The 108,533-nt window shown below is 41.6% G+C and overlaps 1 protein-coding gene and 1 non-coding gene across 3 annotated transcripts; both read right to left on the bottom strand.

Moving 5' to 3' along the window:
- Positions 1 to 234: 234 nt before the first annotated feature.
- Positions 235 to 96,703, bottom strand: IARS1 (isoleucyl-tRNA synthetase 1). Of its 2 annotated transcripts, none has more exons than XM_051793224.1 (35): positions 96,225 to 96,703; positions 93,169 to 93,258; positions 90,504 to 90,623; positions 89,869 to 90,025; positions 89,330 to 89,449; positions 85,843 to 85,925; positions 77,558 to 77,675; positions 74,723 to 74,870; positions 72,913 to 73,000; positions 69,138 to 69,198; positions 67,442 to 67,537; positions 62,831 to 62,953; positions 61,304 to 61,395; positions 56,483 to 56,581; positions 46,483 to 46,609; positions 41,445 to 41,518; positions 40,903 to 41,097; positions 35,198 to 35,284; positions 34,450 to 34,533; positions 31,033 to 31,180; positions 28,104 to 28,224; positions 23,147 to 23,238; positions 22,697 to 22,774; positions 22,208 to 22,329; positions 19,040 to 19,142; positions 18,826 to 18,909; positions 13,974 to 14,148; positions 12,940 to 13,043; positions 12,460 to 12,555; positions 11,438 to 11,614; positions 10,540 to 10,651; positions 9,610 to 9,735; positions 5,810 to 5,953; positions 4,701 to 4,853; positions 235 to 860 (listed from the first exon to the last, which is right to left on the bottom strand). In XM_051793224.1, the coding sequence occupies exons 3-35, from the start codon at positions 90,620 to 90,622 to the stop codon at positions 778 to 780; spliced, it is 3,789 nt and encodes a 1,262-aa protein (XP_051649184.1). In that variant the 5' UTR covers position 90,623; positions 93,169 to 93,258; positions 96,225 to 96,703; the 3' UTR covers positions 235 to 777. The 2 variants fall into 2 exon arrangements, with proteins under 2 accessions (XP_051649184.1, XP_051649182.1); XM_051793222.1 differs by lacking the exon at positions 96,225 to 96,703 and adding an exon at positions 94,261 to 94,365.
- Positions 92,492 to 92,626, bottom strand: LOC127473607 (small nucleolar RNA SNORA84). Its single transcript, XR_007905519.1, has one exon. It is a non-coding gene; the product is annotated as a small nucleolar RNA SNORA84 (small nucleolar RNA).
- Positions 96,704 to 108,533: the final 11,830 nt, after the last annotated feature.

The raw sequence follows: 108,533 nt of genomic DNA, 5'->3' as shown, positions 1-108,533 counted from the left end.
CTCTGGTTTTTATTCATAGTGTAAAGATGAAAAACAGAGTCATGGAAAAATGTGCTCAGCAAGACTCTGCTCTTCTCACAGTGTTACCACATTAATACCTGTCAGTACCACCATCTGAACAGCCCCTGGTGTTCAGCACAGACATTTTCAGATCTCAGGTGTCTCTGGGTGTTCCTGATCCTAAGTGTTGTCTTCAGAAATCCTAAGGAAGCAAAGGACTGTGAACACAGGGAAAAGAGAGTTTGGAGATGAAGCGAATTTATTGTTCCAAGTGTTCAATGTAGGGAGTATTTTAAACCAACAGCCACACACTTCATGAAAATCCAGCTAGTATGAATGGACAAATCCAGGTAATCCTTAAATAAGTTACAAAGCTATTGTAGGATGGTGTATAAGTATCAGAGAGCCTTGTAGGTAACCCATGGTTTAGAAAAGATGCCCTCTGCTCAAAGGACAGGCAGAGAACAGCATCACTGAGGTACTAGTCCCACTTCTCTCAGGCAAATTTCTGCATAGATATCTAAGGTTAAGGAGTTCTGACACTTTCCAAAGGGCTTTTACAGCATCATAAGGTAACATAATGAAAATACATTGTATTTGAAACCAAAGAGCAGCATATTAGACATGCACTGGTAGAAAACATCCTGTGTGCCACTAGAGATGTTAAAAGTACCATACACAACTTGGATGTTCATCTAAAAGCATATTAATTCTCTTGGACTTCCTTTTTTTGTGGAAAAAAAAGTCTACATGGTCTTCTTCATAAAAGTGGAATTCTCAACATTCAGCTGTGGTGGGTATGACATGAACATACAGGGTCTTCATGTTCAGGTTCTTCATGGAGATGTCCTTCGTGATCTCTGAACCAAGGAAACAAGAGAAACACCACAGTTAGTGCTCTTGCTTACAGGGAAAACTGTGAACACTTTTTTTTTTTGCTTTATTCAGACAGTTCTGCAGGTTCCATCACAGGGGGACTGGGACAGAAACTGCTCAGCTTAAAACTCCCTCCTGTTAAAGCCCAGTGCACGAAAGGAAGGGTCACCACAAGGCAGGATTGTCCCTGCAAGGGCTGAAGACACTGCTTTATGTCACAAAGTAGAACTTTTTGAAAGTCTTTGTAAGCCCCCAGTTTCACATCCAAACAGAAAATTAAAATGCCACGATATTAAAACAAAATTAACAGTACAACACAAAGCACTGAAAGCCAGAGTCCCTTGTAAACAGCACGGAAGGGCAGCCATACAGAGAACCAGCTCCTCCAGCAGCCCAGCTCTGATGGAACATGAACCAAGGCCTGTGTGTAGAAGAACAAGAACAGGAACATGCAGACATTGGCTGCAGTTTATATGTAAAACAAGGACTGCAGCAGTACCTGCTGGAAAACTAACACTGGAATCTTGTCGAGAATGTCTGAAGAATTTCATTCCACACCGGATCAATTCCCTAAGTCTTTTCACAGCTACGTGCCCACAGTTTGGAACTGTAATAGGATAAAGTCTCCCTAACCAACCTCTGAAGGATAGAGCATATTTCTAACAGGCTGATTCAGGGTCTGTAATTCCCCCTGCAACACACACACTGAGTAATCACACTTGTGGCCAGGGAGAGTCACCTGCAAAGTTTGGAGGAGCTGGAAATCTCTTTCTCTATTACACTTTCCATTTTTCCCAAGGAGTCAGGTGCTTGCTGGCTCAAAGCTTCCAGCACCCATCAGCTCTACCAAACTACCCCACTGAGAGCAGAGTGTCTGGAATCCTGGGAGGCACAGCCTTGGAACAAAAGTCACCTCAATAACCAGAGGCCTCTTTACTGAGAAACTTCGGAGTGGTAAGAATTGAGAAGTCCTTATGGATCACAATGGTACTGTTTTTAAGGAATCCTCTTCCACAGTGTAATACTCTGTTTTAAGCAGCTGAATATCCATCCACAGAGCTAAAGGAATGGAGCTATAATCCAATTCAGCAATTAGGGCTTTATTCCCTCACTAAACTTCCTTCTCTCCCCATGACCATGTTCCATCAGGATGTAAAAATGTTAGTCTGGTCTGCAGAAGCAGCCAAACAAACTATGAACTTGGTCTCCAAGTCCCTTATTAAGTATTTCTCTTTAAGATCCTGAAAAATCAGGAACCTATTTTCAACAGTATTTAACTCAATAATTACTTTTAGAAACTGGAAACTTGATTTATCAACAAAGTATAAGGACATCCTCTTTCCCATGCCAATTCCTCCAGGGAAAGGCTTTGCAGGGAGCACATGGAAGTGCCACCATTATCCCCAAAATGACTCTGAATCAGGTACCTGGAACTTGTGTCTCAAGCTCGTGAATAAGCAACATTCACCACTCTGACATTTATTTATGGGATGTTTTTCCAATATTACAAAGGGGGAGTGAAAAACACATTTGTTTCTGAAAAACTGGCGAGTTTTTGTGCAATGGACAGCAGATGCCCAACTGCCTGGACCAAAAAGGTTTATAAAAATAACCTTTTCAAAACCAGTAACCCATTTTCCACCAAGTGACTGGTTTGCTTTTTATAAAACAGGCATCAGTTTTCCAATTCATGGGTTACTTTCATCAAACATTTCAAATGGTTAACAGCAAATACTTTTTTTATTTTTAGAATAAACCATAAGAAACTTCCTCAAGAGACTGAACTTTTTTGTTTCTAAGGTAGGACCTTGAATAGATGGATTAGAAGATGAATAGGGGACTACAAAGCTGCAACAATACAGAGGAACATTAACTGACCTGATGCTTTTTAGAGGCATCAAAGTGTTTTATGAAGCACTTATTCATCATATAAAGAGATGTGAAGATAAAGTACAGCAATTTCAGTGTTTAAACAATTAAAAAAAGTTATTAAGGGAGCTGCATGGTGAGAATTAAATCTGAGATAGCAGAAGTGCAGCTACCTGGCACAAGCACATGTTAGCTGCACAAATAAATCTCTGGGACCAAGTTCTCTATAACCCAAAAAAGACCAAATGCTTTGGCCTTGGAAGAGTTATCAAATCTGTTATTTCCCATCACTGTGAATTGTCACTTTATAGAGTTTAATTAAAGTTGAAATAGTTCTGAAGAATCCATACTACAAATGTTACAGCAATTCAATCCATTTCCCTTTCAGGTGAAGGCATTTTTAAAATCCTTATTTAAAGTGAGCCTTAAAGGCCATGCATTTTCCTGTCCTGACAGTTACTGTCCTCTTTCAAAGCTCTAAAATTTTCTACAATAGCTATTTTAGTATCTGAACTAAATCATGCAGTGCTGTAACAGTGACAGGAACCCCAAAGAAACTGTGTATAACATCAAATTGCTCCTGACTGGCTGAGTCCCTGAATGCCCAGTCAGCAAGGTTGTGCCTGCTGACTTTTCTTGTTTATGCAAATGAAGTGTGGTTGATTTACTTGGTTCTTGCACCTTGTGCTGTTTTTAAACACTCCAGTTCTGTCTGTTAACACCATCCAGCACATCATTTTTGGCATTAGCTCAAACTACCACTAGAAAGTCTTATCAACATTTGAGACCCATTCTCACCACAGAAATGGCTTTTGAATAAACAGAGTTCAGGTCACATGAAATAAGAAATAAAAACAAGCAACCAAAACTCCACAACAAACCCCCCCACATCTCCTTGCTCCCATTCTAACCCATCCTACTTGAATCCCCCAGCATTGGTGGACACCTGAGAGACCCCAGTTCTCAGCACCTGCACTAGAGCTGCCCTTCTCCCCCTCCCCTCACCAGCTGAGAGCACCCCCTGAGGAAACCCAGCCTGTCCCATGATGGCCAGTTTAAGCAGGATGTCCAACCTCTGGACAGGTAACCCAGTGTGTGAAAGCCAAGGGGGTCATGGAGCCCTCCCAGACAGCTCCTAAACCACGTCACTGATACTCTGCAGACAGAACCCTTTGCATCATTTCATTCCAAGAGCTGAATTTTCCTGAATACAGAAATACCTGGTTTGAGTTGTTTGGTTTTTTCACCATGTGGTTTCCAATCCATCCTTCCTGTCAAATGTTAAGTCCCAAATCTCTCAGGTGCAACTTTTTAGCCACAGGTGGCTACAGCTTTAGTCACACCTTTCTCGTGAATCCTAGATTTTGTTTCTCAGCCTCACCATCTGTCTGTGGGTTTGGAAGGTTCTTTAGCATTCCAGATCCATGACTGTGTGCTAAAGCTTCCTGCTTCCCAGGTATTTGGAATGAACAAGAGCAGCTGTACCCTACTCACCTGACTCCAACACAGATCCAATACTCTTTTCCACCCATTCCAGTTCTCCAAGAGGAAGACAAGGCAACAATATGAGTGTTACAAGAACAATTTGAACAGGTTCTTAAAATATTCATACTTTAGCCTCACTCTCTTCTAGGAGGAGGTTCATTCTGCTTAGTCACTGCAGCCTGGCACTGCCATCCCCACTCTGACTGACCTTTACTGTACAAGGAAGAGGCTTTGACAGAACTTGTCTTGGCCACTTGAGAAAGGCAATGCATAGGAGCTTTGAATTTCTAACTGTATATGTGTGCTTAAAGGATTTTATTTAATAAATATTGGATTACCAGACAAAATCAGAAACCAATGTGTAAATAGTGTGCATTTAGTAATTCAACTGGAGCTAAGGTTACATGAGTTGCTTCTCAAGAAAAACTTCCAAGTGTCCCTGGAAAAGCAAACCAAAGGTTTGTGCTTACCATGAGTTAGTGCTTCATCCAGGAACAGTTTTAGCCTCCTGCTTCTGAGCCCAAAAACTTTTGCTGTTTCATGTAGAAGACCTTTGTATGTTAATCCATTCTGACCAACAGGATTTTCCATTAGGAGAGTTCCCACTGTTCCTTTCTGACATTCTGGACAAGACAAACAGCTGAGTCACTATTGGTGAGCAATGAGATTATTTCACTTATCTTGGTAAATTAAAATTTAGGATTTCCTCTTTCATTTCATCTCTATTTCTTCATAGTACTGAGAGCAATACCAGCCTACAGATATTCACTAAGTAAGTTCATGGATTATAGAATCAGAAGTGTGAAGTGATTATTGACAGCTTGAGGAAGAGCAGAAAACTTTGCAGAATTCTTTACCTGGGCCCACAGGATAACACAGAGCCTGGGAAACATGAAATATTTGAACAGGACACAGAAACCACTAAGTGCAGAAGTTTTACAAGATCAAATCCCTTGTAAAAAACACATTTTTGGCCCCAGCAGGTTCCCTGTAGTGTCAATAAGATTCCACATGGACAGTGCAGAAAGGGCTCATACCAGGGCAGAGATTAAGCAAGTTACTAACAACAGAGCTGCTCCAACACAAGGTTTCAGAAAAAGAGCTACAAGATTTGCAGCCAGGAAACAGAATTACACACATACATATCTATACTCCAGATCAGGTTAATAATACAATTCATTTGGCTTTTAAATAGCACTAAGAAATGTTTTACAGGCTGTCTCCAATGTCTTGATAGAGTTGGCTCTTCATTCAGTTTTGGCCCATTTTAGACTCAGTCTTTTCAAATAAGCTGCACAGGGGAGCTGATGGTCAGAAACAGAAAAACAATGCCCAAGGGCTCATGTTTAACTGCTGTTCCTTATCTCAAACTAGCTGTCCTTTTTCTCTTAGGAAAAGAAGGAGAAAAGCTAAATATAAACATTGTGTTTATCAGAAAGCAAATACTAGAAAAAAATTAAGAAAATCACCGTCTGCCAATTGAAACTTATGTACTTCTCTTCACCAGCAAGTGATGGTGGCCAAAGCTTCCATCCCAGAAAGCTCAGCCTGTAACTGAGGAGATCAGTATCCCACACACCTTGTGGTGCTGCATTCATGAGCTGTAAGTTGATATACTGGCAGAGCAGGGCAGCAGGAGAGCTGATCTGGGCAGGGGCTGACCCTGCTGTCACGTGCAGAGTCTTTCCACTCAGGCCCAGCAGGTCTGTCTTGTTCACCAGTTCTGGAACAGAAAGTGAGAGCAGTCAGGCCATCGTGGGGAGCTCAGCCCAGTGCCCACTCCAGGAGCTGACAATGAGGCTTTCTCACCCCTCACTCCCTTTTCACAATTCCCTCCTCAAGAGAGAGCTTTTCTCTGGTTTGAAAAGTAGGATTTGTGCTGAAATATTTTGTTTTCGCACAGAGTACTTAGTTTGCTGTAGAAATCAGCTGCTACATGATGCTCCTTATGCACATAACACACAACTGCTTATGCAATAAAATCAGTAAAATAACTTCAAACAAGCAAGAAATTATTCACTTACTCATTTCTACCTCATTAAATGCAGACCTGTGATCTTTGCCTGCACCCGAACTCCCCCAAGCTGCAGCAGCACTGGGAATGTGCTACTATGCAACATCAGGATATTTATTAATATTGAATACATTAAACTCTATATATTCCTATATATATATAATCTTTATAAAGCTTTAAAGAAAAAGGCAAAACTTCATTGTTGCTACTCCAACTCAACTTCCAGGAGTGCAGATGTCCCAATGCCAGTGCCCACCCAGCAGTGCCCAAACACTGCCCTGGCATGGCTGAGGTGCCAGGCACGTGCCCCAGCCCACAGGAAGGGGAGCTGCTTTTGGTTTTACTTCTGGGAAAGCAAGAAAACAACTAAATTAACAAGTGGAGAGGAATTACCAAGAGGAGTCAGGGGTAGGTTTTTCTCAGCACAGCCCTAAAGCAGCACAGTTTATGGGGCATGGTAGGAGAGAGCACAGTGAGCAGGGTGCTGACAGAGCTACAAACACCCAGCTCCAGCAACTTCCAGTTTACCATTGCCCAGTTGCTGGGATCCATGCAGGAAAAGGAGGAATGAGCTGCAGTAATGGGGGTTTGCCTATTTAACAAATTAGCATTTGGCATTACAGGACTGCTGACATTTTCCCAGGGAAGAGCTTATGCAGAGTGCTGTCAACGGAGCCTGTTCTTAGAACCCTCTAATAAGAGCAAGAAAAAGAAAAAATGTGAGTCATTTCTTCATATATAACAACAGACTTGAAAGCAAGCAGCTATTACAAGTGCTCATCAATATTAAAATCACTTTTAAAGTCATCTCTCCCTGCAGCTGAGATTTAAGTGGTAATGTTCTGCTAAGGTGCCTTGCAGCCCCATGGCCTTTTAAAAATTAAAGACTAAGAAAATAAATCTTTGTGCTCTATTGTTCAGAAAACAATGCTAAGAATAGATTTACAAAAAAATTAGCCATCTGAAGATGAAACAAGACACGGACTGAGAAGTTTGTAGAGGGATTTTTGTTCCACTTCCTGTTCCCCTCCCCTTGAAGCCCTACATGATTTACAGATTCATTTCTTCCTACAAACATTGAAAAAATGATTTTTTTTTTTAATAGGACCTTTTCAGTATGGGCTACTTCCATGAAAGACGAGTGCAAGTCTAAAAGCATTCCCAACAATGAGTTTAGAAAGTTTTCAGCAATTTGGAGCAAAAAGAAAGTCACAGACAACTGTTTTACTATTTGACTTAAGCCCAGGCTCTTCCCTCTGAATGATTATTTTTTTTTTTAATGTTAAGAGACAAATTCTATTCTCAGTTTCTGAAGGTCAGTACACATCCCAGAGCCTTGCTCAGTGATTGTGCAGTTCCTCAAAATACCTTAATATACTGCTGGGAAGGAAATGTTTATCCTATTATTTCAATGCTGCACTGAAAACCAGGGACATGACATATTTGAGCCTCCCTTAATACAAGAACTGCCTGGTCCTGTGCCATTACACAAACCCTAAGTAAATCTTCATTACAATTAGAAAACAAGATAATAAATTACTGCAAGTAAAGTGGACAGCCCTAAAAACCACAGGAAGGGAAATATGGAGCCAGAAATATGGTTTTACTGGGTCACAATTTTATTAACACATATGGGAACAATTCAGCAACAACTTGTCCAGAGTGCACAACTTTCCTCTACAATTCCTCTCAGACAGAGCAGCTGATCCCAAGCCCTGCCTCACCTAAGGAGGCCTGGAACCACCACGAGGCCTCACCTGGCATAACCCACACCAAGGTGGGGCAGAAAAATCAAATGGATTGTATCCAAAGCAAACACCAGGAATTCCAGGCCTATTCTCTGACCTCTCTAAGAGGTATTTTCCTTGCACATGCTTTCCACCCTGACTCCTCAGGGAGCTGTACCTTCTGCTGATGAATACTTGTTTGACAAACTGCAACAAAAGTGAATTTGATAATCTAAACTTTCCAAGGGAATTTCCACATTGTTACTAAGTGGGCAGAGGAAAAAAAAAACCTGCTCTGCCCAGACCACTTGCAAAGAGTGAAAGTTTAAAATCAGCACACCAAGATGGGAAGTCCCCAAATGATCCCTACAGAGCAAAAGTGACATGGAAAGGAAAGGAATGAAGCTTTTGTTCCTACAGCAGAAAAGAACCTCTTAGGAAGAGGGAAGGTTTTCATTTTCTTTACCAATTCCTTCAGGAATTCCACATTAGTGGATTTATGCTGTTTCCTTTTTGTTCTATTTGTGACCAGATAAGGAGTTAAACTGCTCATAATCTTAATGGAATGGGAGTTTCCCAACTTTTCTTGGCCTTTTGCAGGTCATCTCTTAATATTTGTGATAGCAATGAACAATACCAGTCCATAGCCACCTCTGCAGGCACAGACCACACTGCTAGGAAGGATATCCCCACTAGTTGGAAAAGGACTTCAAGGAAAACTATTTCCTCCTTTAAACACAACTGAAACTCGAGGAAGATACTGAGGGATCTCCTTTAAATCACCTCTAACTGAGAGTAAAGAATAATCCTTTTGTATGACAGGACTATTCAGTTTAGCTGAGCACAACCTGAAAGAGGTTTATCACAGTAAGGGAACAGGTGACATCAGATGTGGAAACCCCCAAAATATCCTTCTAGAAACACTTGCAGAAGTCAAGAAACTAAAGATAAAGATGGTAACAGTGACATTATGGACACAAGTAAGACTGTTCCCCTACAGATGGCATTGGTGGACAAACTGGTGATCTTGAGCAGTGCCATGGGCACCCAAAAACAGACAACCCAAGAACCTCCCCCTCAGATGTACTTCAGAAATGTTTCTATGAAAAAATACTAAGGAAAGTTTTTGTAGCCATCCAATTACCATTTTTGCAGTATTTTTAATATTCAATCAGTTTTTCTAAAAAGAAGAAATGCAGAGAATCCTCAAGTTTTTCCAGGGTGACAAGGCAGCATTTTTTTTTTCTACAGACAGCAGTGAAGTTCTCATCCTGCCCACTGAGGCATTAGGAAAAGGAAAGCATGGAAGAGCTGATGGCAGCTCACCATCAGTTCATGGCACAGCCTGGGCCTGATGGAAACCCTGAAATAAATCAGATTTTGCCCTGAAGAGAACTGCAGTGGAAGGAAGATAACAGAGGAGATGAGCACCATTTAGCAGCACCTTTTGGAAACATTCTGATGTGACTATAAACACAGTCTCATAAGCTAAGTGCTATAAAATGCAATATTTCCTTACCCATTTTCCTGTCAATTTTATATAGATAGATATAAATTATACAGTAAATAATTCTACAGTAAACAACTCCTAGATGCTGCTAGAAAGACTTCCAATTTTCCTTGTCATACTCCATTTACCTGTGTTTCCATTAAAAACTGTCAGTTTTGAATTTTTAAGACCAAAAATGCAGGAGACAGCATCTACAAGTCCAGTGAAGTTCAAGGTGTTATCTCCTTTTGGATTTTCCAGCAGCAGCACACCATCTAAAACCAAAATTAAGAAATTAAAATGCAGTTTGTGAGCAACACCCAAGTTCCAGTGATTTTCTAGTGATGCTTTCTCATCACTAAACATCACTTTCTGTGAGTTTCTAAACTGGCAATGCTACATCTTCCTAAAATTATTTTAGTAAGAAAGGGAAAGAGGAAAGAAAACAGGGAAATGGACTGAAGTGTACTTCAGATTTAGAGTATAGAAGTTTTACTTGTTTTTACTAATAAAGCAGTCTAAGTTGTATGCCACTGAAGTATAACCTGGTATTATACTGATTAAGAACTGGCAGACTCAGAGCCCTCCGAGATGGTCACCAAACTTTTACAGTTGGATTCATTATCATTCAGGGAGCAGCTCTGTGACCATGTTAACACTTACTTGATACATAAACTGTCAATACATGTAGGAAAAATTCCCTGAGTGTATTTAATTTTCCTTCTTTTAATATACAATTCAACCTTGTAATACTTTTACCAATATCACTGCTCTCATCTTTTCATTATCCAAAACATAGTCATTCTATCATCTAGTTTTATTTTATAATCATATGATCACAATATAATCTATAATTAATATAATACACATATTATTCTCTAGTATTCTTTTCAGCTCTATACTTCATATCTAAGGTTTTCAAAGCATCTCCTCCACATCAAGGCATCACCTGCACTGACAGCACAACCTGGAGAATTAGAGATTCTCAGGGTCCATGCTCTGAGCACAAACACAGACACAGAGTGTGCACACCCCCAGACAGACACTCACACACAGACCCCTCTGAGGAACATTCCTACCTTGCTCTGTCCCATTGACACAAACTTTGAGGTTGACGTAGGCACAGGCTGGGCCAACAGGCTGACACACCCCCCCTCGCACAAGGGTAATTTCTAGCTCTGATCCCTTCAGCTGAAGAAAGAGAAATATGATCATGGTTTGAATATTGTCTTATTAAACCAACACAACACAATATTTTCCTTAAATAAACAAAATGGTCCCTCCGGCCGTTCTGTAAATCAAATTTTAAGTTGGATATATCCCACGCTCTGGTCTTTCTGGTCCAGCATGACATTTATGCTGAAAAATACTTCACCCACGATTCTGCTGGGGATGTCTTTTGGGTAGAGTAAGTTTGAGTAAAACCAGGGCAAGAGTGTGGTCAGATATGGCAGAAGAAGCAATCAAAGAAAACGAAGGAAACTGCTGTTCCATTTCAACAGCACATTTGAACTATCTGTGAAACTGCACTGGCACCAAGGACAACTTCAGCAACAGGGGGCAGGGAAAAAAGCAGCCTTAAGTATTAATAACTGAAGTTGGTCTTAAGAAAAATTTAGCTTTGAAGGAAGTTCCAATACAAAAGCATATTAACCTGAAGAAATCAGAGCAACAATGTTCTGGCTGCCTAAACAATGCACTAATCCAAGTACAAATACCTGTGCATTAAGCTTACACAAACAACTAATTATTCATTTATTTTGGTACCCGAGCAGTTTCATTTTCAAAACCACTACACATACAGAAACTAAATATTTTTCTTTTTGAAACCAAAAACACTAATATAGAAATTTACAAACACAAAACAATAACCACTACATCCCATAAATAAACATTGACATTTTTCTGTAATTGGAGCAGTTTGTTGGGTCAAAAGCAGATAAAGTGAGCTATGCAGTCAGAGCTTTTTCTTCTTACTTGGGTTGTTTCCTGGATGAGAACTTCCTTTGGGGTAGGCACCGGGTAAGGCTTCAGCTCAGCCTTTATTGTGGCCAAAATGAACTCTGCATGTTCCTTGATAACGGTGTCCAGGTATTCCCCCTCTGGCTGGGACCTGTAGTACACTGAGATCTCATCTGTAGGAACCAGATTCCGCTGTAGGACACACAAATAGACTGTTACTGACAGCAAAATTACAAATTTAAAGAAGAATACTTGTTATGTGAAAGAAAAAAAAAATCTTTTAAGATATTTACCAGGGATTTGTCAAAAGTTTCCACTAAAGATTTAGAATAAAACAATCCTTGTGTCACAAAGGCAAGAGCCTTGAAACATGGGAGTATATGCAAGATTAAGTATTTTGAGATTCATTTAAGGGAAAATAAACTATGGCCTCATGTCACTAAAGAACTAAATTTAAATCATCCAACAACATAAGAGTTTTCATGGCCACATTCCTTCCCAGCTTTATTTTGCACAAAAAAAAAAATCCATATAAGTTTTATTTTTTATATATATATATATGTGTGTTTATATATTAAAATGTTTCTATATATAAATCTACATAGGTAGGTGTATATATATAAAATCTACACAAGTGTATATATAAAAATCTACATAGGTGTATATATATAGAAATCTACATACTTATACATATATTTTTAAAAATTAATATAGAAAAATAGCTATTTTGGTATAAATGTGTAATTTTTCAGTCTTATGTTGAAGAAAGGTCCCTTCCAACTCAGATTATTCCATGAATCTATGATTTATGCAGCCTTAACTGCACAGATATCTTTTCCAAAAAACACGTCCCAAGAAAATTTTCTTTTTACATCCTTTGGATTCTCTTGCAAGAGCTCTAATCAGAACATTATACATGAGGAGTAAATGACACATGGCTTCATGTTTAATTAAAAGGGTTATTTTCTGTTCCATACTGCCCAAAGATTGCTGCAAAGGAAATTCAAATGCCTTGGCCCCAACCACTCCTTCCTCACCTTTTTGCGAAGCTTCTGGATGCGATTAATGACCTCCCGGGCAACTCCTTCATCCACCATGGACTGGTCTGGGGTAACATCCAGCAGAACTAACACCTGAGCAAATGCACAGAAAGAAGAAGGAGGAACAGGTGACAAACTTGAAACAAGCTCTACTCAGGCATTCAGGTTGCTTTTCTAGAGCTCCTCACTTAACAAAAAACGATGGTGAAGAGAGTATTCAACAGCTCCAGAATTCAAGAGACGGGCTCCCAAAATCTGTTGAACTACCTGAATTAACAATCCCACCCCACCACTTTCCTATTACTTTTAGAGGAACTCTTCCCTTAATCAAAACAAAACAAAAACAAAAAAGAAAAACCAAAAACAAAACAAAAAAAACCCACAAAAACAAAACAGAAACAAAAAAAACAAAAACAAAACAAACCAAAAAACCAAAAACAAACAAACAAAAAAAAACAAACAAAAAAAATAAAATACCTGAGCATCAGAGTGTGCCTCAAACTGGGAGGATCCTTCTGCAATCTGATACATGAGCCGGAGATCTTCCCCATGGAGTTCGTGTCCTTCTACAACAATGGTGCCTGCACAATTGGCAGAGGAAGAGCATCTCTTACCAGAGTAAAAAACCACAGTGCTAAACTCAAAAGGCTTTAAACAAGTATCAGACTTCAGACACATGCACTGCAGTACATCTGCAATACAGTGAAACAGCAGTTAAGCACTAGTGAGCAGCAATGAACTACCCACATTCCCACTTTTCACACAGGCACTTCTCCAGGCAGCAGAACTCACTCAAACACAGGCACTTCAGCAACTGTTGGTGGGGAACCATCTGAATGGAATAAAACTTAAAACTAACCTGTGTACTCCACCAAATCCTAATTTCCATTTAAGCAGTTCACTAAAGAGATATAGCTGCAAAATTCACACCCACTTGTAACTCTGGAACTGAAGGAATGCTTTTAGAATAAAAACTGTTGCACAAATACTCAGTTTCAAATTGATTCAGTCTCACAGAAAGCTTATTCCCTGCTTCATCTTGGCCTTACAGTAGCACTTAAAACTGTAGAATATTCTGAGTTGGAAGGGACCCACAAGGATTAAATTCAACTCCTGGCCCTGCCCAGGACACCCCAACAATCCCACCCCAGGCCTGAGAGTGTTGTCCAAAGTTCCTTGAGCTCTGCCAGCCTTGGGGCTGTGCCCACTGCCCTGGGGAGCCTGGTCAGTGCCCCACCACCCTCTGGGGGAAGAACCTTTGCCTGAGATCCAACCTCCACCTCCCAGGATGGGAAGAAACAGTTTAACAGAGGGATAGTTTAATATTAGTGTACACAGCCATTTCTAACCTACTGTCAGCAAAATAACAGTAAAACTAACAAACCCAAATTTTCTCCTACTCTCATCCCAAAAAATTTCACAGGGATGATAAGAGCGAAGTAGCCCTCACGCTCCCCTAAGCCCACAGCAGGATCTATTGCCATTGTTCAGGGGTTTGCACCACTACAGACCTGTCTCCTGGAACTTTTCCAGCTGCTCACTCTTCAGCTCTTTGATGGCAGCCACGAGAGGTTTGAATGCCCCCTTGAGGCGCTTGCCCAGCACCATGTGGTCTGGCTCTGCCCTCAGCCGCACCCCGTACTTCTCCTTGTCCGCAGACAGCGTCACCCGGCGAACGTTGAGCTCCTGGACAAAGACACCAGAGAGAAGTGAAGCTAAAGAACATCTCTGACAGCCATGGAAAGAAAGGGCACAGACCAGAGGCCACGGCCCCAGGGAAGGTGGAAGCCTCAAGCTGCAAGCTCTGTCTGTGGTTGTCTCTGTGGTCTAAGTCACTGGCCAACACTGGAAGAGCAAATAAAGCCAACCAACATGGAACCTACCCCTTCAGCAGCCCTGTCCTCAGCCTCTAGGTACCATTTCTCTGTTATTAACAGACACCAGCCAGCTCTCAACTCAAATCAGGCCCCTATTCAACAGCCCTTTTTATTTCACCCTCACAATTGCCTGAAGAGTTAAACCCATAACCTTGGTGTGCAGTGGCTCTGGGAATGGCCTGGCAGAACTCAGGAAGGAAAATTCTGCTGAAACAGTCCTTTCAGTATGCATTGAGCCAGGAAACTATAACCAGCAATTTCATGGTTTAAGTTGTACAAAACTGCCCCATTCTTGTCTCCTTCCTCACCTGTTCATTCCAGGTCCTCACTGCACAGAAAACCACCCTGGCTCAGAAAAGCTGCCATGTGTGCCCTGCAGCACAAGATCAGTGTGTTGGAGCAGCCAAAACAGCTGATAAAACTTACATGAAACTCAGGAGGGGCCCCAGACCAAAGATGGTATTTTGCCACTACAGAAACTTATGAATGCCCATTTTTCGAAGTTACACGTGCAGGTTTTGTCCCCGTGTCTGAAGGGAACACGGTGGTGCTGTGGGAAGTTTTACAGAACAACTGACTGAGAGGATGGCATTGGTGCTACATGAGGAAAGACCAGGGCTAGAACCTTCTGGAGAGAGGAAAGTTGAAGTCGTAAAATGTGAGAAGGTAAAACTGCTATTCACCAAACCCCTCAAGTGAGGGAACATGCACTAGGAAAGAGTGGGAGAGGGGTTAAGAAAGAGATACAAGTAGTCAACCCTTAGAACTAATGCTACCAGAGGAGCAAAGCAGGACTGTGACACCAAGTTCAAAGAGGAATTAAGCCCCTAACAGCAGGCACGTGGAAAGATGTCAAAGGGAACAGGCAGGCACGTGCCTGCAGGGTCTATAATGCAGGTGGTGCCTACAACAGGAGCCCACTGCAAGGGGTGGCAGGTGCTGGTGCTGTCCCTGCACGGCCTCTGCACTGCAGGACACTGCACACACACTGCAGGACTTGGCACAGACATCTCTAGTTTCACACAGTCTCACTCTGTTCCTGGTGTAACAGACCAAGGACAGGCCTTGGAAAGTTTAAATTGCCGACACGAACTCTTCTCCAGGCACAAACCTGCACGGATCTGCAGCACATTTCACTCTAATTCAGCAGGTTTGCTCTGTCAGGTTGCCCAGTGCTTGAAGCACTTACTGTTTAATGCCCACTGGAAGGTTGTTAGAACTCACATCAACGTGCTACAGAATCCCCAGGTGCACCTGGCAAGCAAACTACTCCAAGGCACTCAGGAAGCACAAGTAAATGGGAGCATCAGCACGACAGGACTAGCAAGTAGCCAAACACTTAGATTGAGAAATAAAGCTTAAATACAACCTCTGAGCTGCAGCCTAATTCCCTAGGAAGTCCTACTGACATGAGGAGCCAAGAACACAACTGAATCTAATTTTATTTAATACATATTTATTTAATAATTTCAGGAAATCTAATGAAAATTACGCACTTCAGAAATTCAGTTTCAGTGGGGTGCTGCTGGAAACGAGCCCACGAGTGGTAAATGAGAAACTCGTGGGGGAAAAGAAATAATAATCCAAAAAAGAGCACAAACTGAGAGATGACTGAGTCTGATTAGATAAATCACAGAGAAGGCAACTCCATCAGGACAAGTTTTCTATACTAATTAGATTAGGAAACCATTCTTCTGTACACATTATCCATTTAAAAAAACAGGAATGACTTCCAGAAACAGGCAAGTCTGTATCTTGGGTCTGTTTGTATCAGCCTCAGTGCTTTGACTTAAAACAGTTTTTAGTTTTATCTTCCTAATTACTCAAAATTTGGTCCTTAACACATCTTTGAAGCCTCATGCAGATAAACCAAGGCAACCAGCCCTTTCCATCACTAGTGGGAAGACCTGTACATGGAATGCCTGAACATACAGGGGCCCTTCCTTGGTGCCATGTGCCCCAGCTATGCCCAGTCCTCAGAGCTGAGACAGAGAAATGCCAGTGCTGGGCATTCTCTGGGCTGGGGTCTCTAAGCAAGCAGCCTAAGAAGGAAAATAAACACTGGTTATGTAATTCTGTAATAAATGAAAGACTGAAGGCCCCCACACTGCCACAGTTCCTGTGTCAGTTCATTCAGCCCAGTGCCAGACCCAGTCACACCACATCACCATAACACCAGTGCCACATGAAACACTGACAGACCTTGGGTTTGCTGGAGAAGCCCATTTTCTCTGTTTTATAACAGCCCTACAAAGGGCTGGAGGTTGGAAGGAATACAAAGGCTGGATTAAAATAAGATTCTGACTGTGCAGAGAGTCAAATCTACTCAGACAAAGCCCTTCCCTGGAAGCAGTTGGGAAGAGAAGTCCTGACCCAGGCTTCTAAATGGCCTCAAATACTAATGAATAAAATGCAACTGTGTCCAGTTGCTAAAAGCCTGCTGGATGTATTTCATTTTGTGAGCATGGCTATTTTTGCATGACAACTCTATAATCTGGACAGTTCTAATATTAAAATCCATTTATTTAAATGACTTGCTATGTTCTGAAGATGAGAGAGCAGGACTGCAGATCAAAGACTGCAGCTCCCTCTGCAAAAGTAATGAATGGAATTTTTGAAGAATTGACAAGTGTATTTTTCCAATTCTTTTGTCAGCAGCTGCATGAAATTAAATGGTGTAATTCCTCTTACCGATTACCTCTGGCATCTGCAAATTTTCTAGAAACACACTTCTGGCAATCACTGAAGGTTCTAAAGCTCTGAATACGTAGGAGGTCGATGAACAAAGCTGCAAACACAGCTCAGGCAAAGCTATCCCAGCCTGCCTGTAATCACTGACCTCTTTAGCTCTGCACCATCCCAGTAAACAACTGGATTGATTGCCAGGTAGTACAATAAAACACACACTCAGCTTCAGCATCAGCTTGTTGAATTTTAAGATACAGAATAAAGACAGGACAATAGACAGCACTTTGTGCTTCCATGAAGGCATCTGAGCATGTTGTAAATCACCTCTGTGTAAGACACACCTTAACAGTGTCTGCAGTAGCAAATCAAAATAAATCAAAACACATTTATGTACATTCCAATTATGTAATCATTTACAAATTGTCAGGTGCCTCTGTTATCTTTTACTAGTTGCAGAAGTTGACAACAAATTTTGTCAGCTACCTTTTTGGAAGTCATTTCAGGAAGCAAACCTTACCTCCCTTAAAATTGGATTCTCCAGAATCCACAAATCCAGCATTCAGATAAAAAAAAAAAAAAGAGAGAGGCACTAACCTAAATTCCACAAAATCTGCTATTGAAAAGATCCAGGTATTGAAATAATAATAATAATAATAATAATAATAATAATAATAATAATAATAATAATAATAATAATAATAATAATAATAGTAGTAGTAGCAGCAATTCTAAAGGCAGAGTATCATAACTGCCAAGTCAACAAGCTAACATGACAGAAAATTGCAAATTAATCAAGACTTCTTTAATTAAAATTCCTCTAGTGCACAATTTTTAAGAATTTAAGTCCCACAGTAACTAAAAGCAAGAAGCACACATGCTGATCCAGAGGTCCTGTGCACTGAGCCATGACTCCCACAGCCAGCACTAATTCAATTCCCCCAGCAGGATTTTTAGAGGCCCTCCATAGATGTATATGAGGCTTGGGGAAAGAGGGTATTTTGCTGGAGTAATGGATAACTACAAGTTTAAGAGAAATCATGGACTATCCAGACTTGGAAGGGACCCACAAGGATCACCAAAGTCCAACTCCTGGCCCTGCACAGGACACCTCAACATGACCAAAAGAAGAAAGTGCAACCCATTTCAGGAAGTGAAGCTCCAAAACCCATGAAGTTACTTTGTTTGGATAAAAGCCCCGTCATCCAAAGGCAAAGATTTGGCAGCAGGGCAGGTTGCACTTCTCTAATGGACACACACTCCAGAGGACTGCAGTGACATAAAGGAACAGATGAGTGAAGAAATTGTATAGACCCACATCTTACTTATTTGATGGTATAGTTCCTAAATGACACCCTGCAAAAAACCTCACTGGTCCCCTATTCTCCCTTCCCCTCTCCATCAACCCCTTCCACTTACTGCCAAAGTGGTTTTGATGCCCTTTAACTGAAGGAGATCACAAATTCTCTAATCCAACTCTTGGACAGTGTAGTTGACTACTGTCTTTTCATTCAGGAAATGTTTTTTCTTTTCACTGACCAAGGGAAAGAACATTTCTAAAGCCCCTTGGTCTGCTGTGGCCAGTTTGAGCTACTAAGTATTTCTCAGCACTAACTGACTTCAGCTCCTCACCCACTTCCCTGCAGTGCTGCACACAGTACCCACTGAAAACCCCTTTCATGATAATCTCTTTTAACTTCATTTTACCTGGTGAGTTATTAGTATCACCAACAGGGAAGGCTGGGGGTTTGGTTGTTCAGGTAGCTGACACAGACAATCTAGTTAAGCATCATATTCTTACCTCAAGTACATACTTCTCTAAAGATCTGATGTTTTCCAGAGCCTCTGGATCCTGATGGATAACAACCACTTCTTTCAAAGGATACTGGGGAGAAGGAAAAAAAAAACACAAAACAAACCAGAAACTTAACTATTGAATTTTCCCAGGTTTATCCCAAAGTTACAAAGCTGTTACACATTCCCAAGGTATGATAAGAGACCTTAGGAGTTCTAACCTTGACTGGGATGGTTTTTCTGTCTCTGATTACTCGCCCAAGCTCAATCACAGACTGCAAACAAGAAACGGCACTTTCGATTTTCCTGTCGATGAGATCCTCCCTGGATTGGAAAGGAAACGTTATATTGCTTCATTTTCATTGCATCTCTTTGAGCAGATTGAAAGCATTTTACCCCCTTCTCTGAAATCTCCTACAATAGACTCAGTTAGGCCTTGGCTGGGGCAATTTGAAAAATGAACAAACAGGTTTTTCCTCTCTTTTTGTTGGGGAGAAGACAAGGAGGAAATAACTTGCTGAAAACAAATAGAGGAGCTATTTTTAAATCTTTTCTTAGCACCTCTCACAAGGTGGAGAAGATGGATTGAGTCATACTACCTATCCTATTAACATCCAATAAAAAGTACAATTTACATTAATAATATCACAAGAAGATGCAAAAAGATATTATAAATAGGGTACTTATAAAGAAAATGAATTACCAATAATGCAACAATTCACTGGATCTCAATTTTTCATCTTTTCCAGGAGTTACAGATATTTGAGTCTGAGGTTTTAGACAGCTTTGTCATCTTTCCTGGCTTCATCATTTTAATACCTTTCCATCTGGAGGCAGGGTAGGGTTGGGTGGGGGGTTTTTTTGCCCTTTGGGTTTTTTTTTTGGGGGGGGGAGAGGATTGGGCTTGAAATTTTGGCCTTTTTTTTCCTGAGTGAGCTGATGTTCACATCTTGTTTCAAATGTACAAGCAGCCAAGAGTTCTGTAAACAAGGCTTTCTTGATTTCTCAAGTAGATGCATTACTTCAGCTGCTACTCTAAGATTGCACAAGTATCACATCAAGACCAGAGGTACCAGTTTAAAAGACAGATGTGAATAAAATGAGGTGAACAGAGATAGTTGCTGTAACATTATTTAGCAAAAGTACTGGGATGAAAACCACGTATCCCATAAGGACTGGCCAGGAAAACAGAGCTGGTAAAGCAAAACTTACAACTGGAATATTCTCATGTTCTGCATTTGGGCTTTAAGATGTCACTACCTATTTTGAAGCTTTTGTTCTTCCAAAAGCCAGACCTTCAGGATGATCCTCCAAAAACTTGGAAACGTGGTAAGTTGCAAGAGAGAAGATTTTGCTCCCAGAAGGATTCATATAGGATTATGTGGCAGTATTTCAATACTACTTGCCATTACTTAACAACGCTGCAGAGCCACAAAATGACAATATTTTTCACAGACTGAATGCACATCCACCAAATTTTAATGTGACCCATCTGTTCAGACACTAAGCAACCCAGTACTACCCCAGTGGGGTTTGTAACACAGATATTGAGTCAAGTTCAGCTGTGAAAGTGGCCAAGTCCCTCAGCTTTATCTGCACTTACCCATCATGTTGTTATAATAGTGTTTTCTGTAATTGCAACCAAAAATATCCCTTATTATTAACTGACAATATTGTCCTTATGCTGTCATCAGAAAAACATTCAGAGTCAATGCAATTATGTGCTTCACAACTCAAGGTGAAACTCAAACTCCAACATTAATCTGGTCTTGAAAACACACCTTTTTATCTGATAAGGGAACAACTGATACAGAAGGGAGCCAATAAATTACACAGACTAGTAACAGACAAAAATACAAACAAAATGCAACAAGAGGAAAGCTGTGCAAGCCACTCAAATATCTCATGTTGGCATGATACAGCAGCAAGTCAGTCAGCACTAAGTGGAGTAAAAAGTGATTAATCCACTTTTAAATGCTCATGTTAAGGCCATGCCTGAACTGAGTCTCTGTGAATAGCTCACCCCCCTTCCAGGACTCTGTTCTCCAGGAGCTCAAACCCATTCCTGCCAGCTCACTGAGGAGGGTTGCAGTCCTTGATTACATATTCTCCCCAGCACTTTCCCAGGGAACAGAAAATCAGCACTGTCATTATGTCAATCTCCAACTGCCTGTTGCAATAACTCTCACTATTAAAGCTCTCAGGAAGACCATACACTCTCCTCAAAGGATACAGCATCCATAAAAGAAACACCATTATGGAAGGCTTAAATTTTTAAACTGGCAGGTAAAGTATCAAGGTCAGATCCCCTGCCCTTGAGGGTTTTCAAACCGAGCTGCAACACTAAAGGAAAGCTCCTTCTCTTATATTCAGTGACCAAGAGAACACTGAGATGAAGGAACTAAATGCAGGGACTAACTTAATCCACTGCAATACCAGTGTGCCCCTCAGCTGGATAAAAAAAAACCCCTCAAAACATCAAAACTAATCCAAAAATACTTCAGTTGCAAAGTTTTACCTGGGCTGAGTTGATACTAAGGATGACTCAGAGCACACATCCAGTACAGCCATGTCCCAAACCTTTGGGACATATTGGCACTTCCAACAAACCTCACCCATCAGCACCCACAGAAGGATCTCTCCTGCAGATGAGGGATCCTCTTACAGGCAATCCCTGGACAATGGGCTAAATTCCTGACCTGGAGCCAAAAGAACTCGCTCTGCTGGCTCCACACAAACAACAATAACTCCAAACCTCGTGGGATCTGGAACTAGCACTCACCAAGAAAGGCCTAGAGATGGGAGATGCACATGTTCTTGCCAATGTAGGGCCTGCAAGGAAGGTCTCTGATCCCTCAGGGCCCTTCTGTAGGTGCTACAGCTTCTAGTCAGTGCACAGTTTGAGGAGTAAAAACCATATTCCTTGCCCACCATAAGAAAATATGAGTGGAGAACAGGTATTCCCCTTAATTTTTTTCTTTCCTATCTATAATCCTTAACCTAACACAAGTGTACTGCCTCCATGTGGAGGGAAAAGAAAATTCCCAGCTAAAACTGGCAGTGGAGTGTGAAGTTCACTGATAATGAAATTCTCTCCTACAGCAAAGAGACTAACATTAATCAGACCTTAATCAAAATTTAAACATTTTTTGCTTATAAAAAAGAGCACGTTGACTAGCATCCTAACATTTTTTTTCAGGGGCAAAGGAATATTCACATTATTAAAGCAGTTTGTTTTCTTGTTATGCAGTTTTAAACACAAATGAAGGAGCACTGTTCCATGAAATTAAAAAAAAAAAAACCACAACATAAAACCCCTCAAAATTAATAAAAATCCCTCTCAAAAAATGACCAAAACCCCATTTTGCCACGCAACAACTGCCTCTTACCTGACTTGGGGGAGCATGAGGTAGTGGATGCTTTCAGTGTTCTTTTCCTGAACCGAGGCTGGATCAATAAGTGTTTTCAGATTTTGGTACATCAGCTCAGTGATAAATGGAGTATATGGTGCCTGTAATGTTAAATTCAATCATCATCTTTATTGCTTGTACATTAGGAATCAATAATACCATGAATTGCATAGGGACAGTTCAGCAAAAACAGGGCTTACAGTGTCTGCAACTGTGATGTTATTCAAAATGCAGAATGAAATAAGTGATGGAATTTACCTCCTTCCTGACATTTACATGTTACTTTTGGGCATCACGTAAGAAATCACAATGTCTCTTTATCTAGTGATATTTGCCTTGTTTTTAATACCATGGGGCAGAGAGGCCCCATAAAAAGAGGAGGTGGAAAAACAAGGGGGGAGATACACGAAGATGTTTTTATATTAACTACCTTAAAGTGTTACTGATAGTGGGCTGTAACTCCCTTACCATAAGTCTGCACATGGAGAACAAAACACTAAACAAGGTTTCCAAGGCCATAATGCAGTCTTCAGTCCCATTCTCACCCTATATGAAGAGTTCACCAAAAAGAAAAGCAATTGCAATTTTAGGATCAGTAAGCTCACTTCAGTAAACTTCAAAAATGCTCTATGTTAATGCAACACATTGTTTTTCTAAACTGTGTACATTTTGCTCAATTCCATCAAGTGCAGCAGAATTACTGGGCATTTTGTTGGACTGGTTTTCCTCACGAAGCACAGGAGGGGAAAAAAAAAAACAAAACAAAAGTTGACTTCTCATTCCCACTACCAGGCACGAACTGAGAGCACTTCAAATCACCAAATGATTTTGTGTAACCCCGTGGAGCTGCCACACATTCCACTGACACAGACCCCAGGGTTCAGCTCCCAGTGCAAGGCTGGGGCAGCACAGCCCTACCTTCAGCCTCCTGCGGTTCATTCTGACGTACCAGTTGGTCAGAATATCAACAAACTTCACCAACCGAGGGACCACCGTGTACAGCCTGTAAGCTGGAGGGAAAAACACGTTTCCTGGAGTTAATATTTGCCCTCTGTGTCAAGTTCTTCACTCATAAAAACACATTATCATTTGCAGCCCTGGTGCTGAACACAAAACTTGAGCAGCAGCTCAAAGGAGGGACCGGACACGCTGTTGTGTTGCAACTGTATTTTGAAATTGCATGTCATCAGTTTTCTCCTGCTTCAAGACAAACATCCACCAGCAAACTGCTTCCCTAATCCCACACAAACAGGCATTATGGAAGCCTTATGCTTTTATCTGACTCGTAAAGAGGATAGTGGATAAGAGACTATTAATCGCAGAGGATTTGGCAAATCCTAGATTTGCACATGCTGCAAATACAGCCAAGTCACTGGAAGTTGAACAGAAATTACTGTAGATCCATAAAATAAAATTTCCTTAATTACTGCCAACGCTTCCTTTTTTGCTCACCAGATTTAAATGAGGCACCTCCTTCAATCAATTCTCCCTGAATTAATTACAGACTTTTATTATTTTTCTGAGGAACACAGTAAGCTACAAGAACGTAAAGCAGCAGCAAGGCTGGCGAGTTAAGACATAAACAGAGCTGTATTTTCAAGTTCTGTGTAACTTGAAAGCATGGAGGACTGCCAGCACCAAAGAGGTCACCACCAGCATCACTGTGCAACAGGGAAACAAATTTCATGAGAAATTAGGGGGGTGGGGATGGACCTTAAACAAGACTGAGGTTTTTTTAAGGAAAAACTTGTATTTAATTTCTCTAAAAGTAAAGAGCTTCTTGATCTTTATTCTGAATCAGTGTCATTAATCAAGCAGCTACTGAATAAAATGGATCTTGGCTTTAAAAGCTCCACCACACTTTTCACTGAGTTTTCTAAACCAAAAGTGTTTTTAAAGGCAGAGCAGTGGTATTTAAACCTAAAAAGGAAATGCTCAGAAGATTCATGCCACGGTGGGGAAGACATTATTTATGTGGGAATTTGTACTCCTAAAGAATTCCAAGCTCTCCTCTAGCTAGGTATTATTGAGCCAGGAGACTGGTTAAAAGTAAATTAAAAAAAAAAAAAAACTCAAAAAAACCACCCTTCAAGGAAAGTATATCTTTAACAAGAGATCCAAGTTAGCCTGGAAACATGCATTTCTCTTCTCAATAGCTGTAACCTCAGTTCATGAACCAAAACATGAAATCTTAATTTTTCATCATTCAAGAAAGACATGCCTGTGCATGGAAACATGTGCACATATACACACACACACTTTTTCACTCTGTCATCAGGAGAAAAGCTGCATTACTAAAATAAGTGCTTGTATTGGGCACTTTGGAAGAAAAAACAGGGTAGTAAGGCTTGCTGATTTTTAATACAGGCTTTTAACCCCCCTTGAAACTCAAAAGGATTGTTTGTCCTATTGCTTTCCATAATATCTTCCCAAGATCTTGCTACTTGCCCTGTTTATCAAAGAGTCCAAAAATCCCAGGATTTTCCATTATAAGGGATGAGGCTTAGTGGAGAAATTGTGCTACTGTTCCAAAGCTAATAACTCCTCTGGATAAGGGTGTCCTCACGAAAGTGAAGCTACAAGAGGTTACACACACACACTTCCCCAACCTGAGGAGGGTTTTGGAGCTACTGCTCCAGTTCTGGGCACCAGAGGTACCACACAACAGCAAACCCTCTTACAAACACACGTGTGGGCTTCCAACACACACCACTTTTGATGTTTTCCATGGATAATGGAAGTGAGGCTCCTCTTCTCCAACTGCACACGTTCTCAGAAGGCAAAGCTCTCCCCATCCAGGACTGGCAGGGGGTTGTTACACCTCTCAAGTTTTTCCAGGCTCTCCCAGCATCCCAAAGCTGGAGTGTGCACAGGTATGTTCCCCTTCCTCCCTCAGCCTCCTCCAGTGAGGTTAATCCCACTCTGACAGGGGCTCCACTCAGGTTGACACACTGCTGGCTCTTCAAGCTGCCACCAGAAACTGGGGCAGAATTAACATGAGTTTTACTTCATGAAAACATTTTTTTCCAGAGGCAGTCAGTGTAAAATTTAGCTCCACTCTAAAATGCACTCGATGAAAGGGAAGAAGCAAAGCTCAGTTGCAGTATTTCTCTGGTTCCTGGTGTCTACTCCCCACTGCCACCTTCAAGCCTGTGTGTTCTTACACCCCATCACACACCCAGCTGCAGGAATTTATATTTATAGTATATTTATCTCCTTTACCTTGCATTTGAGGGTATCAGTCACCATTATAACCTTCCCTTGTCTCTTCCTGACATTTTTCCTACTTGAAGTGATATGAAGTAGAAGTCTTTAAAAAAAAAAAAAAAACCCCAAATAACTTTGTAAAAGAGACTAGCACAAGACTATCATGTCACAGTACACAAATTCACTGCATCTCATTAATATCTGCCTGACTGGAGTCAGAGTTTATGCAGAAAAATAAATTGAAAAATCCTGTTTATAAATCCCTTCCAAATGAGACTGTCACTCATTTCATGAGCACATGACGTTATCTTCATCTAACACAAGACAACAGCATTTAATACCAACACCACTGTCTTGGAAATCTTTAGATTGTCATTTTCCAGCAGAAATTCTTTTCTCCTGCTTGGAAGACCTTCTTGTTCTGTAAAGATGGCTGTTGACACATCCCTTTTTGCTATCTTCATCTTCCTCTGAGAAATCCAGAGCAGAGAATTCAAGTTTCTCCCCCCATATTCACCTTCCTGAAAATAATTCTGTCTAAGCCGTGCACTGATCCAAGATCTCAGGTTCACAAATTCACAAACTGATTTTCCACTGTCCCTCAAGTATTTTCCTCTTTATCTGAAGCACATGAACTTGTGTAGTCCTGCATATTTCTGCTTGGCAACACATGAAACTAAACACACAGCACCATCAAATTTCAAGGACACAACTCATAGGAAGAAGCCACATTTTCGTCAGTAAGAGGCCACCTACATCATATTGTTGGGTAGCTTGAGGATTCTTTCTTCTTTTAATGAAATTTTGATAATGAAAGTTTGATATTACCAAAATGACCTGCTTTATCTACTGTAGCAAGATAAACTCATCTTACTCATCTTGGTGAGAGTGATCAGTCTGAGAGGGGGGAATGCAAGAGATGAGAGAAGCACAGTGACTGTTCTGAGTCCTGAACTCAGATCTGGCATTTAGCTGTTTTCTTATTACCTATTATCCCACTAATACCTTCCTTCTCCCCAAGCCCAAGGCTTCTAAAATTCTTCAGAGGGCAACTTAAGATCACAGGCATTGTGGGGGGTGTTAATTGTTTATTCAGAAACAGGAATGACAACAGCCAAAGCCACCCTCTTTCCAATATGTGGGGTTCCAGTGCCCTTAAAGGCATCACAACCTCTTCAAATCCCACTGTGACTTTATCTGCAAGTTTATAAACTTACAGCATCAGAACAGCTACTTCAGGGGGCTCTTGCAGCTCCTCCTCTTTGCAATTAATAGTGTCTTAATGTAATGTGAGCATTGAGAGGTGTGGGGTGATGAAAAAGACAACAGGCAGGAAGAAAAAGCAGGGGAGTACCTTCCTACAGCTGTGCAATACCCTAGTGCTATCCATCCTGCTGCACACACTCCCAATATGATTACAAAGAAACCCTCTCCATGGAACTACACCAGGAAAAATGTATTGCCAGTGCTCATATACCTCCAAAAACTATTTTATACAATTGACAAGCACTGCCCATTTTATCTTTTTTTTACAGCTTCTCCAAATTCTATTTAGCTTCCTTTTCACTGCTGTCTTTCAGTAACTATTATAATAATATTAATTGCTCCAAGCACTGCAGAAGACGTTGTTACAGCAACAAGCTACATCACTGAGCTCACACGATCAGCTGTGACAAAAAAAGCCCCATCACTTTTTGAAATCTCATGAACAAGCATAGCAAAATCTGACTTAACACCCATGAAAGCAGCATTCCATGTATTATGGTAGCTGGTTAAAGATTTCCTTCCTTTTACCAAGTCTCCCATGGAATCTGGAAATCTCTGGATGGAATGGTGAGTTCTCTAATCAAACACAGAATCACAGAATCAGCTGGGTTGGAAGGGACCTCTGAGATCATTGAGTCCAACCCTTGATCCAACCCCGCTGTGGTTCCCAGCCCATGGCACTGATGCCACATCCAGGCTCTTTTTAAAAACCTCCAGGGATGGAGAATCCACCCCTTCCCTGGGCAGCCCATTCCAATGGCTGAGCACCCTCTCTGGAAAGAAATTCTTTCTAATATCCAACCTAAACCTCCCCTGGCACAACTTGAGACCCAGCCCTCTTGTCTTGCTGATGGTTGCCTGGGAAAAGAGACCAACCCCACCTGGCTACAACCTCCTGTCAGGGAGTTGCAGAGAGTGAGGAGGTCTCCCCTGAGCCTCCTCTTCTCCAGGTTGAACAGCCCCAGCTCCCTCAGCCTCTCCTCACAGCACTTGTGCTTGAGTCCCTTCCCCAGCCTCGTTGCTCTCCTCTGGACCTGCTCCAGCCCCTCCATGTCCTTCCTGAGCTGAGGGCCCAGAACTGGACACAGCACTCCAGGGGTGGCCTCACCAGTGCTGAGTCCAGGGGAAGAATCACTTCCCTGGCCCTGCTGGCCACCCTGTTCCTGACACAGGCCAGGATCCATTGGCCTTCTTGTCCCCCTGGGCACACTCTGGCTCATGTTCAGCTTCCTGTCAATCCAAACTCTCAGGTCCCTTCCTGCCTGGCTGCTCTCCAGCCCCTCTGTCCCCAGCCTGTGGGGCATCAGGGGGTTGTTGTGGCCAAAGTGCAGGACCCGGCACTTGGCCTGGTTGAACCTCATGAAACACCCACACAATTCTCCCCCCCAGCAAACGTGCATACCTGCCATTTCAGCTTTGAAGAACTGAATGAGTGACTGGGTGAAAGAAAGAATCCATTTATCCATGATGTTATTGCTCTCCTTAACTGTGTTCTCATTGTAAAGGAATTCTCTTCCCTCATCCTATCATCAACATAAAAACACAAAGCACATTTTCAAGTCATAAGGGGATATATTCAAACCTCTACATTCAATTACCTGCCAGCCACCGGTATTTTGGCATCTTCACTGCGTTACACTGGTTTCCTACGAGAGAACATGAAATTCCAGACACAGGTATGTAAGAGAAAGAGCAAAGGAAAACCTGCCTCCCACTGCTGCCTCACCACAACTTTTAACTGCAGTGATTTGGGTCTGTTAAAGCAGATCAAAAGCAGGACAGCAGTATGTGGTCCTCTTTTCCCTGTGTGCAGTGTAAGCCCCAGCTTCCAGACATAGGGTAGGAACCTTAAATTTAACTAACTCCTTTCATCCAGGAGGATCTGAGGCACTTCCAAGACGTGCACTGAGAAGCTGGAATCAATTTGGGGAACGGGCACAGGAACAAGATCTTATTTTTTAAGAGCATGTGACAATTTCGACAAGTTAAAACACAGAAGAATGTAACAATCTGAGAAAACAGGTGGAATTTTTAGGCATCCAACATGAACATAGTGCATTTTGCTGCTTTCCAGAACACTGAGGTCTGCACCCATCTGAGAAATGTCATCACTTGGCTGACTCTGCAGGGCATTGCAAGCAGGACCACACACAAGCACATTTGTCTGTGCCCACAGTGTGACTCTTTTCCATTTAATATTCTTACAACTGGTTGAAAACAGGGAGTTTCTTTATTTTTTCTCCTCAGATTTACAAATAGTATTTAATATCTGGTTTTAAGAGTCTTTAGCCTTTCCCTTCCTTCAGAGTTCACATGAAAAGATGTTTTGATTATTTGACCCAGGAGTTATGGATCCACTCACAGAGTATAAAAGAGAAGATTCTTAGGAAAGAAATGCAGAAGAGCAGCAATCCCAACATGAGGTCAGCTATCATTTAATTACAATTACTGTGGGAATTACAGGAAGCATAAAATTATTATTAGACTTCATCCAGGACACTGGGATTTTGGTTTCTCTCTTGTAGGAAGCAGAATACGATGAAAAAGTTGTTTAAGCCTGGGCAGGAAATCTAATTTAAGCCCTATCACCTCCAATGGCACATTCTTTTGCCTAATTTGGTACACAGGAATGGATTCACTATCTAGAAAGACAAATTACATCTGCTGAAATACTGCAACTATCCACTTAAGCACCTGGATTTTCCACTGGGGTCTTCCAACCCCAATTGAGCTGATCTTGCAAGATTTAATGGGATCACAGCAAAAAGCTGCAAAGCACAATTCAGACAATTCAAAGGTCAAACAGGAAAAACAAGTGTATTTTGGGGGCAATGTATAAGTTTGTCTGATGAATGCTGTCTAGGGATCCTAAAAAAAGACTTGTTAAATATTAGGATCTGGAATTAGCAGACTTTCTTCCCAAAAGAGGTTGTTAAAAAAGATAAAACTATTTGTTTAAGCTATTTACAGTACTAATTACTGAAGTCAGCTGCCTTTACTGCCTCAAATGGCAGCTCTCCACAGTGACCAGGCTGCTACTGCAACAGCATGTGTAAGTACAAGGTTTAAGACTTTTTGTTTAGTTTCCACTCTCCCCTAAAAGTCTGCATGAACACGAGGTAACCTTCTATCATTAATCTCAGCTGAAAGATTAAAATTGGTTTCAAAAGAAACTATACAATATATACATCAAATCTCCAATTTTAATGAAAAATTACTATAAGAAAAATTTTAATCTTGTTGGAAGTGTAGAAACTCATGTCAGTCATCCAGCATTTTTAGCAGACTTCAAATGTAATCTGCAAGTCTAAAGCATTATTGCTTTTGTGATTTGTCTTTCTTTCCATTCCATTTCTGAATCATTTTTTTTCTAAGATGTATTTAAATTTAACTTTTGAAAAAATAACCATCATGTCACAGAAGGCAATCTTCATGCTGTGGCTAATGTATTCAGGATCCAGTATTCCCAAGTTAAGCATTTTAATGCAGATTCATAATTAAAGTTCCAGTAAATGAGTTTGCTCAAGGAACTGTCACAGCAGCCACTGCTGAAAATAACTTTCCTGACTTATTTGCAGTTCTGCTGGTGTTAAATCTGTGTGGTGCCAAGCACTGCTCCCAGTGCACAGGAACCTGCAGTCCAGGTGCCTCCTCTGACAGATCCTCCCTGTGCTGGATGTGTCCTGGCTACAGGACACAGGGTAACAGCAAAGAAACAGCAGCACTAGGACAGTTTTGGTGGTACCTGCTGCCTCCAAGCTGCTACAAAAACACTGATATAAAAAAACCAACCAGGTTTAGCACTTAGAACATTTCAGAAGGGTTCCCTCAAGCACACATGGTACTTGGCTTTGAAGTGGTGTCCCCAGCAAGGTGAGGAGCAGCAGGTAATTGCTCAGAATGTCCTGATCCCACAGACACCAAGTCCCTTGCTTTGTTCTTAAGGGTATGAATGCAGTGTCATCCCCCTGACCTGAAACAAGAGGGAATCAAGAGCACTCTGACCTGGGAAACGGCAGCTGTTATGTCCTGACAGTTCCCTACCTTCCACTCCTCCTTTCTATATCATAAGCTTGGTCAAGAAGAGAAAGATGCAGGTGATTACAGCTTTATAAAACATGGTGCAAACAGCAAATACCAAATTAGCAGCAAGGATATACAACCTGAGCTAACTGTGAAGTCAAGTCCTGCTTAGAACAAGGAGGTAAAGATCAGATGACTGTCAGAGCCCAGACCTCCCTTCCAATCTGAATTTCCCTACAGTGCTAACTCACTAACAGTGGAAGAAGCACAGAGCTTCCACTGCCTCCCAGTGCTCCAGAGCTCTGTACCTTGTGCTGCAGGATCTGAACATTCTGGACCAGGAAGCGATAGGCATTGTACCAGGGCAGGAACACATCCTTCAGGATATCCCTCACTCCTTCCTCCTTAAACCTCAGATTTTCTGCTCTTACCACAGGAGAATTGATCAGGTATAACCTGCAAAATAACAACACATTACTTCAAAGCTTAAAACTGCATCTTCTGATAGAATTTCACACTAAGAACTCTAAAGAAGAATGTATATATACAATATATTGAACAACAACAATTTACTTCTTAGTGTTACAGGATCTTTTTTAAGATACTGCATATAGAACTTAAATTTAAATTTTCTTTCTTACTCTAAAAGTTAACTGAAGTGCTACCACAAGCTCAGATGCTACCACAGGATAAAACAAGCAGAGGTTACATGGAATTAAGTATTCATTTTTAGAACAGCACCTGTTGTTTTGGTAATTTTTGAGTTCTTTAACAATGACCCAGTATCTCTGTACTCAATCCAGTTCATTTCCTCAATCAGGAAAAGCTTTGAGCCTACTGCAAAGACAGAACTAAGAGCAAGGCAAAACAGGCAAATTAAGTCAGGGAGCAGAAATTAACATTTCTTCCCCAAATAAACATTCTGCCTACAGAAATAAATTGGTATCTATCAAGTTAACTCAAAGAGAAACTGCTAAGGTCTTACTCAGGTATCAAAAACTCCCCTGAGATACACTTCATTTAATTTTCCAAATATGAAAAACAAACCAAACATTTATTTTCTTTCAAGACTGTAGCATTTCTAAAGAGAAACTTATTAATCCATTTTTTGACATTTTATCAATGTTTTAAATCATGATTCCAAACTAATATAATTTTAGAGGCATTTCCTTTAGAAGGTTTTAAAACCTTAATGGGGTTTGACACAGCACATTCAGGGACACCAGACCATAAATTCTTCAGGAGAGAGGGCTTCTTGCATAAAAATGAATAGATAAAAATAGAGCTATCAGAATAAATAGACAGTAATACAGCACAGAAATGAGTCTTTTCAGTACTGTATTGAAAAAAAAAAAATTTTAAACATTGATTCATAGAATGGCTTGGCTTGGAAGGGACCCCAAGGATCATCCAATTGAATTAATATCTAAATTCAAATTATAAACTTACAGAAGTACAGAATAATCAAGTGTGGTAATGAACTAGTAAGTCCTTTTAAGTAAAACAGAAGTTATAAATCTATACTTAAACCAAACCTTCCATCACAATAATATATGTGCCTCTGTTTTGGTGGGGTTTTTTGTGGGGTTTGTTTGTTTTAATATAGCACCCTATCTTGCCTTACAATATGTACATGTTAAAAGAAGAGTAATTTCCTGAGTTATTCCAATGTTATAATATCTATTCTATGGAAAGAGAAATAAGGGACACATTAAAGGAAGAGTTCCATCAATTTGGTTACTCCAAGTGATATCACCCATTGGGCAGAAAACAAAACCTTCCTCAAATCAAGCCAGAATTAGCAAGTTTTCTAGCAATGTATGAGAAGCAATAAGTAACCTCCTCTTCACCTCTCTAACCCAGTAGCCTGTGGCATTATTTCTCCTGCATTTTAAGAACAGATTGAGAGGAAAATGCAACTCATCCCCTCTAACAGCAATACTTACCTCAGGATGCAGGAAAGCAAAGGGCTTTTAAAGACTATGACCAGCAAATTCTTTCTGACATAGTTCAACTTTGACAGGTATCCAGCCCAAGTCAGAGGTCTCAGCAATATTGAAATAGAATTGTTTTGGCCATTCTTACACATTTCACTCAGTAATCAAGTTCCATGAAGTCTGAAGTTTGGCTGTTAAATTTACTGTGCTGTTATTTCTGCTGTTTGCCCTTTCTACTCAACTCCATATTCATTTCAACAACTTATATCTATATTTTCTGCTGATCTATTTATCAGGCTACTGCTGAGAATACTTCAAAGCTGCAGTTAAAATATACATGGTACTGCAAAAGCTAAAGTAACTCTGCAGGGAAACAGTGCCAAGGAAAAAGCCTCAGTTGTAGCTTTTGCTATAAACAGAGCACATCAAGCACTTGAGTGAATAAGCAGAGAACTGAATTGCAGAGCTCCTTCCAGAAATGAGCCCAGGCTGCAACGCTTTTTACTCTGTGTGGGTGTAGGTATAAATAAATGTGACATTAAAGAATGAGTACACAGGCAGAAAAATGAATTAGCTTTTTAGAAGTTAAAAAAAAAGCCTCATAAATACTGGAAGTGTAACTTCTGGTGTTTGAGATTTTTTGGTTTGTTTATAAAAAAGGTAGATTTTCTTTTTTAAACAGAAGCATCACCTGCAATTTAAAAATCTCCAATATGAGTAACTCCAACCCTTTTCACTCATATTATTCCAGCTACCAATTCTCTGATATCTTGCTAACATATCTTATTTGTAAAGAACAATCTTGATCAAATTTAAGAACTCCACCCAACTCTTCCATTGTAAACACACACAAGAAGATCATGTACTAGCACTTGTAAATGCTAGAGTTTGAAACAATAAGGAACTTCATAATGATTTTTTAAAATTATCTAGAAGAAGCAACAACCATCTTCCTCAAATAAACAAAATCCTACACTAAGCTTTCATTCAGCCCCACTGTGTACAGCTCTAACACACAATTCAATGTGTGTGATAGTTTAAGGTTTTCTTATATATACCAAGAATTACAGGGCTCTTGAGAAAGGCCTAACTAGTGTCCTCCTGCAGTTATTAAAATGTCTTTATTGTACCTTTACCTCAAGGTACCACTTCATGCATGTATGGTTAGTGCACCAAGCCAACATACCAGGCTGCTGCATAATTACTTTGTATGTCAGTGTAATTTTAATGAAACACTTGAACTGTGTTTAATCTCTGTTTGACCAGGGCAATTTATATACACACATTAGGCTGCTCCACTTCTGCTCTTCTGGTTGTACTATTATTGCTGCATGTTCTATACTTACATCAACAAAACCAAAGGGCCTTCTCTCTAGGAAACGTTTTGTGCATCATGCAGAAACCCTTCCCTAAAATAATGCTTTAACAGTAAACTAGTTGTATTTTATTCCAATTGTCACTGGGTCCACTGAGATTATCAGTGCAATAGGAGTGCTGGCTGCAGTTGGAGCATCCTGTACAAAGAGCCTCCAGTCAGCTCAGGCTGGTACCAGCCCTGAGGGAGACAGGACCAGGGCACAGAAAGTCCAGGTACTGGAACCACTGCCAGTGCTTTGCAGTCACCCACTGTTCCAGCTAATTGGCTGTCAGAGTGGGCTGGAAGTTTCTAAAATTAAGTTTCTTCCTGCAGCTAACTGTCAAAGCCCATAACAGCCCCCCTGGTAGTATGTGTGTGCCATGAACAGAAAGCCAACAAATCCCACTGTACATGGATCCAAGAAATCCTACCTTAGTGCATCAGCTCCATAACTATTTACAATACTCATTGGATCGGGATAATTCTTCTTCCTTTTGCTCATTTTTTGGCCATCACTAGAAGATATCAGAATGGAGGCATCAATTCCCAGAATTCTTGTAATACACAGATAAAGCAAAAAAGCCCTTCAAATCCAGCTTAATTTTTCTGTCCTATTATGTTCCTGGTAGCACAGACATAATTATATATTAGCACATCCCTTCACTATGAATGTTCAACCCACCCAGCAACCGAAAAAATCCCAAAACCCAACCCAAGAGGCTTCCAAGTTACAAAACTAAGCAGGAATCTGTCTTTGCTACCAAAGATCACGGAAGATGCACTTGTTCTGAATCAATCCCTCCAGCCCACTGGCAAAGCTTTACTTGGAAATAAAGGGAAACAAGTATAATTAACTTAAAATTACATCTAAAACTACATTTATCATCCCCTTTAGTCTGCATAACAGGTATAATTTCTTTCCTATTCTGACTTGTTATTCATTTTCTCTCTCTCTAAGAAGGACTAACCCTGCTGGGAAGAACCAAGTGCAACAGAGAGCTGGGATGTGGGAACCTCTCACTCTCAGGTGCCTCTTATCTCCTACAACACTGATATCACCCTGACAAGTCTTAACAGCTCCAAAGTCCATTTCAGATTCCATTTACAATTTGCAGGACTTATCTGAAACATTCTTTGACTACAAATCTGCTCAGGAAGAGCTGACTGAGACACACCAACCTGGCAAGAACGAGGCCATTCACAATGACATTCTTGAAAGGAGGCCTTCCAAAAAGAGCAGTGGAGAGCACCAGCAAAGTGTAGAACCTGAAACAAGAGATAACATAAACCTGACTTTATAAATATATCAAGCTGAAGTCTGCATGTCCTTCTTACAAATGAAATGTTTCATTATGCTGCTTTCCTGTAGCGAAGTTAAAATTTAAGTCTGTGGAACATTTATGTGGCAAAGACTCAGAAGAGGAGCTCACTTAAAGTAGATCTTCTTTGTAGCTGTTTTCTCAGCTGGGATCTACTAGTTCAAGAAGGCTGAAAAATTGTAATAGTAAGCATTAGGAAGGCATGAAGAAGAAAACTGTAGTATTTTCCCCTTTAATACTGAAAAGGGAATTCAGTCCCTGAACAAGCTTCCTGTTTATTCACTGTAAACCTCTGAACATGGGATCTGCCAGGAACAAACAGGGCAGACAGGACCAGCACACTTTTGTGTGTGTGTGTGTGTGTGTTAATTGTGTATTTTTCAGACTAGCAGATAATGAAACAATTACTGTTGGTAGTACAAAAGCAAGTTATTAAAAATGAGAAGAGCCTCCTTCCAATCAAGCCAACACTTTGACTGGAAGGTTATGGTTACCTGGTTAAATTAGCCATCACTAGAAAACAGGAGAACGTAGGTCTTCCCACACAATAAGGGGCAGTAGAGGTTCCTCCCCATTTCATGTTTTGTGCTTACAATCATTCTATAAACTGTCTGGGACACTTAGGAAATCAGTGCTGGAGCAAGCACAGGCACCTGTTGTTCAATAGGCTGATATATAACTGAGAAATTAAGTGGAGGTGCAAGATAATGTGATAATCTCACACTCAGGAGTCAAAGCCTTCACCAAAGCAGGGATCTGTGAGCTGCTGTAACTGCACTGTTGGTAATTACTTTTAAGAAAATAACTGTATTGTGGGCCACAGCTTTCCTGGTTCAAAACGAGCATCACACTGACAACTGCTTAGCAACCTTCAAAGAGAAGGTGATTAAAAAAGCTGTAATAAGGCACAGGAGGTTATGTCTCAGAACTCTGTATTTGCATGAAGATTTAGTGGAGAAACACTTCAGTGGGGGGAAAAAAAATAAATCCATTTGTATATTCCAAAGCTGTTTTTATTAAAAAGCTGCCTATAATTGCAAAAGCTTTATTCTGACACTTAAAGGTCCTCTGTAAAGGTTGCTGTGTGTATTACTGCATTTATTAAGTGACTTACATGACAACTCTGATCTTACCTCAGACAGGCCTCTACCTTTCAAAATCACCTCAGCTCACACTGCAGGATACAAAATCTCTTTATTAAATTGCATTTTAATTTAATGAATTTTAACCAACACTCCTCCATCTGCACACAAACACATGCACTCAAAATCCCTGTCTTCATTTTTAACCTTCTTAAGAAAACCTCTGAACACAAATATCTGAGCATTTACTCAGATGATCAACATCTATAAGGCTACAGTTCATTACAAACACAGCAGTACTTCCTTAGGACTTACTACAGAGGTTCCTCAGGGAAAATTCCCAGCACTTTCTGCAAAATTTCTCATATTAGAGCACCTGCATTTGCAGTTAAAAAGAAGAAAGCAGGACCACCTAGGAGATATTTCAATACTGTTTGCATTGGGAAAACTGGACAGACAGGTGGTGGGCATCTGAGAACATTTCACAGATTTTATGTTCTTTGCCTTGCCAGACCCAACGAGCCTCAGTAAGAGGTACCCTGGCTGATGACAGCTACAAGACTGTCTTTGAGAACCTGTGATCCCCTGGTTTACACACATTCTGATGGAACTCTTCTCAGTCTTCCTCAGATGGTGTTTTTCAGAAAATTCACCTCATTTACTCTGAATATTTTAGAAGAGTGTCTCTCTGCATCTTATTTTTTAAATACCTTGTCCACAGACACATTTGTTTCCTGAAAACTTCCTCAACTTATCTCTAGTGCTTCATCTTCCATTCACCAAATCTGTCTGTTCCTAAAGATGTCCTTGCAGATAAAGAGCTGTCAGTCAAACAACAAGCTGTCAGTAAAAACAACCTTGACAGACAAGTCCACTTCTTTGCTCTACTTCAGTCCTCTTCCACTCCCCTTAAAAGGGAGAAAACCCCTTTTTCAAACAACTGTGGGTAAATTCATGATCTTGTGGGGTTCATGCCAAAACCTCCAGCTGTGAATGCCCTGCAGGTCACCACATTCTGACTGTGACTATAAATCTTGCTGTATCTCCCTACATAGTCAGAGACAGAGCCTTTCCTACCAATCTGCCTGGACTAGCCAGCCTTGCAACCCATCTACTGTAAGATTCTTTCCTGTGGCTTTAACAAATATAATTCAACTGTTTCTCTCTCCATGTAAAAAGTTATCAAAAAGATCACTCTCCTGGTTCATCACCTTGGTCACATTAATTATCCCCTTGTCTCCCTTGACTTTCTTCCCTCCTCTGTGGAGTCAAGCAGAAGCCACCAGACCTCCATCTCCTGAGCCTTTCACCACCTCCCAGTCCTCACTTCACGGCAGCTGCAGCCTCTGACCTGACACAAAACCAATCTCCATTCTGAATCTTCACACTTTATACACAATGTGCCAAATAAAAATCACATACTATGCTCTTAACACTTCAGAAGTCACCAGCTTGTTGTTCACTTAGACCTCACATCTTAATTCCTTCTTTCTTTCACAAAACAGAAGCGTTTGACTGCAAACCACCCAACATTTGCTGTTATCAAAGCACCAGGTTATTGACTGCCAGGATCTCCATGGTAAAGGAAGAAATTTTTTCCAGAGAGAGCAATCAGACACTGGAATGGGCTGCCCAGGGAAGTGGTGGACTTTCCATCCCTGGAGGTGTTTAAGATGAGACTGGATGTGGCATCAGTGCTGTGGTCTGGGAACCGTGGCAGGGTTGGATCAAAGCTTGGACTTCATGATCTTGGAGGTCTTTTCCAACCCAGTTGATTCTATGATTCTATGAAAGGTAGGAGCATCAGGGATGGAGGCAGGGGGGTTGATACAAAGAGATTAAACAGAGCTGGGTCTGGTGAAGACTTAGAGGAACTCTTATGCCAGTGTTAAAAACAAAAAGCAATCTACCCCAGACTGAAACAAGCCTCCACTTGCACAGTGACTATACAGCACACAAGTCTGAGGGCTCACACCAAGGTGTGTCCACAACCACAGTCACCTCTGGCATCAGCAGCAGCCAGGACTTCTGTTATTCCAGAGCCAAACTGCAGTTGAATCAGTGAGACAGAATCACAGAATCATAGAATCAGCTGGGTTGGAAGGGACCTCTGAGATCATCAAGTCCAACCCTTGACCCACTAAGGCCGTGGTTACCAGATGGTTCAGTTCAGCCTCCTATGGAAAGGGAAAGAAGCTGCTTATGCATTTACTTACACTAACTACATAAAACAGAATTCTGCAGACTGAAAACATGGTAATCAGTGTATCCAGATGCTGCTACTGCACTCAAGGTTAGATTATATCACAGCAGAAACAGGCCAACTGGTGCCAAAGTTACAAATGGATTCTCTTTAAGGGCACCAGAGCTTCACTGGATACATGAGATCAGCCTGATCCTTTCATCCTGTCTCTCACACATCCTTCAAAGGAGAACACTACAACACTGCAGTGACTGTGTGACACACACCAACCCACTGTGACATCCCCACCTCAAACAGCTGAACCTTGAAACGAAACATTTATCATTCCTCCAGTATTTTTACTGGAATTGTAACTACCAGGAACACACCTTGGACACATAAAAATCCCAAACCATTTTTAATTCTGCTGAACTTTTACAATCCAGTAGTGCCATTGCACAATGTAAGAACGATCACATGTGGTCAATTTTTTTAAATTTTGATTTCATTTCTTGTTATCTAAATTACAACAAATGCCCTTTGATCTTATCAAATGTAGCAGGGAGAAAATCAGTTTCTGCCCATGCCTTTTGCACACATTTTATGTCTTATCATGTTCTTTTATTTGTCTCTTTTCTTTCCTAATTATTTCTCAGACAGAAAGAATAAAGAGGAAAAACTAAGCTTTTAATTGTCCTTTTGCAATCCAGCAGTACTTGGTTGTATACTAAGGACTTACATATTTTTTTTGCATCACAAGTAAGGGGGTTGAAAAGCAAAGATACCTTTCACTATAATCACGAAATTTAGTTCTATTTATATATTATGTGTTGATGTATTGCTTTGGTTGGTTGGTTGGTTTGTTGGGGGAGTAGAGGAGTGGACAAAAAGAGATGTCAACTCTATTCCATTGGAATTTATGTAACTCTAGTACCTCAAGTTACTGGATGGAAAAGTTCTACTTGGACATAGTCAAAGGTACTGATCCAGAAAACACAAAAATTCATCTTAATCTGCCAGTTTTCAGAGTCAACCTCAAACTTCAAACATAGAATAAACACTTTAAAATGCCAAAACAAACCGTATGTATCCATACAAGCAAGTATGAGAACACTGCCCACAGAAAATCTGAGATTAGAGAAAAATTTTTAATTACGTAAAAGTATTTATCCAGAGGGGAATCAAGTAAGTAGATGAAGTTTACAGTTAGAATTTTTTTTTATTTTTTTTTGTAAACTGTAAGACCTTAACAACATAAGGTTTGATGTAATTTTGTTTCTTTCTACATTCACATGAACTCAAAATTCAAATTTAATCTAGGGGCAAAAATTCCTAGGCAAAAATTACTTCCCTACAAATTGGCTTAAAATCCTCAAAACATCAACTTCTATTTCAACTGCAGTTCTGTTTTTAAAAGAGAAGTGGAGTTCTGTGATAATTCAGCTGATGAGATTTTTCCTTACCAGGCCAAAGATGTGCCCTATTACCTAAAGATGTTTTCCATAAAAGCTGGCAAAATTCCTTGCCAAGATTCTACTTCTGCAACTTTTTTGTCACTGAGTTTAAGACTATGTCACATTTCACTGAAAAAAAAAAAGGAATCCATCCAACACTAAAGAATCATCCAGATGTTGATTGGAAGAAATCAAACTCAACAGCTTGATACTGTTAAGCCAGAATTCCTTTAATCTGACACTGGGGTAATGTTGGGGATGATTCCTCCACAAACACTCCACTGAAACAGGGATTTCCTGAGCTTTTATACACTAACATCTCAAGTCCCTCCTTCACATTTCATTTTAATCATACAAGGCATTAACATGAACCTTTAGTTAAAGATAACCTAGACTTCTTTTACTTAAACAATCTTTGAACTAGTTTCATATTTTACTGTTACATCAACATCGATCTTTAGTTACAGACAACTTAAACAATCTTTGGTTTCCTAGAGGGTATTTTCATATCTGATTGTTACAGAATTCACCATCCATCTTTGGTTAAAGATTAGACTTAGACTACTTTCAATTTGACATTGATTTACCTCTTTAGAGTGTAATGGTCTCTGAAACTAATTTAAAAACTACAGCTGCATGGGTTGCTGGCCTTCCTAATTTTTACTCTATTTTTAGCAGCGTTTAGGTAAGGGTTTCAAAGTTACAAAATTTGAGCATAGTAAGGGCAAACTACAAAATTGTTAAGATTCTTAGGTTCTAAGTGGGACCATCATGACAGAGCCTCTTTCAGTGTAGTCGTGTTACAGGGCAATGACATCCCACAATAAAGTGCCTTAAAGGGAGTTACCATCCTCGGGTCTGGTCGATGCCTTCAGCAATGAAGTCAGCAGGGAAAGCATCCTCCAGCTCCCTCCTGTTCTCAAAGGGGTAGTGCACCTGGGCATAGGGCATGCTGCCACTCTCAAACCAGCAGTCAAACACCTCCGGCACCCGGCGCAGGGAGCCCTTCCCGCAGCGGGAAGGGATGGTCAGGTGGTCAATGCTGTGGGGACAAATTCCCAACAAAACCAGGCATTAGGACAAGTTCACATCGTGCTTTCACATTAGAATGACAGGTTTTTAGGCATCATTTTAATGATTCTTCAAAGAGGTCAGCATTTCCTTTGACAATCTTTGTCACTTAAAGTTATTTCACAGGTAAGTTTTTGTAGTAACAACATTCAAGACAGAAGAAAGCAAAATTTATATGTGCTTATCACAAATCCTCTTCCTGCTTATCTGTTTTCCCTAAACTTGTTTCCCAGGGTTTGGGCAAAGAACACCAAGGGTTTTTTATGTCTGCTTCTAGTTACAATTTCTAGTAACCAGTTAACAGTCTCTGTGACCAACCTTTCTCGATGGAGATCCGTGACTTTCACTCCACACAGCTCTTCCAATTCTGCCACTGAACCAACACAAACTACCTGCAAGAGACACTCGAGAGATTTAGCCAGTTATTTTCAAGAAATTTAGCCAGTTATTTGTACAAAGTAGCAAGTTGGGGGTTTTTTTTAACATCAGACAGGAGACTTGTAGGTCAGTATCTGCCAAAGCAGACGATGGAGCTGAAAAACCAACACAAATTTTGTACAAGGTCCCCTTCTTCAACCTAACACAGCAGTAAATGATGTTAGAGACCATTGCTCTGATTTAATACAATTCATGTTACAATAATGGAGACCTGGAAGCAGCAGCATGTCGTCAGCTACCAAAAAAGGTAGGATGTTGTTTGGGTTTTTTCCCAAGCAACCCACAACACAACAACCCCTGAAAATTCAATGATCCTGACTTTTATACAAATCAGAGTTTCAGATCCCAGGTTCCTCTCCTGAGCTAAGGAAAGCAGCTACATTGATCATAATCCATGTAAGTTTTCCATTCCAGATACCTTGAGCTGTACATATTAAAGGTATCTTATTCAAAGTGAACAAAGTTTCACAGCTCAGAAAGGGATGGCTAAGAAAGACTTTTCTCAGTTTTGTGGCATCAACACACTATTAAGAAAAAAGTAGATTTCCACAACAGACTTGCACTGATGTCAGGAAATGCTGATGAACAAATGATTCTGAAAAAACTGTATGAAAAGAGAGAAGGAGAAAAGCAAACCTTTATTTGCTTTAGGTTTAATCAAGCTGAACCCTCCCAGAGCCCTGTGGGCCTCTCTCATCTGGCAGGATTCATGAGCCTCAAACTGCAGTACAGGTCTGGATTTTGGAGATCCTGTCTCATATGCTAGCAGTCCCATTTGGAATTGCCACAGAAAAAAACAGTTTGACAGATCTGACACAGGGAAGGAGTTAAATTTATCACCATAATGAAGCTGCAAGGAGACCACACATTTTTCACATAATTTTCTAAGTTCCTCTTAGGATACAATAAATCAGAGTAGAGTCTGAGTAGTCTTAAATATATGCAGATGTATACACACAGAAATTCTAAGTAACAAAAAGGATTTGGTGTATTTAATTCCAAAAAACTGTCATGAATTACAGAGATGACAGAAACTCGGTTTGATTTGGTTTTTAAGACATGATTTTCCTAGTCTGATTCAACTGCTCATCTGCATTACAAATCACCATCTTCTATTGTTAAAGTATTTTTGAAATGTAATTTCTTCATTACTTATCTGTCTTTTTTTTCTGTAGGAAGTGAGGCACGACAGTGGTTCTGATGGCCAAGCACAGCAGAGTGCACAGCAAACCACACCAGGGGATTGATCCCAGGTAAAAATATATCTTTATCAACAAACTATTTTTAACCCAGATCTGCTCTTCCTTCTCTGTGTGGCCCCACAAGCATCACACAGGCTCAAGTGAGCAGCAGCAGGTGCTTAGTTCAGCACTGCTGGCAGAACAAAAGGTTTTATTAACAGCTTGGGTAAAAAATACAGAGATTTATTCATCTTCCCTAACCTTCATATTTGAACATACTTTCACATATGCTCTGGGTGAAAAGCTGCCCATTGTTTGTTGCTTTTAGACCAAGCATTTCAATATTTAAGTAAAACTCTGAACGCTGGATGCAGAAAACTGCCCCCAGAAATTACTCAAGGAAGAAATAACCCCAATTTCACATGAAAAATCCAACAACCACCAGAGGAATGCAGATATCATCCCCACACTGAATAGATGCCTCTGTCCAGGGCAGAAGGATGGAGCTACTCTGTCCCAAGGGGAGCTCATTAGATCCTTGAAGGCAAGAGAAGAATACAAGTAGATGTTAATCAAATTCAATCCCTCATTAGGCCGCACCCACTCGCCTCTGCAACAACAAACTGGCTTTATGCTCTCAAATTAAACTGCTGCTTTGGGTACATTCCTTCAAGAGCAATGCCTGCTTTAGTAGCCTGGCCCCTCTCCCTCCCAGTCATGTTCTCCTCCTCTATTTTATTTTGGAGCCACATCAACTACAAAACCAGCTACATCAACCCTCCATAGCAGGCAGCAGAGACTGAACTAAACAGGCTGGGACTGGGGGCTGCTCAACCCCATTCCAGCATCTCTGAGACCTCATGTGAAACCAGAGGTCAAGGTTAAACCCTTTAACAAAATGAACATTAGCATTTTATCTGGGATTATCCACGTAAATAGGAAGAATAAAGCCACAGAGCAGCATTGGTGATCTCCATGTTCCTGTGGCACAGTTCTGCAGCACCCAGTAAATGAGAACATTTGCTTTTTGGGTTTGCCATTCCAGCTCTGCTCAGTGCCACCATCACAGAGGGAGGAGTGCTCACAGACAGAAAAGTTCACAGCTCTATCAGTGGGTCAGCAAGACATCCTGGAATCTTTAGAAAAACATTTCTTGAGTATTTAATAGTAGAACAAATGAGTGCTACAGTCAGCCAGGAGTGGCCTTAATGCAGCCCCAGAATCAGACCTGAAGAAATTCCTTTGCCCTTCAGGAGAGTAGAGTCAGAGTCCTCTTATTCTTTTATGCAAGACCAAGTGCACCCAAACTACTGGAGGGCTAACATGAGGGATAAGCAATGAAACAATCAGAGAACTTCCCTAAAGTCACTAAATATTAAATACCACAATTTGTATGCAACTCCTATAAAATTAGCCCATGTCTGCTTTACCAGCTTGAGTGTTGTATTAAAAGATTTTATTATCTAACCCAAATGTGTTCCTCCACTGAGGAAATCATTGAGATTTGAGAGCTTAAAATGATAAACTACTTGCAAAAATGTGGTAATAAACACAAGCTTCAAAATTTAACTTCCATTATGCTTCTCTACCTGATAATTATGCTAAAAGAAAACTAAAATAAAAGCTAAAATAAAACTGTGGGAAGCCAGTTATTGATTCGTAATAAAATTCACTTTAATACCAATTAATTCACCTTATTGTATATTAAATAAGGAATTGTTTTTACTTTTCCAGGATTTAATATGCACAGCATAATTGTGTGCAACAAAGTGTTCTTTTGAGAGCAAGACATGAAGATGATGTTCTGCAACCTCACACAGCACCAGGTTGCAGTAAAACTGAAGTCAGGGAATCTGGAGTGAAAATTATTTCTATATGAAAGCAGATGTCACCTATGCTTTAAGTTCCACATCAGTCACAAGGGTATTTGTTTTTCAAGCCACATCCCACATGCATAAAAAGAAAGTGATTATTAAAAAAAAACCTTAACATGAAATTTAGCTGGGTCCAGAAGCCATACTCAGCTTTTAAAGCACGACATTCAGACTCTAGAGCAAACAGAAATGTGAAACATCGATGGATAAAAATAACAGACCTGTTGGTATTTCCATCTTTATTCAGAACACCAAGCCCTGAGCAATATTTGCAGCTAATTTCAAAGGAAAGGTCAATCTCCCAACTTAGACATCATATTATTATTAAAAACAAACAAATCAAACCTAGAAAACAAAAAAAACCTGTACACACAGGAATACAGACATGGGGAGACTGGAAAGAAAATGAAATATTATTAGAGGCAAGGAGTGGAAATAATGAAACATTTACACAATCTTTTTCAGCTGTAGGATGAAGTCTTGACATACTCTGGCACAAAACTGAAAGCCTTTTTATTACCTAAAGAAAAGTTATATCAAGGGACTTAAAAATGTTGGATAAATGTGAAAAAGTTATGTATAAATTGCCAGTCTTCAAACTCAACTTTAAGTGTTACAGAAGAGACAGAGGCACTTGGTTTGTCAGTAATTTACAAACACAGCATAAATAAATAGAATCCAACTGCCAAGGCTTTCTTAGATACTTAAATTGTAATTGCAAGGAGGATCTCCCTCCCTCCCCCAATATCTCCCTGCCTACCAGCAAGATTGCCAGTGAAAAGGAAATAAAAAATACTTTATGGTGCACATCTAAGCAATAGCAAATTTAACACCATAAAATACTCCTCTAGCATGTGTTTTCCTACTGGAGGTCTTCCAGGTCTAAAATGAAGAGTAAAACTTTTTCAAACCAAGAGAGATAAAAACAAAGGCTTGGGATGCTGCCATCAGTATTCACCTCCTGTGGACAGCCTGACACTGGTCACCATTTCCTACTTCCAGCATGAGGAAGGACCATCACACGTGTCTAATGGAACCAACTCAGTACAGCAAGAAAGAATAAAAAAGAGAGAGAAACATCACACAACCACCACCTCCCAAACTTCACCCATTTTATCTTCAGAACCAGTTTTAAAGCCTGGTGTTTTGACACTTAGAGAGCAGCAGCCTCACAACTGTGCAAAGCACTCTCTGGTGCAGTTTGTGTTACGCTCCCAACTGCAGGGTACCTCACACCTTGGAAAAACTCATTTCCAGCACTCCCATTATCCATATTCATCGTTCCACTCGATTCACATTTTTACAGTCTGTTACATTCCCATTTGCAGCACTACAAAGACATACATCTTCACTGCTCTGCTGTGGTGGACTTGCTTTTTACGCCTTGAGCGACTCGTTTGGCTCGAAGTAACCGAGCACCAGAATTTCAAGAGCAGACTGAAAGGACTGAGTGAAAAATAAAAAAATAAAAAAAAAACAAAAAACAAAACCAAAAAAACCCTTCCTTGCCATTTTCTCACTGCATTTGTTATTTCCATTACATTTGCCATCACCGCAAATTCTTCCAGGAAAGACAAGATTAATTTTAATATAAAACCCAAGAAAAATTGCTTGCAGTTTTCAAGCAAGAGCAAAAGAAAACCTGTACAGGCACACAAATGCACCCATAAATATGCATGTATCTATCACCTACTATATACATATAAATATACATAGGCAGATTAGAGAGATATACTGTTAAGACATATTAACAGAACTTCAGACAGCAGCAGACAAAGAGAAGAAGAGTGTCCATCAAAAAAAGCAAACAACATGCACAGACAGGCTTTTCTGTCAACTGGAACCTTTCATTTCCTTACTCACCTCTTCCAAGTCATCACTGACCCACAAAGGGATGGGGGTGCCCCAGTACCGGTTCCTGGATATGGCCCAGTCTCGGGCGTCTTTAAGCCAGTTCCCAAAACGCTTCTCCCTCACAAAATCTGGAACCCTGTACCAAAAATAAGAAAAGTATTAATTTATCACTATGTTCCAAATAAAAGCAAGCTGGTGAGAATGATTTTATGTGATTTCATCTGCAAAACAAGTTCAATTCATCATTTGCATGACTTGGAGCATATTTATATCACGGCACTGGCTACTGCAAGGCCTACGGAGGTGCTGCCAAAAATTTTAACACAATTTCTTCTGCCTTCCCTGGATATCCACCTAAGCTACAGAAGTGAGAAATATAATGTTACTTCTACTATAAAGTAACTCAGAAAAACATGTGCAACATAAAATAGATTCATTAGGGATGAAATGATAGTCAAAAGCCTCCGGACGGTCCAACGTTGGAGGATTATAACTAAGGGTGTGTAACAACACAACTGCTTTATTTTACATACAGAAACAGAGACCACCACTGATTTTGGTGCTGAATGACATTCCAAATATTCAAAAGCCAGGAGTAATAGGATTAAAAGACACCTTGGATTATGTGTGGGCATCCAGGTATCTGCACATTACTCAGGCTGATGGATCATACAAAAAATCCTTTCTGAGCCATTTACCATCTCCACTTTGAATTACTCCATCAAAAAACAAAACACCCCCAACCACAAAACCCTACCAACCCCTAAACCTCATTTTGAGTAGTAATGGGCACTGAGGATGTCAAAGATAAATTTTCATCATATGGAAGTGTCTTGGAGCTCAAAGGTTAACACCAGAACCTGATGCCCAGCAAGGTTCCTGGATATGCCAAATGGTCTGGTGGTTTGATTAAAACTATGTTTTCTCTTATGATGTGAATAAAGAATTAACTATTTGTACAATGATTACAGGGAGGTAAAGAACAGCAATGGGTTTTAAGGTCAACAATATACTTGGTGCCTAAAGAGCATCAAGTGAAGCTCACAGGAAGAATAACCTTAGGAAATGTGTCTGAGACACACAGAAGTTGTGAACAAGCAGCTCACAACAATAAAGTAACTCTAGAACTGTTATGGAGCAAACCACAGCAAGTTTTACTGGGTTTGTTTTTCTAGTGTAACTAGAAGGGCCCTTCCCAAAGTCTGAGTTGGATTAGGTAACCCACGGTTCCTAAAGGAGGAGCAGCCAAACTACAGAACACTCATGGTCTGTTCTACCTTTTCTTTTTGAAACTCTTGGTCCTCTATCAAATATTTCTTTTTGAAGAAGATTTTTAATCACAGCTCAGTCCCAAGAGTAACAAAGATGAAAGGATCCTTTAGAGAAAAAATTAAAAGAATGGATTCACATGGTCTGAGGTATGACTTGGCCCAGCAGCATGAGATGAAATAAGTGTGAACAAAAAAAAATAAAAATTCTATTGATGAAAATAAAACCTGCTCTCTTTTAAAAGTTTTACCCATGATGATGCCATGTGGAGATCTGAAGGCTTCTTGATGCCAATGTGGTCCCAAGTGGATAAAAACTACCCTTAAAAGCCTCACTCAATATCAGCCAGAAGTTCCAAAGCTTCCCTATTTCTGGACTTGCTTTCAGCTGCAAGGTTGTATTCTGTGACACTTCTTGAACAAAAATTTAATATAAAAAAATTTTAAACTAACTCAGTGACTCATGTTTCACATGGCATCTGTATCCCTGCTTTGAAATTTAGAAATGTATACAGGCTTTCCTAATTTGCTTTAGTGTGGGACTCATTATTATTAACTTTTTGTGGTGACCTTAAGAGACCCCCTCTCCAAACACAAGTGGAAACTGTACAAAGATCATTAGCATTTGCCCAACACTCCACTAATGTGGAAAACTTCTCTTTACATCACTCCTAAACTAGTTTCCATTTTTCAGAAGTTGTTAGACACTGATTAGCTGAAATTATTAGTCCCATTTAACATAGCTAGAGGCTGAGACAATCCCCCAATGACATTAAAATGCTGAGAGTTTCAACTCTGCCTCCTCAAAACACGCATGAAAAATTAATTTTATCCCCAAAGTGGACATTAACCACAAAAATGTATGTGGTGTGATCTCTCTCTCTCTCTGAGCTATGAAAGCATATAATTTACTTCTTCTGGTAAAATTGTCTGACCCTGCTGCCAGTTTTCAGTGGAACATAAAACACAAACCACTTCATCTACTACGAACCACATTTGCAACAATGATTTATGGCTCTTTGGAGGTACAACACAGAAATAACACTGACACAGCCATCAAATAAAATAAAAAGAGCCTGTATCTCACAAACATTTTGGGCCCATCACTCAAAGAAAGTGTTACTTAAAACAGCTAGTTCTTGCCACCACAGAGATGCTGCCCCTGGGTGCTGCCCAAGGGCAGACACAGCCTCCAGCTGGGAACAAGGGAAAAGCAGCAGGGAACAGCCTTGCCAGGCACAGCTCTTCAGGACTGGAGCCTATTTCTTTTACTTAGTCTCACTAGATTTAGCTACAGATATCTCAGTCTGACATTTACCTACATATCATATGGAAAAAAATTCCATGAGAGGCACCTTTTATTGAAATATTTCATTAGGTTGGGAAAACAAGACAGAGTATTCTCAATTATGTTGTTACTAGCACCTGATCATTATTTACACCAGCTCCAGGGTAGTGTTCCTATAGGGTTTTTTCAGTTTCTTTTTAACCCTTTCCTCTTAGATATTTTCTTGGTATACTTCTCCTGTTAAATTCTAATGAAGATACCATCCTGCCACAGGTATATATTAGCTGGGGAAGCATTTTTTACTCCTCCATCTACACAAAGCAACTCGAAGGTAAATGAAAAGCCCCTCCCATATGCCAACACACATGTTTTTTTCCATGGTTAATCAGGCATCCATCACAAACCCCCTTTGGCTTGAAAGCACATATTTCAAGTTTCTGCTGGTGACCAGAGTTTGCAGTTGGAAAGTTCAGGGAACTGAACTTCACAACACAAGAAATAAGTACTATTTTGTCAAATCATAAATTGGAAAGATTTTGAATCGAAGTACATCAGTTCCAACTTGTTTGAATGCTTGTTTCTGTCTTACTTTCCCAACATCAAAACTCCATCATACAAGTTCGAGATGGTGAGAATTATTCATTTGCTGCAAGTTCCCATGTCCATTGACTGTTTGTTCCTTTTTTTAAAGCAGATTTGGGGTTTTGCTAAACTCATGCACTGTTAAGTCCTCTGCACAGTCAACTTCCATATCCTTTCTTGGGAGCTACTCATTTTCTTAGTGTCTAAAATTCCATTCGAAAGGCAAAAAAACCCCAAAAAAACCCATGAAGAGCAAAACAAAACTCAGTCCATTAACAACATTTATTAGCTTATTATAACAGAAACCATTTTTCTTTGCCTTCAAAGTCTCTGTACCACTCAGCATTCAAGTCACACAAGCAAATTAGTGCTCACCTTCAATCCCAGAGCAAGAATAGGTTGACCCCATGGGTTCTCATCAGCAATAAATACTCAAGGAACAGCATCAACTAAAATTAATACATTTGCCTTCTGACTATTATTTCCAGAAGATGAATGTACAGGATGCCAACAAGAAATATTATAAATTATTACATTATCCAGGAAGAAACTTTCTGAAAGGATTAAGACATCTGTTCCTTTTCTGTGTATTTATTTTGAAGCATCTCTCTTGTGCTCATGACACAATTGCAAATACTGAATTCAACTTATTATTCCATTTCACAGCTCAGATGTGCTCAGCATGACTCTGAGCTGGCTCATCGTGCCCCAGCCACGGGATGCAGGATCTGTCTCAGAGCAGCTCTGTCCCTCTGCTCAGTAAACACAAAGAGCACTGCCAAAATACAGAGCTGTCAAATGCTGCCACAGCACAAGCCTCATGTGTTGTCATCAATTAACCATTAAAAGCTGTTGAAGATGTTATATAAAGATATACTGATCCTTTCTTGCTCTCCATCCTCTCGCCAGATAATTCTATTCATGACACTCTTTGCAAAATCACAGCAACTTTATGTATTGGATAAGATTTACTTCATAACTGCTAATTGAAGGAAGCTCTTGGCTTATCAATTATTTCAAAAACAGTCCCAGAAGAGTTAGACTATAAAGTTGATAAACTAAACACTGCCTTAAGTGGTGCAATTTAGGGAATCTAAAACCAGACTAAGAAATCTAATACAGCTTTGGTTCTGAGAAGGTGGCCCCAGATCTCTCCCTTCATTTGGCAAGCTGGGAACTTTTTAAGTGACATCTGAAATCAGGAACCACTTCTAAGCCTGTAAAAGAAAAAATCATTCTTCCAGAAGACAGCTGAGTTGTAACAGCACCACCAAAGGTGATTAAGTAGTTATCCTACGCCATCTAACTAAATATGTACAGATTTCTTTAAATTCACAGCATAACAGCTGGGGGGGTTGGTTATTTTAGGTGCAGAATTTGGCTTTCTTTTTAAACATTAACCAACCCTTAGAAGACAAAGCCTTAAATTCCATTATGTTAATTTACTCTAATAACAAGCCTCCTTCAACATGCCCTCAAATTGATTTTTAATGGTTTTTAATTCAAGGAGATAAAATAAGCAACTATTCATGCCCTTTTGACACTTTAATTAGCGCCAATCTATATCATGGACCTAATTAAACATGGGGGGAGGTGGGAGGGAGGAAAAGGGAAGAGAGGAAAGGTCAGATGCTTGCAAAGCACACAGAATTTCCACTGCAGCAGCCTCTCCTCCCCACTGCACGGTGCAAACCCACACACCCCACACGAGCCCGGGCTGCCTCCACCACTGCAAGAGCCTTTTCTGCTTATCTGCAGCTAAATGAATAGTGCTTTCAACCATTTGGATCTGGCACTGTTTTCCTTCACTCTTTTCTCCTGGTTCCCATGGCAACAAACACTTTGGCATGAGACTGCAATGCTGCTGCAACTGCATCATCCCCCGTCAGCAGCTGCTCCTCCCGGACAGATTGAGGGCAGCCCTGACCTCCAGTTGTGTCAGACAGCCACCTTACAAAAACCCCCATCTATTCCCCTTGCATGACCCAGGCACCCTGCTAATTGCTGTTCAATCCTTTATCTTATCACCAATCCCTGCAGCCCCAAGCCAGCGAGAGATGAAGCTTTCACTCTCCTTCTGCACAGTTTCCTTCGGAATATTCCAACGTTCAGAGTTACAAAGTACTTTTCTAGGGTACCACCACTCGGGGTCCATTTCAATCCAAGAAACATGTTTGCATTCCTGTAACAGTGGCAGATATTCCACATGGCACAGATTTCCCAGGTGCCCATCCTGCTCTAAGGGTTGGTGAGCTGGCACTTTGGGGGGCTTTATTCACTCGGTTTTACTGGAACCACACATAAAGCTGCTGGTGACCCTTCCCTGGGGCTGGAATGATACCTGCTCTATTCATGGCATAATCAGCAATCTCTGCTCAAGAGGCTCAGAGAGGAAACAGCAAAATTAGGGCACAGTAGAACAAAAGCCATCAAAATCAACCGGAAGAAGACTCAAAATTCACTCCTAATCCTCAAACAATTCTGACAACAGAGAGTAATAAAACCTTCTGCCTTTCACTGCTCTAGATGAGACAAACACAAGGCCAACCCTGCAGCAATTTTTTTTCACCTCCTGCTGCAGCCAATGCCAATAATTTGGATTTTTCCTCGGGAAATGTTGCCATCTAGTGACTGCACCTCACCGTACACATCACAGTCACTACTAGAGATGAGATCTGATTTGAATTCATGATTCCTGAGTAAGAAAAGTGTGACTGATGACTCAAAAAGGAGAGTTACAACTGCATGGTGATACCAAAGAAAAAAAATTTAAAAGTCTACACACACAATGTGTTTAAAACTTTTCAGATAAAATGTATTGGTTAATGTTAACAAAGAAAGAAAATAATAAAAGAAAAAAAAAAAAAAGCAAAAGGAGGAAAACAAAGGACTCACTAACTAATTTTCTTCCATTGTGCTATAATTCTGTTATGGCTTAAAATTCTGTTGCCCTACTACAGACTCAGATTCTTCATCTGTGCAAAAATGATAACTTTAGTAGAACATTTGCCTTCTACTGCAGATGAGCTCTACAGCCTATCCCTACACTCCTGACCAGCCCTAGGGTTTAGGATACCAACAGGCATCATTCCTCATCACATCACACCTTTCAACAGCTGAGAGACAGTTTGGTGGTGGAAGATCTGAATGATCAAGATCAAAAGTTCCTCAAAGGATTAAGGTGCTGGACTGACACACGAGGAGATCCCTGGGCTCTCCCAGGAGCTGCAGGAAGGGTGTGCAAAACTGAGGTGAGTAAACCAGGAAATTCACTCTGACTAAAGTGCTCTGGGTGGTATTTTCAGCAAGAACTAACAGCTTCAGTGATGAAAGGCAAAAAATAAATAACACTTTCAACTAAGGACCTATACATCAAGCTCTTTATTACAATGCCTGAATTTTTCCGTGGTGAGAAGATGCCAGAACAAAAGGTTTGGTTTCTTTGAAGTTCCTCTCTGTCTCCCATCACTGCTTTCCTTCCACTGATGCTCATTTTTCCACTGCACCAAGTGCTGCCCATCTTATGCAAACAATGTCAGAACTGCACAACATCTCCAACCTTAGAAACTTGGTAGCAGTCAGAGGTAAATGTTTCAGGAGTTACTGAAGTAGAACTTTAACTGAGGGAGGTTTAAAAGGGAAAAAACCCCTCATCTTTATATACAAACTACAGAGTCTACAGAATCTTTTCTGCTGGCCTGTAAGCACAGGAATATTACATACCCTGTCAGAAGTATGAGCTACAATAGTTTAGAAACAATTATAAATTGTACTAACTTACTCTTCACAATAAATCTGCAGTTTAGACCAACTCTGAATGTTGATGACAGGAATTAGTCCTGTATTCTACAACAGAATCTAAGGTGCCATGGTGTGAGTCACTCATCATGGTTCCACTGAAAATGCTCTTTCAACAAACCATTCTACAAAATGGTAGTGACAATTAGGGCTGAAACCCAGAGAGCACCTTGGTGCTGCATTTAACTCTTCTTTATCTCCTTTATCAATATCCAGGAAGCCAAGGTCTGACAGGACTGGACTGGACTGCAGCCAGATGTGCCCCTCTTCATCTGGAGTGTCACAGTTACAGGTGTCCAAATACCAAATACAAGATACTCTTTTTGTATCATTTACAATTTCTTTTAAATAGTCTCTTTTGCCAGTTGTATGGTAGAGAACATTCAGTAAAGGAACTTGAATTCAAGACCCAAACACAGCCTCTTGCTGTTCCAATTCTGCATTTTCATCAACACCCAACACAAGTTACTTTCCACTCTGGTCAGAACAAGGTTGGGACAGAGAAAAGGGGTTTTTTTGGCTTCTGATTTCACAAAAATGCTGGCACATTGCTCATGTACCCATTCCTGAAAGCTGTAGTTAATCTCAAAAAATGAAGATACTGTTGCTGGCTTTAATAAATTTGAATGACTGTGGCTTTATCAGTTGGGTAATTCACTAAAAAACCAATTAGAAATGTAATCAGGTTGCAAAGTTTGTCCAACTATGTTTAATCTATTTCATCAGAAAGAATATCTATCAAGAGGGCAGCTATTCTTAAGGGACAATATACCTATCAGTCATTTATAGGAATAAAAAAAGCAATGCAGTCAAACTCATTTTGTAAAGGTTAATATAGTCTGAAAAGCATTATCCCAAATTTTCTCATTTTCAGGACATGCTGAAGCCCCAGAGAGTCCAAAAATAAATTTTGAAAAAGCTACATATTATTCCTGTGACACTTTCCGAGATCCAGTCTCTTCAAAAGCAAAAAAAGTAGGTTTTAGGAAGGATGGAGTTCCCAAAATTTAAATAAATATATAGTGAAGGTAGCTTACAGTCTCAGTGCCAACTTCAGAAGTTACAGCCCAAACAAAACTGTGTGGAGAACACAGCAAGAAAACCTTAAAACCACTGCCTTATTCTTTTAAAAAGCTGGTTTTTGAAAGCCAACTTCATGGAACAAAGGCCACACAGTATTCAAACTGCTGTGAAATCACATACTGGAAATAGGTATAAATATTACTAATTATTCTGAGAGAACACATCTGTATTTGTAGACTATTTCCAACAAAAAGCTTCTCAGAATCCCTAAGACCACACTGTTTTGAGAGAAGGCCTGAGGAATCAGTTTTATGTTCAATTATGGAATCATGCTGAAAGTCCAGAATTGCCTAAAGGACAAAGGGTTCCTTTAATTCCAAGTACACTGAAAATTGCCAAACAGCTTAATTGCCTGCTCTCCTCACCCAGCCTTTGGAACAGCAGCTCCTACATTTGCTTCCACCTGTGCCCCCACTACTCAGCACTTAAAAAAACCACCACTGAACCCCCAAATATGTGTGAGAGGCAGGGTTCAAACTGATGACCAACCCTTACTTATGCCTCCTGGGTGAATGGAGGTCACTCAGCAGCTTCTCCTGGAAAAGCAAAACCACCTCACCCATTCAAACATTTCCTTAATAGGATCATTCCACTTCTCTGATGTTCATGTGAGAATTAAGCATGCAGGTCTACTGTCATCCCAACAGTAAAAGCATCTTGAGGAAGCTAATTAAAGCCAAGAACAAACACTTTCACCGCCTCTCCAGCTTATTTTTCCCCCAAAGAAGGATCACAGTATGTTCTGCTGTGGAAAACAGAAAGCAACATTTACTAATCTATAAACTCTTCTTCCATATCCAGACTGGGCATGTGCTGATCAGCAAACCAACGCTGCAGCATTTTTGGACAGTCTATTATGGATCACTGACTCTCCCCACATATTTCAGTAATTACAGTGCTTGTACCACGTAAGCAGTTATGCAAAAGCTGCTCATGGAGAATTTAATTGCTAAGTACTGTCCAGGAAAAAAAAAAAAAAACACAGCCTAAGCTGTAATTGCTCACTGGAATTTGAAACACCTTCTTTAACACTGCCAGAGGTACCTGTGGTGGAAGAGTGGTGGGATCCCAACTCTCCCCACAGCCCTCAAAAGGAAAGACTGAATGAGGTTTTAATTTCCAAGTTTTCTCTGCTTGGTTTCAGCCTTCCAGGCACAAATTATTGATGAGAGGAAGGGAAATAAAAATAAAGGTTATGAAGGTGCAAAAGGATAAGATCCTTTTGTTGCTGACACACCACAAAACCACGACTGACTCCCAAAATGGCCACCAGCACCAAGAGTTCCCTCTGACTGCTAATTTAAAACTGCATTTGACTTAAAACTTACCTGTTGTTTCCTACACAAATTTCTCATGCATTTTTCACATTCCCTATATATATATAAAGACAGAATTTTCCACTGATGGCCAAAATTACTATTTAACCCTCTGAAACCAAGTTTACTTACAACAGTTCCACAAGTAGGGGTTGGAATTTTTGCAGGTGTTTTGAGAGAAGGGGGGGTGGGGTTTTTTTTTCTTCTTCAAATGCACCTATGACAAAGTAATCAACCTCATCTGCAATAACTAGATGTAAAGGAAAAACTTATCTAAAACGTAGTTTATTTAGGAACAATATATACCCAGAGTTAAGCTGCCTATATTCTTCTCTCAGGTGGAGCTTTTTGGGAAACTTGACTGTGCACTTTCCTGCTTCTGCAGTTTCTTCCATGTTGAATTATTTAGGGTTGTATAACATGACCTGAGGACAATTTTAATGATCCTGTAGTGTATTTTCACTATAAACTACAAGTAATTACTCAACCTTACTTGATAAAACTGAGATAAAACATTGTTTAAAGCTGGTCCCAGCCCCATTCCAGTAGCAATGGCTCAAAAGGACAGAATGGAAATACAAAGTTAGCAGACTAACAGTGAAAGAGCTTTGCAGAATTTCAGCACACACACCCAGCTCCAGGCAAAGGGAAAAGATACATGCAGGAGACATTACCAGTAGCACTGGGCATTATTCTCCAGTAGCTTCTCCACCATGTGCTCCACTCTGACAAACCAGCTTGGCACAGCTTTGTATATCAGTGGAGTATCCGACCTGTAGGAAGGTGAGGGGAAGGGAGCAAAACAAACAAAACCCTTTTAAGTGCTGAATTATTTATCAAGTGCTCTGTAATATGTGGTTTTATACACAATAACCCCCTTTCCACTGACTGAATTCACTGTTCCTGATATATTAATCACAGTTACAAAGGTTGGGGTTTGTTTTGTTTTCTAAGTTACAAAAACTGTTACACTTCTGTGAGCTACCATTTTAAAATCAAATCCTGAAAAAAAAAATGTAATAGCCTCCAAATGCAGTAAATCAAGGAAATTGTATAGCAGCAGTAATCATGAGAATGCTCAAACAATACTTGAAGTTGAAATTCGTGCTCCTACATAACAACATGAACTTCAGTAACTAATGAGTCATATTTGAGTCTTCCACGTGAGCTCATTCTGCATCTTGTTTTATGTGTATACAGATCTGAAAAGCCAGGAAATATTATGATGTATTTTACTATTTGCATTTAAAATAACCATCATAAATCAAGAAGAAGTAACAGAACCCAGGGTTAACTAGAAAAAAGTCCCATCCAGAAGGAGAAAGGAACAAAGAGATCCAAATAAGCATACAAAAGAAGTTTTAAAGATGTCTTAACACATTCCTTACTTCAAAAAGCAATAAACTAAAATCCATATGGGAGGAGAACAGTTTCACAACTTGGAATTGCTTAGAAATAGAGACACTACAGGCCAGAGCACAAGACTGATAAAATCATTAAATTACTTACTAAAATTAATATCTCTAAGCATCTGACTGCACTGTCTCAACCCAGTTTGATTTATCTGCTCCAGAACACAACTGCTTAAGGTCTTGATTAGCTGCTCAAGTAGCATAACATCCTTCTAAAGGATCCTGGGATCAAACAGTGGGCACAAGTCACTATAGGAGACCTCAGACATTTCTAGTCCTTCACATCCATCCCATTATTCCTGCTCTAAGAGGGAGACTGAACCCTAGGGGATGGAATCTGTCTATAGGTACAGAGCAGCTCCAACAACACTGGGACAAGAAGCTCATTCTCCCTTACCATCAATCCACCCCACAAAATGTTGCTTAAAAATATTACTTAAGTCACTTTGCTACAGAACTCAGCAATAGACTTGCTCAGCAATAACTCACAAAGACCCTGAGAAACTACTGTTATCTCCTGTGTGCAGTCACTACTACAAATAACCCATCTTAGAAGCTGAATTAATTTTACTTATATCCATAGGAAGGACTCGTTTGGAATGCAGAAACCACTGGAGATTATAATGCAAATTAAAATTGCTGCTGCCCAAGCACTTGTTAAAGGTGCACCTGCCTGACCAACAGAAGAAAACCTACAGCAAAGATTTTTCAAACCTTAAAACCTGGGCTCGGTGCATAAAGCCCAATAATAAAACCCACACTGCTTCTCTTAACACTGTATTTCAAAAGAGATTTCCTTTTAACTACAGCCTATATGTTTCAATCTGTTCAGGTGTTAAAGTATCTATAACCTCATAGGAAATGGTAAGAGCTCAAAGCAATATTAATGTAGTCGTATCCAAGCTATTAAATGCAAACGTACTAGGTAGGATGGTTGGCTTCTCAAATTTATGGCCTAACACCTAAAAAGAGGAACAGTTCAGTTCACTCCTCACACAGCAGCAAGATCACAGTAAGAAAGAAAGTATTCCCCAAGCTACAAGGTCCTCCAGAAGTATTTGAGTTTCACTGAGTGTCTCGTTTCAGAAGTGCTAAGGAATGATGAGTTGCCATCATAAGATCTTGAGTAACTGGAAACAAGGAGAATAAAACCTGGTAACAACATCTTCTCACGTGGTCTTAACATATTGCAGAGAGAAGGTTGGTACAACAAACTGGCACCCAACCTCTGTGAGGAGAGAGCAGCTGACAGGCTGCACACAGGCCTCAGAGCACTGAGCAGCTTCAGCCCAGAGGGATCTGGGACAAAGGGACAAGCAGGACCCATTTCCTGGGCTTTCAACCTGACACTAAGTTTGTAACACCTGGGAACCACTCCAGGGCACCCACAGAGTACTGCTCCACCTGCCTGATGGCAGCAAGAAAGAGGAGATGGCACAGTTTCTCTGAAGACTTTTTTTATTCCATCTGTGCTGCCAAGCAGTGCCTCAGTAGGAGGCAGGAGAGAACAAAACACTAAAATTTGCTCAGCCTTCCACATTTCTGCCCCTCGTGGCTGGTGAGAAAGTTGAATTGAATCCGGATTCAATTCTCTGATGTACAATCAAACAACAAACATCCACTGCTGGGTTGTGTTTTCCATCAACACAAAGGGCAAAATCACCCAGACAGACCTTAAATCAGAGGCTGATGATTATAAAATTCCTGCCTAAACCTTCCTCCCTGTCTCAACTGAACAAAGTTCTGTTCTCCTTACAAACAGATCCTTTAGAAATATCTCAGAGTAATCACATTATAATAACTTGTGATCCTACTCCTACTCCATTTTCTTGTAATTTAGGAACCAAATGATTAGTAATTGAGCACATGCTATGAGAGATGCTTCCTGGCCTTGCCTTCACTGGCTTGCAAGAGACAAAGCTCTGTATCTGTCACTGGTAGAGCTCCCCAAAACTGCTTCCCAATGGAATGGCAGGCATGGAATGGTAGCTGTGAGGGACACTGCAGCTCTCATGCTCATTAGCTCTGCTATTCCAGTTGCTAAACTGCTGCCCAGACCATTCAGACTCGAGATCTCACATGTGCACAGAGTGGATCTGAGCAATGTTCCCCATCTTCAGCAATTCCAATAAAGACAAATTCTAACTGAAAACTGTCTACTGTGTCCTTACCAAGTTATTGTTTCTATATTCTAAAGTTTAACTGACAGAAAATGTAGAGAAGGACTCCAATTCCATCATATGTAAAAATAAGGCCAATTTCTCAACATACCAAGTGTTCAACAGCTGCCTGATTTCAGCAAAAAAGCATGTACATTAAGAAGAAGAGTCTGATTTCAAAGTTTTCTTACATTAATCAAAATAACTTATAACTATGTTCAAAGTTAAGAACTACTCTTCTACTTTTAGCATATTCCAATTATGGTTTGATTTGTGATGGCAGTGAAATGAGCTTTTCAAGTAGAATCCATTGTTCTGTTCTTCCCACCAGATAATTTGCTGCTAGGTGCTGCCTGCAACTTATCATCAATCAACAAAAATGTCAACAGAGTGGCAGGAATAAGGATGTTCTTCAGAATCAGCACTTCTCCATTCCTGGTTTGTCTCAGAAGGCCATGACTGGATATTTGAATTGCTACACAAGAACAACACAAGTGTTGCTTGATTTGGGGCTTCCATTCCTCAAAAACTGTCCCAAATCCTCAAGGACATAACACTCAAAGAGCAACTCCCTTTCTTCCTCCAAGCAGCTCTTAGAAACAAACCAAGCCTGTTATTCAACAGCAAGCAAAGGTTATTTTTGCTGCAGATAAAAGATAAAACACTTCATCTGGCAGTGTTAAAGCCAGAAGAGCTTTTATCACAGTTATTTCACTACAGATGCTGTGTGCATCAGATATGACTTAAAATCTTCAAGTCATTTCAGATAATTAGGTATTTTAAATGTGTCTTCACTTGTAATATAAGTTTAATACAACTCTCCTGCTAACAGATTACTGAAGATTCTTTTTTTCAATTTGACATTGTTCAGTGATTTTTTCTCCCCCCCTGGGTTTTGCAATAGCAGCTGTACATACAGCTCAAACCAGAGAGGATGCTAATAAAAACATGCTTCATTTCCAGATTAAATCTGTCTAGCCTGTGTTCCTCACACCCAAAACCTACATTTGCTCACTGATACTGAAGGCCCATGGAGACTTCCACATCCAGGATTCCCAGTCTGACAGGGAAGATTCCTGACAGGCCTCTGTGCTGAACCACTTCCCTGATATTCCAGAGCTAATCTGGAACTTCCAGTTGGCAAAATCAAACATTTCCAAGAAGTCTCCAAAGGTACTATGAACAAATCAACTGCTATTCCTGACCAGGGAAATTCTGTTCAGGAATGACAGAGCAGAAAAGCCTATTTATGTGTTACACTCACTGTCCCCTCCAGTGGTAAATGCTAACTTCCATTTTAATAAAAATACAGATGTTTCCACTCTATAAGCAACTGGGCTCCACCAGACTCCAAAGAAAGAAATCATTTTACAAGGTTAAAAACAAGTAACTATAACAACTATAATTTAGCCATTTTATCCAAAACATGGAAAGTTTTAATGCAAACATCTGAAAACATTCTGTGATAAACTTATTTGGATACAATACAAAGTGTACCAAAAAATCCCTTCCCACCACTCAGCTGCTTAGAAAAAAAAAAATAATCAGATTTTTTAGACTTTTTATAGCCATCTCCAAAAGGTAGCACATGGAACACTAAAGAACGAGACACACAAGCTACAAAAACGCACCTGTAAAATCATAATAATAATAGAAAAATAATAATAGAAAAAAATAGAAAAAATAATAGAAAAAATTCTCAGTGCTACATTTAAATTCATCAGATTTATGGCAAAAAAAAAATTAATTTACTTGATTACTGAACCAAAATTGGAGCTCTCCTAAATCAATAATCTCAACTCATGTTACTTTTAGTCTTGTTAAAAAATTTGGCAGGTGAAGGGAGGGGTAAAAATGAGACAAACCTGACAAAGTTCTCTGTCAGAACCCTCAGTCTCAAAGCCATGTGTGCCTCTGTCCTTACCTCCAGCAGAAGGGGTAGCTGTGCTTAAAACTACTGCTGTGGATCAGTCGGCCCTTCTCCTTCAGTACTTTAATGATGTTCTTATCTGCATCCTGAAAAGAGAACAGAGGATTTTCCTTGGAACACAAATTTCGTTCTTTCAGTGAGCTCCTACAGGATTTGTCTCCAACACCCAAATTAATGAAAAAAACACTGTAAGTAATCCAGCATTCACACACAGACACACACAAAAAAATCTAAAGCACTTCTATACAATTTATACATTTACTAGAGAGGCACCATAAAACACTAAATTTCCAAAGTTATTTGTTCTCCAAATACTGGTATATAGGCCTTTTTTTACCCTTAACTCTGTTTCCATATACACACAACTATGTACAAAAATCAAATTTTCTGTAGCACCAATACAAGCCAGCACTCACATTATTTAATATCTTAAATCTTATTTATTGACTCTTTTGATTTTTGTGGAAGTCACATAGTGCTTCTTACATAATACTTAAACTTCCCTACACCACATTCCTCTAATGTGACTGAATTTCAGAGGTTGATAATGTACATTTATTTATAATAAATACCTCACTAACTAACCAGGGTTTACATGTTAAGCTGGAAGTGAAAGGTTTATATTAATAGTTTAAGATCATCTACTGAACAAACAATATGACATTAAGGGGGGGAAATACACACAGATTTATGATACAGCAATATCCATAAGGTAAAAATTCAGCATCATAGGAATATTTTCCAAGAGCCTCATGTTCAGATCTCTCCCAGCAAGAAACCAAACGTGGAGCCTCCAGTGTTCTACTTGCCTTAATATATAGCAGGAAGCACCGAGAGCTGATTAAGTTCAAATGCAACACAAAATATTTTAAGTCTTTTTCAAGTAAATTGTGTTTACAGGAACATGCTTTTGCTATCAAACTGTAACAGCAGGGCTGAAACCAAATTATTTTCTTAGGACATGGAATTTAAGAGGCACTCCCTGCTAGGGATTTGTAGTTGCAGCAATCTGGAGTTCACGTGGGTTGCTTTTACGTGGATTCTCTGGCAGATATTGGCAAGTAAATTCACATTGCAACACATCCCACAAGAGGGGAAAATGACTGGATTTCTCTCTTCTAACAGGTCATGTAACATTAACTGGCTTGTAGAAACTGAGTGATGACACCTGTGAATTCAGAGTCACCCAGAGGTGAGGGAGGCACATGTGCCTACAGACTGTGTGCATGACATTTCTAAAGGAAGAAGGCAAGTGTGAGGCTCTTTCTGCAGTGGATGCAAACAGGAGATACACCTTTCCCCTCTCACCACAGATATTACTTACACTCCAAATTCTTTATTTCTCAGCTACTGTAATAAACAAATCCAACCTTGCTGCAAACGTTAAAACACATTTTAATTTATCCACATACCAGGCACACACTGCAGACAAACCTACTCAGAGAAAGACAAGAACATTTCTACTATACATAAAATTTATCTTGAATAAAGTGGCAATTTACTTTCTCCAAGACCACTGACCTTCACATACTGCCCAGCAAAGTCAGCCACTTCTGCTGTGAAGCAGCCAGATGCATCAACAGGGCACACAGGCACAGAATCTTTCTGAATGATATTAAAATCCATGCAGACTCTGTAATCATCCTACAAGAGACAAGCAGCAAGTTGTAGGAACACAAAGCACTGGTTAAAATATCCCTTCCCAAAACAAGAATTTAAATATTGAATAGAAAACGTGATGACTGGGCAAGAACAGCAAAACACTCAGCCTTCACTAATCCCAAATGTGCAAGGAGAAGACTCTGCAGGATTGTGGTTTTATTCATCAGAAAAACTATGATTTCTTCAGACTATAGGGTCTCTCACCTAGTAGAGGGGATATGTGCATGGGTTTTTAGGTACCTAAATGCATATATACACACACATGTATTTTATGTGTGTAAATACACACATACATGCAGTGAACAGCTTCAGGTTCCCACTGCATAGCAAAGAACCTGCCAACCACTACATCATCCTCTGTCCCAGCCAGAGCCCTGCTCAGCTCACCAGCCTACACAGCATTTTTCAGAAGGCAGGTTGTTTTAATCAATCTAATTCTGGCACTTCACGTAAGAAATCCCATTTTCTGAACGTCTTAAAGATCCAAAGCCTTTAAATCTGTGTTTCTCCAACTTTGTTGGCCCATAGGCAAAGCTACTGACCAAGAACCACACATGGACATCGTTGGTTTTTTTCCTGGCCAGTCTCCATTTAAATTTTTAATTTCCTGTACAAGTAAGAAGTAAAAAAAAAAGAAAAATAGGGAAAGAAAAAAAAAAAAAAAGAGGGTCACTCCAGACTTTCCTGAACATCATTAAACAATAATGGTATCATAGAAAAGATTAAAACAAAATTAGCAGCGGGACAGAAAGGTTCAGATTTTAACTTGAAGTCTGAAGTTAGAGTAAATCCACATCTTAACCAATTATCACCCAGATGACCCAATTTCTCACCCTAAGGCAAGAGAACATTATTGGGAGTGGGAGGGGAAGGGAGTAGGGAACAGCTGCAGACCAACACACTCCTCAAATCACTTCATTTTCCTCAAATGAGAAGGCCCTGCCTAAGCTGCATCCAGGCTTTCTGGAGTCTCAGAAGTTCCTCTATCATTTTTCTGACAAAATAAAGGAAACCACAGACTCCAGGGCCAAAACCTGAAGGTCTGTGCAGTGTCAAACAGAAGCTGCAGTGACCCCACCTGCCAAAACCAGCAGCAGCTGCACTGCTCCCTCCTCTGTGCTGAGAGCTCATTTACCTGGCACTAAACACAGCAGCTCTTTCCCAGGAGCTGCCCTCTAAAGCAACCTGTGCACCTTGGTCAAGGAAAGCACACCAGCAGCAAGTGTGTAAATAAGGATTCAACAGGCCAGTGCTCCACAGCTCCCTGAACTGCCCAGATCAAACCAACACAGGTGAAGAGCCAGCTTTGAGTGCCAGGGCAGGGCTTCCAGATCCCTTCAGTGGCCCTCACCCTGTACCTCCCACCCTACCCACCAGGCCCTGTGGCCACCAGCTCTCTCAAGCCAGATCTGCCAGATGCTGCTCTTAGAGATGAAACTCATGCACAGAGACAGGGAAGTTGGTCCATTGATGCACCAAGGCATTACACCCAGAAACAACCAAGCCCTTCAGCTGCAGCACTCCCTTACACCAGAGCACAGCCTCTCCCCCCTCTCCAGCAGCTTTATTCAGCCACCCCCATTATTCAGCCTCCACTTGATCACCCAGCCCCTTCAGCCTCAGCTGTCACTGCTGAGGTACTGCAAGCAGGGCTGCAAATACAGGCCAGATGACAGAGCACACGTCATTGTTAGAGACTCTGAGCAAGCAGCCAGCACAGACCACAAAGCCTGGCACGCTCACAACCCTGCCCAGACACCAAAACAAACCTGCCACCTCACAGGACCCCAGCCAAGAGGTGCCTCAGTTCCATTTGCATCACTGGTGCACCCAATGATAGAGAAAGGGCTTTGTTATTCTGGCTTTCTACAGTTAGTTCCTTTCTTTTGAAGAGCTTGAATGGAAAAGTTCTTCAGATTGACCTGCCACTTGATTTGATGAAGATCTGCTTCAGTAACCACAACACAGACAGAAATCCACAAGTGATGAACTCAAATAAAAGCTAAAACAAATATCAATTCTTTCCAGGATAGAAGTCATAGTGTTCACTTTTGTACCCCTGCCATGATTAAACCTCTCAAAAGATTACATACAAAAGTTGTAATACACAAAATGAATGAAGTAGAAGCTATTAAACAGCTCACTGATGAGAAATCAAAATCTTTTCCATCTGAAATTTTAACAAAACAACAAAAACGTGAAGTCAAAAGGTTCACCTTCAGCACCTCAACAAAAAACAGGCACACTTTTGCAGTGCACTAAAAGTGCATCAGTAGCAGATCTATGAAAATTGTGTGACTCAGTCTGAACACACACCAGAAGTATTGCAAATTAAAAATCTGTGTGTGAATTAAAATGGTACCGAAGCTTTTTTAGCTGACTGCAGGTACATCCACACATGATGAAATGCCCGAGCAGCTGAATTTTAGTGTCATGTTAATCTGGAGGTACAATGAGTTTACCGAGTTTTTAATACAGGTTTGTCTTGTTCTGTGAGCTTTAATTGTGATGCCTTTTGAACTGAAATAACAGAGTGTTCTGATATTGTGTGGCAGCTTGTATTTGGCTAATGCATCACACAAGGCAATGAAACTACATATTCTGGAACTAAATGAAGGTGAATTTTTACTTTTTGTTTTGTTGGAGAAGGATACATTTCTAAGCTATCAGCAATACAGAACATGAGTCAGTAAGTAGGATTAAAGGAAAAAAAAAAAAACAACTTACTTTCCATCTCCATTTATCAAAGAGACTTATTTATAGTGATGATGGAAAGGAATAGAGACAAGCTATGAGGCTTCCTGTGAAGGACTGTGCTCTATTTCTTCTCCTCTGACCCTTTCCTCCTGCTCCACTTACCCCTTTTCCATTCACCTTCAGCACAACAGCACAGGAAGGTGCAGAGAAGCCAATTAATCAGGAAGACAGTCCTGTGTGCCATCATGAACTATGTCCCTTTCATCTGAGCTTGTCTAAAGGCCAACATAAAATGCCAACTCTGTAACACTCTATTCTACACAGAGCCTACTGTACACTGAATTACTGCACCCAGACCTGGACCCTCTGTGAGCCTTTCATGTTATTTTAATGAAAAGGTTTTAAAAGTAATTGCTAACTTTCAAAGAGAGAGAGAGGGAAGGAGAGAGAGGAAGAGAGAGAGAGAGAAAAGGGTTTTTTTTCCCTCTGTTTAAAAATCTCAGTGGGCTTATAACATAACCAAATAAAAGAGTGCAGATAATCCTTGCTCTGACTGGACAGTCACCCTTTGCAACAACTTCACTGTATTGTGCAAACACACAAACCACCAGCAGAGCAGCCAAGGGAAAGGTTCTTCCAGAGCTCTTGCTCTACTGGCAGCTTCTTCCCTTCCTTCACCTCCTACAGCAAGAGCTCCTGACTCAAAACCATGTCTGCTCCCTCACCCTCTGGCAAATCCAAGGTTTAGCTGTAGGGCAGAGTCTGAGGATCAGCAGTGGGATAGGCTTTACACTCCCTAAGACACTTCCCCAGTTACCATTAATTTCTTTATAACTGCTAACATAGCCCAGTCTAATTTCCTTTATTCACAGCTATATTAAGCTGGCACATCTTTTCATATCAGTGTTCATCTTGACAAGGGAAACACCACCACAATGGATGTACCCTTCAGAAAAATGCAGGGGAAAAAGGATGGAAAAGGATGGGCTATTTCACACGAATACAAAGAGGTCTGTTCCTAATGCCAACAGCTTCTGGAAATTATGAGAGAGCTCATGGTCCAAGCATTGGTAATTGCTAGGCACTGGCAGCTCTACTGCAAGTTTTTTGAGGGCATCTTTGGATAATGGCTGAAGACAGGACATGATACAAAAAGGACAATAAGCCTAAAGTAGTGCATTTAATTCATGTGTCTAAAAACTGGAATGATTAAATCCATGAAAAATTATTCCTCTCAACCTTGAAAAGAACAGACTGAGGGAAAGGACAATAAAGGCAGGAAAAAAAAGAATGGAGTGCAACAAAATCCTTTCACGCCAAGGGATGAAGTCTCAGGACAAAAGCAGTGAAAGCATTTTCTCATTCTCTAAAAGCCCAGTGAGTAATGACATTGAAACACTGAAGAGGGGCAGTGTGCTGAGCAGAACTGCTGTTACCATCCTAAATTATCACTTAGCAAAGCCAGTTTGGACCATCAGTGCCACAGCTCAGTCCTTCTCCAAGCTCTAACTTTAGACTTTGAGAAAAGCTGAGATCAGTGACACTCAGAAGATACAAGGGTGAGCTCACACCCCACAACAATAACCAAAATCCAGGGACACAAAAGCCTCCCCAGAAGAGCTCCTTAGAATACAGTGCTACATGGCATTCTTACATTTGTAAGGAGCAAATGGGAAGACTGTTTAACATCAATCACCCTGACAGACAGTCCCCAGGAGCTGGAAAGCCAAGGTATGTGTGTGGAACAAAATTAACATTGCAGTTCATACTCACAGCACCAAAATAGGGAGCCTGATGTACAACACCTGTGCCTTCCTCCTCCTTCACATAACCATCCACCACCACAGAAAAGGCACCTTGATCTTTGCACTGTAACACAAAAAGATGGTTTTCATATATATATATATATATACACACACACACAGCAAAACAGAATTCTTAAGAACCCCAAAGAGCCACAAGCCACACATAGAACCAAAGAGCTGCACTGAAAATAAGTGACACAGTAAAATGTGCCATTCCTGACATTTAACGATTTCCTATAGCCCAGACACCCAGGCTGTGTCCTCCATTTGAACAGTGTCAAATGTGATCAAATCCAACACCTCTCTAGAAGGCCTTAAAGTCAATTACTCTTCAAGCCACAGATCTTCACACACTTCTGTGCTCAACAGACTGTGAACAATACACTCCTGAACGTGAGGATACAACCAGGAAAGGTGCAGGATGCTCCTTGCATTTTTTATGCCCACTATACCTCTTAACTTTAAAAAAAAAAAAAAAGAAGTTTGCTCTTATAGTCTACAGTCTTATAGTTTGCTCTTACACATTTTCCTTATTTCCCCTCATAGAATAAGAGGGTGGTAAATACCAAATAAAAGTAAAAGAATACCCAGAAAAAATTGCCAAGAAAAGATTTGACAATTTTCAGTGTGCTCAGGACATAGCTAATGAAAAATAAAGAGCTATTTTCTATTCCTTAATCCAAAAATAGTAAAAAAACATTACTGCAGTCACAGCTGAACCAAATACGCTACAAAATATTAGATTTGGCTTGTTCTGAGGAGAAATATTTTGAGATAAGACCTCAGTTCTAAATAAAAAATAAAAAATGGTAAGATGCCCATCTGCTCCTTACAAGTCCAGCAGGACTCACAAAATGTGTCCACTCCAAACCTTTCCATCCACAGTGCAATTTTTCAGATTCAGCTGTGTTTGACTTTTCACTGGAAGTATCAGACCCTGCTCCCTACAGAGGTTTTCTCACCCTGACTCCTGCACATGCTTCAGGACAGATGGTGTGACAAGTGAGCAAATCCCTCACATGAGTTACCAGCTGCTTGGCCAGCAGTGCTGTAAAGCCACTTCTTCTCCTGGAAAAACTGAATCCATTTTTAATCAGATTGTTTAAAAAAAAAAATATAAAAATTCTCTACCCCCTCTCCTACTGCTACATATTCTACTATCTGTAGCACCATTGACCACACCAGACTTGATGCAGTGTTTAAATGCTGTATCCATATAAATCTGAGCTATCAGTAGGTTTTCCAGCAAAGGCTTTTAACTCTTCAATGAAACCATGACATGTCTATGACTTATTCACAGCCAAAGCCATTCTCTTGTGAAGACAAAACTTGTAGACTCAATAGGCTGACAAGAGCAGCTCAACAGATGAGAAGCTGAGAGAATACTGCCTATTTATTAATTTGTATTGAAAGTTTCTCTGCAATCTGAAATCAAACTTCTATTTATCACTGAATTCTTACTCTAGGTGTATTTAAAACATAGAGGAAAAATACAGAAAAAAGCACTCTGTTTTTCAACCTTTAACTAGGATTTAAAGTACTTCAGTACAACCTGGAGTTTGTTATTAGGACACAGGATTTCTTTATATAAACAAGGAATACTGAGAATGGGTTTTATTTTTATCTTTGCATCCTGTAACAAACACCAAACTTGTTCATCTTACCTGAATAAAATATTCAAAGAGTGGTTTATATTTCTTGCCTTTAAGAGCAATACCAGGAAACCTGAGGGAAAAGATTTACAAGAAAACAAATTAACAACTCGAAAATTGCTTTTTTCCTATTTACTTTTTCCCCATCCCTGAGAGAATTTGATTTCATAAAGTGAAGAAAAAGTATTCCCTCAATATTTGCTTCCCTTTTCTATGCCACTTTGGCAATTTGGACTTGGACAAAAAAACCAGTGTCTCTCAATGCATCTCTGCTAATAATCATCAGGTACACTTCTATCTGATGCAGCTTCAATCAAGCAATCAATGTAAATTAATAGATGAATTAAGCATTAATGACAATTTTTTTCTGGTAAAGCTGGGCAAGAAGCCTCTGGATAAAACACAGTATTCATAAGAATGAAGCTCTTCAGCCCAGCATGTCCACCAGAACTGAATAAGCCCTGACCCAAAGCAGCTGAGGTGATGTGCACAGAAGGCTGTGAAACAGGGTACTGCAGTCTTTAAAGCTCAGATGCCTCATTCCTTAGGCTAAAACTGGGCATCCAAACTCTCCATGGGCATCTCAGAGAACGATCCAACACAGACAGGGACAACTGAGGGACCAACTGAGCCAGACAAGAACTGTAAGACACAGACAGAGCCTGTAGATGTGGCTCCCTTCAGGCTCCTGACAACAGCTGGCAAAGACAGTGATTAGGCTGGGATTCACAGCTCAGAACTCTCCTGAAAGTACTTACATTGTCCAATTTTGGGAAAAAAGAATCTACCTAAAACATAACCTAATCTAACAGATGGGATAACTGTCACAGCTGTGGTCCTTCCCTATACTCTTGATCTATAACTTCCCAAACCATAAAACACTTGACTACTTCAAAGTAGGGAACTCTTCAAAGCTGTTTCATGGCACAGAAAGCACCTCCAGCAGTCTCTAATGCCAAGTTAAAGAGCATGACTCCTCAGCTCAGCACACACAATATCCTCTAGGAAGAGGGGAGACTTCTATTTTAAGCCACAGCTCTGCAGATGGTTTATATATTTTATATTACAAACAGCCTTAGGAATGTTTGAGGTGCTTAATCAGGATCAGATGAGGGAAAAGCATCCCAGTGCTCAGCCACACAGATATGGGAATGCTCAGATGCAGAAGGGGAAGCACTAGAACTGGCTTAAAAAAAAAAAACAAAAAACGGGCAGTTAAATTCTTATTTAACAGAAAGTCAGTGAAAGGTAAAGGTTGTGGATCACAGTCCTGATTTTCATTTTGTTTATTGAAGTCCTGGACTTCAAGCTGAATTTTTATACAGTGCTGCCTTCTTGTGACCTAAGTTATACTAATAGGACTCATTTAACAGCACTATAGTAATTCTTCACTGTTGAGAGACCAAAAATCTCTAGTCTGGATAGTCCAGAATTCAAATTTTCCAGAATCCAAAGAGAGACAACAGTGGAAAACAGTGTAAAAAATTAAATGTTTGATATGCAAAAGGACTGAAATGCAATGCAAGGGGAGGAAAACACTCAGTCATTTCATATCTACCCCTGCTAAATAAAACAAGCCACTCCCTGGCCAAAATTGGGGTAATACACCCAGACCAAGCCATTTGTGCAAAGCAGCTGAAAGTATCCTGATCAAGGTGGAAGCCACCTCATCAGTGAAACAGGGAAATAAATTCCCACCCTAAAGCCTGGGAGGAAAAGGGGGAGCAAAGTCAGGCCTGAGGGAGGGTGAGAAGTCTGAGAGCAGTCAGGAAGTTCAGATTATTTCTAACACAACATTTTCAGTCAGATCATTCCCTGACCTCAGCCTGGCACTTGGTGCAGTTGCATGAATTTCTCCCTCAAGGGCCCAACTGCTTGAGAATTTAGAAATGAGTTAAAGAAAGCAAAAAGTTCAAAGTAGAAATGGGAAAGTTCATTTCCATGAATTTATATACTCATAGATCTTTCAAAGATCCATTCAACTACCAGCTACCTCTTAATTGTCTCACAATTCACATCTGAGAGAACTAATTTATTACATAACAAAGAGGGGGGGGGAAATCAGCTTAAGAAGACTGTAGCACTAATATAGAAAGAAGAAAAATATTCTGCTCTGCAAGGAGAATAAAAATTGCCAGGAGCCTTTTGGATAGGCAGAGGTAAAAAAAATGACATGTTTAAAAAATAATCAAAGACTGAAGAGAGTGTGTTAGAAACACAGTTAACCAGAGACACAAGCAACCACATCTGAAATGTGTATGATTGCCTCAGAGAGCAGGTTCTTCACAGTTCTGACAAAAATACCACACCAAAAAAGGCCAAAATTATTCAGTGCTTTCCTGGATACAGAATGACTGCAACCAGATCGAAGGTAAATTGGTTGTATTCCATTAAAAGAATGATTTGGAATCAAAAGACAACAGATCAACAAATTTAATACAACCAGCTCGCCCTTTTTTGGTTTTGTTTGTTTGTTTGTTTGTTTGTTTTGGGGTTTGTTTTGGCTTGGTTTTTTGTTTAAGTCTAAAGGAAATGCATTAAAAAGCATTTAAGAAAAAAGACTGGGTTTGGTAGAAGGCTCAGTCTTTAAACACCCTAAAGAGGCTTCAAAAGCCTGGAAAAGAATACAATCCCTCTATTTCATGATGGAATTGCAGTATTGATGGACCTAAAAACCAGGCAGACTAACAACCACCTTCAATTCTAGGTGATTAAAAAGTGAAGTGCTAAAAAACACACAATATGAACTTGTCAAGAATAAGCCACAACAAACCAAATTTTCTTAGGCAGACTAACCACCCTAGACAGTAGGCAAGCAGGTAAGATTTAAATCTGAATGTTAGTAAGAGTTTTGACATTTTGACATCTCATTCTGACACACACAAACACCTGAACTGGTGAATACATCACCACCTCAAAAGAAAAAGTTGTTAATTCAGTATCAGACCAAAAGAAAACTTCCAGTGGTATCCTGGCAGGATTATCATAACACTGACATTATTCAATGGTTTTATTGATGACTCAGAAGGGAGAAAAAAAACAAACTATGGAGATGGGAAGTTCAGCCAATCCTGAAGAATGAGAGCACTGAAAATCATCTTTATAAACTGAGTACAGCTTAAATTGTTACAGAGTAAGTGAGAGATCAAGAGCATTCAGTTGGGGTGAGAGAAATCAATGCAGAATTATAAAATAATAATTATTCAACTATCACAATATAAGCCATCAGAGTAGGAAACATCTCAAACATTCCAGCTCTTAATTTCCCTAATTCAATGACCACATGTAATTGTTTAGCTGAAGGAAGACATAACCTCCTTTTTTAAATGTAAAGCTTTCAATTGCTTCTTAAAAAAAAAAGATAAAGGTAAAAGTAGCTAATGCCAGTGAAGAAATGGTGTTATTCTCAAAATTTTCTGGTCTACAATTCTTTCTTTTTGTGGTTTTGTGTTGTGGGGGGTTTTGTTGGGGTTTGTTTGTTTGCCTACTGCATAGGACTGAATAAAGAGAGCAAATAAATACATGTTGTATTTTACCTCTTTAACAGGGTGATGTTTTACACAAAAGGTTTAAGAGAAGCCAATATAGGTATTTTGTCAAAGAGAGCTAAGGAAACTTTTATCCTATTTGTAGTTTTACACACAAAACTATTTGTGCCAGTAAATTTCAATCTCTTATAGATTTTTGCAAGAAACACACATGCAAGAAAATCCATCTTCTTGAAATGTTTAACTTTTGATCTAGGAAAACACTGCAAGTTAGCAAGTGTAATAGTTTATGGACTTGCCTGTCAAGTATCTCATATTCACTGTCAGATTTGTACAGTGCTATCAGCCTGGATTCCATCAGAACATAAATCTTCCCTGTGGCATTATCTAGAATGTAAAACAAAACAGAGTTACACAGATCTTGATTTAATCCCCTCATTTGCACCAGTATGAAACCTTTCAATATATGCAAGATGGTGTCAGTGTAGCTATAAAACTGCCCACAATAATCCTGCTGATCAACCATGACTTTCCAGATACTCCTTCCCCATTCAGTGACTTTGAGGAGCACTTTCCAAAAGTCAGGTTTAAACAGAAGCCACAGGATGAAAGCCAGTCCACTGATTTTCAGTGTGTTTTGCTGTTCCAGAGACAGAAATACCCCATCTTGTCTACTATCATTGAGCCAAACAAAAGAGCAATTGAAAAGTTCCAATATTTGTAACTGAAACAGAGGGAAACAACTGCAAGATGGACAATTACTACATAAAATCAATATTATTAAGTGGACATTGGGTGTAACAATTGCATTCCATGCTGCCTTTCTGAGATCTGCTCTTCCAGTTAATTACAGGATTGGATTTCTTTACAGAGGAAGTAAATGACAAAAAAAAAAAATTAACTTTTGTGAAAGAAACTCATTTTCTTCTCAAAAAAAAACCCTGATTTTTTAACTTCAGTGACAAATTTTATTCAGACTGCTGCCCTGTCAACTTAATCAGGGTCACTGTCCCACAGCAGTGGCCACAGACATCTAAACCCAAGAACTCAGCATCTCAGGCAGGTGCTGCTGCTATTTCTGAAACTACTCAGCAATTCTTTGTAAGATGACCAAAGTTACGTTAAAACCTTTGAAAACTGACATATATTTAGTTCTCTTAGAAGAAAGAAAATCCAAACACATGGAGTTCACTGTAAAGGCCTGCACAACTTCATGTTTAATATCACCTTAGGCACACACTAGATATACATGGTTATGTTGGAACTGGAAATTCCTACCTAGTATTTTATTTAAATTAAAAAAAAAGGGAGGTGTGTTTGTAGATGATGGCATCATTAAAGACAAGTGCATTTCAAGGATAAAATCCATTCCTTTTCAAAGTGAAAAGGAAGACACATCATAATATACTCCACTGCCAACTGGAAAAAAATGGAACTGCAAATGCTGGAAAACTCCTTGAAGTAGTAACAAGAAAAGCAACAGCCTATATTGTTTAGGCACCTTAAATGGTCCTTGCACACAATTCCTGAAGTGCTGGTGCTCTCCTGAAGGAGATCCCCTCCCTGTCCAACCTGTTCAGCCAGGCACAACCAACTGGGCCACGAGTGAACCAAGGCACTCACTCAAATGTACTCGTATATTGGAAAGCACAGAAAACACCTTGCCTTGCATTTGTGCTAAAAACTGACATTCCAGTCAGGCTGAGACCAGGATGTGCCATCTTGGGTCTGCTATGGGTAAAGAGTACAGAGATGTTCAGTTACTGCAACTCAGCTGCCACAGAGCAGCAAGTTGTTTGTGAGTCTGAGCCCCAAGAAAGGAAGAGAGAAAAAAAGCTTTGGACATCCAGTCACACTTCCCTGTCTCTCTTATTCTTTATTCCACCTATCAATATTTTTTAGGGAACAGTCCTCACAATGCCTGTAAAATAACAAGGGCACAGCAGTCAGAAATCAGCCACATATGAAATAAATCTCATCCTTCAAACTAACACTGATTCAGCCCCAAAGTGCTACCAATTTAGCATAAACCAGTCCACAATACAAAACATATTGGCAGGCACTGAAGGAAGAAGTGTTTATTCTATGTCACCTTGAGCTAACACTTGCCTCTCACTTTTACATACTGCAGTTCTGGATTAACACAAAGGGCCAAATTGCTGGGCAAGGTCCAGGGAGTAGTGGTCCAAGCAACCAGAGAAACACTGGCATCTTCTTCCAGTGGGAAGCTCACAGTCACTGAAGGGTCTTGAACATCCTGAAAAACAAGATAAAGCCAAAGGGTAAAAAAGAGAGGGAGGCAAAAAAGGCTGACTGCCTGTATTAGTGAGAAAATGCAAATCTAAGACATATTAACTACTACAGCCATCCACCCACACCCACCTGCAACTGGCCTCATTCAGCACTGTAGTGGGAGAGGGTGAAGTGGCAGCATCAGAAAGCCAGAAGAGAGCAGCAGTCAGAGCTCCTCTGTTACACCAGTGCAGACTGTCAGTCCAACAAGGCTACAGGGTTAAAAACTCAAGACTAGCAGCAAGATTTTGGGAATTCACTGCCAAAACACCCAAGAGAATTGAGTGCCAGTTCCCTCAGGTACCTCTTATAATCCCTTTTAAAAAGTTTAGAATCAAATCTCAAGTGTCAAGAAAATCAGCAGTTTCTTGGATACTGCTACACAAAGCCTTTCCCACATTTTCCTCTACAGTCAGTGATTAGGAAGAACAGACATCACAAAAAATGATTCATTGTTGTTAACAAGGGGGGAAAAAAGTCTGAGGTGCTTAAAAACAAGAGTATATCAATATTTAGGAGTAAAAGAAATCTCAGGGAAGGAGACCTTTGTCAGCTACTCTATAAAACTTCACCTTCAAATGAGTCAAAACAATGCCCTGAAAACAGGTTTTTCTTTCAGCCAAGTACAACCCTATTCAGTCACTTCACATTTCACCTATTATGAAAAGCTGATTGTAAGAGCGAGCCTCATCCTGCAAATGTGAAATTTTCACTGTTCATTTTAAATGCCAAACAGAAAGAGGGTGCCATGCACACAGGCCCTACCCACACCAAGAGGCCCTGTCGCCTCAGCACGTCTCGTGCGAGGAGCTCTGGTTTCCATCCAGCATCATGGAACAGTTAATGGCATCATGGGACAGGCAGCTATTTATGGCTGAGCTAAGGGCTGCTCCAGAGGGAATTTTCTGTGAACATCTGGTGCAGTCAACAGTAAAACATAAATATTACATAACCCATGGACTGTGCTCAATACCAGGCAAAGATCGAGCTCTCAGCACAGCCCCGACTGCTCAGCAGCACTGAGGGCCACTCACTCCATTTTCTGAACACAGAGTTGATCAGGGAGATGAAAACAATGGGCAAAGCATAAAAAAATAGCATCCAGGCTGCCAGGTAATGGCACTGTATAGTGTTTTATCTGTTACAAATCTATCTAAGACACCACTTCTTCAGTCAAACGTAACCCAAGCTGCTGACACGCTTTACTCGAATGTACATTAGACACCTCACTCTGTTTCTAAACATGTTTCTTGTGTCCTATTGCTGCTGACCCATGTCCAAATTCCCAGAGGATCAATAAGCAGAAGCTAAAGGCTGATTTCCACAGTGACAAAGCCAACAGATGCCTTACACCCCAAAAAGACTGTGCTCAGCAAGAACAAATCCTGCCAGCTCACGGCCCTCAGCATTTCAGCCCCCAAACGCCACTTCTAGCAGACAAGAAGGATAATTTTTGCATGAAGTGGCAGAGCAGCACCCCCACCACACACCCTACTGGTTCTAGAGTAAGAAACAGCATCTAAATATTTCATTAAGACTCAAGAAAAGAGAAGAGCTTTGGCTCTATGGAAAAGGGGCACACACATTAAAAAAAATTAAATAGTCTTTGTTCTAACCACAGCTCATTAATCTGAGCCCATATGAAATGTCAGTTAATAGGGACAAGCAAAATAACTACTTCATTTATCAGACAGTCACAAATACCAAGATATTTTTGCAAATCTCACTTTCATAAATCACAAACCCTATATTCTTCAGTACAAATACCCCTCAGCAATACTGAAAGCTCCATTATCTGTGGGCTGCATTGTACTACAACTCTATTTAAACATTTGTTTTAAAAACACTATTTTTGGCCAGCACACTGGCCTTGTTTTTAGGCAAGATGTAAAAGAAACCAGATGTACAATCTGTGCTAGTTCTCTGCTGCAACAATAGAAGTGAAAGATTTATGACAGAAGGATACAGAGGCCTGGGTCAGGACTGGAAGGGATGCAAAACCTTTCTCCACAAACTAACATGAAATTTGGACAACTGAGACACAAGTTGTGCCTTCACATATGTGAACATGAGTAACTTCAAACAAGAAGCTGCACTTACTTTATCTAGTCATTCACTTTTAAAGGAACATTTTATAAATCCCAGGAAATCATGCATTACCTTAGGTGAAACATTGCCTGGAATTTCCTAGTCTAAATTAATAGAGAGCCATTATCCTACTGCTACACAGTCTTTGACTTCACTTATTAATCCCCTCACAGAAGATCTCAACTCCCTCCTCTTCTCAGATCTGCACAGACAGGGACAGCTGCAGCTCTCCTCTAAAAATTTAGCATAAAACCCAACACAGTGTAATACTCACCCTGAGAGCCCAGTGAGGGAGTAATTTCCCAGAATAAAACAAAGTGTGTACTTTAAACATCTGTAAGTTGTAACGGAGAACAGGCAAAAAGGCTCAGATCAAGTGATCCAAACAAATCCAGCAAAACATGATAAAAACTAACCCATTTGCCTGGATTTTTACTACCACTTTGGAGTGTGATGACATCCTTAGGTACTACCAAGCAATCAGTATTAAAGCTTTTCAAATCCAAACTGAACACAATAGAGAAATATGATTCCAACACATAACACACACATTTACTGACTCACCTTGTAATTCTGATGGGACTCAAAGTTGGACAGGGGGGTGTTGCAGGCAGTTGAGAAAGGCATGACCTTAACCCCTCTATACACCAGTCCTTTGTCATACAGCTGCTTGAAAACCCACCTGGAGGGACACAAAGGACAAGGAAGAGCACTTGGTGTTTCCCATTTAATAAATAAACTGAAAAAAGGAGTGGCTGCTCTAGCTGCAGTTTCCTTATAAATGACAGCTTCTTTAAACAATCAATCATCAACTCAAGACAGTATTTGCAACTCAAAAGGAAAGAGATAATTGCAACTGTATTTTCTGGCACATTTTTAGCTTTAGCTGATTCTAGAAGTTTGGTATTCCATGCACTGGCTGCACAGCACACAGTATTTAGATGAAACACAAATCCACATTGCTGACTAATCTTTCTCAGATTCCTTCAGCACAAAGATCACCTGAAATCTAAACTATTAACAAGGCTAAAATCAGTTATAATTTAAGAATAGATGTGTAGTGACATGGCTGCTCACTTATCACATGATCTTAAGCAGCTACTACAGCAACCAGTGCTACAGAAGAGAGGCAGACACAGGTCAAAGACACCTGCAACCCACCCTGAGTAAATCCTGACAACCAGAAGAGCATTTTTCACAAGGGGGCACAGATAACCATGAAAAACAATGAACTCAGTTTTATGGTCCCACAATTTAATGTTCTCCTCTGGACTCAGTTCCTCTCCAAGATCACAGTCTCACATTAAGCTTTAACTCTGTTTAAGAAATCTTCAATACAGCCTGTGGCTTATTTGGATCCTTATGTTTCCTTGAAATAATCGAGGCAGCACTTAATATTACAATATGACAAATTGAGGCAATGCTCAAGATGGACAGGAGCTGGAAGAGAAACAAACTTCACACAGCAACTCCTCAAATGTCCACGTGGCAGACAAAACTTTAATACTGCAGGGTTTACTAAAGCATCACCAACATTTATCAGCTTATCAGGTCTCACTGACTTGCACACTTAGTGGTACAGCCTGCAGGCTCTAAGGCAGGAGAGGGCAAGTCTTAAATAATCACACCAAACCCAACTCACAAACCAGAACTTCTGCAGAGTCTTGTCATTTAGAACTCCATCCAAATCCTTAAAACTCTGCTGACTTTAAAAGCTCCTTTATTCCAACTATGTTTTCAAACCACTCTGATCCCTTTTCTGGGTCCCTTTGCAGATAAAAAGCTCATTGCTAAGCAACCAACCCCATCCTGGCAAGCAGCACTTTTTTCTGCAGGCTGTCATTTTGTGCTTGAGAATCTGGACCTGTATTTCAGTCAGTGTCTTGCCTCCTATGTTTGAAATTATAACCTTCAACAAAAAACACAAGTAGACTATTGCACTGATTTTATCTGTAGCCTAAAATAAGAATATCAAAAGACATGCCCTGGCTTGCTGACATGGAAGTCATACACTGCCTTAATCAGAATAATTATTACTCTGCAGATTAGGCAGCTGAAGAAAATACAGACTGTTCTATGGAAAAGATGTGCAATCCACTCAGATTCATCCACAGCCTCCAGTAAAAGCCCAAAATTCCCCTTGAGCGATCACTAACATCAGAAAAATTGCATAATCTGAAGGAAAAGGCCTCAGAGACCCTCTGCCACAGAAGAGCCAAACCCAGAGGTCTCCCAGGGCTGTGCACTCCAAAGGTGCCTGACCTTACACACACAACTCCAAAGTCACCTTGTCCAAGTAAGAAACATCACCCACAGGCAAGTTATGGCTGCCTGACCCCCACCCAACTCTGGAACACAGCAGTGAGGGCATCTATTTTATAACTGAGATTTTAAGTGTATCACCTTGACCTTTCATAAATATAAATCATACAGATCATCTCAACACAGTTTCATCAGCTTTGAGCATATATATTTGAGCTGGCTAACTGCAGAAGTCTTTGTGGGAGTTAAAGAAATAAGTTAAAATGTATGCTTACCACCTCAGAGCATAATTAATGCACACTGTGACAAGTGACAGCATTCCTACTGAAGGTGTTCTACTTGCCTTTCAAAAACAGTGACTAAAATACCTATAGAAAAAAAGCTCCACTATACTTTCTATAGAGCACTGCCTACTAACAGCATCGAAGAAAACTACTCAGAGCAACACTGAATACTTAATTCAGCTGTAAATATAACTAATCTCAGGGAGGTGTTCAGGAAAGGTGAGCACTTCATGGAGCTGCCAAGCTCCCAATCCAGGCCAGCATCTCCCTCCTGTGGCAATCCCATCCCATTGCAAACCCAGGGCTCCAGCTGTGCACTGCAGAGCAGGGATGGGCTTCCAAACCTCTCCAGAGCTCCTCACAGGTCACAACTAACACTCATTTGTAGTCTCTTATAACCTCTCCCCTCAGAAAGCCATTCCAATGGAATAAAAGAATTATGATTGAGGCCAAACTGCTGCTCGACGCCATGGTCTTCATTAGCATTACAAAAAAAGCTGTTCTGTTATCTCAAAAAACATCTAATTGCTTTCCTTAACAAAAGAACTTCTGAGAAGCTCTTGGTGTGTGACCATCAGACCTGCACAGGAGATGATTCCCAAAGGGCTCCCTGCAGCACTGCCCACCTAAAACAGCACCTGCTAGAGAGGAACCTGATTCTAATAATAAGAGTCACATTTTGCTTCAAAATTCAACATGATATTTTAGATAATAACCTATCAAAACATGTTTTAACCCTTATGTTTGCAAAATGTTGGCACTTTGCAAGAAAGGGGCACCAGGTTTGCAATTCAAAATTGAAACTGCAGTGCTTTCTAAAAAAACAGTAACTTAAGGAAACCACAGAGCTCCTTTCTAGTGAGAGAGAAAATGTTTACTCACAAAAGTGAGAAATCAAACCCTACTCCTCTAATTCTGCTGAATTTCTCAAATGTAAATAAATTTAATTGCATCCTCTTGGCTGTGGGAGCAGCACTGACACACTTCTTTACTGAAAAATGCACTTTGGGGAAAGGTGAACTCAAGATGCACATTTCAGCCTCTTGATAGAGAATCTGGTGCCCAAAGATGCAAGGAACGTTTAACTTCCAAAAGGAATGACACAAATTGGAAACAGTTTGTTGTTACTGAAGTGCCAGGAGGGGATGATGCAACTGGTTCCAAGACTGAGTTCCTCTCTCCACAGGAATAACATCCAAGAAACTTGAACCCTGCTACAATATTTGTTCATCCAAGTCACACACACACCAGGCAAACACCACATGGACATAATAAAACTCCTACAGAGGGAGATTCTGCTTCCAAAAGATACTGAATCAGTCAGTGCAACACTCAAAACAGCCCTGGCAACCCACACAAAATCCAATATCTCTCTGTTTCCTCCAGCAGATGCCAAAGCAAGCTGCACTTCTCAAACACTTGTGTTCACATCAAAGAGAAAGATGTGATCTTAGAGCCTCACAAGTGATTAATGCCATTCCTCTGGGGGATCAGGTGACTCCAAGGGATCAGCTGGCTCTGTTTGCAGTGATCAGTATCTAAGGGTTTTCTAAAGGCTTGAGAACTCTCAGCTTTTCAGAAAATTGAAGTACTCCTTACTAACACCGACCAATTATTTTCAAAAACATAAAGTGCTTTTCTCCCTTTTTTTCCTTTTTAAAGAAAAACACCCAGGAGCTGTAAACTCAGTTACTGACAAAGACTGAAAGTAAGGTGGGCAGAGCATGATGACAGCTGGATGTAGAGGTGTGTGATTTCAACATATCCTACAGAAAAATGAACAAAATTATTGCTGTGCCACCTCACATCAGTTCAATAGCAAGATAAAAGGACAATTTTACAGCCTCTCTAGACTTCCCAAATAAAGCCATCCACAAGCACCTCCCTATGGAAGAAGCCCTGTCACCTACACAGTTCAGCAAGCTGGCTCCATCCCAACAGCACCAAAAGCAGCAGAGTTTTGGAGGAAGAAGGTTTTTCTGGGACTAGTGAAAAATACTTTAAAGACAAGATGAAATCAAAAAGGAAGCAACCATCAAAAACAGATGCTTGGGGAAAAAAAAAAAAAAACAACAAACCACAAACCAAAAAAGTACTCAAAAAACACTGGACATGAGATCATCCTGCTCCAGGTCTAAACTCCAAGCTGTAATCTTTGGATCAGTGAGCTGAAAGATTATGAATCAAGCCAAAAGTGCAAAATACCTGCATAGAGAAAATTTGAATATATAAAACTGTTGCTAGACTTATCCCAAAGATCATCCACAGGAGTTCAGTGTATTCCTCCTTCAAAAGAGAGGTAAGGAGATAAAACAACAGGGACTGGGACAGTGAGAAGACAACAAGGGGACTACAGCACTCAATGCACCAAGAAAATACAAGAAAGGGGAAAAAAATGCAGGTAGCTAGTAGAAAAATGGACAAAACAGATTTTTTATGACCAGTATCTCTCTAGAGAATGAATTATAGACTCTAGGGAATAGAGTCATGGAATACACAAAATGCCTTGGTGATTTCTATTAGGACCCAGAGAGCTTTTGTTCTGCAATCATTCTGGTTCAGTGCTGAATAAACTCCACATGCAGGAAAAACAACTGTTTTACTGCTTACGTAGAAAAGAAAAAAATCTTTGACCTTTACACCAGCCCAGTCCTCTCAGTGGGGTGTCCCCATTCATCCTCTCACTGAGAAGGGCTAAGGCACTGAATTTACTGACAGAGCTTATCTGGAGAACACGGAGCATGAACAAAACCAAAGCTACACAAAGGGAGTCAGGCAACCCAAGGCAAATGTTCCTGTTTCAGGAGCTACCTACAACCTCTTCAGGTGCCTTAGAAGTGGCACCATGAGCCTGTTGCTACAAAAAAAAAAAAAATAAAAAATCAAGGACAGCACTACGAGTCCAAAGGGTGAGGAAGTGCCCTCTTATTAACCTCCCTAAAAGGGAAACTAAAGCTGGAACAATGAAATGAGTTCAGTGGAGGGAACAAACAAAAAGCCCCATCACCAAAGGATGCTCCACACTGGCTGTGTTTCCACAGTAAAAGCACAGAGTTTTCAGTGCACAGCCATGATACAAAGTTCTTACCACACAAAAGGACTCAAGTGTATCTTCTTCAGGTACAGAAGTACTTAAGAAGTGTTTCTACTGAGCTTTCACACCATGCAAGTCATAGAATCACTGAATGGTTTATGTTGGAAAAGATCCTTAAGATCAGAGTCCACCCTTAACTGCCCAGGTCACCACTAACACATGTCCCCAAGTGCCACATCAACACATCTGAAATCCCTCCAGGGAGGGTGGCTCAGCCACTTCTCTTGGAGCTTCTTCCAGTGCTCAACAACCCCTACAGTGATAGAATATTACAAAAAAAAATAAAAATAAATTATCTAAACCTCCCCTGGTGCAACTTGAGGCCATTTCCTCTTGTCCTATTGCTTGTTCCCTGGGAGAAGAGACTGCCTTAGCCCCAGTGACACCTCACTGCTCCCTGAATCATCATCCTCATTGTTCAGCTGCACTGCAGAGTCTCACACCTACTGCAAAAGGCACTTGGGGAGGGTGAGGCAGCCAAAGAACAGGCACATCTGCTGTTCCAGGCAGGAACTTGTCATTGTTCCATATCCCTTTACTCAATGTGTTCAGTAAGATGGAGAGAGGAGAGGGAATCCTCCCCATCATGTGCCCTGTTGGGCCTGGCTCAGGGAAGGCAGGGTGTGATTCCAGAGGTCCAGCTCTCCCCTCCCACTCCCTGGTACCTCCTCCCAGGGCTCTGTCACTCAGTGGAGCTGACAACTGTCTTTAAAACAGAATCAAGCTCAGCCCGCAATTGCTAATTCGGGCACTAGATGGTGACAGGAATCTGCTCGACCAACCCTTCAGCTGTGCAGGGGAGCAAAGTCAAAGCCCTGGGCATCACCCCCAGGCTCACTCTCAGCTCTCACAGCACAGCCATCCCCTCATCTCCTCAGCATTCCACGGGCTGTTCCCCAGCACCCTGGGAAAACTGCTCCCGAGGGGCAAACTCGCAGCAGGCTGAGAACTGTGGAACAAGCCAGCAGTGAAGACAATAATTTACAGAAGACAATAATTTATTAGTTGTTCTTCTTCCCAAAGCCCGTGTGTTTCTTTCTGACCAACTGCAGATCAGATCAGTAAGAAGTTTAAGCTCACACTAAACTGCTCAAATTCACTGTATGTGTCTCATGAGCTGTACAAAACAAATAATTAAGAATATATTGTATGTTTGTTCCAGCCCAGCTCAAGAACATCATTCTCACTGCAGTGTTTCAGTAAAGGACACATTTTCATTGAGATCTGAGCAGGATGAAGGGTCAGAGACACAAATTCTACAGAATTAGAACTTAAAAGTTCTTTTTAACTTATTGAGTATGCGAACAGTTGACTACATCTTTACATGAGAAACCACTGCAGCATCACCTGCTAATGACACCAACCTTTAATGCTGAAATATTCTGCCAATTTTATGGATGGATGTTTTGTTGTAAGTCAAAATTTAGCAGGCTGAAAATTCAGTCTACTCAGCCATCATATGACATAGCACCAAAATTCTTCCAAACCCATTATAAAAGATGAAAAAGAATCAATTAAAAGAGAAGCATGCTAGAAGCTCAAAGGAACACTCCTAATGGATATACAAAGTAACTTCAGTAACACATTCTCAGTCTGATGATTGTCTAGGAAACCATCTGATTTATTTTCTTCTATTTTTCAGGAATTGTGCATTACCCTGCCAAAAGCACTGCTGCAGTTACATTTACAGGGCTTTCTTTAAGCATTATCCCCCTTACTCCTGCAACAGGCATCCCACATTTCTTTCCCATTCCCCTCCTCCATCCACTGTGCAAACATCAGTGGTTTCACCTCCTCTTCTGCTCAAGACCAAACTGGCAGTGGCATCACATGTCCCTCCACGTCTTAGAGACTTTCCAAAAACCCAAATCTTTACAAAAAAAAGACTCTCAAAAATTTATTTCATTACATGATTACGTGGAAACTTAACAGCAACAGGGAGAAAAAAAACCCTACAAAATTAAGAGGTTGTCTGCCTACATACTTCCTGAAATCTCATACCTTTGAGGCTTCAGATGCAAAGTTTATACCCTAAAGTCTGTATCAAAGCAATCATTAGAAGAGGTAGCCTCTGTAACACAAGTGAAAGACTAGAAATTGTCTTTCAAAAGTGGAAAAGAAAAAAAAAAGAAAAAGAAAAAGAAAAGGCTTGGGCTGGTGAGAGAGGCCCTGCAGCTTGCAGAAGTCAGGTTTGTTTCTTTAAGGTGCTTGTTAAACAGGATTTGAGGTACCACCAAGTATTTATATAACTTACAAAATAAGGGTTTCTTGTCAGTTTTTGCTTTGTAATTATGCAGGGTTTCTTCAGCTAAGTTAGTCAAACATCTGCTGCCTTCCACCATCCTTTCAATGTTCACTGAAAATTCCCTGGCACTTCTGCCCTTTCCAATGGCTTCAGGGACATCCAGAAGGTCTGTCAATCCTTCATCTAACTACATGTAACTAACTACACAATTAAAGGTTATTAGTCAAACTAATACTAAAGAATACGCATAGAAATACTTTAATATGCATATAATTTGATTTTCAATAGCTTTTTGTCAGCACATACTCTGCAATTCACCTTGTAGTTCCATCACCCAAAGGACTCAAACTTGTCATTTCTTCACTATGTTGGGCCAACCTGATTCTCCTCAACCTGTAATATTGTCCTTGTCTTTTGAAATTCCAACAGGCACCCTGAATACATTGCCAAAATACCCAAACTTTACTGAGCTCTGCACCAGGAGTCCAAGAGACAGTTGCCAAACTGTGCTGCCAAGGAAAAGGTAACAGCAGATTCACAGCCTCTGCACTCAGGCTTGAAGATGAGGTTTGGAGCTAAACTGAGCCTGGACAGTTTGCCCATTTGCAGCTGACAGTGTGAAGAACATCAAGAATGTAGAGATATAATGTAATTTCCTAAACCAAGTAAGGAACATTATTAATAGATCTTCAGAATTGCTTTGAAGTCGACAGGGAGCAGGAAGATTTCAGGGCTCACTGAAATCAGTATTGGTGTACTTTAATTTGAAAAACCCTGCTATCCTGAAGAAGAAAAAAGTAGGCCAGTAAATTCCCTCACTTTGACATCAGTATATTTCAGATTGCCTGATGTTTATCTGCATTTGGCACACTTCAGAACAGTTCTAATGATAAATGGACCAACACATGTTTGCAATAATTGAAGTCTTCTTAACATTTCAAAGCAGACAATGCATGTAACTTACCACACAGACTCCATGAACTCGGGATACAGAGTTTTATAATCATTTTCAAAATCAATCCAGCGTCCTAATCTGGTAACACTGAACTGTCAAGACACAAACACAGAGATTGAAAGGCACCTCAACATCCAAGATCATGGCACATTACCAACATTTATTCTGTAAAACAGATGGATTTTCAAGTGCAGTGTTTGTCCCATATTAACCAAACACATCTAAGAAATATTTCAGCCTGATAATAGTTCCAAACAGTGTATTTAAACAAGCAAAAATAAGGAACAAATGAAACCATAATTGTTTAGAACCAAGGTCACACAACAGGCAAATGTGTTCAACACAGCAGAAATGGTAGATCATGAGGATCATTCATCAGACAGAAATGGTGGATCACTCAAGGTTCAGCCAAGGTTCAAATGCCTGAAAACCACTCTTCATTACAGTGGTCTCACTTCTATTTTTAAAACTCCTTGTTGCAGAGACAGTCAAAACCCAGAACACGTAGTCTATCAGCTTTCAGTTACACGAAAAGCTGATGTAACTTGAAGACAAAGAAATGCTGAAAGAAATCGATACGTGACAAGTTATGAAACTGTTCCAGGGCCAGCTGCCCCCCTGGACTGCCCAGAGCCAGGGAGGGCTGCCAAGGGCCACAGGGCTGGCAGGTGCTGGGCCCTGTCTCAGCACAGGCTGGGGTCACGTCCACAGAGGGTGGGCTGTAACAAGCCAGCTCAGGGATTCACTTGGAATGTGGGACACTGCTGATTTCCCAGCTCTCCCAAGCCCTGCTCTGCCATCAGCCAACCCAGAGACACCTGTCCTGACCCCCTCAGGCACAGCCCACTGACCATCACCCCAGCAAAGCGAGCACAAGGCAGAGTCATTCTCTCACTTCTGCATTTTCACATTAACACCTGAGCTCCTGAAATGTATCAGTTTGGATCCTGACCTTTAAGCCACTCTGACATTCCACTAAAAAGACCCAAAGCCTAGGACTGATTCCCACAAGGGTCCACAAAGCTGGAGCATTCTGTTTGGTCTCAGCACTGAAAGACCTTACACAGCCAAGGAACCTTTTATATGTTTTCCATAAGGCTCAAGCATTTGCTAGTCACTCCAGACAGAAAATAAACACTGTATGTAACAGGAATGTTGGCAATTCCTCTCCTAGCACTATTCCAATACATTTGAATTCATCACAAGTCAAAAGATTTTTAAACGAATTTCATTTTTTTTATTAATAATCTAAACTATACATCTGTGTGTGGAAATATACACCTGTACATGGAAATTTATGAATTTATGAACAAAACAAGATACAAAATCCATTCATCATGCAAAAGACTGATCAGCACTGCAAAACCACCACCTTCTGAAGACACAGCAAGTCCAAAGGAACAACTGTGGAAAACAAAACACAAAATGTTCTGGGTTTGGCTGGGATAGAGTTAATTTTCCTCCTCACAGCTGATACAGTGTGGGAATAATGTTGGTACCACACCACTGGTTTAGTTGCTGAGTAGTGCTTACTCCAAGCAAGGAATTCTCAGTGCCCCATTGTGCCAGGGAGGAACTGCACAGGGAGCTGGGGGGGAGCACAGCCAGGACAGCTGATCCAAACTGGCCAAAGGGAGACTCCATAGCCCAAAATGTCATGCCCAGGACAGAAACTGGGGGGACTTGGCCAGGAACCCCCAACCACTGGGCAGAGACAGGCTGGCAGTGGGTCAGCAACTGTACTGGCATCACCTGGTTTTTTTGGGTTTTATTCCTCCCTCTCCTTTTCATTACAATTATTATTATCAGCAGCATTGTTATAATATTTTATTTTGTCTCAATTAAGCTGTTCTTATCTCCACCCAAGAGTTTTCCTTGTTTTTCCAATTCTCTTCCCCTCTGAGCCAGGGGGGAGTGAGTGACTGTGTGCTACTTGGTTGCCAGCTGGGGTTAAACCACGACAAAGAACCAGAAGGAATCTTGTTACTTATAAAAGTAACAATATATATAAATCCAGAAGCAACAAAGAATCATTAACAATGGTTTTAAAATACAAAATTTCAGAGAGTAGATTAAAGATTTATTTTTTTTTTCCAATGTACAATCCCTGTGCTTTTCATCCAGCCACTTGCCAAGACTCAGGCCACAGCTCTTCTACCAAATACAGCTCTAGTGTCTCCAGATACTGGCTATAACCTCAAAATGCTCCCCAGGGGCAAGAGGCAAGTGGTACTCAAAGAAGGAATTGCTATTTTGATGAAGAGAAGTACGTCAGGACTGGAAAACATACAGGAGTGTGATGAGGTAGAACAGCTCCTGCAGGAAGAAAAACTAAATAATTAGGGCTGTTCTGCCTAGAAAAAGGAAAAAACTGCTGGTGAAGATAAACATTTATTGGGAAGCATATTAAAGAACTACAGTTCTTCAAATTGCATATAAGAATACAGACTCTTCAGAGGCCATCAGCATATCTAGACTCAAAATGTAAATAGATAAAAGTCCTAGAGGAATAAAAAAATGTCAAGGATTATAAATTAGGAGGAAAAAAAATAAAAATTCTTTGGCTTAAGAAGGCCTTGTGGCACAAAGGCTGAAAAAATATGGCCTGTTCTTCCATCCTTCCTTTGGCACTTGTTACTGCAGGCTGGCACTGTGAAACAGAGGCACAGCCAGGAAAGCACCTGGGCACTCCTCAGCTCCAGAAAATCGTGGAAAAAAGAGTCATCACACTTCACACACACATCCCACTGACAGCAAATACAGAGTTCTGGGCTAAATGTCCTTTATTCTGGGCACACTGCTAAGGACAAAAGTAAGGAGCATCAGGTTCTATGCACAGGATGAATATTATTCTAAATTAGAAAAACACAACTGCGCATTTCTTTAAAAAATATCTGACCCATCTACTTCAAACAGCTCTCCAACCACAAGAGTCTGCATAGAACAATGTTCTCCCTAAATTCATGGGATGCAAAATATTCTCTGGGAAGACTGAGGGTTTACTCACACCTATTGTGACAGAAAATCAGATGCCAGAACTTCTGTTCTTCCAAAAACACCAGCTACTCCCTACACTCTGCCAATGAAATGACTGGGGAAAGGGAGAGCAGAAAAGCAGGGAGGTTAATGTGCTTTTCCTTTATTGTTCCACTTGAAAACCAAGGCCAGATCTTTCAATTTTCTACAGAAGGGAAGGCACAAAGAAAGAGACAACGCTCAAGGTATCTATTATTTGTTCAATGTACCTCATTAGACCCTTTGAGCTCCAGGTAACCTGCAAATCACCTTCCTCTGACACCAGAGCAGTCTCTGTTCTGAGCCACAATGGCACTCTTTGTGTTCCCCTTTCAGGATCACGAGTGAGGAACACACAGAAGCTCAAAGATATGAGATTCATGCTCAGAATCAAACAGAAGGATGAAGTTCACCCTTCCTGAAAAACTGCACACATCCATTTAGAAACATCCAGCAGAACAGGGGCTGTGCCTTCACTCACCTCCCATTCCTTGGCATATCTCATCACAATCCCTCTGCACTGGTTGTTGTAGGATTCAATCCCCATCTTCGCCACATCCTCCGGCCCTTTGATGCCCAAGGTCTTGTCAATCTCATACTCCTGGGAGCATTGAAACAACCAAAACAGAGCACCCTGTTAGCAAAAGCTTTCAGGATTTCTCTGGATAATTTGTGTTCTGTGCATTCTGCTGAGGCTAAAGGGCCTGCTTCACCCTTCTGAGATGCTTTCGTGAGTACTGCACCTGAACTAGGCAGGGATTTCAAAGGCTTGCCCTGGTGTAACTGTTTCTATGCTATCTTTAGAAAAATGAACAAAAAAACCCCAATTTCTGAAAAATGTGCCAAATAAATACATGGTTATAGCAATGAACCAAGTGCAGGTGACCAGGGGGAAGCTCCTGAAATCACCACACAAAAACTGTGGCAACGCAGTGGCCACAGAAAGGTGACTGATGAGCAGGAAACAACATGGAAAGAGCAACCACCAGACACACCTGTGGGCAAATTTGTGACACATACCACAGGTAAGCCATGGCAATCCCAGCCAAACCTTCTGTCCACGTGAAAGCCACTCTGATGAGCAAATCTGGTGACGATGTCTTTGATGGTTCCTGCCAGGATATGGCCATAGTGGGGGAGCCCAGTAGCAAAGGGGGGGCCGTCGTAGAAGTTAAACCTGCAGCACAGAACAGTCTTTACTGAAGCAAACACTGCCTTCAAACAGGGGAAGTCTAAATGGAGCTTTTGATTCTTATGTCTCACTAGGACAACACCAGTTTCTTCCTCTTCCATTATCAGGTGTCACACTGGTAGGGGGACTAGAGGTAACATTCCAGTTCAGCTCCTCCTGACTGCCAGTTCTACCAAGATTCCTACAGCCCCACAGCTGGCACACCTGGCAAAGGGCTGGCCTTGCTCACCTGCACATTTCTGTTATAAACCCACCAAGCAGGAAGTTACAGGTTTATTACCACTGTTTGAACATTTCTGATGCTTCACAAAGTGAAATCTAAGGGGCAATGGCAGGACAGTAGCACGAGCCAGGGGCAAAGGGAGCAGCTGCTGCTCACAGAGCCAAGGCAAAGGAAAGAATTACAGGCAAGCCAACCCTGCACTGTCACACACAGCTGCTACAGCTTTGAATAGATCCTTACCTAGGTCTGTTCTTTGATTGCTTCAGGCATTCTTGGAAACAATTCAGATTTCTCCAGAGCTTCAGTATCTTCTCTTCCTCATTTGGAAAACTTATGTTTTCTGGAACTTGTTGAACCATCCTTTCCCAGCAACGTCCAAGGAGAGAAAAGAAAACACATATTGAACAGGAGGGAGAAAAAGTAACTTCACAAATACAACTTAATGTCTTACAAATCCATACTACCAAACCACAGTTTAGTTTTCTGAAGAGCTTCATGCAGTGTAGACATGGAAGCAACCACTTTAATCTAAAAAAAGCCTAATTTTGACCAAAGTTTTGGAACAGGAAAAGGATTCTCCATTCATTCAACTATGGTTGTTCACTTTTTATTATGCTTTTATTTCTGTTTCCTACAGAAAACAGTCAAAGGGCAAATTATTTTTTGGTTACAAGTTTGTGTTTTTTTTCTTTCAGAAAAGTTTCCAAGTTCAAACTGACCCTCCAGCAGCAGCCTTAGTTTAAGTGTAGGAATTAAGACTACTTAAGAGGCTCCTTTCCATTGTACATCTACTCCCACCATTTCAGTGTTTAAAGCAGCACTTTTCCATCAGGCCAAGGCCACCATTCTCAGATGCCCCTAAAAGCAGCCAGACTGCAAATAGCACAGTTGAGAAAGATGAACATGTGGAAAGAATTCAAACAGATGAGGAAAAACCTCCAAGACCTCAGCTGTGAATCTTGAGAAGCTCTAACTTACAGATAACAGCAAAACCACAATCTCTTTCTAGCCCCTTCTTTTTTCCCTTTAGCTTTGTAAGTATATCAGACCTAAGCCACAGTGGACTACCTCTTGCTGGCCATTTCCTGAAAGTCTTTTTTTATTTAGTGGGTTTTGGCCACCAGAGCCCAAAGCCATTCTCAAATTCTGGAGAATGCCACATCAATGAAAAAATCACTACAAGCAAAATAACGTACAAGCAGCACAGGGAGGAGAATTCTCAACATGATAAGGAACACACAACAGAGCTGTCTGGTGTTCCAGACCTGCTGCAGCATTCAAAGGGCTCAGATTTCAAGAAAATGCACAGCAAGCACGAAGCAAAAGCTGTGGGGAATAAGGACAGTTAAGAGAGGAGTTCCCTAAGAGGAGAAAACTGGTTATGGAGATTGTAACAGATGACTGCAGAGAATAAACAGGTTCTCCCACCTCTGACTTCAGTGCTGTGGCTCCTGAGCACTCATACCAGAAGGAACTGAGCACTCAAGCTCCACTCAGCACTGCAGAATTACACACGATGGCACAAGGACTGAGTCTTCTGATTTACTCAGATTTGTAAACACTAACCATGAGCAGCAGCAAATGTAAATGCGTGAAGATGATACTTCCAGTTACAGCTGACAGGCTGCCTAAATTCCCAAAGATTTACTTACATGAAACCCAGACCACCACAGAAATTGCCAGCTCAGTGCATTGAGCCCAGGTGAAAAAAATGTGCCCCAAAATGAAACCTCCAGACCAACTCCATCACCCAACCTTTTTGGATTAATGACAGATCCACTAAGAAACCTGATTTATCATTATCATATTATTATTATTGAGAATCCCCCAACCTGGTGCACAGGTGACACAGGAGCTGGAGGAGAAGCCATGGGCTGCCAAGGAACATGTGGACATGTTCTTAAAAGGATAAGAACCTCTTAAAAAGGTAATAACTGGCCTTAGCACAGTGAGTTACACTGTGTAGGAGAGTTTTCATCATCCTTCCTTGGAACACTAATTAGGCCATGTCATTTCTCAGTAATTTGATCACAGAGACAATGGAGATGATAAAAGAATGCAGCCTTAAAGCTTCTCCCCTCCAAGGCCGCTGAGCTGAGGAGGGAGGATCTGCAGGTTTGACTCAGATCAAGCTCAGCCTTCCCAATTTAGTGATAACTGCAGAGGTTTGGGAGACTGGCCCAGCTGCCAGATGCAGGTAATCTCTAACAAATGAGGGTGGAGGTTTGGGGTGTGACTGTGACCGGGCTGTGGAAGCTGCTCACAGGTCACAGATTCCACGCAAAAATCACAGTGTCACTGTTGGCCCTTTGCTAAACCCTGGGGCACTGCATGGGCACAGCAGTGCCCAGGAACCACAGGGCACACACTCACACACTCTCTCAGCAATGCTAAAAGCTTATTGCATCAGAATCATGGGGGGGAAAAAGTGACTGATGAGAATTCATATGTAAACGTCACTACAGGGAGGTGTTTTTTTCCAAGCTACAAAGCAGAATTTTAAACAGACTGACTTCAAAGACAAAAAACCACATTGAAAATCTATCTGTGGCTCAAGCTCAGCTGGGCAAAAAAGCCAAGATTTAATAATCAGTTTATAGACAGAGGTATAAATATCTCTGTGTACCTACAGCAAAAAATGCTCATTACTATAAGCAACCTACCTATTTTAAATCAAGGATAACTGATAACTCTGAACACAGACTGAGCAAAAACACCACAAATGATGTTACAGAGATTATTACACAAACGCATCTAATAAAACACCACCTTTGGACAACACTCTAAATTTACAGAGACGTTAATAAATACAAGGGAGGTTTCCCTATTCATCTTCTTCTGACGAAAAGTGTTAAACTTTAAGATAATACATCACCAAAGAGGCTTTTTGTTTAAACACACTCACTTTTCTAGAAGATAACAACATTCACTAGGAAAGGTGTCAGATTCTGGAGATGGTACTACAGCAGTCTCAGACTTATGCTGGGCTCCTTATCTAGGAGAAAAAATTAACAAGCATTAAAATCATAAGAGCGAGTTAGAATGTGCTTTTTTAAATACTAATTTCTTTAAAATAAAAAAATAAATCCATGAAAACACCATTATGGATGAAATGAACCAATATTTCAAAAATTTGTTGGACTTATCATACAGCTGGATAGATACAGATAAGTCAGTTTTACCCTGTACCTCATGAGGTCTTAAGAAATTTTTGTCATCATCATAATACCTTGGTTAAAAATGAAACATTTGTCCTTATGAAAAATAAAAGAGAAATCTAGGTTATTTTGAAATAACTTTGAACTACATAGTTTGATTAAAAAAAATTCAGAAAGCAGTGTCAGCTGAGTTAGCAAAGCAGCTGTTATGTGACAACTAAATTCTGCTATTACCTGACAGCTGCTTCCTAAGCATGGAAAGAAAAAAAAAAAAAGCTTTCTTCAGTTTCCAGAAGGCTCCCAGGGGTGGGGAAGCCAACATGTGCTGGAGATACCAAACACATCACAGCTGCAGCGATTTCCTCAAAAGCCCTCTCCAGTAAAAGGATGCTGAAGGGTGAGCTGAAGACATCTTACACATTGAAAGGCACATGGAGTTCTTTGTAAAAATAATTAACAAAATTAAGACTTGATAAGTATTAAGGCTCTGCAATAAGACCTTTAGTAAACACCTGGTTTAAGTAAAGCCTAAATTCCAGAAAAAAAAGCCAAGAATCTGTACAGTACCCAGGGAGTAAAACACACATAAACATGACGTTGTACACACAAGACACACGGGCTGTAACGCCCGAAAAGGCGCTGATAACATCAAACCCCCGCAGAGGAGCTGCCGGCCCGGCCGGACCCCGTTACTGCGCTCCGGCCGGTGACAGCCCCGGCACCTGCTGGGCCGGGTTTATGGGACACCCTACAGGTGCCGCCCGCCCCGCACAGCCCGTCCCGCCTACGGGGCCGGCCCTGCACCCCCGGGGCCGGCGGGGAGCCCCGGCCCCGCTCACCTCCGTCCCGCCATGATAGGACCGCGCCCGGCGCCGCATGGCCGGAACCGCCGCCACCGCACCGCCCAATCCGCTCGCCGCTCTCTCCGCCCGCACCCACCTGGCTTTTTAAGGCGACCGCCCATTGGGCGCGGGCTCTGCCGGGAGCGCCACGTCACGGCGGCGCGAGGCAGCCCGGGAAACCCTTCCCGCGTGCCCGCCCCGCAGCTCCTCATTGGTCGGGAGTGGCGGGGGGCGGGGCCTGAGGGAGGGGCCGGAGGGGCCGCGGGGGGGGGCGGGTCAGTCCCGCCCGGACCGCGACGGGGGGCGGGTCTCCACAAACTAAAATGGCTTTTTAAAATGATAAACGGTATATCGTGGGCCGCGGCCCCTTTCCTCTTGGAGATCCGCGGGCCTGAGCGTGGGACAGAGTGAAAAGATTCCCCCGCCACAGGATTTCCCCTCACAGACACGAAAAAGGAAAAAGTGAGAGCCCAGAAGTAAAACGAACTTGACCTTTGGGTTGAGGCCCCGGCGGGAGCTGTGCCGGGTGTCGTGGATAACCCCAACCGGCTCTATCCCAGCCAAACCAGGACACTGGGCTTCTCCCAGTAACTGGATACCAAGGGCATCCGAGGGACTCCACCAAACAACTCTCAGGAGCTTGACCTTCCCTCCACTGAAGGGATACTGTTAAATATCTACAGATACCAATTCTCAAGGTTGTAACTACAATACAAGTCCCTCCTCTGCTGCTGCACTCCAGCCAAAAAAATAAATAAATAAAATCCCCCAAACTTGTAGGTGGGTTCCCACATGTCAAAGGAAACCTAAAGATTTGAAAAAATGTTATCTGTGGCTGGAAACCACTGTGAAATAACAAAACATTCAGTGATACATTAAAAAGCATTTCCTCTTGAATATAGCTGTGAAAAGGCTCTTGACAGGGAAGAATGGAAGTTAGCCCAGGGAAGGGATGGAGGGAGACACATACTCTCCCAGCCTGCAGGACTAAATCCCAACCAGAACAGGTCATGGGGAATAAGGTCAAGTCAATAACGGCACAAACAGTTCAGCTGCCTCCATGTCATGATTTCCTATTGCTCTAAAAACTCTGGTACTAATACAAATGTAGGTATCAATAAAATGTTTCAATAAAGGCTTTGGATTTTGATTTGCAGGACTGGGTACGGGATGAGCTCGTTGGTCTGTCCAGGGCAGTGTCTCAGCCTGTGGATCAGGGACAACCCAGATGTGAAGGGAGCCACATTGGCTGGAATTCTCGCCTGCTTAAAGAAGCATGAGATTGTTTTCTGCACAGAATTTTGTACATCCCTCCAGAACAGCTAAAAGGTGGGCTCAATCTGCACCACAACCAGAGAAGCAGAAAATGAGAACCCAGGCCAGAGTAAGCAGGGTTGACCAACAGGAGACAGGGAGAGACTGAGTGCATGTGCTTACCAGGGCAGAGTCTCCTGTACAAACACAGAGATCCGGGATGATCTGTATCCTGGAGGAAAGTTTGGAGTGGCAGAAGTTTATTTCAACACATGCTGCTGTCTAATGCATCTGGGAAAAATCCTGTGACAACTCAGGACCAAAGGGAGGAGGGCTTGGGTTCTACCACAGCATGTGGCATTTCTTTATAAACATCTTTATATACTCTGGAAGCACTGCAGCCTCTCCCTGCTCTCACATTCCCTCAGATTTCAGAGGCTGCAGGTTTTTAAACAGCTGTGACTGGTGCTTGCTCCAGTGCCAGCTCCTTCCATTTTGGCATTTAGTTTGTAAAACACACAGGTGATAAGGCCAGCTGACTTTAAAATATCATATAACTCCTGAATGGAATTTAAAGGAAATGAAATACAAATGTTGGCAATTTGTTGTTAGCAATGTTGATCACAAATCCATTTCACCTTGTTCTTCCCTGTGTATTTTGTACTTCTTTGCCCCTCACTATCAAATAATAATAAAGTGTTACTTACATGGGAGTTGCTGCCCTTGTTCAGGCACAGTCTTTACTTGGAACCATTTCGGCAATGCTGAGCTCAGTTTTTATAAACAAATTGGCCATGAAGAGGTGAACAGGGAAAGTCACTGTCAGATTTGTTATATACAGGGCCAAAAAAAAAAAAAAACAACGGATTTGAAAACCAGGGGAAATTTGTAGCAGAGGGACCAAGGCCCAGCACGAGTAGCTGGGGCAGTCCCCTAACTACAAGAATTAATGTCTCTGTTCAAATTTTTCACTATACTGATGAAAAAGCGCCGACTCCGCTGGAAAGGCTACAGGGAATTTAAAAAACATCCTGAAGGCTCAAGAAGAGACTGCCCCGGCGTGGGGCCGCTGAGGGGGCAGGCGCTGTCGCCCCTCGCTGAGGCGCGGGCACCATTTTGTGGGACCCGCGGGAAGGTCACCACTCCCCGCCCGCACCGCCGGGCCCAGCCTGGAGCTATGGGGGAAGGGCGGCAGCAGGCGCTGGCAGAGAGACAGAGCGCTTTGACAGCGCCCGGTGACGGCCCCGGGCCACCCCTTCTCCCTCCCCGCTTCCCCCGCGGCCATTTCATCACCCCCACACACAACCCCCCCAGCGCCCCTCACGGTGTGCGCAGTTTGCGTAGCGCCACTGTAAGGGGCGGGTGCCGTGCGCAGTTTGCGTAGCGCCTCTGTAAGGGTCCGGTGCCGTACGCCGTTTGCGTAGCGCCTCTGTAAGGGTCCGGTGCCGTACGCCGTTTGCGTAGCGCCTCTGTAAGGGTCCGGTGCCGTACGCCGTTTGCGTAGTGCCTCCGTAAGGGTCGGGCGCCGTACGCACTCTGCGTAGCGCCGCTGCAAAGACGGGCGGGCAACAGCGCTTGCGCGGGGAGCTGAGCGCAAACGGCGTTCGTGAATAGGGGATGAACAAACACTGCGGCCGCAGCGCTGGGCCGAGCCAAGGCGCGCCTCGGGGGAAAGATCCCGGGATAACGCGGGATAACGCGGGAGACGCGAGCTGGCGCGCAGTGGTAGCGCAGAGCGGCCGCGCTCCCCGGGCGCCGAGGGCGAGGTTTGCCGGGGGCAGGCTGGCTGAGGAGCGGCCGTGCTCCCCTTGCGTCCCCCCCGCGGCGCGGCGGCGGTTGGACTGCGCCGGAGCTGATAAATAGGGGGTGCTCGGGAGCGCGCCGGCAGTGGGCGCGGGGCGGCGGGCGGTGCGGGCCCTCCGTGTACGGTCCCTGTGCCTCGGCGCCCTCCCCTCCCCTCGCTAACTGCGCTCCCGGGCCCTGCCCCGGCCCGCCGTGCCCGGCGCAGCGCTGACAGCCCAGCGGCGCCCGGCCGGGGGAGTAGGCGAGACCATCTCCGAAGCGGCGGCTTGGAGCCCGTCAAGCTGCCGCGCAGCCCGCAGCCCTTCAGCCAGGCTATGCGCTGCCAACGGGCTCCGCTCAAGAAAAAAACAGAGCGGATCGTGAAAAGGTAGAGGCACCCGCAGAGGCCCCTGCAGGGCTCTTGGGGAAGCGGCCGCTGAGCCCGGAGAGAAGCAGAGGACGCGCCGGGGAGGCGGCGGCGCTGGAGCGGCGCGGCGGGGGCGTCCCGGCGGTGCGGAGCATGTGAGAGGCCGGGGGGCCGCGATGCTGCGACGCGCGGGGCTCGCCGTGTGCCCGCCCTGGGAGCCCGCCCGCGGCCGGGGGCTGCCGGGGGACTCCTCCCCGCCGCCGCTGAAAGGCGCCGAGCCCCGGCGGGGCGGCAGCCGGTCCCGCTGGCCGCCCGGGCGGCGCGGGAGGGTCCCCGGCGGGGCGCGGAAGCTGCTGGGCAGCCGCACGCACAGCCACTTCCAGCACCAGCAGCTGCAGCAGCAGCACTGCCGCGCCTTCCGCCGCTGCCACCGCCCGGCGCGGCCGCGGGTGCTGCTGTCCTTGCGGCCCGTCAACGTGCTGGGCCAGCGGGCGCCGGGGATGCGGGCGCCCCGCAACACCAACCAGTTCCTGATGCGGGAGAAGTACCAGCTCATGCACCTGCGCTCGGACTCGGTGGGCACCGAGAGCGGCGGGTCGGACTGCGAGATGGACCCGCTGGACATGGACTCGTACCTGGGGGTGCTGGAGAACGCCCGCGGGGCGCTCATGGAGTGCGCGGGGGAGCCCGGACCCGCCGCCCGCTCCCCGCCCGCCCGGGCCGGGCCCGCGGGGTCCCCGCAGGAGGAGAGCCAGCCGTACTTCCCCTCCGAGGACGATGTGATCGAGAGCGAGCTCTTCATGGAGAGGGACTTCCACGAGTTCTGCAGCAGGATCGCCTGAGCCCCGTTGACCGCGGAGCTTTTTTTTTTTTTTTTGCGCCTCGGGCGGTGGGAGAGGTTTATTTATTTCTCAGCCGCTCCTTTGCGTTTTTGTCAGGGGGGCTGGCTAATTTTACAAACGCGTGCGTGTAAGTGGGGGGGACCCCCCCCGGCACTCCCCTTGTAAATAAAGCGAACTTTTCTGAAGGCGAGATCGGAGCGGGTCGCGCTTTGTTGGGAGCGGGTGGGGGGATACAGGGACAATCGCTGTCCCCGTCGGGGACCCTGTAGGGGCCGGCAGGGAGGGAGGGCACGGGGAGGGACGGAGGAGAGGGGCGGGGGCGGCCGCTCACGGCCAAAGCCACGGCGGAAAAGTTTTCACGCCTTCCTGGCTCTCGCCCCTGTTTCTGGTTTACTACGGAAAAGGCATTTAATTGGCGCTGGAAGCGGAGGGCGGCCCAGGAACGGCCCTGGACGCACCGACACGGAGGGGCCTGAGGGGTCCGGGGGTGGGAGCCCGGCCCGGCTCGGTGCGGGCACGGCGGGGAAGGGAAGCACCGAAGCCATCGATCTGCAGCTGTTTATTCCCTGCTCCCTCGCTGGGAATGCCATCAAAGCCGGGGGCACTTCGGCCGGGAGCTCCTGCCCGCACCCCCCCGGGAACGGGAGCGCTTTGGTGGCTGGCCCGTGTTTGACAGCAGGTTTATTCCTGTTTTACCAACTGCAGCAGAGGGAGAAATGTCTAGAAAGGGAATTTAAAGGGCCACCGACAAAGGCAGATGCCACCAGCTGAACCACCTTCTCCAGAGCCAGGCAGGGTTAACTTTGGTGTTCCGGACGCACCGGGCAGGGAACGAATCCCGTCAACAGCAAACTCCAAATCCCCGAATAGGGAACAGGGAACGAGGAGGCAGCAATCCCCACTACTGGGAGATTGGCTTGAAATACTTGAGAATTACAACAGGTAACACATTCCTGGGACTTGTTGTCACAGGTGAAGAGAGGAACAAATTGTTCTAACAGGAGATAACAGGGTCTTTGGACCATTTGTCATCTTTGGATGGTTTCTCGTGGTGCCTCCTGTCCCCTCAGCTCCCCCAGGGCTGTCCCATGCCCTGAGCTTTCCCCCACCCAGAGACCTGGTTTTTGTGTGAAGTTTGTCCTTGGGGAAGTCGCTGCCCCTCCTCTCATGTGCTGTGAAACCAGAGTGCTCCTGTGTCAGAAGGACCAGTGGAAGGTGTGATGATGATCTGCAGATAAAATTGTCCCTGCCCGTGGCAGGGGGTCAGAAGTGGATGATCTTTAAGGTCCCTTCCAACCCAAACCATTCTGAGATTATGTGGGATGATTCTACAATACCCTTTGTAATTACAGAGGCAGGAGTTACTTGTTATCCTTACCAAAAAACCCATATTTAAGACAAAATGCTTGAAATTTCTAGTACCTCAGTTGCAGTCTTATAAAATACAATGTTCAAAGACACCATTTTCTTCACCTTTCCTAAGAAACAAAAGCTGCTGAACGCATTAAGACTAATATTGTGTTTATTTTCTTTGGAAATTAGCCATGTGGTCTATACATAGAAACTTCGGTGTGTTAGAGGCAAAACACAGCTCCTACTGGCCACAGCAGGTTTATATTAGAGCTGTGCTTATACTGGGAATTTTACTCAATGGGAAGCTGTTCTGGAGGAGAAGTACAGGGATAAATAAACCTCTCATAAAGGTAAGTAAGGTTTGCACCCAGAAAAACTGCAACTTTGTATTTTATTAATGAATCTAGATCTGTACTAACATGTTAAATTAATGGTTTCAATGCACGTTTTCTTTCTTTTTCCCCTGACTTGTGATTTGAACAGGTATGACAAAAACTGACTTATGAACACCTACTTGGAACTTGGCCTTTGTGGTGCTGGTAAATTTGCATCATAATATGGGTCTGCTTGAATACAAGCAAAGAAAAGCTGGAGTGTAAATTAATAGAAGAGCATAGGGACATAATTACAGGTCACACAGAACTCTGCCTGACAGAATTACAGAGCCCTTCCATTTGGAAAGTGTGTTCTCACCAGCAGACAGAGTGACTTGCCATGAACAGTCCATTTCTGTTGCAGCCCTGGATGTACATCGTGGTTCCCAGCCTTGCCCCCTCCCAGAGGGAATTCTCTTACACACCTTTCCTTGGTGTGTTACTTGTTTTACTTAGATCTGGCTTAACTGTATTTTTTTTTCCAGTTTCCTTCCTTTATCACTTGAATTAGGAGTTTCCTAAGTGTCTGGCAAGTCTCTGCCTTGTAATGGATGCAACCACAAATAACACCTGACTGTTAAGTCTGAAAGCACTTTACAAGGCTGAAATTCAAAATGTAACCAAGTTACTCAACTTCAAAGCAGGGAAAAGAAACCAAGAGCTGCTGCTTGCAGAAGATCACTGATCAACCCACTGGCCAACAAACTTCCTCACCTCTCAAACTCTACAATGGCAAGTTTTCTGTGTGCATCATCTGCTTCTACATATTTCCTGTGTTGCTGTCCCAAATGTGCTCCATACACAGAGTTGTAGAAACAGACCACAGAACTCCAGGAACAGTTTTCAGGCTGATCAAGGCTCTCTTTGGACCCAATCTAAAATTCATGTTTTGAATCCTTAGAGCCTCCATTTTGCTTTGATAAATTACTGGTGTGATTGCCATTGTAATCATTACAATGACAAACTGAACACCAGCACTTGTGGAAGGAGAAGGAGGTGAGGAATCTTATCAGTCAGGAAACACATGCCTGTGCCCCAAGTCACCCCATAATTGTTGTATGGCCATGATAACATACTGAGTGTAAGCCTGTATAAACTGCAGCATTTGTAGTTATTTTTATTTTGAAGTAGCTTCACCAGAATAGGATTTTTCTTTCACAGGTCAATTTTATAAACTTACAAGTTTAAACAAATTTGATGACCAGAACCTTATAGACCAAGTCTTTACATCCCTGTATTTTTTTTTTTTCAGAAGTACAGCTGGAAGGCAGTTTTAAATATGTACAAACTACTTGGAAGTCCAAGGCAAACGGGAGGAAGGGCTAAGGCCCCAGCTGACACAACACAAAGGGTTCTGTTGTAACCTGTGTAAGTTGGTTTTAGGGCCGGTCTGGGCACATGATGACTTAGGATTTGGTAAACTTACCTGGAAAAAAAAGGTTTGGTAATATTATAAAGGAGGCAGAAGCACTTAGTAGGCATTATTAACATTTGAGCACACAGTTGAGCAGGTGGATAAGCAGTTTGTGTGGCTGCATAATTGCTTGAAATCTCCTGCACAGCAGAAGTGTTGCTTTTCATTGAGGAACAGGTGATGCTGCACAATTCATGGAAGGCTTTCAACCACATTCCTAGAAGAAAATTAACCATGATTGGAAGAAAACTGTGAGCCAGTCACCTCTCATCCAGCACTGCATTTGTCACAGCTCTGAGGATGTTCAATTCAAATGTGGTGTGATAAAAAGAAACTTGTTTTAACTGTCTGCTGTGATATGAGTGGCCATTTTGCTGCCATATGTTCCAATTACATTCAAGTGGCTCTGGTTAATTTTTCTTAGCTCTTGTATTCTTTTCCAGACAAAAACTGATGGCTGCTAACATTCACATTTGGCCTATTTTATTTTTTGCTGGATCAGGAGACCCTTTTTCACCACGCAGACAAAAAACTTCAATCAAACTGGGTGCAACTCACCACCACTCATGGCCATAGTGCTGCTTCATCATACCCAGGCCACTTTTAGCTGTGAGACAAGAAAAGGAAAATATCATGCAAAGAGAAGCTTCCATCTCATGCTCAACAAATATTTCATATTATCTTTAATGTTAATGATCCTTCTATCCTGAAATTTTATAGGGAAAAAGATCAAATGTTTTATGCAATTCAGAACAAGGCAATTAGTTCAGAATAAAATTTTGATTTATGTACCCCTCCTCCCTGGAAGAGAAACCCAAAGCCTAGCAGCAACAGATTTAAACTGAAATAAATAAATACACTGTCTAGCAGGATTATTCCCAGCCAGTTAAAGGTCTTTTCCAGATGATGAACACTTTATTTAATAGCAACAATTTAACCAAAAGTTTATTAAAAATAATGAAAATTCAAGCTCCAGAATAGTTCTTTTAAATATAAGCCAGCAACTTATGCCAAGAAAAATAAGGAGCCTCCGTCTGGCATTCAGTCAGGTTAAGGAGTTTCAAACAGGAAAGTGCTACAGAAGCTCTGTCCTACCAGTATGCCTTCAGAGCCTAGTCCAGCTGGGAGCTGAGTCAATGATCTTTCCTTCAGTAAGAGTAGAAGGCCCCAAAATATCATGGCAATGTGCTAATTTTGCTATTTCAAGGGTTCTTGCAGGAGTGAAGTCAGGGGTAAAAAATGTAACAGTCATCGATCCTAAGGGAGTGAGTCAGGGCAGCAGAGCTGTTCTGTGCCAAGTGAAGGGCAAAGTAGAGTTTCCTCTCTGTTACTACCCCAGAGACTTGCCCAGGCCAGCATTTCCTAATTATCTTGCTCAAGCCCCTCTCCCTCCACAAATGAACTGTGCTGTTTGGTTCCTGTCCCTACCAGCCCCAAAAGCAGGAACCAGGCAGGCAAAGTGTGCTGCTTCCAACCCCAGAGCTGCTCCCATGCCCTTTCCAAATACCTCTTGTGCCATTTCCAGAGAGGTGTGCCTGCTTCCCACTTTGGGGAACATTGGGGAGAACATTCTTTGCCTCCTGAGTTTATACAACTCGTTCCCACAGGATTCTTAGTGCAGGTTTGGATGGAGCAGGGTCACTTCTTTGGAGAAGTGACTTAAGTCTGTTACTTAAGTCCCATTGCCAGATCAGTCAGAGATTCTGCCATGCTCCTGCCAGGCTCAGTGAAGTCATCCTCCTCATCCTCTGCCTGTCCACAGTGCCCACACTTGGCCATGGAATCTGTCAGTGGAAGCAGGAAGGTGGATGGTCACAGCCCAGGGATGTGACACCTACTTTGAGTCTCACTGTGTTTACTGTGGTTCAAATGTCCATCGGTCTTTCTGCACAGCAAAACCAACAAAACCAGACTCAAAATCTACTCCAAGGTCACATCCTTTCTTATTTACCAAATCAGGCTGTCAAGTACAAAACTGAGATCAGTTAAGTCAGACCAAAAGCTGGGCTACACACTGCACCATTGCAGAGAGACTGCAGGAAAGAGGAAAGGACAAGGCACAAATTACAAATGCACAACACTTTGTCTAAATCTGCTTCCAAACTGAGGCTTTTTTTCATCTCAGGGAACCTACTGGGTCAGATGTGGCTCCCTGCACAGAGCAGTCCTCAGCATATTTCTGTTCCATATAACACTTCACTCTCTCAAAGCAAGGAGACTTTAATATCCTTATGGAAATGAGCTTCCCAGGTTTACCTTGCATTTCATCATGTACATGTCCTGAATCTGTTAGGCTTGTGCAAGGTCTCCAAAGTTCTTGTATTAGAAGAGGTGCTGAACAGCCAGTCTTTATCTAATCTCACTAATGGTTTTGTAACCCCTGTTGCATTCCAAGTTGTCTCTTTTCTGAACTGAAGGCTTCTGGCCTAATCATCTCCTCCTCACACTGATCAGCCCTGTGATGCTCACAGAATTATTGCAAGGGTTGCATCTCCTCTCACAGGCTTTCTCTGGATGAGTCAGCGATGCTATCTAAAAATTTATTATCTACAAATACACTGTTTGTGCTTTGCCTTGTAAAATTACAGGTGACTTGTACTTGAAAATGTCCTGCTCCTAGAAAGGTCATCTTCTATAACTGAGATCACTTCATTGCAACCAAAAGTTATTTGGTTTTTAAATTAGTTTTGCCACAGATCAATTGCAATGAACTCAACGTTTCCCTTTTTTAATGTAAGAGTTGCCAAGAAGATGTCTCTAAAAAAAAATGCAACTAAATGCAATTTTAAATAGAGTTTTGGTTCAGTGTCAGGAAGGAAGGAATATTTGATATGTTGCAGTGCTTGCCAGGTGAAAAATGTCTTGTGGTTAACTGAATGTAGGTGTCAAGTTAGATTTACCATTTTTTATGTAACAACATAGAAACAAATCCAGCAGTTTGTAAACAAACACAAAGTACTTACTTCCAAAAAAAGCAGGAGGGAAAATAAGATCATAACTACTCTCTGGTATTCCTTATCAATACACACTAGAGAGAGAAAATCTGTTTATAATGATCTGACAAGGCAGGGAGGGGGAGTGGGGAGGAGGGAGGGTGACACTGCCCTGTCATGCTTTTGTGGGTTCTTTGATGCACAGGTTGAGCTCACGTTGCATTCTTTGATGCAGCATCTGCCTGGGTATTTTTCCCTCTTCAGAACAGAAATGATTGGTGTGTCCTACCTTTGAGATCTCTACATTGGCTCTGCCAGTTATTATAAGGGACAGATAGTAGGACACCTGGAACAACATGATCCTTATGAGACAAAGCTAGAAAAGAAAAAATAATCAATAATACATATTTTAAAACGTCTTAACAAGTGTTATTATTCTGTGGCTTGCATTAAAGTACTTCCAGTGTTCAGCTTTACAGGCACACACAAGAAGGTGCCATCCCCACTGAAAACTGTGTTAATACAATGTTAGTGGTCATGTGGTTCTGTAAATAGATCATGGAAGACCTGAGCTTATTCACTCTTCTCAGAAAAGCTGGGAGATAGATGCATCTATGACTGATATTAAAATATATTTGAAGAATTTAATATTTAAACTGGAAATGTTACCAGTTATGTGTACAAGTAAAAAGATTATGATTATTGTGATGATTATAACCATTGAGTTTGGGATTCTACTTGAGTTTCTGTTGCTGCCACAGTTTTCCTAAGGGGGAAAACCCCAAAACACACACATCCTAAGCTGTTTATAACCACTGACATCAACAGGGACCTCTACCAGCTACTAAATTTCAGAGCTAGGAACTGCCTCACTTTCCTCTTAGTAAAAATACATCCTGAGGTGGCCTCAAAGTGAGTTATCCAGCTGCTCACCTGCTTATTACCTGGATTATATCCTTGTTTGGTCCTGATCCATCCGCACCAAGCACTCAGTACCAGACAAGCTGCACGGGCACAGGGACACACACACATGAGTAAAGAAAAAGTTTGAGTGGTTCTCACAAATACCAAGGAAATACTGGATTAAAAAAGGTCTTTTTTTTCTGACTGCTCCTTACTTCAGTTTTTCTGCATCCCTATTCCACTAACCCATGTAAGGAGAAAAGGCAAACCTCAAATTTCCAGACTTGCTTCAGTCCATCTTACAGGTAAGAAAAGCCACATTACACTTTTCAGACCATCAAGGAACTCTCTCTGTGCACGAGAGAACACATTTTTTTTCCCTTCCTGTAACCAATTACTGCAAAATTTGGAAAGTATCAGGTACCTACCTAAGGATGTCTACATAAGAGGAGCAGGGTAAAGCACTGAGCCCTCCAGGACATCAGAAAGCCTCACACAGAGGTTTAATGTTTCCCCTTTTTGTTCAGAGAGGAGAAGTGAGTCAGGCACACTAGAATCTGGGTTGCCTTTGGATCCCAGACATGTACTATTTAATTATCATTAAAATCATACAAGCATGAAAGAAGCAATGAGCATGCATGGATTATTTCTTTGCTAAAACTTACATGGGGAAAGCTGCTCCTAAAAGGCTCAGAAAAGAGAAGGCAAAGATTTACTCTACCTCTGCCATCCAAACAGTGCAAGTGTTGCTGTCTGAGCTGATCCTTTCATAGGCCAGTATCCAGTGTATCAAGGCAAAATTCTGTTAATTACAAAAAAATGAACTAGACAGTCCTAAAATCAGAATATTTGCTTTTTATTAATGGCTTATTACTTGTTGATTATTTTGGGTTTCATTTGAGGAGGAAGCTTAAGGAGGAGAATCCCCCCCTGCAGGGGTCTATAGGTTTTGAGGGAAAACTGCCAGGCTCCCAAAAGTGTGCCACTGTAGGGGTAAAAATCAGCCTTTAAAAATTCAAGCAAGCCTTCTCACTAGTGATCAGAGGGTATTCTTCCCACCTCTATTTTCTGGAAATCATTTCTTGTGTTCATGTTACCTCATTTGCTTTAGCATCCTCCTGCTCCAGCTTTCTCCTTTCCTTTCTATTCCCAGAGATCCCCTGTTTCTCCCCTTTCCTTCCCAGTGTCTTGTTCTCTTTACAGCTCCTACACCCCAAAACTTACTCTGAGTAAGAGAAGGTGATCAGCAAAACAAGGAACTGCTTCCCTTTCCCACTGTCTGGATACAATGATAATAATCACAAGATTAAGAACACCAGAAATATGTTATTGGTCAGAGTGGTCCTTCCAGCTCAGGGTTTGACTCCAAGAGGAAAGCACACATCTCTCTGCTTCCTACTGCTTGTCCCCCTCATATTCCCCCAACATCTACATTGTTATGCCAACTGCTTCCATTAGTTTATGGATCTGTCATCACAAATTTGTCTAATCCCTGATTAGACCAACTGGTGCAATCTGTCCCCACACTCTCTTACTGGGGCAAGGAAGAGTCTGTGTGTAAAGTACTTTCTTTAAACTAGTTTAAATTTAAGCCCCCTCTTTCTTCTGCTGTTTTGTGGTTTAACACACACCAGATATTTCATACAGGAAGCACCTGAAACAATTACCAATTGTCAGAAATATGGAGCTATTCTCATTTTCCCACAGTCCCTTAGGACAAAAAAAGCTTTAGCACTGTCTTGCAGGGCAAGGCAGGTCCACACTGGTGCTACAAGAGCCTTACACCAACACTCTGGAGCTCGTTCAGCTCTGACTGAACCAGGCAAAGGCAGCAGGAGCTGTGTCTGTGCTTGTCAGGACTGAGGCTGTCCCTGTGTTCCTACAGCTCTCCATCTTCTGCTTTTAGTCCTCCAAAATTCACTGGGTTTTTGGCAGGGACCAGGAGGTGAGACCTTGTCACTGGGTCTATCAGCCACGGCTTTGGAAACAAACACCAGTGCAGAGCACTAGTTGCTCAAAGAATATACAACTAACTTCTGCCAGATATTTTTCCCCCTCTTTTTAAAAATAAATCCATACTTACACTACATTCCCAGCCCCTCAGGTTCTACTTCAACATGTTTTACATCGCTCCCATATTCAGGAAATATAAAAACTGACAAAAGTAAGAGCTTAATTGTGAAGCAGTATAACAGGAAAGGAAAGAAGAGTTAGAGATCTACATTTAACCACTTTCACTGGCTCAGAAAAACTGCTGAGCCAACAATATGCTCCTCTGAAAATCTTCTGAGCCAACACTATGCTCCTCTGAAAATCTTCTTTAAACCAAAATCCTTGCACAAATGAGTTTCTTCACTTATAATAGATTAGCAAATCTGTATTTATATTAGTTGATGATGGCCTATCTGTTAATACTAGTTAGAATTACAGAAGAAGTCAACTCAAATCACTTTTTGGAGTAATCTCTGTTTATCTCCAAACTGCTTCTCTGCTTTGCCTTCATAAATGAAGTGGCCAAACCCCAGACAAGCTAAAGGTTTCACCCATCAAAATATAACCTCTCCAAAACATATCTTAAATGCACAAGTTTACATTGTCTGGGGAAGGGAAGGAGAGGGTGGAGCAGGAGCTGTTACAAGCACTTCCCCAGTTGTAGGTCTGCAGGATGCCCAGTGCTGAGTGCAGAGAAGGGGAGCAGTGGGACACTGGTGCAGGATTTGTCCCTCTGCAAACACAGCAGCCACACACAGCACATCCTTGCCTCCTCACAGCAGTGACTGCCTGTGTTATAACTCACTTTCAGGCCAGAATCAATTCTTACTTGGGGAAACAACATCTCTGTAACACAAACTAAAGACCAACACAGCCTCTGACTTTAGACAATGGCTTGCATGGGATCTGCACACGCTTCTGAGAGGTGACCTGCTTTTTATTCACTGCATCAGCGTTTCCCGATCCGCTGGGTGTTATTTTGAAGAGTTTGAAGAGTCACTAAACCGAGCTGGGAGAACACAGGCGGCAGCGAGGCACTAGGACCCAGCAGAGCTG

The sequence above is a fragment of the Manacus candei genome, unplaced genomic scaffold (genome assembly GCF_025592945.1).
Source record: "Manacus candei isolate 608988 ecotype Guabito, Panama unplaced genomic scaffold, ASM2559294v1 h1tg000036l, whole genome shotgun sequence".
Classification (NCBI taxonomy): Eukaryota; Metazoa; Chordata; class Aves; order Passeriformes; family Pipridae; genus Manacus; species Manacus candei.
This window is presented reverse-complemented; position numbering and strand designations above follow the sequence as displayed.

Coding starts and splice junctions, on each gene's coding strand:
- IARS1 (XM_051793224.1), bottom strand. CDS start 90,622: ATGGTTCAACAAGTTCCAGAAAACATAAGTTTTCCAAATGAGGAAGAG. Junction 22,775..23,146: donor TGAACCGCAGGAGGCTGAAG/GTAGGGCTGTGC, acceptor CTCTTCATATAG/GGTGAGAATGGGACTGAAGA. Junction 18,910..19,039: donor GAAAAACCATCCCAGTCAAG/GTTAGAACTCCT, acceptor CCTTCTCCCCAG/TATCCTTTGAAAGAAGTGGT.